General features: G+C 36.0%; 19 protein-coding genes, 1 non-coding gene and 1 pseudogene across 23 annotated transcripts; 10 read left to right on the top strand and 11 right to left on the bottom strand.

Annotated features, from left to right (window-relative positions):
- Positions 1-4546: 4546 nt before the first annotated feature.
- Positions 4547-7234, bottom strand: LOC107174334 (uncharacterized). The gene is made up of 3 exons (XM_015525130.1): positions 7126-7234; positions 5647-6231; positions 4547-5271 (listed from the first exon to the last, which is right to left on the bottom strand). The coding sequence occupies exons 1-3, from the start codon at positions 7232-7234 to the stop codon at positions 4547-4549; spliced, it is 1419 nt and encodes a 472-aa protein (XP_015380616.1).
- Positions 7235-17797: 10563 nt separating this feature from the next.
- LOC127900478 (small nucleolar RNA R71) lies at positions 17798-17901 on the top strand. Its single transcript, XR_008052661.1, has one exon. It is a non-coding gene; the product is annotated as a small nucleolar RNA R71 (small nucleolar RNA).
- A 3147-nt stretch (positions 17902-21048) lies between these two features.
- On the top strand, positions 21049-21942 carry LOC107174345 (putative CCR4-associated factor 1 homolog 8). The gene has a single exon (XM_015525155.3). It carries the CDS (start codon positions 21049-21051, stop codon positions 21940-21942), a length of 894 nt encoding a protein of 297 aa, XP_015380641.1.
- Positions 21943-22202: 260 nt separating this feature from the next.
- Positions 22203-26576, bottom strand: LOC102629069 (citrate synthase, glyoxysomal). The gene is made up of 13 exons (XM_006492186.4): positions 26180-26576; positions 25883-26063; positions 25671-25756; positions 25374-25478; positions 24902-24964; positions 24650-24759; positions 24319-24438; positions 24163-24238; positions 23923-23996; positions 23689-23809; positions 23242-23339; positions 23035-23158; positions 22203-22613 (listed from the first exon to the last, which is right to left on the bottom strand). Exons 1-13 carry the CDS (start codon positions 26429-26431, stop codon positions 22482-22484), a joined length of 1542 nt encoding a protein of 513 aa, XP_006492249.1. The 5' UTR covers positions 26432-26576; the 3' UTR covers positions 22203-22481.
- A 2416-nt stretch (positions 26577-28992) lies between these two features.
- Positions 28993-30755, top strand: LOC127900334 (uncharacterized). The gene is made up of 7 exons (XM_052434974.1): positions 28993-29268; positions 29354-29506; positions 29595-29699; positions 29783-29980; positions 30069-30239; positions 30325-30656; positions 30731-30755. Exons 1-7 carry the CDS (start codon positions 28993-28995, stop codon positions 30753-30755), a joined length of 1260 nt encoding a protein of 419 aa, XP_052290934.1.
- A 1117-nt stretch (positions 30756-31872) lies between these two features.
- On the bottom strand, positions 31873-34251 carry LOC107175842 (uncharacterized). Its single transcript, XM_015527622.2, has one exon. The coding sequence runs from the start codon at positions 34249-34251 to the stop codon at positions 31873-31875; it is 2379 nt and encodes a 792-aa protein (XP_015383108.2).
- A 1186-nt stretch (positions 34252-35437) lies between these two features.
- Positions 35438-39270, bottom strand: LOC102628803 (ubiquinone biosynthesis O-methyltransferase, mitochondrial). The gene is made up of 9 exons (XM_006492185.4): positions 38902-39270; positions 38700-38789; positions 38196-38274; positions 37652-37729; positions 37344-37392; positions 36581-36630; positions 36272-36421; positions 35765-35845; positions 35438-35645 (listed from the first exon to the last, which is right to left on the bottom strand). The coding sequence occupies exons 1-9, from the start codon at positions 39168-39170 to the stop codon at positions 35541-35543; spliced, it is 951 nt and encodes a 316-aa protein (XP_006492248.1). The 5' UTR covers positions 39171-39270; the 3' UTR covers positions 35438-35540.
- A 2765-nt stretch (positions 39271-42035) lies between these two features.
- LOC102628305 (receptor like protein 29) lies at positions 42036-43916 on the bottom strand. Its single transcript, XM_052433751.1, has 2 exons — positions 43091-43916; positions 42036-43018 (listed from the first exon to the last, which is right to left on the bottom strand). Exons 1-2 carry the CDS (start codon positions 43728-43730, stop codon positions 42252-42254), a joined length of 1407 nt encoding a protein of 468 aa, XP_052289711.1. The 5' UTR covers positions 43731-43916; the 3' UTR covers positions 42036-42251.
- Positions 43917-54213: 10297 nt separating this feature from the next.
- On the bottom strand, positions 54214-55091 carry LOC102619956 (protein MAIN-LIKE 2-like; annotated as a pseudogene).
- Positions 55092-57120: 2029 nt separating this feature from the next.
- Positions 57121-64051, bottom strand: LOC102627622 (serine/threonine-protein phosphatase 5). Of its 3 annotated transcripts, none has more exons than XM_006492180.4 (14): positions 63878-64051; positions 63065-63232; positions 62617-62786; positions 62465-62536; positions 62153-62303; positions 60791-61003; positions 60239-60347; positions 60030-60147; positions 59315-59462; positions 58600-58848; positions 58262-58387; positions 58053-58153; positions 57743-57817; positions 57121-57600 (listed from the first exon to the last, which is right to left on the bottom strand). In XM_006492180.4, exons 2-14 carry the CDS (start codon positions 63141-63143, stop codon positions 57541-57543), a joined length of 1671 nt encoding a protein of 556 aa, XP_006492243.1. In that variant the 5' UTR covers positions 63144-63232; positions 63878-64051; the 3' UTR covers positions 57121-57540. The 3 variants fall into 3 exon arrangements, with proteins under 3 accessions (XP_006492243.1, XP_006492244.1, XP_006492245.1); XM_006492181.4 differs by having other exon boundaries at positions 63733-63882; XM_006492182.4 differs by lacking the exon at positions 60791-61003 and having other exon boundaries at positions 63878-64050.
- A 653-nt stretch (positions 64052-64704) lies between these two features.
- Positions 64705-67424, bottom strand: LOC102627126 (B-box zinc finger protein 22-like). Of its 2 annotated transcripts, none has more exons than XM_006492178.4 (3): positions 67033-67424; positions 65444-65893; positions 64705-65337 (listed from the first exon to the last, which is right to left on the bottom strand). In XM_006492178.4, the coding sequence occupies exons 1-3, from the start codon at positions 67213-67215 to the stop codon at positions 65311-65313; spliced, it is 660 nt and encodes a 219-aa protein (XP_006492241.1). In that variant the 5' UTR covers positions 67216-67424; the 3' UTR covers positions 64705-65310. The 2 variants fall into 2 exon arrangements, with proteins under 2 accessions (XP_006492241.1, XP_006492242.1); XM_006492179.4 differs by having other exon boundaries at positions 64705-65348; positions 67033-67418.
- Positions 67425-75018: 7594 nt separating this feature from the next.
- LOC102626854 (uncharacterized) lies at positions 75019-77156 on the top strand. The gene is made up of 5 exons (XM_006492177.4): positions 75019-75389; positions 75504-75664; positions 75766-75802; positions 75934-76036; positions 76770-77156. Exons 1-5 carry the CDS (start codon positions 75084-75086, stop codon positions 76874-76876), a joined length of 714 nt encoding a protein of 237 aa, XP_006492240.1. The 5' UTR covers positions 75019-75083; the 3' UTR covers positions 76877-77156.
- Positions 77157-89823: 12667 nt separating this feature from the next.
- Positions 89824-94497, top strand: LOC102619668 (AUGMIN subunit 3; the record flags this gene model as incomplete). The annotated part of the gene is made up of 13 exons (XM_052434973.1): positions 89824-89907; positions 90071-90177; positions 90290-90485; positions 90585-90641; positions 91162-91246; positions 91395-91449; positions 92498-92555; positions 92653-92757; positions 93083-93235; positions 93383-93495; positions 93598-93739; positions 93832-94101; positions 94199-94497. Coding segments are annotated over 9 exons (897 nt in total), but the record flags the coding sequence as incomplete, so codon positions are not given.
- A 41-nt stretch (positions 94498-94538) lies between these two features.
- On the bottom strand, positions 94539-95840 carry LOC102626566 (uncharacterized). The gene is made up of 2 exons (XM_006492176.4): positions 95634-95840; positions 94539-94950 (listed from the first exon to the last, which is right to left on the bottom strand). Exons 1-2 carry the CDS (start codon positions 95687-95689, stop codon positions 94599-94601), a joined length of 408 nt encoding a protein of 135 aa, XP_006492239.1. The 5' UTR covers positions 95690-95840; the 3' UTR covers positions 94539-94598.
- Positions 95841-97231: 1391 nt separating this feature from the next.
- Positions 97232-98742, bottom strand: LOC102626270 (uncharacterized). The gene is made up of 4 exons (XM_006492175.4): positions 98516-98742; positions 98212-98433; positions 97622-97792; positions 97232-97531 (listed from the first exon to the last, which is right to left on the bottom strand). The coding sequence occupies exons 1-4, from the start codon at positions 98519-98521 to the stop codon at positions 97478-97480; spliced, it is 453 nt and encodes a 150-aa protein (XP_006492238.1). The 5' UTR covers positions 98522-98742; the 3' UTR covers positions 97232-97477.
- Positions 98743-103806: 5064 nt separating this feature from the next.
- LOC102625697 (putative lipid-transfer protein DIR1) lies at positions 103807-104478 on the top strand. The gene is made up of 2 exons (XM_006492173.4): positions 103807-104206; positions 104298-104478. Exons 1-2 carry the CDS (start codon positions 103903-103905, stop codon positions 104303-104305), a joined length of 312 nt encoding a protein of 103 aa, XP_006492236.1. The 5' UTR covers positions 103807-103902; the 3' UTR covers positions 104306-104478.
- Positions 104479-105745: 1267 nt separating this feature from the next.
- LOC107174343 (uncharacterized) lies at positions 105746-106400 on the top strand. Its single transcript, XM_015525144.3, has 2 exons — positions 105746-106152; positions 106234-106400. The coding sequence occupies exons 1-2, from the start codon at positions 105815-105817 to the stop codon at positions 106244-106246; spliced, it is 351 nt and encodes a 116-aa protein (XP_015380630.1). The 5' UTR covers positions 105746-105814; the 3' UTR covers positions 106247-106400.
- A 7444-nt stretch (positions 106401-113844) lies between these two features.
- LOC102625420 (uncharacterized protein At5g48480) lies at positions 113845-115059 on the bottom strand. Its single transcript, XM_006492172.4, has 2 exons — positions 114660-115059; positions 113845-114259 (listed from the first exon to the last, which is right to left on the bottom strand). Exons 1-2 carry the CDS (start codon positions 114935-114937, stop codon positions 114040-114042), a joined length of 498 nt encoding a protein of 165 aa, XP_006492235.1. The 5' UTR covers positions 114938-115059; the 3' UTR covers positions 113845-114039.
- A 4307-nt stretch (positions 115060-119366) lies between these two features.
- LOC102624744 (protein PEP-RELATED DEVELOPMENT ARRESTED 1, chloroplastic) lies at positions 119367-124200 on the top strand. Its single transcript, XM_015525157.3, has 11 exons — positions 119367-119533; positions 119874-120243; positions 120345-120500; positions 121118-121186; positions 121288-121458; positions 122203-122346; positions 122537-122689; positions 122831-122896; positions 123114-123173; positions 123570-123617; positions 123814-124200. Exons 2-10 carry the CDS (start codon positions 119902-119904, stop codon positions 123612-123614), a joined length of 1206 nt encoding a protein of 401 aa, XP_015380643.1. The 5' UTR covers positions 119367-119533; positions 119874-119901; the 3' UTR covers positions 123615-123617; positions 123814-124200.
- A 2961-nt stretch (positions 124201-127161) lies between these two features.
- On the top strand, positions 127162-132143 carry LOC102624470 (fimbrin-2). The gene is made up of 14 exons (XM_006492168.4): positions 127162-127444; positions 127527-127697; positions 128198-128439; positions 128521-128692; positions 128835-128873; positions 129038-129106; positions 129219-129335; positions 129938-130149; positions 130323-130478; positions 130639-130838; positions 130975-131132; positions 131272-131368; positions 131593-131684; positions 131789-132143. Exons 1-14 carry the CDS (start codon positions 127358-127360, stop codon positions 131972-131974), a joined length of 1998 nt encoding a protein of 665 aa, XP_006492231.1. The 5' UTR covers positions 127162-127357; the 3' UTR covers positions 131975-132143.
- A 4573-nt stretch (positions 132144-136716) lies between these two features.
- On the top strand, positions 136717-137845 carry LOC102624191 (transcription factor IBH1-like). Its single transcript, XM_006492167.4, has one exon. The coding sequence runs from the start codon at positions 137059-137061 to the stop codon at positions 137557-137559; it is 501 nt and encodes a 166-aa protein (XP_006492230.1). The 5' UTR covers positions 136717-137058; the 3' UTR covers positions 137560-137845.
- Positions 137846-139711: the final 1866 nt, after the last annotated feature.

Here is a 139711-nt window from a genome sequence, read left to right as displayed (position 1 = left end):
GACTCCAAAAAGGGTCGCTAGGAACCAGCTGAGAAATTAGAAGAGGTTTTGGTGAACAAGGATGACCCGAACAGAGTAGTAAGGATTGGGTCAGGATTGGGCGATGCAATAAAATGCGAGCTGGTAAAGTGCCTACAGGCCCATGCAAATATATTTGCTTGGTCGCATAAGAATATGCTAGGAGTAAATCCCGGGGTAACTTGTTGTAAGTTGGCAATAAAAAAAGGTGCAAGGTCGGTGAGGCAGAAAAAAAGATGCTTTAACCAAGAGAGGTACGAGGCCATAAATGTTGAAGTAGAGAAGCTGTTGTGAGCAGGATTCATAAGGGAGGCTAAATACCTAGAGTGGATTTCTAATGTGGTGTTGGTAAAGAAGGCCAATGGGAAATGGAGAATGTGTGTGAATTTTACGGATCTTAACAAGGCATGCCCGAAGGATGGCTTCCCCTTACCTAAGATAGATCAATTGGTTGATTCAACGGCGGGTCACAGTCTGCTCAGCTTTATGGATGCTTTTTCGGGATACAATCAGATACACATGGACAAGCAGGATGAGGAGAGTACTACGTTTATAACTAACATGAATTTGTTTTGCTACAGGTGATGCCCTTTGGCCTGAAAAATGCAGGGGCTACATATCAAAGGTTGGTGAATAAAATTTTCAAGCCATTGATTGGTCACACTATGAAAATATACGTGGATGATATGATCACGAAGTCTAGAGAGCCAATAGACCATGTAAAGCACTTGGAAGAGACCTTTGAACTGCTGAATAAATACCAAATGAAGTTGAATCCGGAGAAGTGTGCATTTGGAGTTAGCTCGGGTAAATTCTTGGGGTTCCTGGTGAGCCACCGAGGGATAGAGGCCAACCCAGAAAAAATACGGGCAGTAATAGAAATGAAGTTCCCTCGAACAGTTAAGGAGGTGCAGAGCCTTACAAGGAAGTTGGCGGCATTGAACCGGTTCATCTTACGGGCCACGGATAAATGTCACCCTTTCTTCCAAACCATAAAGAAATAGAGGAAAATGGAGTGGACAGCAGAATGTGAGGAGGCATTTGGGCAGCTGAAGGAATATCTTGCCAGTGCCCCATTACTATCAACTCCGAGAGAGGGTGACGAGTTGTATTTGTACTTAACTGTCTCCAAATGGGCTACCAGCTCGGTATTAGCCATAAAAGATGAGGGAAAGCAACACCCCGTGTACTACACCAGCAAGGCCCTGGTGGACACAAAAACTAGATATCCTCTGATGGAGAAATGGGCACTGGCTTTAGTGACGGCAGGACGCAAGCTGTGACCATATTTTTAGGCCCACCTGATAGCAGTGATGGCTGACCAACCTCTTCGGCAAACGCTCCTAAAACCATATGCATCTGGTCGGTTAGTGAAATGGTCTGTAGAGCTGAGTGAATTCGACCTAACCTACAGACCTTGAAAAGCAATCAAAGCCTAAGCCTTGACCGATTTTATGGTTGACCATACGGAATCAGGGGAAGGGGCTTAGGAGGAACAACCGGTTGAGCCGGAGAAACCAGAGGGGGTGTGGCTGGTAATGGTTGATGGGTCACGTAGTGAACAAAGGTCCGGAGCAGGAGTAGTAATACGAAGCCCAGAAGGGGCCGAGGTGTCCTATGCAGTGAAGTTCGAATTCCAGCTCACGAATAATCAAGCAGAATACGAAGCCTTCATAACCGGGCTTGGGTTGGCACACGGATTACGAGCAGAAAGGGTAAAAATCTGAGCAGACCCCCAATTAGTCTATAATTAGCTTAATGAACAATTCCAAGTAAGGGAATGGAAGATGGAATTTTATTTGAAGAAGGCAAAACAGATGGTTGGGCTCTTCCAAGAAGTAGAAATAAAGCAGATATCCCGAATAGAAAATTACCGAGCAGATATGTTGGCCAGAATGGCCGCAATTGCGGATCCAAAGTTACCTAAGTCGGTTCCATTGGAAGTAAGGACATCGTCAAGTATAGGGGAAGAGGTAGAAGTAATGCAGGTGAACACTGAAAGATCCTGAATGGATCCAATTCTCTCATACATCCGCGATGGCATTTTACCAGAGGATAGAAAGCAAGCAAGAAAGTTGAAATATCGGGTAGTAAGGTATACACTACTCGATGGAGTACTTTACCATCGAGGATTCACTTTACCCCTCTTGAGATGTTTGGATGATGAGGAAGCAAATTATGTGCTGAGGGAGATTTATGAAGGAATATGCAGCAACCACTCGGGGGCAAGGACTTTGGCCTTCAAGGCACTTCGACAAGAGTATTTTTGGCCAACTTTGCACCAGGATACCAAGGGGATGGCAAAAAATTGTAGAGTCAGCCAAAGCTTCTCGGATGTTCCTGCTTAGCCCCCAGAAAGGCTAACCACTATGTCATCCCCATGACATTTTTTCCAGTTGGGGATTGACCTGATTGGCCCATTACCCAAAGGTCGAGGAGCCGCAACACATGCAATTATGGTTATAGATTACTTCACTAAATGGGTAGAAGTGGAAGCCCTTAGTCAAATCACGGAGAGAAAGACAACTGATTTTATCTGGAAGAATATCATCTGCAGATACGAGATTCCCTATGCCATCATAATGGACAATGGGAGGTAATTTGACAACCACAATTTCAGAGAATTTTGCCAAAACTTGGGTGTAGATTTGAAGTTTTGTACCTCAACACACCCCTAGGCAAACGGGCAGGTAGACGCAGCCAACAAAGTTATAAAGAAGCTCCTGAAAATCAGGCTGGGAGAGAAGAAGAGAGCTTGGGTCGACGAGCTACCAGGAGTGTTATGGGCCTACCGAACAACTCACAAAACTGCCACGGGAGAAATTCCGTTTGCCTTAGCTTTCGGTCATGAGACAGTAATCCCAGCAGAAATTGGGGTGGGAACGCATCGAACAGAGTATTTCGACGAAGAACAGAATGACGAGCAGATCTGTATGAGCCTAAACCTGTTGGAGGAAAAAAGAGAAGGGGCCTCGCAAAAAGTGGTCCAATGCCAACAAAGAATCATGCGCTACTACAACAAGAATGTACGCATGAGGCGATTTCAAGCAGGAGATTGGGTACTTAGAAAAGTGAACCAGAACACAAGAGATCCTAACCATAGCGTTCTTGGCCAGAAATGGGAGGGCCCGTACATGGTAGTACGAACAAATGGCTTAAGAGCTTACAAGCTGGCCTACCCAGATGGACGAGATGTAAAGAGGTCGTGGAACGCCGAGCACTTGAAGAAATATTTCCAGTAAGTGAAGCGTTTTACCAAGTTTTATTCCGCCAAGCTATTTATGTTAAATGCATGATGAATTGTAAAGATGAATTCGGCATAAAACTCTCTTGTTAGACTAAATTTGTTAAGGCAAGTAAATGCATATTCCTGCTCGATCGTCTAAAAGACCAGTAGGCAAAGTCTACTAAATTTGTTAAGACAAACGAGTGTCAATTCCTGCTCAGTCGTCTATAGGACCAGCGGGCAAAGTCCATTAAATTTGTTAAGGCAAGCAAGTGTCAATTCCTACTCGGTCGTCTAAAGGACCAGCAAGTAAAGTCTACTAAATTTGTTAATGCAAGCAAGTGCCAATTCCTACTCGGTCGCCTAAAGGACCAGCAAGCAAATTCTACAAAATTTTACTAAGGCAAACATGTGTCTATTCCTGCTCGGTCGCCTAAAGGACCAGCAGGCAAATTCTATAAAATTTTACTAAGGCAAACGTGTGTTTATTCCTGCTCGGTCGCCTAAAGGACCAGCAGGAAAATTCTACAAAATTTTACTAAGGCAAACATGTGCCTATTTCTGCTCGGTCGCCTAAAGAACCAGCATGCAAATTCTATAAAATTTTACTAAGGCAAACATGTGCCAACTCCTGCTTAGTCGTTTGAAGGACTAACAAGCAAAATTCTATGAAATCGTTAAGACAAGGAATTGCCTATTTCTCCTCGGTCACTCAAAGACAAACTGACATATTTTTCAAGGTAATTTCCAGAAACAACCCATAAGCATAACTATAGCAAGAAAGAAACTGAAAAACATCAAAGGTTTATAAACACTCAAACATTTGCAAATAAACAAAAATTCAGAATTTACATAGAAAACAAGGTTATGGATTGTGAGGCTCAGCAACCTCAGTAGAAAGAGGATCAGCAATCTCGAAAGAAGAAGGACTAGCAACTTCTGGAGGAGCAGGTGTTGACCCCTGACCTGCCCCCAAAGCATGATCCCTGCTACCTTCTCATGCTCTCCACCTGAAGAAGTCTTGACCTAGTCCTGGTCCCCCTGGTCCTTATCCCCCTGATCTGACTCGGCCATATACTTCTGCACTCCCGCCTCCAGCTTGCTCATGTTAAGTTATGGATATTCTTCCTTGAGCACAAACATGATGCACTTGTAGTAAAAGGCAAGCCCATAGTTATACTCTGCATTCAGCCGGTCGTCCACCTCAGCAGATTTGCCCTTCAGCTCGGCTATCTGCTCGTTCAAGGACTTGATTTGCTCCTCGTAGGCCGTCTTCAAAGTATCTCGCTCACTTTGTGCAGCCTAAAGATCAGACTTCAAGTCACCAAACTCGCTCTCGAGCTTGGAAGAGTTGGACGCAGCAATGACCACTTTCTCCTCCAGGTCTATGATCTGCTTGTGCAGATCGAGCAGCTTCTCCCTCGAGCGATCAGCGGACTCAACCTTTTTCTTCAGATCCTGATTCTCCGCTTGAAGCTTCCTCTCATGGCGCGTAGACATGTTCTTGTAGCAAGAAACCAAAGTGGCCAACTTAAAAGAGATCATCTGAACAGAACCAACCAATTCGTTAAGACTCATGCTCTCAATGTCCTTAACCATTTTAGGTCCCACTGATTTGCCATAGTCCCTCTGGTACAGGGTCAAGTAGTCACCTTGATCCCGAAGAGGAAGAGGAGAAGATCGATCTCCAGATTGAATGCTGATCTCAGGACTCTTGTCGCAAACCTTCTCCCCGCCATTCTTCCGACGTGGAGAAGGGGGTAGAGCAGGAGCAGGAGCTTTAGAAGAACCAACATTGGTTTTCTTCAGGGGAGGGGGGGGATTGTTGGAGTCACCTGACCCCCGAGTACCTTTCTTTAACATAGCGCTAAGGATCTTGTTATCCATTCCGGCAGCTACGTCCACTAGGCACGACCCAACAAGATTTGTTGACGACATGAGATCATGACAAGTAGATGTGTTCACCAGAGCAATTTCCACCTTCAGCAGCAGTTCGTCGTCAAGTCTCTTGATTAGGCCCCACAAGTCTGAAAGAATAAACAAGGTTAAATAACCAAATAAGTGACGACCAGAGACGTAAAATGTACAGAAAAATAAACGACATGGGGTGACAAAACGCGTTGGAACGTGAATATCACCACCAAGCGAATGGATCGCTAGATACCAATTTCTCCCAGCAAAGAAAAATTTGTTCTTCTAGTTTTTACATATGGAGGGAAAGCCTGTGATAGGTTTTCTCTTCGCAGAACTTGACACGAAGTATTACCAGCCTGCTTCCTTTGGGCTGCTCCTTAGCTAGTACAAATGTTTTACTTCCACGAGGGAAGGCTCCCCGAGCCCAAACCTTTCCCATAGCACAAACAAGACCGAAAGAACCCTCCACCCGTTCGGGTGAAGCTGACCTAGAGCTAGATGCATGCCACATAATATCCTGGCAAAATAAGGTTGAAGGAGCAACCGAGCCCCTAACTTAAAGCTCTCTAGATGCAGCGTCACATATCCCTTAGGAAGCCGACTGGGAACATCACATTTCCCAGGGATAGCAAGGAGGATGTCCTCATGGATATTATAAAGGTTTCTTAGCTTGAGCAGGCCAGTGTGGGTAGTGGCACAAGCAATATAGTCAATGGGGTAAGCATCTGCCTTCATCCTATGACCGATGCTTCTCTTCTTAGATGGTCTTCTCGGCTCGGAACTGCTCTCCTCACCATCACCCTCTTCCTCAGGGACCTTAGCCCCCTCAGAACTGTGGTTTTCACCAGAACCCGATACTTGCCCCCCACGGTTTCCCATAGGCTCAAAATCAAGGGAATGCAAAATGGTCTTAGGATGATGGTACTCAGAGGTATCCCTATTATAGGAGGGGCCTACACTGCTAGAAGTGTAAGGAGGATCAGTGGGTCTTAACAGATTGGGGTACGAATCATCTACCTCTTCGACACTCTCATCTACAATTAATTTTCCTCTTCGGTTTGAAATGGTGAAATCTTAAAAGGAAAAGCACAATAAATCCAAGTATATTGGTACAAAAGGGACAATACAGAACCCAAGCAACAACAACCAGAGAAGAAGTTAAAGGCGATACCTGGAATAGATCGACACTGGTGGCGTTACCGTGACAGAGAAAGAGCCCAGCAAAAGGAAGTCTCCAGTGCGAAAAGTACGACTAAGGACCAAAGAAGGAGTTGGCTTACGGCAGAACGATAGATAACGAAACGCAATGGCAATTCCAATTTAGGGATTTAAGACGAAAGGGGGAACAGAGGCGTTTAAGTTACGCAGATGTCAGCTCAATCACCGCGTATCGAGGACAGATAAGCCGCCGTTTCAAGTTTCAAATTTCAAATACAAAGGGGCAAAAAGTCATACGTCACTGGCCATTAAAAAGGCATGATGAGATGTCAGCCCAGCTGCGCATTGGATATGCTCACGAAAGCTCATACTCAGGCCAGAAACCCTCTAAACAGAAGAAATTATCTCGGGTCCGTCACGGTAATCAAGACGGCATGATGAGATGTCAGCCCAGCTGCGTATTGGACACGCTCACGAAGGCCCATACTTGGGCCGAAAACTCTTTAAACAAGAGACATCACCTCAGGTCCATCACAATAAAACAAGGACTAGAGGAATGTTGCCCGAGGTTTGCCAGATCCAATTCTTAGTTTCTAATCTCAATTCGCTTCACTCGCAAGACCAGAAACTGGGGGACTGGTGTTGAGTAATGAAAAGTACTAGCTTAGTTATGTCCTCATCTCTCACCCTGAGGCGAATCTCCCCAGCTGAATGGCACGAGCAGAGTCTTAGTAAAACATCGTGTACGGGCATGTGTCAACTAGAAACGAGCACCGACCAGATGCTCATCACCCAAAGAAAGTGCACACAATCTGACGAAATCACGACAGTTTCGCCATGTCCTGAACCGCTGGGGAGAACATGACATCCCACGTTTACCCATGATTCGGTGGTTGGAGACCCATGAGGGTCTGCCATCACCCGAAAATGGGGGGCATGAAAAATACTCAGAAAACGTGGGATGATGGCTATAAGAAGCCAAGAGACCGATGAAGAAGGGGATGAAAAAATTTAGAGAGAAGTGAAAACTCTGCAAGATTGAAATCATAACTCATTTTACAGAGATCTTCGATACAGATTGTGCCGAGAATACTGTATTTAGTTTACTCGCTTAAATTATACAGTTTACCCGTAAACACCTTGTTCTAACTTAAGCATCAGAAGGTTTACGCCGGCAAAACCATTGGTATCTTTGACTTGTTTCTGTGAGCGCAGACTTGGAAATGAGAGAAAAGGTGATTTGGGTCCCAGGAACACGGGCAATTGCTAGAGCAGGGAGAGTGCAACATTCCCTTCGTAGATGTTGTGCAAATTTTAATGTACTCGCAAGCGCACGAATCTATTGTAGTGTAGATCAATGGTGACGGGTGTCGATCCCACGAGGAGGTGGATTTTAATTATATATAGAATTAATTTTGTAAATGGGTGGTTGGAATTATGGTGGAAATGATTTGAAATATGCTACAACTTAAATTAAAATGGCGAGAATAAATTCTAAAATTGGTATTGAAATGGCGAGAAGAAATTGAAGAGAATTCTATTGAAATGACGCACTTGGGTATCCGGATCCGTATCAACATGCATCATGGGCTAAATAATCCGTATTAATGCCAATTAAATCATGAGGGGGGAATCCACACCTCATGAACCACGCTCTAATCAATATGGTGCTAAGGGCTTATCGTGCCAAATAATAATAACCTTATACTAGAGAGCCGGTGTAACCAAGGCAGTACTAGACAAGATTAGTATTATTTGTCGACGAGAAGTCAAAACATCCACAAAAACTAGAGGGGAAGAGAAAGTAAATTTACCAAATTAAGCCCATGACACATGTTGAGACTTCACCTTCAACCCAAGCTTGAAAGAAAATTAGCCACTCATAATTGAACTAGGGGCAAAATGGGAATTTATTAAAATACATAGAAAATACAAGATGGAGAGAGAATTACAGAAAATGGATCCCAAAAATGGATTCAGAGATATCAAATTAGGGGGGGGAGGCCCCCTTTTTATAGATACATGGAGTAAATCATGGCCATCGGATTAAAAACAGTTTGGACGCTCAGGATTGCGCCACGTCATCAGTCAACAGTCCACGGTTTGACCACGCGGATGAACAGTAACACGGTTTGACCCGACTTTGAACAGTAACGCGGTTTGACCCGGATGAACAGTAACGCGGTTTGGTTGAAAATAATCCTGTGTGATGCATGCACCGTACACGAGATTTTTCGTCCACTGATATGCTGCCACGTCACCATCAACAGTACATAAGAATTTTAGCCCAACAGGATCGTGACACCTCATCAGTCAATGCCACATCATCGGTCAATGCCACGTCATCGATCCGTCTATGTGAACAGTGTCGTGAACAGTAACGTAGACAGTACCGTATACGTGAATAGTACCGTACATGTGAATAGTGCCATTTTTCCTTTTATGCTCCTCCTAAGGTTTTCGACCGTCCTGAGTTCAAAAGTGATGTCCGTTTTGCCGTCTGATCTCTCCTTTATTGTGAAATGACTATAATGCCCCTAAAATACATAAAATACTTAATTAAAATAAAACACATGCAATTAAATCACAAGAAGGTTAAATATATAAAAGTAAGGGTTGTTAGTAAGATTTAAAATGTAAAATGACGGTTTTCTCCTTTATAAATATGTATTTTCTAACACTCAACACACCCCCCAACCAGCTTATTGCTAGTCCCTAGCAAATAAAGCGAAAACAAAATTCAAATTCAAAATAATTTTTTTTTTTGTTTTAATAGAAACACTCGTATTTATTCCATCAGATTAATGATAGCAATCAAATAAAAGTATAAGCATTATCTCCAGTCTAAAGCAACATCACACCCACATCAACCATCCACATGAATTAGCCCAGTAGACTTTGTTATAGCTACTCTCAAGAATGACATGTCAAACCCCAAAATCTCACTGGAAGTAGTGACACTCTCACAAATAAATTAATCCCAATAAAAATAGTCACTCCAATGAATGGTAATTGAGAGAGAAAATAATAAAGAAGTGATATCACATGCTCTCACCAAGATGAAATAAATATGCCCTCAGCTTAGAAATAATACGATCTCAAGTCAAATAAAATGTTAGTCAACCCACTTTATTTATCTTTTTTTTTTTTTAATTATGCATCACTACATCTTTTTAGCCCATATAACTAGCTTCTACTTCAAACTATAGTTCCCTAAAATCAAGAAGGACTTTTATTAGGACGAAACGTAGGCTAGGGACATGGCTAACAAAGAAGGAAAATAAGGAAAACAAAGTGTATGTTTGAGAAAAATGCAGAGAATTTTTTTTTTTTTTTTTTTGGAAGTTGCAAGGTGGATTTCACCTATTTTTATTCTTTTGAAACAACAACTTTTGTTTTTGTTTTGTTTTTTTTTATTTGGCATAACTTCACTGAACAAAATAATTATTTACATTTTCTCAAACATAAATAGGTGATGGAACTTATAAGATATCGGGTAATACTCCAAATCGGAGTGGGTCAAGATGATAAGTTGACAAAGAAAAGGTTTTTTTATTTTTTTTTATTTTTTATAGGCTCAAAAGGGTTAACTATGGATATTAAATAAAAGGGATGGCTTGAAAGGCTCAAACGGATCAAAGATGGCCTCTCCATCGTCTTTTAGGGCTCTAAATAATCTTCCATATCTACTAGTTAGATGGGCCTCCAAATGTAGCAACACACTCTTTTTTCTTTTTCTTTTTTCTCTCTTTTTTTTATTTTACAATTTTTTTTTTAAGGGTTAACTCAAAAGTAATTTAGAGATCGTGTATAAAATAATAAACTGCTAAGCTGTATAAAGAGTGGGCAAAAGGGTTATTCTCCAAGAAAAATAATAGGCTAAAAAACTCACTTGGTACTTATTATGACATGTTCATTCCTTCAAGCAACTCACATTTGTCTCCGACATCAACATGTAAAGTAGCAAACATAGCGTAACATCACTTAAGACCAAAGATAATACAAATACTAAAATTTGAAATTAATCATGTCATCCAATGTTAAAACAAATCACACATTTTTTTTTTTAAACATCATTCTACCCCCCAACCTATTCTAAACATGAAAGGAAAATATGCATGCAGAAATGTGAAAATGATGTATAAAAACTAATTAGAAAAGTTACACGTAAAATGATAGAAAACGAAAATGATTTTTTTTTTTTTAAAAGAAGATGCGTTTCTAGAGGAACTACACTCCATATTCAGCCATCTTCGACTCAAAAGTTGGAAAATGTATATTTATAGAGGAGAAATTAAAGAAGAAAAATAAACATAAACACATAATAAAGAAAAAGAAAATGTCTGAATTGTTTTTTTTTTTTTTTAAATTTTTTTTTCAAACAATGAAGATGCGTTTCTAGAGTAACTACACTCCATATTCAGCCATCTTCAACACAAAAAGTTAGCAACAGTTAGCTTCTACAACAAAAAATTAGTAAAAACTTAACCAAAATTCCACAATTGTCGACTATTCCCTCCCCCCAACCAGAACGAAACATTGTCCTCAATGTTTGAAATGAAAGAAGTAGAGTTTAGAAGACATCACCTGGGTGGTGCAACACAGAAGAAAATATTTACAGGCGGAGAGTTAAATCTAATTTGTACTTCTTACTGCGGCTACTGTTACCATCATTATTTGGTCGCTCCAACACAAAGGTCCAGGGGTCTGGCTCCGGTTTATAAGCTTGTAACATATCAAGTAGCTCATTAGCAGTGTGAGCACAAATAAAGAGTTTTTTCGCATTAGAGGGAATGAAATAGTTTTTTATTGCATGGTTAAGAAATGCGATAAAGCCATCATAAAAGTTATTGACATTTAACAAACCGATGGGTTTCTGGTGAATGTGTAGATGGGCCCAAGATGCTAGTGTCATAAGTGCCTCTAGTGTTGCAAGATCTCCTGGAAGGAAAATAAAAGCATCAGCATAATTAAGCATTTCAGTTATTCTTTCTTGCATACCTGAGACGACTAACTCTTCTCCAGTTGATGAGTCAGACGAACTGCCCAATGGTTTTAGGACTCTTGGGATGATGCCTAACACTTGACTTCCTCTGATAAAAGCTGCTTCTGAGACCATTTTTGATAACCCTCGGTTACCTCCTCCATACACCAAGTGTAATTTTCTCGCTGCTATGCTTCGACCAAGATCTATGGCTGCCTCAACGAACTCTTTATGTTTGCCATATGTAAATCCAGAAAGCACACAAATGTTCTTGAATTGTCTATTGGGAGTAGCTGACATTGTGATACTTCTCAAAAACAATTTGTGAGTGCTTGACAAAAAAGAAATCACATTTAAGAGTCTTGGTGATAGTGGGTCATGGTTGTGTATGAGGTAATATGTCAGTGTCAAATAACGCGTAAAGCACGTGGCTCGCAAGTCAAAAAGAAAACAGTAAAAAGGAAAAAGCAAACAGTAATAAAATTATTAAAGACAATAATGCAAACAATAAGACAATAGTGAAATAAAATAACAATAAAGTAAAAGGATATTTACAGGTAGTTGCGACTGTGGCTCACATCTTCCTCTGGTTTTACGTCCAGAAACGGCTTGAACGCCCTCTATGGGTCGAGGATAGGCTTCCTATCCAGTTTTCTTATAAACTGGCAAACAGGGTCGTTTATAGTCAGATTCCCGAGACTATATCGTGCATGCTCTTTCTGGAATAATGGCCATAACTGGAGAATCGCTCCTTGCACATATCCACTGGGATGCGTTTCAAGAGACAAAAGGATATCATCCAATGACTCCTTATTCAAGCCATCCCTAATGAATTGAATCTTATCTTCCCTATTATCAGACACCATTCCTAAAGAACATGGGTTTTTATTGCAACTCATTCTGGCACACTTATGACAAGCAACAGAAATTCTTCGAGCTCGTCGTTTTCTTGCATAATTTCCTTTAACACAACCAGGCATGTATGCAATAAATTTTAGAGGTAACTCACCTGCCGATCGTACTTTAGCCTCGATTAACCAACGGATGTCAGCAGGTATGTTATTCCTCATGAGTAATCGCATGCGTTCGGACCGAGCTTTATAGATCGTAAGGAGGGCATTCTGAGGAAGTGAAGGGAATCGCTTGTGAAGCTTCGCTAGAATCTCGTTTCTGTCCATACCTTCGCCTCAGAATATCAGTTATTATGGGAAACTGAAGTAACCGACTTGATTGTCACGGAGTACCGTTATCCGCCACTTCACCGGGGTAACAAACTAAAGCACACAAATAGAAAAACAAATTAAAACACACAAAGAAAATTAAAATCGTCCTCTTATTGAATTTACCTCAAGCTCCAACTGGATGTCGTAAACACTTCTCTCAATGTCTCTGAGTTGGTGTTCTAAACCCTCAACATAGGCTACTAACTCTGGTGGTTGTAGAGCCCAAATGCGATGTGTTTTACAAAATTGAATCTGTCTTTTGAGATGAGTTTTGACACGTTGAAGTGGTTTAAGAATGTTCAGGAGGAACGGTCTAAGTATGAGACTCATGATTAAAAATGATAAGAGAAAACTTAATGGTAAAATAAACACACTTATGCAAAAACAATTTCAATTAGCAAAAGAATAATAATAAAAAGAAAGAAAGAAAAATCAAATCAACGAGAAGAAAAAAAAAATCAATTCAAATTTGGTGGGTCACTCAAATTTATTTCGGTGTCTTCTTCATGTGGTTGGTACTCTAGATATGGCTTTAATCTTTGACCATTAACTTTAAACGTGACACCATTCTTTGGGTCTTTAATTTCAATTGCCCCATGTGGAAAAACAGTATGAACAATAAATGGGCCAGACCAACGAGAGCGTAACTTACCTGGGAATAGGTGCAAGCGAGAATTGAATAAAAGCACTTTCTGACCTGGAGTGAACGATTTTCTCATAACGTGCTTGTCATGGAAGACTTTCATTCGTTGCTTGTAAATCTTGGCATTTTCGTATGCATCATTGCGAATTTCTTCAAGTTCTGCCAGTTGTAATCTTCTTTCTGAGTTGGCTTGCTGCATGTCAAAATTGAATTTCTTGATGGCCCAATACGCACGATGCTCGAGTTCCACAGGTAGGTGGCAAGCTTTTCCATACACTAGCCTGTAGGGTGACATCCTAATCGGGGTCTTGAAAGCCGTTCTATATGCCCATAAGGCATCATCAAGTCTTAATGACCAATCTTTTCTGTCCGGCCTCACCGTCTTTTCTAATATGTGCTTTATTTCTCGATTGGAGATCTCAACTTGGCCACTGGTTTGCGGATGATACGGGGTCGCCACTTTGTGTGTGATTGAATACTTTGTCAAAAGTGCTTTGAATGCTTTGTTACAAAAGTGGGCACCACCATCACTGATTATTGCTCGAGGGAATCCAAAGCGTGAAACAATGTTGCTCTTCAAAAATGCTATCACCACCTTGTGATCATTGGTCCTACATGGAATTGCTTCTACCCATTTTGATACGTAGTCAACAGCAACCAATATGTATTGATGGCCAAAAGACGGGGGAAAGGGTCCCATGAAGTCGATACCCCATACATCAAAAATCTCAACCACTAAAATTGGATTTAGTGGCATCATGTTCCTTCGTGTAATGCTTCCCATTCGTTGACACCTATCACATGAAGAACAGAAAGTGTAAGCGTCTCGAAATATAGATGGCCAATAGAAACCACATTGTAAAACTTTAGTCGCTGTTTTCTTAGCACTGAAATGGCCTCCACAAGCTTGTTCATGGCAGAATGAAAGGATATTCTGAATTTCACTTTCTGGGACACATCGTCTAACAATTTGGTCTGCACAATACTTGAACAAATACGGGTCATCCCAAAAGAAATTTTTTATCTCTGCAAAGAATTTAGCCTTGTCTTGCTTGGTCCAATGCTCTGGAAGTTTACCTGTAACAAGATAATTAACTATATCAGCATACCAAGGTAATACTTCCACATTCATTAATTGTTCATCTGGAAATGACTCATTCAATGGTAATGATTCTGTAATTGTGTCAAAATGGAGACGAGAGAGGTGGTCCGCCACAACATTTTCTGTCCCTTTCTTATCTTTGAATTCCAAGTCAAATTCCTGCAAAAGTAACACCCAACGAATTAGTCTAGCTTTTGCATCTTTCTTTGTGAGAAGATATTTAAGAGCAGCATGATCTGTGAACACAATTATTTTACAACCAATGAGATAAGATCGAAATTTTTCTAATGCAAACACTACTGCTAGCATTTCTTTTTCAGTAGTTGAATAGTTCAACTGTGCATCATTTAATGTCATACTAGCATAGTAAATAACATGGGGAATTCGATCAACTCTTTGTCCTAATACTGCTCCTACTGCATAATCAGATGCATCACACATAAGCTCAAATGGTAAGTTCCAGTTTGGGGCCTGAATGATGGGTGATGATGTCAACAATTGCTTTAATTTTTCAAAAGCCATAAGACATGAATCATTAAAGATAAAAGGTACATCCTTAGCAAGTAAATTGCATAAGGGTCTAGAAACTTTGCTAAAATCTTTAATGAAACGTCTATAGAAACCAGCATGCCCAAGGAAAGATCTTACTTCTCTGACTGTTTTAGGTGGAGGAAGATTAGAAATGAGATCCACCTTGGCTTTGTCAACCTCAATACCTTTGCTCGAAATGATGTGACCGAGAACAATACCTTGTTTTACCATAAAATGACATTTCTCCCAATTTAAGACCAAGTTCTTCTCGATACATCTCTGCAGAACTAGTGTTAGATGATGTAAACATTGATCAAACGAGTCACCAAAGACAGAAAAATCATCCATAAAGACTTCAAGGAATCGTTCCACCATATCAGAAAAAATGCTCAACATGCATCGTTGAAATGTAGCAGGTGCATTACATAATCCAAATGGCATTCTCCTATATGCAAATGTGCCAAAAGGGCAAGTGAAAGTAGTTTTCTCTTGATCTTTTGGTGCTATGGGAATCTGATTATATCCTGAGTAACCATCTAGAAAGCAATAAAATTCATGGCCTGCTAATCTATCAAGCATTTGATCAATAAATGGTAAAGGAAAATGGTCTTTACGTGTGACAGAATTCAATTTTCTATAATCAATGCATACACGCCATCCTGTAGTTACTCTAGTGGGTATCAATTCATTATCTGCATTCGTAACTACTGTGACTCCTGACTTTTTGGGGACAACTTGTACAGGACTGACCCATGAACTATCAGAAATTGGGTAAATGATACCTGCGTCTAATAGCTTAAGGACTTCTGTTCTAACAACTTCTTTCATATTAGGATTTAACCGACGTTGCATTTCCCTAGTAGATTTAGCATTTTCATCAAGGTGAATGTAATGCATGCAGTCTACTGGGTTTATACCTTTGATGTCTGCTATGGTCCATCCTAATGCCCCTTTATGCTCTTTTAAAACATCCAACAACTTACCTTTTTGTTCGTCATTGAGGGATGATGAGATGATTACCGGCAGAGTGCTTTCTTCTCCCAAAAACGCATATTCCAAAGTGTTGGGCAATGGTTTGAGCTCGAGTTTCGGTGGTGATTCTGATGATGGAATGAGTTGCTTCTCTGATGGTGCTAGTTGTTCAACTCTTGACTTCCATTTATTAGTGTCCATAGATGGTGCTGAGTCAAGCAGGGCGTTGACCTCATCAACCGATCTGTCAATATCAAAATCCAAACCAAAGTGAGTTAAGCATGTCTGTAAAGGATCATCACTAAGGTTTGAAAGAAAAGTATTATCAACTATTGTTTCTATTAAATCCACATCAACAATTCCATCATCTGCACTGTGAGGTTGTTTGGCAATGTTGAAGATGTTCAGTTCCATAGTCATGTTGCCGAAGGACAACTGCATATTTCCAGTCCTGCATTGAATGTGAGCATCCGCAGTTGCCAAGAAAGGTCGGCCTAGAATAATGGGGATGTGCTTCCTTGAATCCTGTATTGGTTGAGTGTCAATTACAATGAAATCAACAGGAAAATAAAACTTGTCTACCTGGATAAGCACGTCCTCCACAATACCACGAGGTATTTTCGTGGACCGATCTGCAAGCTGTAACACCACTGGAGTTGGGTGTAATTCTCCCAGTCCAAGTTTCACGAATACAGAGTAAGGCAAAAGATTTACACTAGCTCCTAAATCCAACAAAGCATTCTCAATTGTGTGGTTCCCTATACTACATGAGATAGTGGGGGAGCCAGGGTCTTTGCATTTTAAAGGAATTTTATGTTGGAGTATAGAACTAACATTTTCTGTTAAAAATGCCTTCTTTTGAACATGCATATTTCTCTTTTTAGTACAAAGGTCTTTAAGAAACTTGGCATAAGATGGAACTTGTTTAATAGCATCAAGCAAAGGGATATTAACACTTACCTGTTTGAAGATTTCGAGAATCTCACCTGTGGATTTTCCCTTTTTTCCTTTCGCTAACCTTTGAGGAAATGGAGCTTTCGGAACGTATTCTCGTGGGTTGGTTTCTTCTTTCTCCTCCGGTGATGAGTCTTCAACATTCACAGGTACAATTTGATTTTCTTTTGTCACCGGCATCTCCACTTTGTTGTCGACTTCCTTTCCTTTTCGCAAGGTCATTACTGCTTTGACCTCTCCATGCTGCTGTGGTGAACTGGTACTTGCTTCATGTACTCCTTTAGGATTAGGCACTGGTTGACTTGGAAACTTGCCTTTCTCAACAGTCATTGCCAAGGTCTGAACTGAAGAAGCAAGTTGTCCCACCATCTTCTCGAGGCTTGAAACTGATTGGGCTTGTGAATTGAAGCCTGCTCTCAACTCATTTCGTAGTCCATCAATGGTGCGGTTCTGTTGCTCAATCGTGGAGTGAGTAACATTCCTGAAATTCTGGAATGCATCCTCCCATGGTCTAGGTTGAGAGTGGTTCTGGTTCTGATTGTATGGTCTAAATGGTGGTTGAGAGGCTTGAGAAATTTGAGGAATTGGTTGCATTGGTGGAGCTGGAGCTGGAGCTGCTGGTCCATTCTGTTGGAGTCCTTGAGACCATGAAAAATTGGGGTGGTCTCTCCATCCAGGGTTATATGTGTTGGAGTATGGGTTGTAATTTGATGGCTTTCTCATTACACCTATGGCATTGGCTTGATCTGAGTATGAGTCATGGTCATGTGGTTCTGTTGATTTAGCAGTCGATAACGATGCTATTTGTCGAGCAAGACCTTCAACCATCTCCTTGACTTCTTTGATTCCCGAAGTTGACTCGCCAATTTGAACCTCATTTACTCCTTTAATTCTTCTAGTATTCCTGAGTGATCGACTCCGTTGTTGGGAATTATCCGCTTGTCGCTGGAAGAATTCCCAAATTTCTGATGCACTTTTTGACATTAGCTCTCCTCCACTTGTTGCCATTAGCCATTCTTGCACATTTGGTAGTAATCCCTCCAAAAAGTATTGACATTGGTGCCATTTTTCGTACCCATGATGTGGACACTTCAAGAGTAGCCCATTAAATCGCTCCCATGTTTCAAAAAATTGCTCGTCCTCTCTCTGGGTAAACTCCGAGATTTCCCTGCGAATAGCATTGGTTTTATGCACTGGAAAATATTTATTTAAAAATTTTGTAACCATTTGTTCCCATGATGTAATGCTATTAGCAGGCAACGTATTTAACCATGAACGAGCTCTATCCTTTAAAGAAAATGGGAATAGTCTAAGTTTAACATCATCATCTGAAAAATTCTCATATTTGAATGTTTGACAAATGGCATGAAAATCATTCAAATGATTATATGGATCCTCATTTTCTAGGCCATAAAATGTAGGGAGACAATTTAACACACTAGGTTTTAATTCAAAACTCCTAGCAGCTACATTTGGGTATCTTATGCATGACGTGCTCAAATTAGCTAAGGGACTAAAATAGTCCTTAAATGGCCTCTCCTGTGGTGCTTGTAAATCCATTTTATTTTTAACGTGTTTGTGTGTGCGAAGTGTTTTTTCTAGTTCAAGGTCTATAGGTTCAAGATTAGGTAATAATGACCTACGACCATGCATGCAAAATAAATAAAATAAAAATAAAGATGCAAACAAAACAAAAAATAAAGATGGGAACAAAACAAATAAAAATAAAGAAGAGGGAGAAATTACGATACTAACCTTATTGCGCTATTACAACCTTTCTATAAAAATACACAAAAATAAATACGTGAAAGAAATTAACTAAAAATTAAATTAATAAGATAAACAAAAAAAATTACAAAGAAAAATAAATGGAAAATTAAATTACAAAATTTTAAAGAAGAGAAAAAGAAAAGAAATACTAACCTTTAAATGTAGATTCACTTTTTTTTTCTTTTTTTTTTAATAATAAAAAAAATACAAGAAAACAAATAAAAGAAATTATTCACAAAAATTAATTCTATGAATTAAAATTACTTACCTCCCCGGCAACGGCGCCAAAAACTTGTTGTGCAAATTTTAATGTACTCGCAAGCGCACGAATCTATTGTAGTGTAGATCAATGGTGACGAGTGTCGATCCCACGAGGAGGTGGATTTTAATTATATATAGAATTAATTTTGTAAATGGGTGGTTGGAATTATGGTGGAAATGATTTGAAATATGCTACAACTTAAATTAAAATGGCGAGAATAAATTCTAAAATTGGTATTGAAATGGCGAGAAGAAATTGAAGAGAATTCTATTGAAATGACGCACTTGGGTATCCGGATCCGTATCAACATGCATCATGGGCTAAATAATCCGTATTAATGCCAATTAAATCATGAGGGGGGAATCCACACCTCATGAACCACGCTCTAATCAATATGGTGCTAAGGGCTTATCGTGCCAAATAATAATAACCTTATACTAGAGAGCCGGTGTAACCAAGGCGGTACTAGACAATATTAGTATTATTTGTCGACGAGAAGTCAAAACATCCACAAAAACTAGAGGGGAAGAGAAAGTAAATTTACCAAATTAAGCCCATGACACATGTTGAGACTTCACCTTCAACCCAAGCTTGAAAGAAAATTAGCCACTCATAATTGAACTAGGGGCAAAATGGGAATTTATTAAAATACATAGAAAATACAAGATGGAGAGAGAATTACAGAAAATGGATCCCAAAAATGGATTCAGAGATATCAAATTAGGGGGGGGAGGCCCCCTTTTTATAGATACATGGAGTAAATCATGGCCATCGGATTAAAAACAGTTTGGACGCTCAGGATTGCGCCACGTCATCAGTCAACAGTCCACGGTTTGACCACGCGGATGAACAGTAACACGGTTTGACCCGACTTTGAACAGTAACGCGGTTTGACCCGGATGAACAGTAACGCGGTTTGGTTGAAAATAATCCTGTGTGATGCATGCACCGTACACGAGATTTTTCGTCCACTGATATGCTGCCACGTCACCATCAACAGTACATAAGAATTTTAGCCCAACAGGATCGTGACACCTCATCAGTCAATGCCACATCATCGGTCAATGCCACGTCATCGATCCGTCTATGTGAACAGTGTCGTGAACAGTAACGTAGACAGTACCGTATACGTGAATAGTACCGTACATGTGAATAGTGCCATTTTTCCTTTTATGCTCCTCCTAAGGTTTTCGACCGTCCTGAGTTCAAAAGTGATGTCCGTTTTGCCGTCTGATCTCTCCTTTATTGTGAAATGACTATAATGCCCCTAAAATACATAAAATACTTAATTAAAATAAAACACATGCAATTAAATCACAAGAAGGTTAAATATATAAAAGTAAGGGTTGTTAGTAAGACTTAAAATGTAAAATGACGGTTTTCTCCTTTATAAATATGCATTTTCTAACACTCAACAGTAGACAACACAAACGTTGGTGGAACGATCAGGTCGGGCAAAGGACGACTAGATTTCAGCATCAACATAACGGAAGAAGTTTTCATGACTTCCCTCCCCTCATTAACTCCTTTCTAGTAACAACCAGTTTAGATAACTATGGAAATTTGCAATTTCAGTTGGGTTCAGTCTTTGATCAGTCTATCCATAATTTATTTATTCCTTCTCAATCTACTTGATCAGCAAACAAAAATTATAACATGATAATGAACAGGGAAGGGCAAAAAAAACAAAAAACAAACGCGAAAGAAGCCGTACCTCTGGACTGAGTGACAACACATTTAACAGTTAAGATCCAATTGATTTTTCCATTTACATAATTCTTTTTTTTTTTAATGAATATAATGTTTTCAATTTAAAGCTAACCTACATGACAATTGACAAGAAGTGAAAATTAGATGACTCTTTTTCCCCTTATTTTTAAAATTAAGTAACATAATAATCAATGGTGAGTTTAATGTGGCGAGTATTTTTTTTTCATTATTATTAAATAGCATTACTATTTCTTTAGTGTGTATATATATTATTATATGGGATAAGGTTATAGACTAATCGGAAGGCACAGATTGAGGGGAATCTATTTCCAAAATAATAAAGATTATAAAATAAATCCAAAATGGAAACAGAGAGACAACACCTTGTTGAAATCGGAATTGTCCGTATGTCACGCGGTAAATAAATGAACTTACTCACACACACGCATACACTAATTTGAAACGGAAACAAACACTATATATTAGAGTGAAGTTGGGACTCTGTTTCCTCACAAAATCAACAAACCAAAAACAAAGCAGTGCCTCCACCAAAGAGACAAAGAGACTCCACTTCTTTAGCCATGGCCGTAGTGAGCAAGATTCTTAATGTTTGGTGTGAAAATTTCGAAATCGTGATGCGCTTTCTTGACAAGCTTTTAAATTGTTTCAACGTGCTATCCATCGACACCGAGTTCCCGGGCTTCCTCCGCAACACCCCCAGAAACGCACCGGCCGTTGAGTCTTACAATGATCTCAAGTTCAACGTTGACTGCACCCACCTCATTCAACTTGGCATTACTCTCTCCGACAACGAGGGCAAGATCAGCTATACTTTTGAATTCAATTTCTCTGACTTTGATCTCAAGAAAGACCTTCACGCTGGTGATTCTATTCAGCTTTTGAAGGATAGCGGCTTGGATTTTGACAAGATTCGGAAGGATGGGATTCCCAGGTGTGTTTTTGCTCCAAGATTCTTGGAGGTTCTGTCCAAACACAGAGAGAATCTCAAGTGGGTCACTTTCCATGGTTTGTATGATGTAGCTTACTTGGTTAAAATCTTTACCAACGACGCATTGCCGCCGACAGCCGAAGCCTTTTCTGGGGTTGCTGCTCTGTTTTTCCAGAGTGTTTTTGATATTAAAGTTGTCGCGGGATATTGTCAAGGATTACAGGGCCTGAAGCTGGGGTTATCAAAGCTTGCTAGGATTTTGAATGTTAAGAGACACGGAGGCGCGCACCATGCCGGGTCCGACAGCTTGCTCACGGCTGCTGTGTTTGCAGAGATGAAGAACCGCTATGAGCTTGAGGAAAGTGCGTTTGATGGGTTCTTGTATGGATTGGATTCGAGAATTGAGAGTAAGCCTGCAGAGATTATGATGTTTCAGTATATGCAGCCCTTGGTGATTCCTCAGCCCCTGCTTGTGCCTACACAATTTCATCATCCTCTTGCTTTAAGTTACTATGTTCCTGCTTGATTTTGATGTAAATATGTGTGATAAAGTTCTACACAGACTTTAAATTTTTTTTCCCTTCTGTTTTTCTTATGGTTATCTTCTATTTACATAGCTTTTTTCAAACTCCCAAAAGCTCTTGGCAAAAGTAAGATATACTAAAAGCTTCATGTTATATTTTGTTGTGTATTAAAAGTTGTACAATTTGATGGCTAAGAAGTAAAAACAAGAAAGTAAATGAATGAAAAGAAAACTAAAAATCTAAAAGTTAAAGAGAGAGAGAGTGGAACAATACCACGCAGGGAAAGAAATATCTACTGCATGATCGAGTAAGAGCAGCTCTGGAAATTCCAAATATAGAATCACACGACAGTTTCCCCTAATACACAGTGTGCGTGTGTGTTTATGTTACCAGTACAAGGAACCAAAAAACATATGAACCTGCTACTTCTGTAGAAGATATTCAAACAGAAAACCAGAGGCCTGTAATTATTATTTTTCTTTATAATATTCATGTCATTTATTTTTCTTCTCTGAATATTTATTCATGAAGCCAAAAACATTTAATTCCCTGATCCAGCGAGTCTTCGTCTTGTGGCATTTGAAACAGACACCTGTCCAAGCCTGTCTGCATTCTTCTCTATCATCCGCTCTTTGAGTGGCATATAATGTCGCATCCATACACCAGTATAAACCTGGAAAACAGCAATATGAGAAATAAACAAACAGCTAAAGTCACCCGAGTCAAAAAGGTTAATCAGCACACTCCGTTAGAAAAACAAAATGAGGATATCCAGTATCTCTACAATAAATTGAAATTAGAAACGGTTTTGAGTTTTAGAAAGGTAGCGATCCGATTCACCATATTATTTAGCGATAGCTCCCAGAAAAACAAACTGAGAACTCTTTCGTTGTCCTACATTTTATTTTTGATTTCTTTCCAATTGCAGAGCAGAATTTCACAACCAAAGTAACCTCTCACCTCTCAGCACTAGTAAAGTCTTATCCTAACCTCATTCTATTGAGACTTGTAGACAGAGATGCATCCTAACTGTACGCCACTGAAAATTGTATGTATTTGATCACATGTGGAATTTCATTAACTAAAGAACTAACCTGTTGGGGTCTCATTATCTTTGTGTCAGGATCATCCAAGGACTCTCGCCAGTGTGCTAAGTACCCAGCCATGCGTGGGATGGCAAATAGAACAGGGAAAAACTCCGTTGGAAATCCCATTGCCCTAATTACAGAGTAATAGTTTTTAATCCATTTTACACACAGAAGTAATAACAATGAGTAATTTTAATAAAATATCATTCGTACCTATATATCAACCCAGAGTAGAAGTCAACATTTGGATATAGCTTCCTCTTAACAAAATACTCATCAGATAGTGCAGCCTTCTCCAAAGCAACAGCAACCTGCAAATAGAATAAGCTCTCAGTAACTGCACAAATATCATCCATATGTAAACACATTCAAGAAAATCCAAAGTGAATACCATGTCTGAGTAATTGCATACTAACACAAATCTCTCATAATCAAAATTAGTTCAAAAGAGCATACAGCTCTATTAACTTGAACTGTGGCGAAGATCACTTTTGAGACAAGTTGAAATGAGCAAATAAGAAAAGACAGGTTTTTTTCCCTCACCGATAAATATGATTTAGTACGCATTTTTTATTTTTTTTTCTTTCAGGGATAAGCATAATTTGGTATTTGTCCATGTGGAGGAACAAGTCTAAGCAAAATTTGAAAGCAGAAAAGTACCTCAATAAGAGGATCCCGGCCAACAATGGAAAATACTTCCTCTGCTAGTTTCCTAATGACCTTTGCTCTGGGATCATAGTTTTTGTATACGCGGTGCCCAAAACCTGACATCTTCCTCTTTCTGAAAAAATAAAGTAGCAATGACAATCAGAAAAGCTAGAGGAAATATATATATATATATTACCTGACCTGTCAGAAACAGATTAACAGATTTTAGTAGTAAATAACAATTACCTATTCTTCACACCTTCAATGAACTCGGGTATATTCTCAACTGTACCTATCTCATTCAGCATCTTAAGCACAGCCTAAAAATCAAAAAGGTCAAAAAATATTAAAGAAGAGAGAATTAATTCCCCTGAAATAACATACTTTCTTGTTGTTCATTGAGCAGTTCAATTAACCATAACAACACTGCTTTCAACTTTTGAGCATGGAATATATTATGAAGATAAAACAAGTTATCATGCTTACCTCATTGGCTCCACCATGAAGAGGACCATAGAGTGCTCCAACAGCGCCAGCAAGTGCGGTATATACATCAACACCACTAAAAATAAAGGCATAAGCATATAACAAAACAATGTGGATGTCGCTTTATTCATTTAACAGAAGAGCTTAGATGCCTACCTTGATGCAAGATGACGGGCAGCAGATGTGGAGCAATTCATTTCGTGTTCAGCATGTAGTATGAAGAGAACATCCAGCACACGAGCTAGTCGGGGATTGGGTTTATATGCCCTATTACCTCTGCAGGTTTTATAGAGGAAACTTATTCAGTTTCAAGGAGGCCCCTATCCAATACTTGAACATTATTGAAAAAATTGGGTCAAAAGAAAAATCCATCACGATGTCAAAGCATTAAAATTGAATTCTTCAGTCTTTCATAAAGAATCTAATAGAAATGAAGGCATGAGTATAGCCCTTTGGAAAGAGTAGGAAAAGAAAGCAGAGAATATACAGTGAATCAAGCATGTATAGGAAGTTTTCTGAATAAGAAAGGTTGTTTGAAGGTAGAACTGGAGGTCTCCCTGCCATCCTCAGATAAGCTGCCGCTGCAATGGTTGGTGCCTGCAAAAGAAAAAATTAATTTAAATTTACTCACAGATTGAATTAAGTGGACAAGTTACAGAAAACAAAGATTGACGATAGTGATATTATATTAGTTCGGTGAAGGATAAAGATAATGTAGAAATATATTCAACTGAATAACCTTGCCAAGAATACGTGCTATTTGTTTGTCCCTCACTTGTTTCGACTTGTAAATATCTTGGCCCTGACAATAAAATAATCCAATATTAAATCTCATAGCACCATAAAATTTTCTCAAAAATTTAAAGCACACATAAATCTCTAGCAAAAACATTAGAGCATTAAAGGGTCAAAGCACTAATAAGGTCACTTAGTAGAAATTATAATATCAAAATTTATCTAAAAACTAAGGCTTTCCATAGATTAAATTTTCTGATAATGCATGGGATTGTAACACATCCATAACATCTACAAATGAAAAAACTACATGATGAGAATGTTTTGGCAACTTCCAGCAACCAGAAATGCACGGAGAAGGTAGAACTTAAAAAAGCCTAAAAAAAGTGATGCACGTGGTATAGATGGACTACGCATCGCATCTCATATAAAGAGCATCCAATGCCTAAAACTCTAAATTTAAACCATTAACTTACTTTGAGAGCAGGGTTGGCATCAGGATGAAAGATAGAAAGAGCACTCATAGCACTGACAAGCACTCCCATAGGGTGTGCATCATGAGGCATTGCCTGGATAATATCCTACAAAACAGATACGAGTACATACTAACTTGTAAAAAAAAAGTACATCCATATCCATGTGAGTATTTCATATCCATTTTGTGTCGTAGCGCTCATGTTCATGTGTCGTAGAAACCATGAAATATATAACTAACCATACAAGAGTCCAAGCAAAACAAAATGATAAATAAATAGACAATGATAAAATCTAACCAAAATTCCCTGTGGCACGGCAGAATGCTGAGACACAGCAAATTCCCAGTCTGTCAGCTGACTTTCGGAAGGCAAATTCCCATACACTGAGAATAAAAAAAGTACAAGACAAGATTTAATCCAACATAATTAACACCAACTGATCCAAACTAGTAAGCAAAACAAAGTTCATATTGATGATATAAGATTAGCAAAAACATGAACAAACTTACTCAAAAGATAAGCGACTTCCAAGAAAGAACTGGACTCTGCCAATTCCTCAATAGGGTAGCCTCTGTATCTAAGGATACCCTCATCTCCATCAATATAACAAATTGATGATCTCACAGGCGCCGTGTTCAAGTACCCCGGATCATACAGTTTCAAACCCTTGTCGTTCTTTCCTGTTGTTATCTGTAAATGTAAATCCACCAAATTCACAAACAAAGCGATAATTATAAATATACTAATTGAAAATCGAAAATTCTTATAGAAAGAAAAAAAAAGAATTTTATTAGTAATACTACAACCTTCTTGAAGTCGGTGGCTTTAACGGTGCCTTCCTGAGAGACAGGTATCTGGTATCTTTTGCCGGTTCGTTCGTCGACGACGGTCAAGCTGCCCTTGAGATTTCCCGGAGGTGGTACCATGGACTGAGCAGAGGTGCACCATGGCTCGATGAGCCTGCCTTGATTTGACTCGGTTGATGCCAAATGAGCTGTCAGTACGGCCAACCGCCCACGAGCTGTAACGGCCGACGATGATTCTACGCTTGGCGCCATTGTTTTTGAAGCAAAACTAGATAAAACGAGCTCTAGTCCAATTGATTCGGTTGATGAATGAGTCAATACAAATTGAATAAATGAATTTGCCTTCAAGTTTGATTGAGAGAGCTTTAAGCTAATCTGGTCAAATTACCTCTCTTTAAAAATAGGGAAATTTACACTAATAACCAAAAAAACTTTGCTTTTTTTCATTTTAACCCCTCAAAAATATTTCTATCAACATTAGTCATTAAACAACATTTGAGTCCAAAATACCCCTCCCTCATCTCTTCCCCAACACTCCCTTTCTCTCATCTCTCCCAAACCGATCCAACTCCCATCATCGGCGGCGACATCAACCCTCGTCGGCGGCGGCTCCATCTCTCACCGGCATCCGATCTACGATCCACAACCTTCAACAAAACCTAGGTTAGTCATTTTTCTTATTTTCATTAATTTAAAATGAGATTTTAGAATAATAATAGTTATAGCTTGAGATTGATAATGGTGGTGATGATGTTTGTGGTGGTTGGTGGTGGTTGGTGGTGTTTGGGAGTACTGTTTTTGATTTTGGAGTGATTGCGCTTAATTTTGGGGGTGGGAAGGGAGGGGGGCAGGGCGCGCGCCGGCGCCCATCGCTGGGCAGGCGCCTGTCGCACCAGCGCGCCTGTCGCACCAGCGCGCCTGTCGCACCAATTTTTTGGTGCGAGAGGGCCTGTCGCACCAGTTTTTTGGAGCGACAGGCTTGCCTGTCGCACCAGAAAATTAGAGTTTTTTTTTTAACGAGTTAATTTTTTATTTCTGTAAATATAATGTAATAATTTTATAAATATTACAGATACATGGCGAAATCAGAATCACCGGATATTGAAGTAGGCAAGATGTATTTTCGTTATGCTGATCACTTTCCTGGTCGAATTTCGAGCATGTGTATGTTATCTTCGGTCGTAAAAGCTATCGAGGAAAAATTAACAAAGCGGCAGTTGAGTATGTTCAAAAAGGATATATTTGGGCATTTCTTGGAGTATCGAAGTTTTCCATTTAGTGGGGTAATTTTGTATAATCTTTTACTGCGTCAAGTGGCCCATGAAGAAGATAGCCGTGAGGATCAGTTATGGTTTCAAATTGGTAAGCATTTGATTCGCTTGTCAATTGTCGAATGGTGCTTGGTTACTGGACTTTCATTTGGTGTTGATACCAATGAAAAAAATGATGAAATGGAGCAGAGGCTACGGAATACGTATTTTGGTGGTGTGCATCGTAAGATTAATGTGAAGCAATTTGATGCCGTATTTGTTAACATAAATATGTTAATAATATTGATTTTGATGATAACAAATTTTAAATGTATTTTGACAAAAATATTGGAGCTATTTCTGAATAAACGAAAACCCTTCTAATCATTGCCTTATTTCTTCATAAAAGATGGATTTTCAAATTAGAAAGAAATTCTCTGCAAAAACTTGTTTAAAATTGCAATTCTGGTCATAAACGGTGAACCGTTTATTTTAAACGGTTAACCGATTAAAGGCAGAGAGTAACACATTTCCTAAACCTCTAACCGTTTATGAAAAACAGAAAACACCCAAGATGGGAAGGCTACTGGAACCTAACGGTGAACCGTTTATTTTAAACGGTTAACCGATAACGTCCAGAATTGAAGGCTGTCCTCATCTGGCATTGATTAACGAAAACTGATAAGGCTGAATTGTTGTGCAGGTTACTGGAGCCAAACGGCAAACCGTTTATTTTAAACGGTCAACCGATAATATCCAGAAACGTTACTTCATGCAAGTCCTTAACCGTTTAGTGTAAATGGATAACAAATGCTCTTCTTGCAGGTCTCTGGAAGTTAACGGCGAAAGGGCAATCCTAAACGGCAAACCGTTTATTTGAAATTTGGCCCAACGGTAACTTTGACCAACCGAAACGGTTAACCGTTAATGGTTAACGGCGAACCGTTTTCTGTCCGACAGTTTGTAACGGCTAGATTTTCAAATCCAAGTATAAATAAGCTCATTCAAATTCAAAGAAGATTGATCACAACACGACCATTTTGAGCTAATATTTGAGAATACAATCTTCATAGAGCTTAGAACACATTCTTGCTTCATCTACTCACATATTAAGCATCATTGTGTAATCTTATATATTGTGAGAGGCAAAACAGTTTGTAATCTTTTACTTTGAGTGATTGTAAGTGTTGGGATACATTTGGGTTAAGAGATTGGGGATAATCTCTTGTTGTAAATGTCCATTGACACCTTGGAAGTCAAGTGTAAGCATTTGAAGCCTTGGAGGCTTGCTTAGTGGAATCCTCAAGCCCGGAAAGCTTGGAGGCGTGGACGTAGGCGAGGTTGGCCGAACCACGTAAAAATCTCGGTGTTTGAATCCCTCTTCCCTTATCTTTTTATATTGTGATCATCTTAATTGTTATTGCTTTGAATCTGATTTATAATTGTATTAAGTTTTTATTTAATAAATTGAATAATTTTTTAGAATCCCAATTCACCCCCCCTCTTGGGTTGCATACTTGTATTTCAGTATTTAAGGAGTTGAATTTCGAGGAAATAGACGATATGGACGCATTAAAGATTGCGCTGTTTTATTTTGCGGACAGAGTACTAAATGCAAGAAAAAATCACTGTCAAATTAATTTCGATTGGCTTGACCAAGTTGATGATATTCAGTACTTCCGAAAGCGTCCATGGGGTCTATTGTCGTGGGAAATGATTTACGAGAGTCTTGACAATGCACTATTCGAAAAAGACGAGAAATTTAAGAAGATTCGGTTGAAAAATCCAGATCATAATATTGAAAAATACAATCTTTACGGATTTACGTCTGGGGTGCAGGTGCTTTTTTTTGTTTATTAATAAGTTTTATAGTATTAAATATTTGATAGTTGTTTTATTTGATTTTTCACTTTGGTTGTTGTAGGCTTGGATTTATGAAGCAATCGGAGGGTTACCATCAACATGGGTCGTCAAAACGAAGAGTAAGATTCCCCGCATTCTGCAATGGAAGCCTATGGCGTCTTCGAGAATCAACTTTGCGGAGGTTTATTCGTTCTTCAACGACGAATCTCGTCTTGTAAGTAATATGTATTACTTATTTTTTTAACTTTACTAAATTTAAGTTGGGTATACTTACTTAAATTTTTCAATTAAATTTATGGCAGACGGACGTTTTACAAACTCTTGAGCCAAATTCAAAAGAGAGTAGCAGAAAATATTGGCTCTCTGTGAAGAATTACTTGCTAAGCATTCCAGACTGGGTTCATAAGGTCGGTATACTGTAAGTACAAAATTTTTTTTTATCGAAATTTTTGACTTTTCATTTAGTAATTTTAAATGATACTTTATATAGCACCAACCCTTAATCAACACGATGCCGTCGGTTACAAGACAATCGGACGAGCATGACGATCATGACAACATACCAAACCCAATACCAGAGCAGCGTCATGACACTTTTGAGCAGCGTCATGACACTTTTGAAGATGAGGTGACTGTTGATGACCACCCGCAGCAAACAGACAACTCTGATGACGCACGGGATTCTGAGGTTATAAATAATATACGATATTTTTCACTTTGGTTGTTATTATTTTTTTATTGTTATTCTAAAGTTTTATTTTTTTCTTTTGTATTAGTCGAGGACAAAGCAGTTTAATGATTACGTACGACGACGGCTGGATAAGATTGATCGTAACGTGTATGAAATAAAGTCAGAATTAAAAGATTTTAAAGAAACCGTTGTTGGCTTCATCGACACATTTTCTAAACGTCCAAATAAGGATTCTCCCACTGCACGCTCGTATGCGGTAAGCTAATTTAAATTAAATAATTATGTTCGTTTAACTTTTAATTTGATAATTATTTAATATGTTCTTTTTGGCGATTGTACAGGCCCCGGATGACTATGGAGTGTATACTGACGTGGGCAATGAAAATTTGTCTACGCCCACGTCATTGGTTAGTTTCTACGGGGATGTTAGTGGGGAGAGCGTGCAGGTGTTCACAGAGGTGCCTCCGGGCGTTAGTAAGTTCGGCCGCGTGTACATACCGTCGTATGTTTATAACAGTCCTTACATGATTCCTCCGGTCAGGCGAGGACAGAACGTCCGGAGGTTACCTCGACCCCAAATCATGGAGCATGCGATTGACATGAATACGAGTGTGGATGTAAATCCACTGAGAGGATTTGAGGACTCTAGTTTGTTTGCTGAGTTTGATCGATGGTTCACTGGTGATATCAGAGTCCGCCGGAACATCCAGCACCCGCGGTCATTCTTTCAAATAATTTTGGGGACAGCTTCGATGGCATGGCTAGGCGATGAGGTATTTATATTTTCCTCGTGGTGTATACTGTTGTGGATTTGTGTATAATTTTTTTTTTAAAATCGTAATATTTCTGTTTCTCTACAGCATATTCACGAGTATCTCCGCTTGATTAGCGAGAAACAACGGCAGTATCCAAATGCCTTACTCCAACGTGTCACACATACGGACACATTTTTTTGGGTAACGTGCCGACAAAACTTATAAATACTATTTAATTTCTTTAATTATTGCCTTTAAGTTTTATTAATTTATGCATTTCTTGGTTATCTATGTACTAGGTGTTCTTGAATCAGTTATGGAATAACGGGAATTGTGCAGTCGATTCAATGGTATTCGACGACCGCTTGAATAGTTATCTTTGTGGGCGACAGCATACAATGTCAAAATCAATGACGGATGTCGATATGGTATGTATTTTATTACATTTCACATGTTCTATACTGAAAATATTCGAGGAGTTGTTTTTTCTTTGTTGTATTTCAATTTCATATATAACGAACATGTTTTTTAATTTTTATATGCAGTTACTCATCCCTGTTAACTTGGACGGCGCGCATTGGGTACTAACACGAGTTGACTTTCGGAAAAATAAAGTCTGGATTTATGACTCATTACTCACATTTCGCGACGACAAAAGGTACAAGTTGAAATTCAAGCCACTTGAAGTTATATTCCCTCGATGGTTGGAATATGTTGGCTTCTACAATATACGACCTGAGTTGCGGAGTGAAGACCCGTGGAAAGTTATCGCAGTTAAGAGCGCGCCGCAACAAGAAAGAGGCACTGGCGATTGCGGTGTTTTTGTATTGATGGTTACGATGTATTTAATGTTCGGGCTTAGGTTGGAGTTTAACGCTAGTCATGTCGAGTACTTTAGAAAGAAGATTGCGGTTGATATATTTAATGACGATATTATATTGTAGACCTATGTAGTAATTTCAATGTTGAAATTTATATAATTTTAATGCCTCACATTTTGAACTTTAAAATAAAATAAAGTTTTATGAATAATAACAATTTTAACCAACGAAATACAAAAAACAATAACAGTTTTAACCAACGTAACACAAAAACAATAATAGTTTTAACCAACGAATAACACACAAAATACAACTAACTTCGAGTCGACACAATAGGATTCTTACATCGCTTACGATTATGGCCAAGTTCATGACACCGGCCGCATCTTACAGTTCGCCGGTCAACGTCCTCGCCAGCCGAGGGTATTCTGCGCTCTTTACGACGTCCAGGTGGCGGTGCCTCAACTGGTGGGTATACCTGCAGCTCCTGAATTTCATCTGGAACTTCCCAATCAGCCACATCACCAACTGGCTCCACTGGTTGTGCATAAGCCATCGCCAACGATTCTGTAGTGTAAAAGTCCGAGCAAAGGTTAATAAAATCCACCCGGTGTGTTAGACACGCCGCAATTGCATGAGCACACACAAGCTGATCAAGCTGAAACACTCTGCAGGAGCAAGTTCTCTTTTGCAAGTCAACCAACCCTTCCTTAAGCCCACCGCCTATAACTTGAAAGCGATGCGGAGACACCGGCCGAACTATCATTCTTTCAGCTATAGTTCTCCTCTCAGTGACTATTTCATCCGCCCATGTTGTTAGCCGAGTAGTCATTGATTCAGCCACAATTTTTCTATCATAAAACCATTGCTGCAATGTTTTCCTGAAGTGATCAACAAGATGAGTAACAGGAAATTTTCGAGGTTCCCTCATGAAAGCATTAACACTCTCCGCGATGTTGGTGGTAAGAATGCTGTACCTCCTACCTTGAAACTGAGACCTTGCCCAATTACACGTACCGACATTATTTTCTAGGTAATCAGCCGCACCCGAGTGGATCATCCACAACCCTTCAAGTTGTCTCTTAAATTCCTCGTGGCCATATGCTTTTGCTGCATTAATAAAGGCAGGTTCAAATTCATCCCAAAGAGCTTTGGACATTCTAAATTGTGACTTAATGTTACCTTTGACGTGGTAAAAACAAACGCCATGAGTTGCATTGTGAAATACTTTAAGAACGACTCTCCTTATGGCAGTGCATCGATCAGAGATAATTACCAACTCAGGTCTATCACCAATCACTCCATGTAACTTCATCATAAACCATTCCCAAGCATTATTATTTTCTGAATCCATGATCCCAATGGCTAACGGATACAATTGATTGTTACCATCAAGACATGTTGCCACGAACATGCTTCCACGATATAATCCCTTCAGATGAGTACCATCTACAGCAATGACAGGCCGAATGTACTGCATAAACCCCTTGATGGAAGATCCGAGTGCTACAAAATAGTACAAGAAATTACCATCTCCATCCTGCTCGAGGTGAGTGACTGTACCCTCATTCGCTGTAGTTAGTACGTGAGAGTATTTAGGGAGCAAGTTGTATGACTCTGCAGGGTTGCCGCGTACTATTTCAAGACCAACTTCTCTCGCCCTATATGCCTGCTGGTATGTTAACTGAACACCGTATTCCTGTTGCATACCTGCTCTTATGTCATTGGGAGTATAAATCCTCTTATCTTGAATATACTTTTCTGCAATAATATGACCGACAACCCGGCTCCTTACTTGATGACGTCCATCAACCAATACCTCATTATGACAAGTGTGTACATTATCAATTCTCTTCACCACCCAAGGAACATGTTGCTCGTTCGAACTTCTAGTTGCTCGAATACGCCATTTACATGATTCTGAACAACAGTGAGCCTCGAAACGTGTCGTAGTAGACCGTGCAATCTTGAAATCAAACTTATCTCTAAAGGCCACCTTGCGTAGTTGTAATATAAGCTCATTCTTCTCAGCAAATAGCTTACCCACGCTGATATCATCTGAGTCACAACTACTAACAAAGCTTGGAGCAACCATGTTCGAAGGTAAAGTTGGAGCAAGACTTGTAAGGGGGTCAATTCTCCTTCTCGATCGAACCATAGAAGGAATAGGTCTATTGCCTCTGTTATTCACAGGAGTATTGTCTTCACACTCATCCTCATCTTGAAACGACGGAACATTCGAAGGACCGGCTCCTCCATCATCACCATCATTATTGAAACGAGTGCCCCGCCTTGTATTATTATAAGGTTCTGCACAAATATTATCCCCCTCTGTCTCATTATGAAAATCATCATTGTCCCGAAAATCATTGTTGTGATACGGAGAATATTGTTGCTCCAACGACGTTGTTATTGGAAATACCGTTGCTCCAACATCCTGTAACGTAACGCCATTATCATCAATGTTGTCATAATTGTCGTGGATTGGAGAGTAATATTGCTGCAGCGATATTGTCCTTGGCAACACCTCTTCATCATTATCGGGGCCAGACATATTTGCTCTAAACGAAGTTTCTGTATCGACATGTGGCTCAATACCTTCGCTCGGAACTCGAGGTGATGTGGTCACGAATATAGGAATGCATCCAAAATTAGCTACGTCAGATGCCATATGCAACACAACCCTCACCATTTCATCATCACATATATCCATGGGCATTGCACATATACGATATAATGTGTTACTAGACCTCAAAGTTGTCTTCATTGTGATACTATAGTCATTAGGATTTATTTTTAACACCTCGTATACTCTTGCCAATAACTGATCAAACAGGTAATTTTTTCCAACCAAAAAAGCTTGATTTTTACCATTCACGTACTCCATACAGCCATTCTCTAATGTCTCCCACCAACCATCGTAACACAATTCAAGTACAACTGAATCCATTAAGCCTTAAATTAAAAAAAAATTTATTTCAGTCCTAATTAAAATAATACAATTTTAATAAATCTCCAAGTTTTGCTGCGACAGGCAGCCTGTCGCCAAATTCAGATTCACCCGACTGAGTTCAGTAAGTTCAAAAAATAATTCATACCAGTAAGTGATGTCGATTTGTGTTGAATCTGGATAGATTATGATCGGATATCACTTTCACAGTTGTCTTTTGCGGTTGCCGTTGGCTGATGATTCAAGAATGAAAAACTGCTTTTGGTTTGGCGAGATGGGAGAAACAATGTTGGTTTTGTTCTGTAAAGAAGGGTAATTTGGGAAGAAAGGCTTGTGTTTGGCTAATGTTGATAGAAAAAAATTGAGAGGATTAATTACGAAAATAATAAAATATTAATGATTATTTTTGTAAATTTCCCTTAAAAATACTGCCCCGTAGGCAATGTGTTTCGTATTATCGATATGGAAATTATTTTAATGTCATAAAAGTTTTTACTCGAAACCTTATCTATTTATTAATTAATTAAAACCTGTCAATTTTCTTGCCCGAGCAGCAGCATTGCGTCGTGATGCTCTCCGAATCAACGGCTGAAGTTGTCGTGATCCACAGAGTGAAGTGAAGGTAGTTTCATTGGTCACACCATACCATAGTGTTTCTTCTGGAAACGTGAATTTACAACTCACAAGGTTCTGCAATGCTGCTTTCGTAATTATTTGCGGGGCCCAATGTGACGCGGCTGATAAGATAATACTTGATCGTTGCCAAGTCGACAAATCCTAGGGATGCTAAACATTGACATTGTTTTTTCTTTTTCTTTTTTTTAATCATTACCAAGAAAATCACTTAGACGATTTAACACGATACAACACAAAAAGCGTGGTGGGTGGTTTATGATGGTTGCAACTTGAGCCGGCGGCTCAACTAATATAATTTAACCAAAAAAACTTATGTTAAATGATTGGGAGCAAAATTTATTACACAGCATTAGCTGCATTAGAGAGAGTGTTACTACAGAAGAGTTTATCTGTTACTAGCTATTTTTGGTACCAAAAGCGATGAAGTTCACACTAATGTCATCGGATAGAGACCATCTTCCTGTTAAAGGATTGTACACAAATCCAGCCATCTCTTTAACCTGGATGAATAAACCCAATCATCAAAGTCAAAAAAATGTTAGCGACATGAATGCAAGGAGTGTGAGTTGATAAAGCGAGCAACCCAAGCGAAAAAAAAAAATGTGTATATTTGGCTTACATCTATGGAAGCACGTTGTAGAATTAGCACGAGCTCTTCGGGAGTAAGGAAACTTGACCACTGATGTGTACCTTTTGGAAGCTGAACAAATCAAGCATACAGTAACATCAGATTAACATGATGACCACACTTAGAAAGATTTGAGAGGAAAAGCTGGGCCTAATGACAAGACCAGCAATAGAAACAATGGTTAAATGTTATTAAATAAATCATCAAACATTTCATTTTAGCTATAATCCATTTTATCAATTATGAGATGAAAATTTAAATACAACCAATAGTAAGCTTGAATAACTTCTATGCTGAAAAATCATATCACTACTAAAGGCTGCATGTTGATGAGAGTGAATTTGACAGGAACTCATAAATGAACAAATCAAAATGTTTAGAGATGAATCATCTCAGGTGATGGAGAAATCTAAAGGCAAAGAATATTCTATGATGTGAGATATGCCCCTAAATGCAAATCAACAGATACCACTGCCTGAATGAGCAACAGAATAATACCCAATGGAGGATGTGTTCTGCTGCAATGATGGCAGTTGCATATGCTCTCACAGAACGATTTATTGTTGAAATCACTGTAGCTCCCTCAGATACGGTTAATGCAGACAAAGACTTGCAGAATTCAGCAGGATCTGCTACATGCTCAATTACCTGAAGTGAAAATGATCAAATTGGCCATAAAGTTGTAAGCAATTTTCATAAACTTGAGCAAACAATATGTTCATTCTTCACAAGAAAAACTGTACACATGCATGGATACATATACACTATACAATTATATGGATGGATGAGGAGTAAGGGAGTGAGCACCTCTGAACCAATCACAGCATCGAACTTCCTCTGTTCCTCTACGAGCTTCTCTGTCCATTCAATTATATTTATGCAATAAACAAGTAATCATAAAAGGTATTGGAATAAAGAATGACCCAAACTTATTAATCATTCTAGAGCGAAAAATCAGAACCAATAAATAGCTAACTAAAGATATCTGGGGAAATAAAGATACCATTTGACTTTTTGATGTAGAAATTATCACCATATCATAGTCAATCAGCACACCAAAATCATGTATGACATTCCTCTCCAATATATTGACATCACTACAAGTTCTATGATTTTATCCACTGCTAAGTAATCGCTTACAATGCCCTCAAGTTTTTCTCATGGATGCTTGAAGGAAAAAGACATGAGAGTAGCAAACGTATTTTAATAAACTTTGGCACCTCAATCATACATGCATTAACAAACTAAAGCACCAGCAAAGCAATCTATAACAAGCTATAACATGGCAATACCAAAACAAACTCCAAAAAGGTACTGCACTCAAGCAGAAACGTAGAATGGTATCAATTCTCATCAGAACTTTTACCAAACTGTGATCTCATAATGCATAAATGCACAAAATCAAGCATCAATCCTCACAAATATGTTCACCACACAAAGGGATGTAACCACCCATTAAGAAAGATAGATTTGCAAACACAGCAATAAGAATTTAAATGCATGTAGAATTGAGATTACTAGAAAGCTTGACCTACAGGCTACAGAGGAGATGAACTAGATTGGCATATACCAGCTGTTGTGCAGCAGTACTCAATAGTTGAAGTCTCTGGATCCAAATCCTGTCCAAAAGATGGTATGTTAAAATCGAAAACTCTATCAGTGAAAGCAAAATGAATATAACCCATATATAAAGATTAAAATTTGTAATTTAGAGTGATAGTGCTTAGAGAAATTTAATATTCAAGAATACTGCCTCCAGGGGCAATTTGAGTTTCATACATTCATCAGCAAAGAATAAATGTTAAATCCAGAATTAGCTAGAAAATATAAATGTATTCATATCAATTTGACATGATCTAAATAAGAAAATGACAATACAGCATGCAGGCGTGCGATCTTGATATTTTTCTCCACAGCATCAATGCCAGTTACAGTAGCTCCCATTCGAGCCAAAGGCTGAAGCAGCAACGGAAAGAATAAATATTAGCCGAAGACAACATCTTATTGGAAACCATTTTATGATAACAGTGAAAAATTAATAATAATAAATGAATCAGTATGAAAATGGCTAAAATTTACATGTGTATACCTACGTTCCCTGACAACATTATTACCACTCAACTTTCCTCGCATCAACTTCTAGCCAATTTTGCGAGTTAGATAACCAGTAATAAGATATATCTACCCAGTCAGCGATTTTGTACTCTATAATTGAAGCTAAAAATACAGGATTGAAGCTAAAAAGTAGACTTCAGTTTTGTGATTGCTGAAACCCATCATGCTAAAAAAATTAAAAACAAAGGAATGCATGAATGTTATATATCATCACGAAAGAACTCGAAATCCCCCATAAACAATGTATTCTTTTTTTCTGGATGCAGTTGAAGTGAGGGAAAGACAAACTAAATAAATAAATAAATACCTCTGAAAGGATTCCACCTCCACACCCAACATCAACAATGTTTAGTCCTTCAAATGGCCTAGCAGAGTAAGGATCTTTCCTGAAACAAGGAAAACCAATCAGAATCAAAAGAATAAGGACGAGAGAGAAATTTCACTTCTTATAATAAAAGATAACTCAAGAAAAATATAATAAATGCAAAGAAAGAAGGCATATCCAAATCAACAGAGGCCCTTCAGAAAGAAACAAGTAACCGTGCACCAAACTTGCCTCTGCCAAAACGTAATTTTGCCATAGAAAGCTACTTCTGAACAATCTAAGGAATTTTTCTAATAGCAAGGCAATTAAGTGATTAACTCCATTAAAAGAAGCTAAAATATGGACACTCTGGGCGGTGATCCATATTTATTTTGAATACTAAAAGTATCAACAGTTAAAGCTAACAGTAGCCAGAACAATATGGGGGAAAAAATCGTAGATTTTGATTTTAACAAGTAAATAAATAAGAGGCAAATGAAAATGAACCTGAAATGTCGACAAAGAGTGGAGCGGATGAAAGCCAATCTGGTAGGATTCAAGGCATGCAATGGTTTATACGGCCCTTCAGCGTCCCACCTAACGTTGATAACAATAACAGAAAATATTTTTATAATTAATTATCCATATAATACACGTATCAAATAGAAAAGCGGCAAATATTAACCAGAAAATGAGAGAAAAATTGAACCAGGTATCAGCAATGGCGGAGAATTTGGCGAGTTCGGCATGTTTCAAAGAGGAGGGAGCTGAATGTTTCTTGTTGTTGTTGAGTTGGCTGTGATTTTCAGCTGTGTTAATAGAAGGCGAAACTGAAGCTGAATCGATGGCCGTTGAAGCAATCGGTTCTTGAGCAAGAGTGGAATCTGAGAAGAATCTGACACTGAGAAGAGCTCCGTTACATCCGCTAAGAATACGGAGATGCCTCGCCGCCATTTTTGAGATTGAATTTGAACCCATTCTTTCTTTCTTTTCTTTCGTTCTTTCCTTCTCTCTCTCGATGTATTTTTTCGACTCGGCGCGTCGATGCCTCTGATCGAGAAACAGCACCGTTTTTTCAGATCGGCGGGTGTACTTAGAGATTTAAATACTAAGTGTCCATTTCACACTCTTTGGGCGCGGGCTCACAACAAAGTGGGCCTTACTTGTTTGAGCTTGGGTCCATTCTGAATGGGCGTACAAACAATGGGGAAAACCCACTTTGTTTTAAACCCCAAACAAAAAAAAAAATTCAGTTTCACTTCACAAATTAGGCAAAAAGACAATATATTTATGCAATTCAAAATATACGTATGCATAGTGTTGTTCTTTTCAAGCATCTATGACATAAGCAAGATTTTGAAGCTTGCTTACTTTTGGGGGCATCAAAATTGGCAAAGAACTTAAAATTATTACAAAAAGCAAAGCAAAAGCCAAAAGGTGAAGGAAGAAAAAATATGTAAATGTGAAAATGTAATTTCCAAATGTAAACGTAATGTATATTTTTGAAGTAGTACAGCTTTCCCACGTGAGTCCCCTGAAAATTTACGCAAGTTTGGCAGTCTTCCCACGTGAGAAAGTGACAGATATTTTTAGCTGTCTCAATCCCCCCCCCAATTTCTTTTGCTGTCAAATTTCTAAACATTACATTTATGCATTTCAGAATTCAGAGTATCATTGTCTCCCCCCTCACCCCACTCATTCTCAATCCTGTGCTGCACTCTCTGTGTAATGTGATGTGAAAGCCTTTGCCCATCGCACGTTTTTGAGTCATTAACCTAATTTGTATGAAGAGGCCCTTTTTTGATGTAAATGGCTTCACTTTCACGGACGCGGCAGTTGTTACCAAAACGAACTTACATGACAAACTGGGAAGACACATTTTTAATGACACTTTGCAGAGGTTCATTCAACATGAGAAATGGGTGGTTGGGTGTGACCACTGAGTAGTCACTGACCCAGAAAGACACATTAATTTCTACTATTTTCCTCTTTATTGCTAGTGAGGGTAAAAAATAGTGCGCTTCTGGGCATTTTTTCAAAGTTACTTGCTTGTTCTCTTCCTCTAAAAAGGAAATCCTGTTTGATTGTTCTCAGAAATGGTAGCCCACCATATTGTGGGAATTGATCATCATTCATTGATAATATAGTCTTAAATTGATTTCAATTATTACAACAACAACAAAATATCAAGAAACACTGTTTAGATAGTTCTGTTATGGCACAACCTAAATATCTTGGGCTCAAAACAAATTATCAGATAAATAATAATTATAATGTGCTCACACTGTAAGTATGTTAAGGGATCTAAACCACTTACCCATATTATTATGGGAAATTATCTACCATCCACCCGTTTTTTCACCGTTTTTCAAAAATACACAATTTTTTTTTTGTTGGAATCCACCTGAAATTACATTTCTTTTCATTTTTCCACTTTCATTTGGAGATCGTTATAACTTTGCTAACATCATAAGAGTAAAATCGTCATTTTACAATGATACAGTGGTGGATATGTGTAAAATAATACAACTTCGAGTGGAGGTTAGAAAAAAAATTAAGAATTGTGTATTTTTGAAAAAATACGAAAAAAAAATAGGTGATCGATGGATAAATTATCTTTTATATTTGAGGGTAAAAAAGTCATTTAACCAATATTTTGTTAATTTTCTTAACGGATTCTAAACAGAAGTAGAAAAATGAAAAAAAATGTAATTTCAGGTGGGTTTTAGAAAAAAAAAATTATATATTTTAAAAAAAATTAGAAAAAAATGGATGGATAGTGGATAATTATTATATGTGAAAAAAATGTGGTTTATGGCTAAAGCAACGGTGATATTTGCCTTAAGAGGAGTGAGACTGAAAATGTTGATAGTAAAAGACTATGAAAGGAACAAACAGCTGGTTGTAGTACAGTTGAGACTGTTCCACATTGTGAGGTAATATCAAAAGTAAGAAAAGGAGAGCTGAAGAGGTGTGGGATCCAGCTCTTTCTCCAATATCTGTCAAAATTTCTTTCAGGTGTTCATGTGAGTCAGTCTCCTGTGCCTCCGGTGGTCTTGTTTCATCAACCGCTGTAGTGGCCGTTGTTCAAAAAACCAACCCCACTTCTATTTATTTCTTTTTCATCTCTCTATTTGTTTACTATCAAAATTTTGTAGATTCTCCTTTCAAAAAAAAAATTTTGTAGATTCTATTTCAAAGATCTGTCCTCAAACTTAATCAAAGTTGAAATAGGTTGGTACTTGGTAGTAGATTGCCTAACTTTCAAGTTCATCTATTACTGTGACTCTCTCTGCAGGTCCACTAACAGTACACCATGTCCCTCAAAAAAAAAATATGTCAGCAGATGCTTCCCCTCAGCATGCCGCTCACTAAAATCCCTCAAAAGTGCCAATAGTAAAGCCTCGAGGCCAAAGGCATGAATTTTTTTCTGGTATATATGTTAGGAAAAATGTGTTTACATTCTTTGCCTTTCAAAATTTGTAAAGAATTTCAGTTCTACATGTTATTGCTTGAACTTCACATCAACTCAATGCTTCACAGGGAGTAATCATAATCAAACGTTCATGAGTCCAAGCAAAAGTTTGACATAAGAAGTAGAATGACTGAGGCAGAAAATTTTGGGAGAAAAGAGAAGAGGGGAAAAAAAAAATTAGCTTCAATCATTATTTTTTGTAAATTAATTATATTTCCTTTTTTATATTCATTTTTATTTTATCTGTTTAATCAGCTGGATGATTAATTAGACTAGACACAATACAGAAAAGGGCCCCACAACAGGCTCATGTAGTCATGTCAAATCCTGAATTATGTTCACATCAGACCAAAATCTAAAAATTCGGCATAACTTTGAATGAGTGAAACTTGATCATGAACAAAAATAGAGTTAAACTAAAATACTTGGTACAGTAGATCGTCTGAAGTCTGAACTTAGCAGATATTATAAAATTCATCTAGTTCTTGAAAAGCTTTAGGAAATCCCATAAATACTATTAAACATGAAGAATGCTACAGACATATAACAAGAAGTATATAGAAAAAGTGTACTCAAATTCTTAATCATACTAGAAACAACATATAATGCAAAGCAAAAGCACCCAAAGCAGGGAAGAGAGAGAATGATTTTTGGAGTCCACGTGGAGCTTGAGATTTCTTCACTGGTTTGATTAAAGAACCATTTTTGTTGCTTCCACATATGCTTACTCCGATTCCAATCTTGACACTATATGCCTCGGCTGGATTCAAGCAAAGACCTGGATTTCCACTAAGGTCCAAGTTCCTGCCCAATCTCTTCAAGAAACTTGAGTTGAAAGGAACCACACCATCCAAGAAATTCCTGCTAAGATTCAAGTGATAAATGTGAGAGAGACTGCCAAAGACTACAGGGATTTCACCGGTTAATCTGTTGTTTTGAAGGGACAGGGTGCTTAAATTGTTAAGCTGTGAAAAGCTCGGCGGTATAGAACCTGAGTATCCTGAATTGGCAAGCCTGAGTTCTTGTAACTTCACAAGGATGCCAAACTCTACAGGCAAAGGTATAAACATAGGATTATCATCCATAAGGAAGTATTGCAAGCTTTGTAATTTTGCCAATCCTTTTGGAAAATTTCCTGTCAATTTGTTGTTACTCAAAGCCATGAAAGCCAATAAACTGAGCTTATCAATGCTGTCAGGAATGCTACCAGTGAGTGAATTTGAGCTCAAGTCCAGCTTTTGAAGCATACCCAGCTGGCCAATGGTGCTGGGAATGGACCCAGTAAGTGAGTTATAGCTCAAATCAAGGCCTACAAGATTTCTAAGGTTGCCCACTTGGACTGGTATGGTACCTGCAAGCAAATTATAACTCAAGTCAAGGTGTACCAAAGAATTCAAACTGAAAATTTTAACTGGGATTTGACCATTTAGGCGGTTTTGTGACAGTGTGAGGATCTGTAGGAACTTCAAAGAAGAAATTTGTGGTGGGATTGGACCAACAAGAGCTGGGTTTGATCTGAGGCTGAGCTGCTGAAGCGAAGAGTTGTAGAGTCTGTCAGCTGAAACAGAGAGGGTTGTCTTAGTGTGAGTGAAACAACTAAAAAAGAACACAGATTGTAGATAAGAAAGAGAGAATATTTGATATGGAAATGTGGCTGTTTTCTTGCAAGTTGGGTTTGGTCTGGTGCCAAAGTCAAGTCTAGTGACATGGAGGTAACCGTCATTGCCCTGTTTGCACTCAATCCCAGGCCAAGAAGAGCCAGGCTTACAAGGGTTAGAATATGAGACTCTCCAGGATTGATCACTGGACATAGAGTCCATGATCTTGAAAAGAGTCTCAGCTTCGGATGGAAGCATGCCGTTTGGGGGTTGTTTCTTTGCATGGGGGGATATGGTAGAGACGGAAGGAATAGAAGAAAGGAAGAAGAAGAGAAGCAGCAGAAGAAGAGGAAAAGAGAATGCCAAGGGACTGTTCATTTTGGGGAAGTATTGTATTATGAAGGTCTGAGTATGCCGATCGGCTGTAGCAGCTAAATGAATTGTGGTTTTAGAAGTGAGTTTCATTTGATGTTTGTGCTGTAGAGGCCGGAGGGGAACATGGAACTCAAGTTAAAAGGAAAACATGTTAATAAGATAAAAGAGAGAGAGAGAGAGAGAGAGAGAGATGGGAGTTGGTAAAAGAAGGAAGTGACTGAAGTGATATGTGGCGTAGTGATTAATAGTGGGTCAAGACATTTGAGTGAGAATTTGACGCCAAGGTAGGGTCTAAAAAGATTGGAAACATATTTGATTCTCTGATTCTAGAGAGACAGCGAAAGGAAAAGAAGGCTGGGTTGGGCCATCGGGGGCATGCTTCATTTTAACAGACATTGTAAAAAGTGTTATTAAATCACATATTTCATACGCACAAATGGGTTCGGTTCATGGAATTGAATAGAAAAGCTCCACTTTGTAATTACAATTGATTTAACATTCAAGTATTTTCAAAAATTATGGTGGGGCGGGCGTGTGACAAGTAACTATGGCCAATGGGCCGTGCCAGCACGTGTCGGCCCACCAATTTGGTGGGTCGTGCCGTGCCTACATTTTTTTCAGTTGAGCCCGTCACGGCCCACGGCACGAGCCCTCTCGTGCCGTGCCGTAGGCCGTGCCTAAAAAAAGCCCACCAATTTTTTTTTTTTTAGCGTGCCTAGCGTGTTTTATTCAAGCCCACGTGCCTGACGTGCTTTTTTAAGCCCACCAACATAATAATAATAATAATAATAATAATAATATTCACAATTATAATTATATTAATTTTTATTAAGAGAGCAATTAACATTTTATTATTAGTTTATCACAATTTCACAACTATATATTTTATTTCACAATAATCAATCATAATTCATAACACAACAATACATAAATTTAATTAAATTTAATTCCATAGATCATAATAATAATTAATTAAAATTAAAAATACAATCCTCGAATAATCATTATAATAATTAATTTCTAGATGAACATCGGTCAAGATTGTCATCAGAGACATTAGACTCTTTGTTGTGTTTGAAAGATTGGGAAGATGCTGAACACCGAGTGCAACAAGATTGGCAAAATGCTTTAATTAAACAAATTGAGAGTTTGAATGTTGATCAAGATGAAGTGGATTCAGATTATGCAGAGTACTGAACATTGAAGCCACTTCCAAAGACTAGAGATTCTTTTTTCTTGTAACTTTTTGAAACAATTTTTATTAGTGAGAAGGTTGTAAATTTGCAAATGATAGATGATTCAGTAGGTGCCAACCTAGTTGAGATGTACTGTTAACTGTAGTGATGCAAATTACACCTAATTTTATTTAAATTACTAATATTATAATTGTACTTTAATTTCATTTAATGAAAATGTAATTTTTAATTTATCATAATTTTTCTTGTGTATAAAATGGAAAATATTTCATTCACAAATGAAACGTATCTCTATTAAATATTAACTAAGTTATGATTTAATATTAATATGAAAAATATTTCATATGAAAAATATTTTATTATTAATTTTGTAAAAAAATTTATTTTTTATTTATAATTTATAAATTTATGATATTTATAACCTTATTTATTAAAATCATGATATTTAATTATTTACTTATTCATTTAATAAATTATAAACATAAATAAATATCATAAATAAAATTAAATATCATAAATAACATTATTCATTTAATAAATATCATAAATAAAATTATGATATTTATAATTTTATTTATTAAAATCATGATATTTACTTATTCATTTAATAAACTATAAACATAAAAGATTAGAATATTTATTTAAACTAAGATTTAATGATTTAAATTAATTTTTAAAAGTCTATACTAAAAAATATATTAAAACATTTAATTTCAAGATATTGTACTTTAATTTCATAACATTTTATATTTACTTTTTGTTAAAAAAATTTACTTAGATATATTTTGGCCCACGTGCTATTAATGGCTCACGGGCCACGTGCTAGCCCACTAATGAACCGTGCTTATTACGTGCTTTTTCGCGTGCCGTGCTTTGGCCCATCTCTAATCGTGCCGTGCTTTAAGGCCCGCGTGCCTAAAATTCTAGGTCAGGCACGGCCCACGTGCGTGCCGTGCCATGCCTCGTGCCTCACCGAAACGTACTCGTGCCGTGCTGTGCCGTACGGACACGTGTCGTGCCACGTGCCGCCCGGCCCATTGGCCATCTTTAGTGACAAGTGGAGAGACTTAAAAGGGTTAGTTTCAGAGGCATGGGTAAGTGTTAAAAATATTCCTACAATTTGGGCATTCATGTCCATCAGCGAACATCGGAACCATACTCTTTAACAAAAGTAATTGTGAACTTTGTCCTCACTCAGCCTCAAATTCTAGTAAAATTAAATTATTAGTAAACAAGAAAAGCTTTAAACTTTGCTGCAACTCATCACAGAAACCAATAAACACAAGTAGGGAAAGTGTCCAGTCTTGGAAGGCAAACACTCTAACAAAAGGTTGACATCCAATTAATGCTAGTGTTGAAAACTTGAGATGAATGGCCCAAACGAGATTGCTCGATGCTTCGAGTAAATCACACTATAAGATTAGAGATGTGATTGTATTTCCTCCATTCTTTACGTGTTTACATTTCACCAGGCAGGTGAAAAATATAGAGTTGTCTTTGTTTGGGTTTCAACATGTGATGCCCTGGCATAGACAAATGTAGCAGTTGGTTCTTACAAAGGGTCCGGCCCTGCAGACTGATGGGTCCTTTTCGAATTCCATCTATAATTTTACCTCATATCTCATCCGTGAAGGTAATTCTTCTGTGTTGTGTGGCTATAGAAAACAAGACATGAGGAATGAAAAATAAGCGTCATAACTTAGGCTAAAATGTCTCTTTTTAGGGACCTATTCAGTCGTTATAGGTTGATCAATTATTGCAACCAGCGATGAAATTGACCTGACTTGTCAACCCTCTAATAGTTTTTTGCTTGTACATTCTCTATGACCAAACATAAGTGAAGAATCTGAATTCTACCAACGCCAAAGTTTTGATGAACACGCATCAGCAAATTGACGGCATCACACAAAATCTTACCTTTTACCAAGGACCTTGAACCTTGCCAGAAACTATTGTTTGAACTTCAAGATGCGTAAGTTGAACACGTAAAGGACTAAAACTTGAATGGAGGCAATTTAGTGAATATATAAGTCCATTCTCATAGAATTTGTGTAATTCAGACTTCCAGTTGTCTACACTGGATTGTAAGTTTAACTCTTCCTAATAGAAGCTGATCTTTTAAACCAGATGAGATGCTATTGAGATGACTTGAAAGTCACAGATGATACAAAGTAAAAGAATATGCGAAATACAATTTAGTACCCAGTGCCAAATGGCTCATATGATATGCAGATCAGGATTCTTTTGTGGAGATGAGAGCTTGAGCAGATTAATTGCACCAGAAATTCTCAGCTGTACTTAGGAGAACCTGCAATCTTCATTTTAAGCTCCCTCTTATACAAAATGAAAGGAATGGAATCAACTGCAGTAGGAGTCAATCAAGGCTAACGAGCAATCTTTATCTCTTGTAGGAAGGCTCTTACAGAAATTGGGAGACAAAAAAATAAGTCACATAATTTCAAAGTGTTTCAGTCACTCGTCAATGTGCTGTATGATATCTTCTTCCAACAAGTGACTATGGAATGGCCTCCTCTGCAGCTTTGGCTGTTTGAGGAACACTCTCACTAGCGACATGACAAAGTTGCAAATCTGAAAATTTTAAATGTTGCTCACAGTGCATCAACTTCATTTGCTGCTGGACAAACTTGCATACTATCACCATCCCCTCCTGCTTTACATGGTCATAACTGATCAACCTTGCTATCAGCATGATAAAGCCGCATTTTCATATCTTCGTCAGCCATTCTTCCTCTTGGAAAAGCTTTTACATCATCACCTTCACCAACTGCTTGACATTGTTCAGATACATCAGTCTTCAGATCAGCACGGCATTGTTGCGCACTTAAAACGTCATTAACCATCTTTGCTGCAAGCTGTACATCGTTGCCTTCACAAGATACTTGACACAGTAGTGATGGTTCAACCTTACTATCACCAGGGGATTGCTGTACATCGACATCCTCAACATCTTCAAGATATAACTCTGAAGCATTGATTGAGCTTTCTAAATGTTGTGGCCGTGATTGTTTAACATCATCATGATATAGCTGTTTTGATAATTCTTGTTAGGATTACTGCATAACTGAGATTGGTCTTCCTTGATGGTTGCATAGCATTGCATGGAATCATCCTTCTTGCATTTCCCTGTAGGTTTTCTACTAATCCTATCCTTCTTCGTAACCCTTTTCCCAGATTCAGTCTGACAATCATAATCACGATGATTTCAACCGATCACCCTCAGAAGTTGCATCAGAAAACTGAGACATATCATCCTTCTGCTAGCGCTTTCCGCTATCCTTTCGCATTATGCTCCCCCTTCCCTCTAACCTCTTCTCATATTCAATCTGATAAGTCCTTGACAGATTTCCTACAACTCCATCTTAGTCCCCTAAACAATAATGGGCAATATCCCTGATCCTTGAAATTGACTCAATTTGTTGGGGATTCAACCTTTTACCGAGAATGAATCTGCTATACATGCAATATCCCTCAAGCCAGTACTTTGTTGAACAAACAAAGAAATACTCATATATTTAATTCACTTGAATAACACAAATGCATCAGCTAGCCGTTCAGAGCCTTACCGTTCTCTTTTTCTTGGTTCTAAACCTTACAGTACCCGGGTATGGTGTCGGCCTTCCAACAAGTTTACGAGTAATTCTCAAATACCATTGCATATATTCACTTTCATCCACACCATCATCACCTTCCACAAGATTGAGCCATCGGTTGGACCAATTCATTGATCTCTGCTTCCATTTTCCCAGACAAGTCTACCCCACTATCAACTCCACGAATCTTTCTCTCCCATGGCTGCACATCTTGTGGGATTACTTGAAGTATGCCATGTTGCCTCTGTTGAAGATAGCAGCCATGACCATGACAAGTCATCAGCTGAGCTTAGTGACACATTGGCATGCCACATAAGCTACACCTATTTATTTCCAACTAATGCAAATTCTATGAGGTGGCAAAACTGCTACACAGAGAAATACCAGCACATGGAATGAATGAATGGACGAAGATTCTGGAAGCACCATATCATTGGCTAATGATTGCTGGATTATTTTGTTTTATCTGAATTTGTTATTTTTAGCTAGTTGTCACTTTTGTTTCTTTATGTATAAATAGACGATGGTCCGTAAACATTTCTAATTCAAGTATTATTTTCAATACAAGTTCTGGTCTTTGTGCTCTGCTTGCTAAAGAAAGCAATTCCTGAGGAATTTAAGTTGGTATCAGAGCCATCTTCAAAGCTATGGCAAGCAGCAGCAGCACACAAGCAAATGTGAACCAAAACGATCAGATGGAAAACTTGAATCAAAATGAAAACCAAAACACCCCTTAAAACATTGAACAAAACTCGAGTCACGTCTCACCCTCACCCACTCAGCACATTACCAGCAGCACATATGTGTTCACAACTCCCATTAAACTAAATCAAAATAATTTTATGCTCTGGAGATCACAAGTGATTTCCAGCATTAGAGCAAATGAACTTGAGGGATTCATAGATGGCAGCCATGTCTGCCCTCCTAGAGTTTTCATAAACCTTGGACAAGATCAAACAATAATTACCACACCTAACCCAGATTACCAAGTCTGGAAAAAGCAGGACCACATCCTCCTAAGTTGGTTGTTATCTTCACTTAGTGAGGATGTGCTAGGCACTATGGTGGATTGTTCCACCTCCTTTGAGGTGTGGACAACTCTTTCCAATCAATTTGGTACAAGAACTAGAGCTAGAATCCTACATCTCAGAACACAAATCCAGACCATCAAAAAGGGCTCATTAACCATTTATGAGTATTACTCTAGAATGAAGTCCATATTAAATGCTCTTAGGGCTGCAGGGAGTAATATGAGTGATGATGACTTTATCATGTGTGTATTTGCTGGTTTGGGATCAGAATATGATTCAGTCATTGCTAGCATAAATTCAATGCAGGAAAGTCCCTCACATTCTGAAGTCTATGGCATGCTTCTCAGCCAAGAAAACAGAACTGAACACAACCGAAGCTCAGGAACTATAGAAGCAAACTACACACAAATGAGAAATGGGAGAAGGAATTGGAACAACCAGAATAGGGCTGGAAATCAATATCAACCTGGTATAGTTTTCAGAACCCCTGGCAATGGATTTGGTAATGGTCAAGGAAATCAGAACTCTCATGACAAAGGGAAGGGAAAAGCTGTAAGTGATGATGGTGCAAATCCAAAGAGGCCTTGTCAAATTTGCTGGAAAATGGGACACACGGCTGCTGATTGCTGGCACAGATTCAAAAAGAATTATGTACCACAACCAAGCCAAAGGAGAGAACCAAGAGGTGACAGTGGTGCCACAAACCATGTGACAAATGCCCTTAACAACATAAACATCAACTCTGAGTATCAAGGTAATGAAAAGTTAACTGTTGGAAATGGTGAAAAACTCCTGATTTCTCACATTGGTAACTCTATGCTTTCCACTTCAAATCCACACATACACATTACCTTGAATGACATATTATTTGTGCCAAGCATCACTAAAAATCTCATTAGCATTTCCAGATTATTGCATGATAATGACATTAATATCGAATTTCAAAAATCTGTGTGTTTTATCAAGGACAAAAGACAGGGGAAAATTCTGGTGAAAGGAGTGGCTAGAGAGGGGCTTTATGAGCTATTGTGCTTACCTACTCACCTGAGTGTGAACAAAACTCCTTATGCTGCTGTCTTATCTTCTTCTTTCATGCTTGAGTCAATAAATTGCATTAGCAATCCAGTGTCTATGTTGTCATTTAATTTGAGTAGTGTCAAGTTAGCAAATGTTTGTGTTGAGTCCTCTGAAACTGATAGACCAAGCAATGATGCTTTGCTTTGAAAGATATTGATCTCTGGCATCTTAGACTAGGGCACTCAAATGAGTCTGCTCTAAAAAGCACCTTGTTGTCTTGTAATCAGTTCAAATTAAATAAGAATTTTGTTCCCTCATTCTGTTGTGCATGTCAGTATGGAAAACAATCTAAACAAAACTTCAAAAGCACAGAAACTAAAACCAGCAAGGCTTTAGAATTGATTCATGCTGACTTATAGGGACCAGCACCAATTCCCTCAAGTCATGGACATAAATATTACATATCGTTTGTGGATGACATGACAAGATACACCTGGCTGTTTCCCTTGACAACAAAATCTCAAGCCCTCAATACATTCATTACCTTTAAAAGCTAAATTGAAAACCAATTGAATCTGAGAATTAAAGCATTACAGACAGACATGGGAGGAGAGTTTAAACTATTCAAAACATTTATTGACAAAGAGGGCATAGCATTGAGACAATCATGTCCATATCTACATGAACAAAATGGCAAAGTTGAGAGAAAACACAGACATGTGGTAGAAACTGGACTCACATTGCTAGCACAAGCTAAAATGCCATTAAAATTCTGGCAAGAAGCTTTCACTTATGCCACTTACATTATCAACAGATTAGCCTCACCTGTTATTGAAAATAAAACTCCTTTTGAATTGCTTTACCATTGCAAACCAAATTACTCACAAATCAGAGTATTTGGATGTGAATGTTATCCATTCTTGAGACCATATAACAAACACAAGCTTGATTTCCACACTGTCAAATGCACATTACTAGGAATAAGCACAACTCACAAGGGATATGTTTGCATGCATCACTCATGTAGAATATATATCTCTGCAAGTGTTAGATTCAATGAAAGCTCATTTCCTTTCTCTAATGATACCAAGTTCAGTAGACAAGAGTCCACAAGTCAAAGTGATTTTGTTACTCTCATAGAAAAATTTCAGATCGTGTCATTCTCCCTTGATACTCCTCAAAACACTCAGACAGCAGTCGATCAAGGCCCCTCTTTTGAAACTCCTGAAGCTTCAGAACAACTTCAGAACCTTGACCAAGGTAAAACACAACAGAACTTAAGCACTGATATGATGTTAAATAACCAATTGTCTTCTCCTCATGCAACTCACCAGCTTCAAGAAAATGACCAACCTTCATCCCCTATCACAGCTCCAAACACAAAAGAAGCTATACCTTCACACCCTATGGTAACAAGATCTAAGGCATGGATTTTTAAACCAAAGCTATACCAAGTTTCTACTCAACCACAAACTGCATTACCTTTAAACACCTCAAAAGCTTTAAAAGAACCAAACTGGAAGAAGGCAATGGAAGATGAATACAATGCCTTGCTGAAAAATGAAACATGGACCTTGGTACCAAGTGACTCAAGTTGCAAGTTGATTGGAAATAAATAGGAGTACAGAGTCAAAGAGAATCCAGATGGAACCATAAACAAATATAAGGCTAGATTAGTGGTGAAGGGATTTTTGCAGATTCCAGGTATTGATTTCACAGAAACTTTTAGCCCAGTTGTCAAGGCTGCAACAATCAGAATCATCCTCACCTTGGCAGTAAACAATGACTGGAGTTTGAGGCAGGTAGACATAAATAATGCCTTCTTGAATGCTGAGCTGATAGAGATAGTTTACATGCCGCAGCCTGAAGGCTTTGTGGACAAAAGTAAGCCTAATCACATATGCAGATTAAAGAAAGCATTGTATGGTCTGAGACAAGCTCCCAGGGCATGGTTTGACAAACTAAAGGGTGCTTTGAACTCTTGGGGATTTGAAAATTCCAAGTGTGATACCTCATTATTCTACAGAAGAACAAAATCTGAGATGGTTATACTGCTGATTTATGTTGACGACATCATCATTACAGGTGACAACAGTGGAAGTATTAAAAAGCTAATCAGTAATTTAAATAGAGCATTTGCTTTAAAAGACTTGGGGGAGCTGAACTTCTTTCTGGGGATTCAGGTGAACAGAAACCAAAATGCCATTCTGTTATCTCAGACCAAGTACATACAGGATCTACTTGCCAGAACATAAATAAGTGAATGTAAAGGAATTGAATCACCTTTCAGCACTACAGAAAAACTGAAGAAAAATGAAGGAGAAAAGTTTTATGATCCCACATTGTATCGAAGTGTTATAGGTAGCCTGCAGTATACAATACTCACAAGACCTGAACTTGCTTATTCAGTGAACAAACTCAGCCAATACATGTATGATCCTAGGCAACCTCACTGGATAGCATGCAAGAGAGTATTGAGGTATCTCAAAAGCACCATGAATATGTGTCTGAAGTTCAAAAGATCAGATTACTTTGATCTAATAGCTTACACAGATGCAGATTGAGCAAATGATTTGGATGACAGGAGATCTATTAGTGGTTATTGTGTATTCTTGGGTGGAAATCTCATTGCTTGGAGTTCAAGAAAGCAAGGCTTAGTTGCTAGATCTACGGCTGAATCAGAATATAGAGCAATGGTTCTTTGCACTACAGAACTTACATGGATTAGTTCTTTACTAAGTGAGCTGAAAATAGAAATACAAAGAACACAAACAATCCTAAATGATAGCACAAGTGCAGCTGCAATAGCTACCAATCCTGTATTTCACTCAAAAACTAAACACTTTGAGATAGATCTACACTTTATCAGGGATATGGTAGCTAAAGGTGAGTTGGAAATCAGTTTTGTTGCAGGCAGAGACCAAATAGCTGATGTTCTAACCAAGCCACTACCTTACTATAAATTCAGCTGCTTCAAAAGCAAACTCAAGGTGTTTGACAAAATCTTGTGTTTGAGAGAGGGTGTTGAAGATAGCAGCCATGACCACGACAAGTCATCAGCTGAGCTTAGTGACACATTGGCATGCCACACAAGCTACACCTATTTATTTCCAGCTAATGCAAATTCTATGAGATGGCAAAACTGCTACACAGAGAAATACCAGCACATGGAATGAATGAATGGATGAAGATTCTAGAAGCACCATATCATTGGCTAATGATTGCTGGATTATTTTGTTTTATCTAAATTTGTTATTTTTAGCTAGCTGTCACTTTTGTTTCTTTATGTATAAATAGACGATGGTCTGTAAACATTTCTAATTCAAGTATTATTTTCAATACAAGTTCTAGTCTTTTTGCTCTGCTTGCTAAAGAAAGCAATTCATGAGGAATTTAAGTGCCTCAAGCAACGATCTGGAAGGTGTCTTTTTGCCTTGTCAAAGCAAATCAACATTGTATCCGATCTCCCAAGGATCAACATACTTCGAATACTTTCTGGGATTACCATGCTATCAACATACTCATAAGGAAGTCAATCCACCTACACCACATGCAATAACATACAATGATGTAAGTTGAACTACAAGACAACATATTAGAGTATAAGAAAAAGTGTTACTCTCCAGACAATATACTAAATTTAAATTCCACATACACCACCAACTTACATCACACGTCTTCAGGGAGTTCAATGCATTACGATAAAAAAACTGTCACTTTACACTGTCAAAGCGTTTTGTTTTCCCTTCCACCTAAGTACAAGCAGAAAGAGGTCACGAGCTGAGTCATCTTTGAGCTTGGGTCAACCAACATTCAAGTGATAGTAACTCCAACATTACAACATTAGAAACCAACCAAAATCAGGTCTCTCATTAAAATAAAACAATGCAAGATAGCAGTAGGTGTATGAATTGACCCATTCATCACCCCTATCCCCTTTTCTTCAAATAAAGAAGCCAAGCACAAACCTCTAGGAGGAAGAAAAAGAAAACAAAGCCAAAATTGATAAAAACTTATGGTATTTTGAGATTTAAGAAAGGCCCTCCCAAGTGCTCTGTACAAATACAGGCGTGCCCCAAGAGTACTTCCCAACCTTTTAAAAATCTTCCAACATTGTTTCCAGTAGTGGAGAAAATAGTGCTGCCCATCAAGTATAGAAGGTGAGCACGTGTATGGCACTCTTCATCTCCCGTTGAAGCATCTTCAGGACACACACAAAAGAACTCTTTCAACCAGCTGAGTTTCACCATTCCACCACTCATGTACCCAGATTCTGATACTTTACTCAGAAACCTTTCACAGACCTTGCTGCATGAGGTATATGTTACACCTAGAACTGGTTCACCCTCAACCAGCAGTCCAAGCAGTAATGCAACATCTTTAAGAGTTATTGTCATCTCTCCAACCATCAAGTGAAAGGTATTGGTTTCTGTTCTTCACCTTTCAGCTAGTGCAGAGATAAGCGGATTGTCAAGACTGATTGAAGGTATCTGTCTCGAGTACCTGAACCCGGTATTGTCCGCCGACTCGATTTTGCATCTTTGTGAGTCGCCATTCACCCAACGTTGAAGTGTGTTCATGACATCCAATTGCAAAAGTGTCAGATCAACACCTGCCCCTCCTTAACATGCTTCCCTTGGTCATAAAGCACAGATTTATGAATTGGCCCCGGACTATCTACACAAGGGTCAATCACTACTAGAGAACCACCAATTGGTCCAAAATTGTTCGCACAAGCATCCATCATATACTACTTCTAGCACAAAAGTAAACATTATCTCCATTAACTCAAAACAAAATCGCTAATAATTACATAACTTCTAATCCAAGCTTCAAAATTCACTTCTGCATTAATATAAAGAACAACCTGAACTAACCAAAAACTTCAAAAAATGGAGGTGGCAAAGATTGTACTCTCCTGCTATTGCTAGCGGGAAGATCACCTATTCCTTAACATTAAGAAGAATTTGTGCTATCTTAACATTAACAACGGAATCAGCTAAACAATGATCCAGGTTTTAATTTTTTATACCAAATATTTATTTATTTATTCTACATATTTCAACGCATGAATGAAGCAATTTAGAACTTTACTTAACAGAACCAAAGTCACATCATTTCCTTTCAAATGGCAGAGGAGTGTAAACGATTTCAGAAGATTAAAGCCAAATTAAAATCTTTTTTCCCCCACAGGAACCAAAAACATCTCTGGCACGAGAATACAAAGAGACGCTCCCAAACAGAAGTGTGTTGGCGGGAATATGTATACGTATTAATTGCATGAGTACTCTCTCATACCACATTACTAACCTTGAATTAAACAAAATTCGATATATCAAAACGACGAACGACAACGTCGTATGAGGATTAGAAACGGTTAACTTATTGAGTACTTTATACGAGTTACGTGGGGACAGGTGTGGCGGCCACCCACAGGAAAAAGTTATTTCCAGCAATGACCTCCATCCCCCCGAACTATCATGGAGTGCAAAACAATCTCACGTTTGACACGTAAGGTTAGATTGGATTAATTATTAGAATTCAATTGAACTAAACATAATCATATATTTGGTACAGAACCAATTATACTATGTTAAATTATATTAAATAATATTTAAGTTGATATTTAAATATACAATCAATTAATAAGAAAATTAAATATATTGTAAATAAGTTATTGGATAGTTATAATATAATAAACAAATAAAAATAAATAAAAAAATTAAATATTTAATTAATTTTTACCAAATATTTAAAAATATTATAGAAAATCAATTAATTAATGGTATTACTAATTTTCATGATTATTTTAAATATTATATTAGTGATTATCAAATTTAATATAATCAAATAATGCAATAAACTATTAAATGATTAATTTTATTGACAAATTATTAAATATACAGGTAATGAAACTTTAATCTCAAGAGTTGGTAAAAGTAAAATTACCAATTTAATTAGATCATAGATAATAAAGCAAAATAAATTTTAAGTAAATCATAATAAAAAAAATTAAGTAATTAATTAACATTGGGTGTAAATTAAAAATAATATAAAAAATCTCATATATGAACAATTTTTTTCTTTGATCTTATCTCAACTAAACTCATGTATAAACTAAGATTATTAATCCCATGATTTTAAGATTAAATTCAAATTTAAACTCCCTTAACCACATCCAACTGAGCTTGCCAAACATAAAATAAATATTTAGTTTCAAAATTAATCAAATCCCATAATATGGCCTAGAGGAGCTAGAATTAGATATTTTATATGATTAATTTTGACTCTCTCATTTCCTAGATGTTGTAAAAAAGGAAAAAAAAAACAACTATGCTAATCTTACTAAATAAAACCGGATTCGGCTAATTCACCATTTATCTAAGAATATCTATCAATGATTCGCTTACAATCTTGTGAAAATATCTAAAAATCCGGCCGGCTACTCAGCTACATTTCTTTATTCTTTTGCATTTCTGGGGACGGCAATTAAGCTCTCATCAATCTTCAATATTTGAATATAACGATTTATGTACAAATTCATCAGCGAATCATTCAAACTATCAACCACAACGAGCAGAGAACCCTCCACATGAACCAACAAAGAATAACAAAATTAAAGAAATTTAAAAAGGAAAAAAATAAGTTGATGATGTTATTAGCTCTAGAGAGAGAGAGAGAGATTGAAGCATTTTCCTAATATTCATACAATTTTGACAATTCTAATCTGACCTCCCACTGCTTCCCATTCTGGATCTAGCGAGGAAAACTGGCATTTAATTTACACGAGTTGCAGGGGCAAAATTCAAAATAAAATATGAGGCCAGTGCCTGAAATTTCTCACGAATTGAATGTTAGTGAGAAGTACCAAAAAAAAAAGTCTCTTTTGACATGGAAATCCAAAGGAGGAAAAATCTAAACAAAGCTGCATTTGTCAATATTTTATATGCTTTTCTCCAGCTGCTATAAACAAATTTCACTTCCAAGGGTAGGGTCCATCCTCCGTTTTGAAATGGGAATTACCGTTCCATTGAGGTTAGATATACTATTGGAACATTCGTAGGAAATTGTTTGCATATGCCATTGGCTTGACATCAGGGTGAGGCTGCAATTTCATCAAAGATGAGAAAATCCTCAGATTCAAAAACAATCGTCTATGCTGGTTCCAAAAATGGTAAAAAAATGAAAGTGCACAAAAGACAAGAGAATAAGGATTGAATGCAAAAAACAAGACAGAAGCTACTGACCACAGCTGCAAACGTAACAACATTTGGCTTCAAGGTAGGAGCTTCAAAACGAATAAAAGCACCCTTATTACCCATCTGCAATGTTCAAAAGCTGATGTTAGAAGAATAATGCCAGTACCCTCAACCGAAACAAGCTACACTTTATAACAAAATTTAGATATTGAAAAAGAACATATCATACATAACCAAATTGGATCCTGATTCCTGAATAAATATATAACTTCCTAAATCGCATCAAAATGACTATAATATTGTTCATTCAAAACCCTACGTATAGAAAGAAATGTCCTGACGTTCATAATTTAGTTACCTGATCACAGTAATTTGGTGCAGAAAATACCGTAATGAGTTTGCCATCATGCTCAATCTCATAGCCTTCATCCTTAACTTCGTGTGATCGCACAACTAAATCTGTCAATTGAGATATGTATGTTAAGCCATGGACATGGAAACAAACAGAAGCATTGACAACACTAGAAACTTCCTAGATTACTATTATCTATATGGTTAGGAAACTACCTAGACTGTTATCCTGCAGGAATCTTTTTGTCACGTCAGCACCAAATGAAAGACCCACTCCTCTCTTGCTAGGCCCTCTTCCTGGCAGAGGTTGTGGATCACTCCACAGCAATTCACACATCAATCCTAGAGAAGATCAGACACAAAAAAAATAACATGAGGTCTGATCGGACAATACTAACCACATGCATGTATGATACAGATTTCACATAACAAGGATCGCCAAATTTAGGCTGTACTGAGTTGGGCATAAGTTTAATACAAGCACAAGGAAGCAATACTACAGATAATCATTATCATAATAATGATAATAATAATAAAATAAATAAACAGCACACCTTCCTCCGGAGGCTCGCAAAATCGATCAATAGTCTTAATGTCGGAGAGTTTCACCCCATCAACGCTAAAAAGACCTCCATGAACTACGAAAACCTTCTGATTTAGTACATGTGCCAAAGGTAAACAACAGAACACTTCTGCAAAGAGTTCCACAAATGTTTCACTCAACTTGGAGCGAACCTCCCCCTCAAAACCATAAATTTTGTTCATGCTCTTGCTCTCGTGATTTCCTCTGGAAAGATATATAGCTGAAATTTTTCCAAAAAAGGGTAAAAATCCATTATGAAATGAAATTAGCGGATGAAGACAAATTAAAAAAACAGCAACAAAATCAATTGAGAGAAAATATCATACACCAAAATCAAATTGAACAGGACAAGAGTAGAGAATAAAAAGCAACGTGAAACTGAAAATATAAAAAGAAAACACTATATAGCTTCTTTTTACACATTTACAGTGAGACCTACATATCCAGAAGCAAATGGCAAAGATTAGAACAGACAGCTATAACTTCACGAAAACAACTTAAGGAAGTTAAATATGGGTAGCCAATAGCTTTAAACTATTACAAAAATATGAAGAGGTTGTAATTTTTAGGTGAGGAAATCATGAATTAAAATCTAATATACACAGAATTGCCACGTGTAAGAGCAAAAGTCTTACAGAGAAAGCAACTACAGAAAATTGTGAGTAAAAGAAGCAGAGAGGCTTCACCTGATGGACACATGCACTTAAAAGCAAATAATGTGAGAATGACCTCCACTGAAAATGAACCCCTATCCACAAAGTCACCATTGAAAAGGTATGGATTCTCTTCTGATGGAAGCCCATTAAGCTCAAAAATATTCAACAAATCATAAAACTGCAAGCATCACAAACATATACATTGAAAAGAGTCAATTTTTTAAAGCAGGGACAAGATACTAACAACAAATGCACTACTTCTACCCAGTTTTAAGATATTATTGACAACACGACTATAAAGGTAATCCTCGGAATGACGAAACAAGATTCCCAAAATACTTTCTAGTAAGGTTCAATGGAGGCAATCCACTAAACATTAAGAGGAACAGAGATAGATAATAACAATGTCTCAGACCTGATACAAACGCGAGCAGATGTAAACAGGCAGAGAAGACTGTATTACTTAGACATGTATAACAAATTATCCCTTTATGTTCAATTTTACATAATAACTAATTTTGGGCAGAATTCCTTCTGACAATTAGACCAATCACGTATATCAATGAGTTCACTATATGTTCTGTGACCAATATAAGCAACAGTTAGATGCAGAATGCTATTCTTCACAAATGATCTTATTGGCCCTTGAAAAGGTTTCATATCTATTCAGCATTTTCAAAGTCAATATAAAAGCGAGCAATCATTATAGTATTCAATAATGACTAAAAAAAGGCGGGCAAATTACCTGACCATGTACATCACCACAGACTGTAAAATGCTTGCCATCAGGGATGTCTATATCAACAAGAGAAGGCAGAGCTCGTAACATTTCCCTTGTTTGCAAGACAATCTGGAAAGCATATCTACAGCAATGAAAGCACCATTCAAAGTGAGGACTAGGTCAAAATCATGTCATGAAATAATTTCATAACAAACTGTGTTTGCTAAACATACCTTTTGTGTAAGCACTTCTGATTCTTGAAATCATCCATCATTTTCTTCACAAAATCCAAAGTAATAACATCTCCCTCTATCCTTGCCCCAGAATATTGTGGCTCCACCTCTAGAATGAAACAAAACACAAATTCATCAATAAATATAGGATCAAAACATCTAATGTAAGTCATCCCAGTTTCATGAATGAAATACAATTAGGATTAAAAGAAAGGAGGAGACAAGGAAGATAAAATAATCCCTGCATGAATGGGTCTCAAGCATGAAAGCATGACAACAAGGTCATTCTTTATGTAAAAAAATTATCAGCTGAAAGAAAAGAATCTCCAGACATCAATTCATTTAATTCAGTGGAAGAATGATCAATCGAAGGCATGTCAGTGATCCATCTAACAAAAGAAAAATTTGCAGATTGAAAACTCTGCAGTTTAAAGTGTCAATTTTTTTTTCTTAATAAATTTACTACTTTTTAGAAGTAAGAATTTCCAACTTCTGAAATTATAAAAATGGGCAGAGACCACATTTCAGTAATTTATTTACTCTGGCTCAAACCTAGTTCAAGTTTTCGACTCTTTGTAAAGACATCACTACCACTGCAGCTACCCCACCAATAAGCCCCTAGAATCATCAGCACCGCCACCACCATTCCAGCCACTGTTGTGGCTACTGCTGGCCACACCATCACCACCACTGCTACCACAACTGTTGCTGTCGCTGCCAATATGGCCGCTTGGGTGGACACAAATGATGAACTGGGGCTCATCCCTATTATGTACAATATTTTAAAAATAATGTAATTAATACTAATTAATCTTCAAGAAGACACTGGAAATGAAAATGAAGATGTTTAAATATTTCCTTATGATTGACCTTTTTCCAGCTTACACGTAAAACACCCACGAGATGCTTACACTTGTTATGGGTATTCCGTTCAAACAATTAATTCTCTATGTTCAGTCTTAATTCTTTGCCCATATGAGGCTTATTTTCCATTCGTTACATGGACTATGACCCGAATTGTTCTAGTCTTTCGTGAACCTCTACATTTATGGATATTTCTTCTACATTTAAGGATATTTCTCATTTTTTTACCATATTCTCTGATCTTCCAGCAGACCTACGGGATAACTTTTCGGCCATGACAATAAAAGAGAACGATGACTTCAAGTTTTACCAAATTGGAAACTAAGTGAATTTATTATTTTCCTCCCTGTGATGATATGTATGGCATGTCAAAATGATCCTAAGTGCTTGATAGAAAGGTTGACTGCATTGAAAACATACTTTAGTCCAGATATACTACACTTGGGATGCATCAGCATTTATTGACATCAATGAGAAGCTACGTAAATGTCAGAAAAAATTCACAATCATAACATATTTTTATGAATCCATTACAAAAGAAAAGATAACTCAGTTAAGAAATTAAAACTTGAAGGTAGAAAGGTCAGTAATTGAGTTCACAACAACAGAAAGGTTGAACATTTTAGAAGTGATGGGAAAAAAGATCATGAAAGAAGATTTACGATAATTCAACATTGTGCCAATAATAACACCAATAAGGAAAGAGTATATCACAGGAAGCACACCTTCCTAACAAAAACATAAGGTGTCCAAAAAGTCCAATTATCATATTTGCTTTGCTTAAACCTCTTATCAGAAGCAATGCATGTTACTGCCTTAAGAAGAGATTCAATTTTACATTCTCTTTTCTTTTCTTATTAAAACAACCATAACAAATAATTATCAAGAATATATATAACAACCAATCTAATGAACTATACAGCAACAGTGAGATGCCAGTTCTTGGAAAATAGACATATTGACATTTCAGGATTCAGAAATAGAGAAAAGGGATCAGAAAATCGAATGAAGGTTACAGAATAAAAGGAAACTGGAAAAAGAAAAGATTACCTATGGACTGATAGTCAATGGAATCTGCTACTGAATGCCTTTCTGACTCAGGGACAGCAATTGCTTCTTCGAATTTTAGTTTCTTTACTGCTTTTTCACATTCCTTAACTTTCTGGGCAGCATCGGGATCATTTGGGGAAAGTTTCTTGACCTAATTTTAGATATAATTTGGGGGGGGGGGGGGGAGGAGAGGCGGAGTCTATCAGCACCTCACAAACAGTATTCATTCCCAAAACAACCCAAAAATAAATAATGGGTAGAAAGAATGGTCGATAATTCACAAACCAGTGAAAGACCCTTGATGAAAATTACCTGTTGGAAGTCCTTTAGTGCTTCTTTAAATTTCCCCATGGCAAGATAAGCTGCACCTCGCCTATAGTAACCCTGTGTTCAAAGAACTATCAGAAACAGTGTACATAAATTACATGCACAGGAGTTACAAAGATTTAATATGTGCAGCATGCCTTTGGATATCTTGGATCAATTTCAATAGCTTTTGAAGCATCCTGTATGGCGCTACCATACTCCTCCAGCTTCGTGTGGGCAAATGCACGGTTGGCATAATACACAGCATTCTGACTGTTTAATTCAATTGCTTGGGAATATAAATCAATAGCTTGGGAATATTTCTTGGCTGAAAAGTAGACAAACAAGATTAGCACAACTGAACATGCACACGGCAGGAACAAAAAGGCAGCAAAAGATTTAATCAAAAGACAGTACTCATATTATATCAAACAGTCAGATTTATTATAGAGAAAAAGGAAAGATAAGAGAAATACACTACTAAAAAATGCAGCTAAATAATGTTGATAAAAAATGAGTTAACATGATAAGCCATTGAATTTCACAAACTCCTAAACTAAAATGGCAATGGGTTGCTTAATTAAACAACAAAGGATAAGCTCGTACCTCTGAATGCTTCATTAGCAAGGGCTTTGAGTTCTTCAGCTCTTGAAACACTAGAATTTTCAGTTTCCATATTGGGCATAACTTTTATCGTCTTTGAGAAGTCAGGTTCAATGTTAGCAACCAATAGATATCCTAATTAAGATCTCATCCCCTTATCCAGTTCTCCCTCTGTTCCAAAAGAAAAATAAATTAGCTGATAGCCTTGCCTTTTTTCATAGAATATGAAGCACGCCAATGCCAATTTACAATGCCCGAAAATGAGCGTAAAAACAACAGCGACGATTCCTGCGTGGGAAACCTACTTGAAACCCGCTACTCACAGTCAGCTGAACATCATTTGGTAGTACCAACCCAGACTATTATTCCTTATTCGGACTAATTAATAGCTACCAAGGTTATATTAGAGACAAAACAAAACAATCAACAGTAGTTGCAACACTTTACATTCGGCAGTAGAAACCAAAAATTAATAATTCAATGTTAAATAAAGTAAAAGTCTTTTCCGTTTCCCCCCCCCCCCCAAAAAAAAAGGAATCGGATTCATAACAGACCACCCACAACGCAACTCCCTCCCCCCAAAAAATTAATAACAATAATTATAAATGAACTATAAAAAATAAAATGCAGAAACGGTAAGATTAACAAGAAAGAAAAAATTAAAACGTTACATGCAAAGTCAGATGTTGAAGCACCATCAAGTTTTCTTTTTTAATAGCCAATACAAAAGAAATTTGCATAAACTTGGCTACAAAGACTTCGAAATGTTCGCTTAGTTTATGCTTATTAGTTGAGTGGGAGAACAGAAGAAAGTACCGGAGAGTGTTCGATCTTTTGACTCTGAGAGCGAGACAGGAGAAACCCTAAAGTTACAGGCTCTTGTTGCTTTTATATTTTTATTTTTATTTTTATTTTTTTGCTATATTATTATTATTATCAATTTGGTTTTATTTTTATGTCAAGTAGTTTTGGGGTACTTTGGACTTTGGCCTGGAGTCGTTAAATGAAAATTGGAAGTCTGCGTAGGAAAAATCTAGAGACGGGGACGAGAGCCGCTCATCTGTCACCAACTTTTTCTTCCTAGTACAATATTTTAACCATATTTCGTGTCTTGATAATATTTTTTATTACCATCAAATTTACAACAACCAATAACATGGGATTTAATAATCTACAACGGAAATATGAGAAATTCGGTAACTTTTAAAATAATATTAGTGCTATCTTTAATAGAACATAAAACTATAAACATATTTAAGTGCATAATATGTGCTAATTAATTCAGAAAATCTCTGAAGTAATTACAAACTATTTAATTTTAGTATCACTTGCATGAAATTTGGTTGATGATTAAACATTTTTAGCGTCTGATATGTAATTAAAAGAACGTTTTCAAGCTCATATATACAATCCTCAAATTAAAATAAAAACAAAATTGCGATATATTGATTCATATTCAATAATCAATCAGAAAAACTTATCACCCTATCCATAACTTTTGACCAACGGACAAAAAGCACTTTGATCAAGCATATTCATAGATTATGCATGAGTTTTGCAATATCTGTGATCTATATACGTCTTAAAACTTGATGAATGAATTGAGCGCGATAAAATGGTACACAATTTCATATGCTACGCAATCATTAAATATATTTTTTTTTTATTGCATAAGATTATTGCTAAAACTACAACTCATATTACATGAGACTATAACTGATATTTACAAATCAGACTATTACTGGGACCGACTTACATCAATGCTAATGGAGATCTGTCCAGATTTTAATCATCATTAATATTCGAGGGATGTCTATTCCTTACTCTTGGGTAAGGGAGAAGATTACATTTACTCAATTATAATTGAAGAAGGAAATACCCTCACATTGCACTTGTGGGGGTTCGAACTGCTGCCCTCCTAGAGCCCTGACCACTCCGCCAAAGGCCGAGTGGCTCTACACAATCATTAATTAAACAAGACAACGTCAGCTTCATTTAGCTTGTTTGTTCTCCCTCGTGCGACAGCTTTGGACTCCTATTGATTGTTACTTCCAATACCAAGATAATTGCTTCGAAAAACAAGATTCAAGTTGTCTCTTACATATAAGCGCAGCCCATGCCCCAAAGAGCATAGCACCAAAGGCATATTATACCGTAACTGTTGGCTCTTGCAATCGAAACAGATCTAGTATTAGTAGTAGCTCAGGCTGCAGCCTGCTGTCTTTATTGAGAAGCCGTTTCCTTTTGGCTTATGGAATTGCAAATCTTGTTACCTCCTGGAAAACCACTACAAGCCCAAATTCACAATCATTAGTAAGGAGAATTTTTATTCAAGCAAGCATGAGTGATCTCATCATCATCTCAGAAAAACAAGATATGTACCTTAGAGAAGGACACATTATCCATAAGCACGTAGTTTGGACTAAAATCTGTAGGAGTTAGATAGTCGTCCAAGTGCCAATCTGGGATATTATTCACGGTAGTTGTGTCTCCAGTCACAGATGGCATCTTACTTGTTGCTGGTGCTGAGACAGTCTCTACTCTGCCAATTTGTCCATGCAACATTCCGTTGGCTTCACAAGCAGTAGGAATGCTAGCATTCCTCTTGGAAATTGGCTGGGATGATTCTGTTTCAGAAGCATTTTCAATTGAATCTGACTTGTTCGTGGTTGTGGATACACAAGGTTCTGTCGCTCCAAGTACTACTTTGACACCAGTCAGCAGAAACCGCTGATGACCGGAGACATAGGTGTTTGCGGTGTGGATGGCAACATCACATTTTCGACAAAATAAAGCTCGATCCTCTAGACAGAAGAAATAACCAGTAGTTTCCTACAGTATATAAAATAAGAAAGCATTACAACCTCAGCTTTAATACACATGTAAGAATACAATCACTAGGATATGTAAATACTAAGAGAAAGAGAGAAGGGAAAAAAAAATCCATATTTTTATAGCAGAACAAAATGCTTTCCCAGGAACAACACACAACGTATATTAACCAGTGACGATGCAATTGCATAGGCATAGGATCCAGTGGATCGAATTACTGGACAACTCAACATATTACATAAATGTGCAAGGAAGCATTTGCTGCACGCTTAGTTTCAATAATCCAGTCTTTAACGTGGAAAGCCAAAGGGATAATGAGGATCCATTTGTTGGAAGGTGGCTTAGTAGCAAGCAAAAGATAAGCAAAAGAGCACAAAGCATGCCCTTATCCTAAGTTAAATAAGCTAATATAAATGCGTACTACTCTTTCAAATAAGATGCATATAATCCCAAGAATAGGAAATCTATAAAAACCAATTATGATGATACAGAAGCAATGGAAGAATCAAGTCAAAGGCTCAAAGCACAAGCCTTTATTAGAAAATCAAGGACAAATCTAAAAAGAGTGAAAACAAGAAGACATTCAATGTCACAGTGATAGAAAGTTCAAGGTTCTAAACTTGTGGCATCATCTCGAGTTTTGTTCTGCATCTTTCTGGGTTAACAAGTGCAAAATCCACCAACAACTTGGTGAAGGAACATGAATTGAAACGTGCATGTCTCTCCATGACTGTCCTTTGATACATAGCTTCAAGAGCTGAGTCCAGAGTGGAGCATCAAGAACTTTATAAACTATTAAGACCGTAACAAAGACCACCAACTAGCATACTATTAATCAGAAATTGGAATTAAAGTAACATACAGTAAATGACTCCAACGAACAAGAAAATTCCGAGTTCCAACCACCACCGGTCATCTTAACTGATCACTTAAGGCAAATTCTTTAATATCTTTTAACTCAACGAAAGTTCAACCACAATTAATCTAACCAAGTATTGATTATTAGCTATAATTCACCAGCCACTTAGTACATCGAATCTAAAATATAATTCAAAAAATTCATAATAATTAAAATTAACAACAACATCCTATAGCCAACTTTCAAGCAGAAGTAGCAATAAAACCGCGAGGACAGACACCTGGCAAATATCACACTTGGGCATCTGAGAAGATGAATGAGAAAGGGGAAGTCGCTGGTGCTTCTTAGCCAGCATGTTAGCTGAATGCACTTTCCGGTCACAGTCCCAGCAAAGCGCCGCCTCGTCGGCACAGCACAGCACCTTGGCCTCGGCTGCCTCGCACCCATTACACTGAATCCTCATCTTCTTCTTCAACGACAAAGTAGTTTGACTTCACGGAGGGAAGGGTTTAAGGAGTTATCACAAATGGAAAGATAACGCAGTTACGTGTCATGTCATGTTGAAGGGTTTAAGAGATTCCTTCATAGAGTGCAGGGTCAAAGTCTTGGAAACGTATTAACCGACAACTCGGCAGATATTATAAGGACACGTGGTGCTTGTGTAAATCGCCGCTGCCACGCATGCTTGTGGAGGAAGCGGGCGAATTTGTGATGATGAAAATTATTGGTGAGTAATCTTATAGTCGATAAGACGATTGACACTAATAACTTGTGATGATGAAATTGATGATCACTTTATTTCTAGAAGCATAATAGTCCATTAATCTTTTCACATTTTTATGATAAACAAAATTTCTCTAATATTCAAAAAAATAATTTCATGTATTTGTCTCCCTTTCCTAACATTCTTATTCTTCGCAGCGAAGTTATGAGTGGACTAACCCAAGTCTCGGTACGTCTAGCCACGACCTATCTATTATTATTATTAGTTTTTTCATGTATCTCATATTAATAATTTCGTTTATGTAAAACAAGTCATTTTGAAAAATAAAACTCATTATATCTCATACTAAGTGCATTTTTAATTTTTTTATTAATAATTCTCTCGTACAATAAAAGAACACGTAACTAAAAAAAAAATCCAGTCCATCTCAAAAAATATTGCCTGCTTCGCTAATGCTTATTCTCCCTCCCATTTTCTATTTTAACTCTCATTCTTTAATCTGCTTATAATTTTCCAGTAAAATTAATGGGTGCAAAATTGCAAATGGAGAACCGTACAAGGAAACAATTCGTCGTCTCCTATTTATTTATTTTCTCTTATTATAGTGTTGAGTAAAAGATGAATAATAACACTTGATCAATCACCAAGATTGGTCAAAACAAACGCAAGAACAGAAAAGAACCAAGAACTGAAAGACCAAAACAATGAAGAAGATTTTAACGTGGTTCAGTACCAAGGTACTTACATCCACGGCTGAAGAACCCAAACGGGTGTGAAACTTTATTGCTTAAGACTGATTACAATGTGACCACAAATGTCAGAGAACAAATCTCACTAAACCAAGAATCCTCACTCTCAGTATTAGTCACTCAACTTAGTCGGAAAAAGATCACCAATGATCAGCCCTGGCTCTGCTATTTATACAGCTCTTGGTCATAACTAATTAACCACCTGCTGGCCCACATAAGCTGACTCACTGCCACCTCACCAGTAACAGAATGTAACTAACTCTTGGCTTCACAAATCTCCACCTTAGTTCATTCTGAAACAGCTCCACCTTCCTCTTCAGCAACCACTAGCATGGTCTTACAAGCTACCAACACCAATCAAGTTCAGAGAGTTTCTAAACTTGATTGCAGGTACTGCTTTGGTTAGAATATCTGCAGGATTAGTTTGAGTAGGAACTTTAACAACATTTACAACATCATTTGCAATTTCATCCCTTACAAAATGTAACCTAACATCAATGTGTTTAGTTCTTTCATGATACTTAGGATTTTTACTGAGTTGAATTGCACTAGAGCTGTCACAGCCAATGCAAACTGAATCCTGCTTTAATCCAAACTCATAAACTAAACCTCTTAGCCACTTTGCTTCTTTGACTGCTTCTGTCAATGCAATGTACTCAGCCTCAGTTGTGGATAAAGCAACCACTGACTGAAAAGATGCTTTCCAGCTCACTGCTCCTCCATTTAGAATGAAAACATATCTTGTAATGGACCTTCTTTTGTCCAGATCAGCAGCAAAGTCTGAGTCTACAAAACCTGATACTTGACATGAGTTTTTATCAGAACCTCCATACAAAATTCCATGCTTTGCAGTACCACTCATATACCTCAACAACCATTTGACAGCACTCCAATGTTCCCTCCCTGGGTTCCCCATAAACCTGCTGACAACTCCTACACTATGAGCTACATCAGGTCTAGTACAAACCATAGAGTACCTTATGCTGCCAACTGCACTTGAGTAAGGCACTGACTTCATATGCTCAAGATCATGATCCTCTTCTGGTTTCTGAAGTTTTGACAATTTGAAGTGTGCTGACAAAGGTACTGACACAGGTTTTGCACCACTCATACCAAATCTACTAAGGACCCTTTTAGCATACCCAGCTTGAGTAAGAAACAAGGTTCCTTCAACTCTATTCCTCACTATTTGCATTCCCAGAATTCTTGTAGCAGTCCCCAGGTCTTTCATTTCAAAAACAGTGTTCAACTCCATTTTAAGCCTTTCAATTTCCTCTCTTCTTTTGCATGCGATAAGCATGTCATCAATATAAAGAAGAAGGTAAATTCTATCTTCAGAAGACAAAGTTTTAAAATACACACAGCTATCATATTGACTTCTACAATATCCATGGCTGATCATGAATTCATCAAACCTCAGATACCACTGTCTTAGAGACTGTTTCAGCCCATATAACTCCTCTTCAGCAAACATACCATATCTTCAGACCCTTCTTCAATGAACCCCTCAGGCTGATCCATAAGGATTTCTTCTTCAAGATTCCCATGTAAGAAAGCTGTCTTCACATCAATTTGATCCAATTCCAGGTCATTGAATGCTGCTATAGCCAGTAGAATCCTTATGGAACTATATTTGACAACAGGAGAGAATACCTCATTGAAATCCACTCCATGCTTTTGTGTGAATCCCTTTGCTACAAGCCTTGCCTTGTACCTAGGAGGTTCACCATCTACTGTCCCTTCTTTAATTTTATAGATCCATTTGCAACCTACCAGCCTTATGTCTTGAGGTTTCTTGACCAAAATCCATGTTCTATTTTTCTTTAGAGAGATGATTTCTTCATCCATGGCTGCCAACCATTTCTCTCTATTTTTACTGCCCATAGCTTGTTTGTAGCTAACAGGCTCTTCTCCAATGACTTCTTCAGCTACTGCCAGGGCATAAGAGATCATATCTACTATGCCATATCTTTTGGGTGGTTTAATGACTCTTTTTTCCCTGTCTCTTGTTAGCTGATAGTCTTGAATCTGAGAGGTGATGTGTGCTTTCTGACAAGGCTTGGGATCCCTTTCTGAAGTTTGCTTTTCTTCACTTGACTCCACCTTAAACTTGTGTTCTTTAACCCCATTTGTATCAGGTGTAGTAAGCTCTGTTTCTACCTTCTGATGCAGCATAGGCTCTTCATCAAACACAACATCTCGGCTGATCAAAGTTCTTGAAGGTTTTCCATCTATGCACCAGATCTTATAACCTTTAACACCCTCTGGATAGCCTATGAAATAACCCTTGACAGCTTTGGGCTCTAATTTTCCTTGGTTTAGGTGAGCATAAGCCAGACAGCCAAACACTCTGAGGTTGCTAAGATCTGGAGGCTTTCCTGACCAAACTTCTTGTGGTGTCTTGAAATGCAAAGCTGTTGAAGGGCTCCTGTTTACTAGGTAGGCTGCAGTGGTAACAGCTTCTGCCCAGAAGTGCTTAGAAAGATTTGCATTAAACAACATACACCTTACCTTTTCAACTAAGGTCCTATTCATCCTCTCGGCTAGACCATTCTGTTGAGGTGTGTGCCTTACAGTTTTATGCCTTGCTATTCCCTTTTTGATGCATAGTTGATCAAAATCACTGCAGCAATACTCAAGCCCATTATCAGTTCTTAGCCTCTTGACCCTCCTCTCTGTTTGGTTCTCTATTAAAGTCAGCCAAACTTTAAATTTTTCAAAGGCTTCACTCTTGTGCTTCAGTACATATACCCAGACTTTTCTTGAAAAGTCATCAATGAAAGTGATGAAGTATCTAGCTCCTCCATGAGAAGGAACTTGAGAGGGCCCCCATAGGTCTGAATGAATATAGTCTAGTGTATTTTTTGTTTCTTGCTTTCCTGGAATAAACTTCTGCCTGGTTGCTTTACCAAATACACACTTTTCACAGAATTCAAGTGCTGAAATTTGGTTAGTTCCTAGTAGTCCTTGTTTACTTAACTCCTTTAATCCTTTCTCACTCATATGTGCCAATCTCATGTGCCAAAGCCTGGTTTTATCACTAGTTACATTTGTAATAATACCAGGTAACACAACTGATCCTCTAAGCACATACAATCCATTTCTTCTACGATCTTTCATTATGGTTGTACCATTTTTAAGGATTTGAAGTTCACCATTTTCTGCTTTTATACAGCAGCCCAATTTGTCTACCATCCCCAAGGATATGAGATTTCTTTTAAGCTCTGGAACATATCTTACTTGTTCCAAACTCCTTACTGATCCATCATACATTTTAATCCTAACAGACCCTATTCCAGCAACCTTACAGGCTAAATTATTTCCAAGTAAGACTTTACCTCCATCAATACTTTCAAAAGTCACAAAAAAATCTTTATGTGGACACATATGAAAGGAACAACCTGAGTCAAGTATCCACTCACCAGAAGATTTCTTATCTGCTGCAATAAGGACATCTGCATCTTCTGATTCTCCTTCATCTACAGATACAACATCAGCCTTCCCACTTGATTCTTTCTGTAACTTTTCTAGCTTCTTTTTCTCAAAACAGTCTTTTATATAATGTCCTTCCTTCTGACAGAAGTAACATTTCCTCTTCTTCTTCTTCTTGTCTTGCTTTTCTTTCTGGTTTTTGTTATTCTTATCTTTGTACATCATTTTTTCTATCTTTGCTTTAGCCACTAATCCATCCCCTGCAATCTGTTCCTTTCCATCTGCTCTCTTTTTCAAATCTTTTGATTCAAGAGCATTCTTGACATCTTTCAAGGTAAGGGTCTGTCTCCCATAAAGCAAAGTGTCTACGAAATGTTCATAGGAGTCTGGCAGTGAGCTCAACAGGATGAGAGCCATATCTTCATCCTCGAGTATGATGCTGACATTTTCAAGATCGAGTATAAGTTTGTTGAACTCATCAAGATGATCCTTCATAACTGTTCCCTCCTTCATAGAGAATGTGTAGAGCTTTCTTTTCATGTATAATCTTTTAGTAAGAGATTTCCTTAAGAAGAGTTCTTCCAACTTTGCCCATAAGCCAGAGGCGGTCTTCTCCTTGGCTACTTCTCTCAGCACTTCATCAGATAAATGGAGTATAATCATGCTGTGAGCTTTGTTGTTAATGGTCCTCATGTCTCCACCTGACCCTAACGAACCTTCCCCTTTCTCTTTCTTGGACCTTAATTCTTCCTCATCATCGAGGGCACTATCTAAGCCCTGTTGAATCAAGATGGCTCTCATTTTCAGACTCCATAAGTAGAAATCGTTATCACCATTATATTTTTCAAGATCAAACCTTGTGGCTGCCATTCTTGAAAGAAAGAAATAAGAACAGAGAGCTTAACGGCTCTGATACCAGTTTGTTGAGTAAAAGATGAATAATAACACTTGATCAATCACCAAGATTGGTCAAAACAAACGCAAGAACAGAAAAGAACCAAGAACTGAAAGACCAAAACAATGAAGAAGATTTTAACGTGGTTCAGTACCAAGGTACTTACATCCACGGCTGAAGAACCCAAACGGGTGTGAAACTTTATTGCTTAAGACTGATTACAATGTGACCACAAATGTCAGAGAACAAATCTCACTAAACCAAGAATCCTCACTCTCAGTATTAGTCACTCAACTTAGTCGGAAAAAGATCACCAATGATCAGCCCTGGCTCTGCTATTTATACAGCTCTTGGTCATAACTAATTAACCACCTGCTGGCCCACATAAGCTGACTCACTGCCACCTCACCAGTAACAGAATGTAACTAACTCTTGGCTTCACATATAGGTACTATACTATACATACGTTTAGTAGCTTAAACGTTAAAAGAATTCAATATAATTATCATAATACAATAAAAACTCAATTCAATATATATATAAAAAACTGTAAAGAAGTGAGGAGTACAAAAGACAGAACCAAGCGGTCAGCCCCACCCATTAAAATTAAAAAAAAAATTTCCATATTCCAAAAATTACTACAATGGAACTTTAATTTATCATGTGCACCTTATTTTAAAAAAAAGGTCATGTGCGCATTTTTAAAAAAATTACTGAAACTATTTTTGTAAAAGGCTAAAAGTATTTTTAATGGACTTTCTTTTACTGCCTGATCTATCTTCAAATGTTAATGATTTGACCATTGTTCATCATAAGGAAAATGCTATTTACCCCGAGTTAAGTCTCAGGTCAAACCCTGAAAGTAATAAACAACATCGTTTCATTCTCTTTTTTCTCCTTATCCAAGTCCTAAAACGACGTCGTTTTGACAAAATTATTACAGCTGAAATTGGTTTCTCTTTGCCTTCGTCTCACAACCCCTTTCTCCTTCTGTTTCTCTGTTTCTTACTGACGAAATTTTCGCAGCAACCGTAAATGCCGAAACTCATCCTTCAACGACAATGCCGACACTCATCCTTGTTCAAACTTTTCTTGTTGTCTTTTGGTGGTGCTGATGGCTGGGTATTTGTGATGGAACCATGTGTGATGGTGGCTGCGAGGCTGATGGCTATCGGTGTGGTGGGTGCGTGATGGTGGCTGTGAAATGAAGGGGAAGGGAAACAGAGAAATAGAAGGAGAAAGGGGCTGTGAGGTGAAGGGAAAGAGAAAACAATTTGGGGCTGTTGTGAGACGAAGAGAAAACAAAGAGAAAGAGAGCAATTTGGGACTGTTGTTGATTTTGCCTCAACCAAGCTGTAACGTCTATCTCCACAATGAATGTGAAGCGCCAATCATTCATTGTGATATAAAGCCTCACAACATTCTGATGGATGAATTTTGGACTGCAAAAATCTCAGACTTCGGGCTGGCAAAGTTGTTGATGCCAGACCAAACAAGGACTTTCACATTGATCAGAGGGACAAGAGGTTATATGGCGCCAGAATGGTCTAAGAATACTCCAATATCAATGAAAGCAAATGTTTTCAATTATGGAGTAGTGCTCTTGGAAATTGTTTGCTGCAGAAGAAACATGGAGATTGATCCTTCAAAACCAGAGGAAATTGTTTTTATCAACTTGACTTATAAGTGCTTCATTGATAGAGAGTTCGATAAGCTTGTCCATGGCGAAGAAGTAAATAAGAAGACTCTGGAGAACATGATCAAGGTGAGGCTTTGGTGTGTCCAAGATTGACCTGCTCTTCGTCCTTCTATGAAGAGTGTGGTGATGATGTTAGAAGGGATCACTGACATTTCGATTCCTCCTTGCCCCACTTCTTTGTAGCAAAAAAATCTCGTAGATAATTGTTGCTTCATATATGTTCTATGTATTTCAGTTTCAGCGTCGGATGAAAATCTTTGGCATAAAGGTGTATTAAAAATGTCAAATAAAATTTTTTCATGAATTAAAAAAAAAAAAAACCAAGCTGAAACGAAGGGGAAGGGGCTGTGAGAGTTGAGACGAAGACAGAGAAACCAATTTCGACTGTAACAATTTCTCAAAACGACGTCGTTTAACTTGAATGAGGGAAAAAAAAGAAATTGAAACGGCGTCGTTCCTTTGTTGTTTTCGAGTTTGACCCAGGGCAAATAACATAACTCTTATCATAATATATAAATATATTCAAATATATTATACATTACTCTAATTTGCGTTGGCTTGACTGAATTTTGAGTCTGTCTATAATAAAATTACTTAAATAAAACATGAATTAATAATTTGTGCGAAAACAAATAATTAAATTTAATTGTAATATGTCGTTAATTAGACTTTCGAGCGTGATGTCGACTTATCGTGCGTCTCTCTTGAAATAATAATAATAATAATAAAATAATAAAGGCGTCTTATATTATCGTGGGAGCTGGCTAGCGCCTATGAAATATGAATAAAAACTCGATTAAAAAAAAGTGAAAAATTAAAAGTAAAACCCTCTATGGCATCTTCGCTAACGAAGCGACTCGACACCTTAAACCCATGGCTACGTTTAGCCCAACTCCGGTTCGCAAGAACGGAATCCGGTCCTCCAAGGCGGCGGTCCAAGTCCCCTAGCTTCTCCATGACGAAACCCAACAAGGAGAAATCAGAGTGGTGGATTGTCGACGGAGAAATGCACGAAATCGGAGATCACGTGCCGCCACGCGAGCGGTTTGTCATCCCCAGAGACAACATCCCCAACAAGCGCCGCAAACAGCTACGCGAGCAGTTCATGCGCCGCACTCGCCTCGTCCTCAAGGATTCGGTCAGTCTCTCCCTTACTCTTTTAAAACCCATTGCTTGCTGCTACTGAAATTAAAAAAAAAAACAAAAACATAAATCCGTGGTCAAATTTTTTTTTTTATTTGCGAATGGAAAGGAGCATGAGGTGTTTTGCAAAAGGTACATGGAGTTGTATCAGGAGTTGAGGGAGAATTGGGAGAGGCTTTATTGGGACGAAGGTTACTCGAAGAAACTAGCTAAGGATCATGCTAATTATGACTCTGCAGAAGAGGATGATCAAGATTTTAACCCATACAGGTATCTCAATTTTTTTTTTTTTTGGTGTAATCTGCAAATTAATTTTTGCATGATTTTGGATTGGAGAACCTCAATTAGAATGCCTATTGCTTGCGTTTCAGGAGTGGCAGGAAACCTCATGGTGGTGATCAAACGAGGGTATGAACTTGAATGACTGAAAATAGTTTTAGGCATTGGCATGGCAATCTGAAGTTCAGTTTTAATGGAGCATTTTATTACCTTTGTTTTGAAGTGTACTTTTATCTGACATGAGTGGATTTTGATTGCAGGACCAGGGTTTCCCGAGCTATAATCAAGGTGATTCTTGGGAGAAAGTCCATCAAATTAAGGATAAGTTTGAATATGACAGAGAGAGAAGAATGAAGGACAAAGGTATCTTCAGTCTGGCTGAAAGATTTCTCTACTTTGTGAATTATCATTTTGTTTTTTATTTCATGTTGTCATTTTTAAAAGCATAATACTTTCAATATCCAGTGAAAATTTTAAGCATATTTTAAGTATTGGTTGTTGGACCAGTTAGGAGGTCCAAGCAGACGAGTGAGTTTTATAAGCTGACTTGCTAGACAAGCTGAGCTACAGAGTCTCTTTCCAAGACCCCTAGTCTAGATCAGGGGGTTTGTGAACATATGTTCCTTTTCCACTACTTGAGGTGATTTTAGACGGGTGATTTTAACTATAGACCTCCATTTTGGCCTCAGATGATATATAACCAATGTGCAGAGAGTAGCTTTGTCTGATACATATTCAAATGCTAGATGTGCTCAATTTTGGTTTTGTTTCATGCTTTTTGGTATGAGTTTTAATGCTATATGTCTTCATGGTTCAAAGATAGACTTGTTTTTAGGAGAATTGAAATTCAAAGGAAACTGTTCAAACCATTATTCATTTGAATGCTGTGATTTCCTTCCTCGCGAAGTTGTGTATCAGAGATACGGTCAGCTTATGCGTTTGGACAATGTGATGCCTACTTCATATTGTTTATAGAGCACACTAAACTGTTCTTATTGCTAACTAAGTGTACCTGCACTATTTCAAAGCTTCATTAATCAGATATTGAGGTTCTTCTTGGTGCAATTCTCATTTATTTTGCATGTTCTGATTGCAGCATTTGCACCTATGAATGGAGGAACTTATTCAGGTTCACATGATTCAAACTTCCGAAACCAGCCATTTGACTCTCAGAGACACTTTCCCAACAATGAAAGGAATTGACGAAAGGGCTGCAGAGGATTGATGTTAACAATCTTAGCAATGCTCTTCTTAAGAATGAAGGGCTATTGTCTGTGAGCAAAGCTGGAAAGCGGAGACGAGGATCTTGATAGAATGTCATTAGTTTCAGATAGATATATTGTAAACATTTAGCTGAGATATCAGTTCTGTAGCTAAATGCTTGTAGAATTTTCAGCTTTGATGGCCTCAGATTTGCCGAGGCTTTCACCTGTGAACCGATTTTGAAGGAATGCAGACATGCAGTGATGAGCTCTTTATTTTATTTTATTTTTTTTGGGGGGGGGGGGGGTGTCATGGGACGTGGAGCAAATGATATTGTAAAGGATCCTTTCAGGAAATAATTTACAAATAAATCATTTGTAAAAGGTATTCAATAGAATAAAAACAATAACTGAATGCGGTAGTTATAAGATTTGAGATTATGCCTTATATTTGATAAATATTAGTAATTTGTAAGACAAGTATGTTTAATAATCTAAACACGAATGATCAGCTTCGCTTATTATACTGTTAATTATGTTAAATCGAAGGGCAAATTTATACAATGAGGCCGAGCACACAGCTGAATCACAAAATGACAGAAATTATAGAAGTTTTGATACCTTCGGCAGTAACCAATTACTTCGAAAGTGTAGTAAGGGCTGGATTATGTTACATTATATCTATTGTCACTCAAAATAATTTATAATGTAAGGGCTGGATTATGTTACAACAAATATATTGTCATTCAAAATAATTCAATTGTTTTATATGGTACAATTTTTTTTGTTTTTAGTGACAACTTAAGGTGTTGATGCCGAAAAACGACCTTAACAGTTGAAATTATTTTTTTTAGAAAATAATAGCACGAATTCAAGCTCCAACGTCAATCCGATCACAACATTTTGTACCTGCCAACAACAAAACACAGCTAGGACACTCGGTGGAGGTTCCAACGTATATCCTTCAATGTGTAAGTCAAATGTTTTGTATATACGGAAAGAAAAATGAAAAAGAGAATTCAAAATAAGTTCAAATCTAGGAATTCTCTAATGGAGGTGTTGCAAATCTGGTAGAAAGTAAAAAAGGCTTTAAGATTAATAACACGTAGAATTTTTGGTTAATTTTACCAACCCCTCCAACCAATGCACTCTTCAGTTTAAATAAGCCCCCTAGTTGTGGGTGGTTACCACAATTTCAACCCACTCACTAGTAGTTACTGGTGGTTATCCATCAACTGTAAGCAGTTGAGAAAGCAGTAGCACACTACTACCTTAAAAAATAGGCCACATTTTATCAAATAGATTCTCAAGTCAAACTATTTCCAATATACATACGGCCTAAAATCCTCCAACCATTTGTGTCAAGTTGACCAAGACTCAAACCTAATCTCACTAACATCCGAGCAAAATAAGGTTGAATTGCCCCCTGAATCCATGTCTAAACATCTTCATGTTAACCACAATTTCTTAATCACCCAATTTGCTGGCCATGTTATCTTCCCTCAGTAACCTAGGCGTAATATCATTGGGAATCTAATATTCCTTTTTCAATTCTTCAATCTCTTTTTTCTGTTGTGTCAAAGTTCAGTCTGTTCATTCCATATTCTTCATGTTTATCTCCGTCATTTCTAAGTTGTGTATCGGATTCGCCATTAGTCTACCCATGTATTTCACTTCTTGTTCTCTCATAATCATTCTCTATTGCACTATAACTTAACTTTACTTCATTATCTTCTCTATTTTCCCCATTACCACTCATGCTCGATTGGATACTATAAGGAAAATCATTATCGCCCCTAAACTTAATTGTTATCTAATAAACACACTTAAAAACCTAACTTCCCATTCAATGCCAATACACGATGCATCAAGATCTTCTTTGTCAGTATAGAAAAATGATAGCAAACTTTCATTATCGACACCATATTGCTTTAGTCATTAGTGGCAGCATACAACACAATACAAAGCGCAACAATCCCAATGCCAAGCAAAATTTACATTCAAAAGTATAGGAATTCAACAAGCATATGGTGCTTGAGATGAGACAACTCACCAGTATTGTTTGCAAGCTCAAATAAAAATGTTTGGAATGTGAGGAAGTGGCAAAAACTGTCAAAGTCTTGGGTGGTGTCAAACCATGGGGAGAATGTCAAAGTCTTGGGCGGTGCCAAATCATGAAAAATCCACCCAAATTAAAGTCCAAGTAGATGCCGCCCAAGGATAGAAAAAAAAATGAAACTTTGACAAAGAAGAAAGAGGAAGAAAAATAGGTGCCGCCCAAAGAAAACAAGAAAAAAAATATTAAAATAATAGCCAATTTTGGTTATATAAAGGAAGCCCTCTATTTTGGTTTCTGCATTCAATTTGTGAGAGAGAAAAAAACCAAAGAGTTTTGTAGAGCTTAAAAAAAAAAAAAACTCTTGTGTTGAGTGATTTGAGAGTTTGGGTGTATTGAGGTTTTGTGTAGTGAGCTAAAATACTACAGTACTTGTAACTCATTTTCACTAGTATAATATTTTCCTTCTGTCTTCGCCTGTGGACGTAGGCTAAAAGTCGAACCACGTAATTTCTGGTGTTCTCTATTGTGCTTGTTCTTTATTTTTCTTCCAATTTCATTTTAGCTGCGTGTCTGTTTCACCCACTAATTTCCTAACAGTGATATCAGAGCTATTGGTTGTATTTTTTAGAGTCGGGTATTGTTTACGTATACAGTACTATTCACGTATACGGTACTGTTCACGAGAAACGGTAGGAGCGATCTAAGAATTTTGCGGTGCAAAGCAGGGAATAGTGGTGTGAGTAAAGCAACTATGTGGTTTTGTACATGTCTAGGAAAGTTCTGTCACAAAGGCGATAAGAGCTTAAGGAGTTTGGGTTTTAAGTGGGACCATTGTGACCCCTCCAGTCTTTCCTGGGAACTTTCCTGGTGTGTATTCTTACACATACTCATAACTATTCACGGTGGTACACTATCTTGTGTGCGGTATTTATCAACAAAATGGCGGCAAAGTATGAAATTGAGAAATTTAACGGAAATAATTTTTCATTATGGAAAATGAAGATGAAAGCTATATTAAGGAAAAATAATTGCTTGGCAGCAATTGGAGAAAGGCACATGGAGATAACTGATAACTGATGACAGATGAACGCCATTTCTGATCTATATTTGGCACTTGCAGACGGAGTATTATCCAGTGTGGCAGAGAAAAATACAGCGAAGGAAATATGGGATACTCTTACAAAATTGTACGAGGTCAAGTCACTACACAACAAAATCTTCTTGAAAAAGAAACTCTATACTCTTCGAATGGCGGAATCTACAATGGTGACTGACCACATCAACACCTTAAAGACTCTATTTTCACAACTCACAAAGTTGGGTCATACTATAGAGGAGAATGAACGTGCAGAGCTTCTATTTCAAAGTCTACCAGATTCATGTGATCATCTCATCATCAACCTGACGAACAACAATCCAGTGGACATTTTAGTTTTCGACGATATTGCAGCCTCCGTATTAAATGAGGAGAGCAGGCAGAAAAATAAAGAAAACAGACAAGCAAGTTCGCAGCAAGCGAAGGCGCTATCGGTAACGAGAGGGAGATCAACGGAACGTGGCCCCAGTGGGAGTCAAAATCATGGTAGATCAAAATCCAGAAGTAAGAAAAATGTTAAATGTTACAACTGTGGCAAGAAAGAGCACGTCAACAAAGAGTGTTGGAGTAACCAAAAGAGAAAAGAGGGCAAAGAACCTGAGTCATCAAATGCTCAAGGGTGCGTAGCAAGTACCTCGGATGATGGCGAAATTCTCTACAGCAAGGAAATAACTGTTTCAGAAGGCAGAAAACAATTATCTGATATCTGGCTTATAGACTTAGGAGCTAACCGGCACATGACCTCTCGGAGAGAATGGTTCCACACATATGAACATCTCTCAGGAGGATCTGTATATATGGGTAATGATTATACCTTGGAGATCGCTGGTATTGGTACTATCAAAATAAAAATGTTTGATGGTACAATTCGCACAATTAGGAAGGTACGACATGTCAATGACCTGAAGAAAAATCTATTGTCTTTGAGACAAATAGACAATCATGGGTGCAAAACTCATGTGGAGAATGAAATTATAAAGATTGTTAAAGGAGTGCTTGTATGGATGAAGGCAGAAGAGATCGGTGCTAATCTATTCATGCTTAAAGGAGAAACACTACAGGAGGCTGATGCGTGTGTTGTATCAAATGGAGAAGAGTCAACGATGATGTGGCATCTCAAACTTGGCCACATATCGGAACAAGGTTTGAAGATTCTCTCTGAGCGAAAATTGCTTCTAGGGCTCAAATCGGTAAGTTTACCATTTTGCGAGCATTGTGTTACAAGTAAGCAGTATAGATTAAAATTCAGTAGATCTATTGCTAGAAGTAAATGCATTCTAGACTTGATTCATTCTGATATTTGGGAATCACCGGATATATCCATGAGAGGTGCAAAGTACATAGTGACTTTCATTGATGATTATTCTAGAAGATGTTGGGTGTATCCAATTAAGAAAAAATTATATGTATTTCTAGTGTTTAAAGAATACAAAGCGCGGATGGAACTTGAATCTGGTATAAAGATCAAGTGCTTGAGGATAGATAATGGTGGAGAGTATACAGACAATGAGTTTCTTGCTTTCTGTAAGCAAGAAGGTATTCAGAAGCAGCTCACGGTGGCATACACTCCTCAACAAAATGGACTAGCAGAGCGGATGAATAGAACTCTTACAGAATGGATAAGAGCTATGTTGAGGACTGCTAGTCTACTCAATTCATTATGGGTCATTCTGGGCAGAAGCAGCCAAAACTGCTTATTATATAGTAAATTGATCGTCATCTACTGCTATTGGGCTAAAGATAGCGATGGAAATGTGAACTGAAAAGCCAGCTGATTATTCCTACCTACATGCATTTGGATGTCATGTGTACATGATATACAATGCCTAAGAAAGAACAAAGCTGGATGCAAAATCTAGAAGATGTATCTTTTGGGATATGCTGATGGAGTAAAGGGGTATCGTTTGTGGGACCCCACTGCCCACAAGATCGTCATCAGCAAAGATGTTATTTTTGTAGAAGATCAACTACAAAGGAAAGATTAAGATAATAACACTGCAAAAGAAAAGTCAAAGATTGTGCCGGTATATATGGAAAATAATCCAGAAGATTCAAATTCTTTTGAAGCAGCACCAGAACACGAAGAACAAGAACTAGTCGAGTCCAAAGCTCCAGAAGTTCGTCAGTCAACTCGTGAGAGACGACCGCCAACGTGGCACTTGGAGTATGTCACAGAGATCAACGTTGCATACTGTCTTCTAACAGAGGATGAAGAGCCTTCAATTTTCCATGAAGCTTTAAACAGCTCAGATGTTGCTTTGTGGATGACAGTAATGCAGGAAGAAATTGAAGCTCTACACAAGAACAAGATATGGGAACTTGTACCACTACCACACGGAAGAAAAGCCATTGGTAACAAATGGGTTTATAAGATCAAACGTGATGGCAATGACCAAGTTGAGCGGTATCATGCAAGACTAGTGGTGAAAGGATATGCTCAGAAAGAAGGTATTGACTTTAACGAGATATTTTCTCCGGTTGTTCGAATCACAACAGTCAGAGTAGTCTTGGCAATGTGTGCTATCTTTGACTTATATCTTGAGCAGTTAGATGTGAAAACTGCATTTCTTCATGGAGAACTTGAAGAAGAAATATATATGCTCCAACCAGAAGGTTTTGCAGAAACATGAAAGGAAAACTTGGTTTGTAGGTTGAACAAATCTTTATACGGTCTCAAACAGGCGTCGAGGTGTTGGTATAAGAGATTTGATTCCTTCATCATGAGCCTTGGATACAACAGACTTAGTTCAAACCATTGTGCATATTACAAAAGGTTTGAAGATAATGATTTCATTATTTTGCTGTTGTATGTGGATGACATATTAGTAGCAGTCCCCAACAAAGATCGAATCCAAGAATTGAAGGCACGGTTGGCTAGGGAGTTTGAAATGAAAGACTTGGGGCCAGCAAACAAGATTCTAGGAATGCAAATTCACCGAGACAGAAATAATATGAAGATTTGGCTTTTACAAAAGAATTACTTGAAGAAAATCTTACGGCGCTTCAACATGCAAGATTGTAAGTCAATCTCTATCCCACTTCCTGTTAATTTCAAATTATTCTCAAGTATGTGTCCTAGCAATGAAACAGAAAGGAAGAAGATGTCTTGAGTACTGTATGCATCAACAGTGGAAAGTTTGATGTTTGCTATGATATGTACTAGACCAGACATTGCACAAGTAGTGGGAGCAGTTAGTCGATACATGACGAATCCTAGTAGAGAGAATTGGATAGCTGTGAAGAGAATTCTGAGATACATCAGAGGAACCTCAGATGTTGCATTATGTTATAAATGATTAGAGTTTACTGTCAGGGGTTATGTGGATTCAGATTTTGCAGGAGATCTTGATAAAATGAAATCCACTACTGGCTATGTGTTTACACTTGTGGGAGCAGCTGTAAGCTGGGTTTCGAAACTGCAGGCCGTTGTGGCCTTATCTACAATAGAAGCAGAGTACATGGCAACTACACAAGCTTGCAAGGAAGCTATTTGGATACAAAGGTTATTGGAGGAGCTCGGGCACAAACAACAGAAAATTCATGTGTTTTGTGACAGTCAGAGTGCTTTGCATATTGCAAGAAATCCAGCCTTTCATTCTAGGACAAAGCACATAAGAGTCCAGTATCCCTTCGTTCGAGAAGTAGTGGAAGATGGAAGTGTAGATTTGAAGAAAATCCATACGAAGGAGAACCTAGCAGATGTTTTGACCAAGCCGATAAATACTAACAAGTTTATCTGGAGTAGATCCTCTTGTGGCCTAGAAGAAACATAGACAATATGATTATGGCGAAGCAGAAAATATGGTGTGGAGATTGATTGATTCTCAATTTAATCTCCAAGTGTTAGAATGTCAAAGTCTTGGGCGGTGCCAAACCATGAAAAATCCACCTAAATTAAAGTCTAAGTAGATGCCGCCCAAGCAAAGAAAAAAAAAGGGAAACTTTGACAAAGAAGAAAGAGGAAGAAAAATAGGTGCCGCCCAAAGAAAACAAGAAAAAAAAGTATTAAAATAATAGTCAATTTTGACTATATAAAGGAAGCCCTCCATTGGTTTCTGCATTCAATTTGTGAGAGAGAAAAAAACCAGAGAGTTTTGTAGAGCTTAAAAAAAAAACTCTTGTGTTTAGTGATTTGAGAGTTTGGGTGTATTGAGATTTTGGGTAGTAAGCTAAAATATTACAGTACTTGTAACTCTTTTTCATTAGTATAATATTTTCCTTCTGTTTTCGCCCGTGGACGTAGGCTAAAAGCCAAACCACGTAATTTCTGGTGTTCTCTATTGTGCTTGTTCTTTATTTTTCTTCCAATTTCATTTTAGCTGTGTGTCTGCTTCACCCACTAATTTCCTAACAAAAACAAGCAGCACAGTATTGGCTCTACATCAAAAATAAAAATGACAATGAGCGTGGCATTCACCAAAAAAAAAAAAGTTCGTTTGAAAAAAAAACAAAAAAGAGAAGAAAACGTTCAGTTAAAAAAAACCAGGTTTTGATTTGAGGAAAAAAAAAAGAAGACGAAGAAATGTCAGTTTAAAAAAAAAAAGGAGAGGAGTTCAGTTTCAACCAAAAAAAAGAAAAATATTTCGGTTAGAAAAGAAGAAAAAGAAGAGAGTTATATAAATATATGTATGTATGTATGTACTAGCTTTCAAAAAATAAAAAGAGAAGAAAAAGGAATAAAGAAGAAGATGGCGCACAGGACACTCACTAAAAGGCTCCGTTGTGGCTGAGCCAACAGCTTTTAATGAGCACAGAATATTGCAGGACGGCGGCAACTTAAAATTTCGCTAGGTTTTATTGTGAAAAAGTGAGTGTGAGCATAGAGATGACACACAAGCCAAATGCAAGGGGAAAGTAATAAAAATGTGTGTTTTTACTTTTTTTATGCCTTTAAGTCACGTGCCCTCTGCTTTTCTTTATGGTCTTATTTCTTTATTTATTCTTTGTTTTTATTTTTATTTTTCTTATCTCTATTATTTTTGTCAAATTTTTACTAACTTTTAAGCCTATTCAGCTCGAAATTATCTCCGTTCAACTCCACATTGTCTTTGTTCAACTCGAGGCCATATTGTCTTTTCTTTGTTGTTTCAATTTCGAATACCGTTCATATCTTCTTAGTATTAAAAACTAGAGAACTAGTGTTAGTGTTAGTTTTGTAAAAAATTTCTATTTTTCAACAATTAGTTTTCAACATCAGTAATAACTTCTCGATATTGAAAATCGGAGGACTAGTGTTTAAGTTGGATTTTATTGATGCACGACCCAAAACCTATATGAGTAACTTGTTCAATATGTACGACCTGAAACCTGAAAACTATATTGACTACCTAGTTTATAAGTGCAACTTGAAGCCTATATTGACGACCTGGTTTATAGCTACAACTTGAAGCATATATGGACGACTTAATTTATAGATACAAACTGTAGTAGTTCGACCTGAGAATCTATTTGATAAACATGGCCTATTTTTCAGGGGAGTAGTATGCCACTACCTTCTCAACTGCTCACAATTGATAGATAACCACCAATAACTACTAGTAAGTGTGCTGAAATTGTTGTAACCGTCCACAACCAGAGGGCTTATTTAAACTGAAGAGAGAATTGGTTTGAAGGGTTGGCAAAATTAACCAAAAATTCTACATGTTACTAATCTTAAAGCCTTTCTGATTTCTACAAGATTTGCAATACCTCCATTAGAGAATTCCTGGATTTGAACTTTTTTTGAATTCCTCTTTTTCATTTTTCTTTCCTTATACACAAAACATTTGACTTAAGCATCAGACGATCTACACCAGAACCTCCTAACTGTGTTTTGTGGTTGGTAGGTGTAAAAAGCTACGGTCGGATTGATATTGGAGCTTGAATTCGTGTTGTTATTCCCCAAAAAAAATAACTTCAGCTGTTGAGGTCGTTTTTTGGCATCAACACAAGGAATGTTGTATATTACATATGATATAACATAGCACGACCCATGTAGTAAACTCGAGACCGGTAGCAAAACGCTAAATGTAAGCACAAGTTTGAAATAAAAAATATATGAATCCTAATCAATAGTATTTGCTAAAATTGAAAGAGAGAGGATGTCCGGAGCTCGGCTCTATACATTATTAAGTAAATTAGGTTACCAAGGCATTAACACATTAGACTCCTTCAGGGCCTCTAACCATTTCACAAGAACAATCCTTGTCTCCTGCCCATATGAGCCCACGCCACATATCTCCCAGCCGAAGAGCAACCTGTCAATCCTATTTCAGCAACCTGCTTCCTCACCTATATTGCCTGATGACACGAGCACAGTGCCAACCTTGCCCTACATCTTCTGACCATCCCCCGTCCCCTTCACAACCCCAAGCCTTCATCTTATCCATTAGCCCTTTATAAGTATAAGCCTCTCCCCTCTCGACCCTGATAGCTTTGAGTGGTTGTTTAAGGTTTAATATGGTTGTAACTTGGAGTTTTCTTTACTTTATACAAAAGTATTTAATTCATGAAAAAATATATGTTAATTAAGATCTAAATTCAAGAGAATAAATAAATAAATAAATTTTACATCTTTATATAAATAAAATGTAAAAATTTCTTTTACGCAGAATTCCTTAACTGATGAACATTCGTGAATTCATCATTTGCAGCCTACAACACTTATTTGGTTAAACAAACAAGTAATGGCACATTTGACGTAATATTAGTTTCATTTTTTCTTTTTACTCCGCTGCATCAAATTTTAACTAGCCCTAATTTTTCATGTAACATTGGGTTTCATGTAAAGGCAAGCCCTAATCTTTTTGTTTTGACGCTCTAACTTTTTAAAAAGCGACAAGTATAGAATAAGGAGTTCTAATATTAGATTATAACAATAAAATTTGTTCGTATAAATTGTCTCATTGGATAGGTTGATCACTTGATTAAGAGCATGACTTGATTGTCTGAATTCTTATAGAGAAATAAAATTTTTAAAAAAAAAGAATTTTATTGAAAATATGAAAATCTTTTTGAGAAAATAAACCTATTTGGATCTAGATATAAGCGAATAAGTTAAAATTGCGGTAAAACTAAAATAAATAACTCAAAATAAAGGAAGCTCAAAGACTCTATATATTATTCTTTTTTTTTGTACAATCGTAAACTTATAAACTAAAGTAATTAATTCCTTGTTTGACAAGAATAATCATAATTTAAAGTTGCGAAGGCCAAGCAGTTTTTTCCACATGGAGATTTATATATAATATCCAATTGGAGAAATTTTAATGGTGACACAACAATTGGGACAGTAAATATAGCATTACTCAACAAGGAAACTCGATAACTTATCCTTAGAGTTTTGTTTTGGATGGTTAAATTCTTAAAATGATATTTGTATGAAGACTTGATTACACAGAGATGAATAATCTAGTAACAAAATAAAAAGAGGGTTTTTTTATTGAAAACTAAATATAAAAATATTAACAGGATAATAAATTAACAATTCTATTCCAATCTGGATTCGAGCATCTATATAAGTAAATAAGTTTAAATTGAATAAAATTAAAATAAGGGTCAGTTCGGTAATGCTGTAACTTTTAAAATAATTATTATTAGCTGTATTGTAAAAATAATTAGTTGTTAACAGTTTTAGTTAAACGTTTCATAAAATTTATTTTTAGAAGTGCTGTGAATTTTAAAAGCGGTCATATATATTTAGTAAATATTACAATTAAATTATTGTAAGAATATAAATGACTACATTGAATAAAATTTATTTAAACATTTATAAACATATCCATACATATATATATATATATATGTGTGTGTGTGTGTGTGTGTGTGTGTGTGTGTGTACATATAATATTTTTTATTGTGTATGTATAATAATTGAAAACTAAAATAAATATTTTATATTATTAATTTTATTTTTATTTTGTTATCTCAATATAATAGGTAGTAGTAGTCGTAGTAGTACTAATACTAATAATAATAATAATAATAATAATAATAATCATCATCATCATCATCATCATTTTAAATTTAATAATTTTATTTCCTATTTAATAAGGATAATTTTGGGTTTCGATAATATATATGAGGATATATATGAAGTTGCATTAAATATAAAAGTGAGTCTTGAAATCAAATTTTGAAAAATTAGTGTGTCTATGACTTTCAAAATCTTTAGTAGGATGGAGTAATTTTACCAAAAGCAATTTCTAAAAAAATTTACCAAATACCAAAATTAACTTTTAACTTTTCAAAATCATTATTGAGCCTTCTAAAAGTAATCTAAACATGCACTAACTAATTAATTCAGGTCGATTTTACTTGTTCGACAAGAATGACTAAAAACTCTTTGATTCTACATATTTTGTAGTGGTAAAACTACACGTTGTTTATGCAGTAAATTAACATATGGAGTGACGTGAAAATAGAAAACCAACAGATGAAAAATGGACGACAAGTCCTTTAGAGTATGTGTTGGTGCATATGTATGACATGTCGTTTACTTTAATTAGAATACATTATGTCGTAATTAGTAAACATAATCAAACGACATATCCCTCAAATACCTAACTTCATCAAAATTTCATTAATTAGATATTTTTATCTAAAATAAAAGAAAACTCTAAGCTAAAACCTTTTTGAGACTCTTATTTTTAAGCTACAGTACAAATAAATAAGAGAATTCGGATGGAAAAGTGAAAAATCAATTCATTGTGGATCCACAATTCCTTTAATCGTTTTTTTTTTCATTAAGCATCTTGAATGGAATACAAGAATCTATTAACGAAGGAACAATTCAAACTGGCTATATATTTTCTTTACTTCTGCTGCAAGAAAGCTCTTTCTTAAATGCCTAAATGTTATTTTCATCCTCATATTTCATCATTTTTTTTCATAAGGATGCATTGATTTCATCAATTGCTTGAAATATCTTATTTGTATTCTAAATAAAAGATTGGCAACTTAATAAAATCGGTCAGTAATTTGATTGAAACTAAAAAGAAAAATTAGATTCGGTAGAAGTTGAGAATCTTGAATAAATTTCAATGAATCTTCCTATGAAAAATATTCAAGCGACCTTCAAAGATCAAATGAACATTAATGTGGCTATACACCAAGTAGCTTAAAAATCTCATGAAAGTACATGCTAATAAGATTTAAACTCAAAAGAATAAATAAATAAATAACTGTGACATCTGTATATGAATAAACAATAAAATTTTTATGTACTCATGATTCATCATGTGATGAATGCTCGTGAATTCATCGCCTACCCCACTTATTTGATTGAACAAACAAGTAACAGTAGTTTTGATGTGATATTACTTTTACTTTTTCTTTGTACTCTGCTGTATCAAATTTCAACTAACCTTAATTTTTTCATATAACACTGAGCTTTATGGAACAAGAATAAAGCCTTGGACCCTTTATTTCGATGCACTAACTTTATATCTATATTAAATCGAAGGGCAAAAATTTGTTGACAAATGTACAATAAGACCGAGCACACAACCGAGTCACAAAACGACAAAGAAATTTTAGAAGCTTCGATACCTTCAGCACAGTAAATGGTGACTCTTGACTCTTGAAAGCGTAGTAAAAACTCAAGGCCGGCGCCAAAACGCGAACGTACAACACAAGTTTTAAATGAAGAAGATCTGAATCCTGGTCTGAAATCGAGAGAAAGAGGATGTCCGCAGCTCGGCTCTGTGCGTTGCTGAGTGAGTGAGGTTACGAAGGCGCCGGTGCATTAGACCCCGACAGCTTCGAGTGGCCGTTTCAATACGACGACGCACGACCGATTCTCGACTGAATCTGCTCCTCCCTCCGTCCCTCCAACGCCGTTTCCTTCTCCGAAATTTCTCAGCATGAGCGGTTTCTCGAAGAAGAAAAGCTACTGGAAGTAAGCCTTTCATTTAGTCTAACGTTCTAGGCGCGTGCTTTTGGAGCCAACGTCCTCTGAGCGGGCGATTGGTGTTGTCTCGAGCTTTCATTAGTTTAAATTTCTTAATTTTTGACTCGAACTGACTTGTCGTTTACTGTTATATTGATAAAATTGTTGATAGGGAGAAGACTCGGAGTCTGCTCATGATAGCATATCAGCATTTTCTTCCAGCAGAGGTAATCAAGATGACATTTTTGGAGCCGAAGAAGTAAGACTAAAAGATATCAGGTAATTTAATTTATTTGTGGATTACAAGATATTGTTAATTTATTTCTGAGATGTACATGTACCGCTGATGCACTATGTATGTGATTTTTTTTTTGGTAACGATGATGTTTAGTGGGGCGACTCTGGCGTATAAGGCTGAAGCTGTGGAGTTGCAGAAGCGGCTTAGGCATCTACAGTCTGAGTTTGACGTGCTCACTGCCCATGGTTCAACGTTGGTACAAGGGAGACGTGCGAGAGTCTCTGCTAGTTCCACTCTCAATGGACATCTTACAACCTTGGATGACAGCCTTTCCGCGAGGAATTTGGAGGTACTGTAGTGAGTAGTTAAGCTTTTAAATGTTTATTGAATGTATTTGTTTGTTAAAACGGTTCAAAATTTCTTTTTATCATAATTTAGATGACTGCAGTTCTGGAAAGGACAGCTTCAACAGCATAAGATTTGGCTCTTCATCATTCTGGAGAAGGTATTATATCCTTCTTCATTCTTCTAGATTTTATTTCGTTGGCTATCTGAGAAGTTTTGGAGATGAAGTTTTGTTGAAGTTGAACCTTGTATTTAATTTTCCAGTTTGTTTAAATTCAGAAAAGGGGAACAAATAGAAGATTCTTATTATTTTTCCTATTTTTATATTGTGTGCATCGTTGTGCTGAGTTTTCAATGTTATTCACATCATCACATGTGCATGTGCAGAGGGCGGCACTAGCTAGCTTACTCTGATTTTCATCTGTTCTTGCTCGGAGATCCATCTTGTATAAAGGAGTTAAATCAGTGGTTTGCTAAGCAACTGGACGCTGTATGTTGATACAATATTAATTCTTTTCCACTTGATAGGATATTAGTATCTTTTCATGAAAGAGCAGCATATAATATTCATATGCTTGGCTTTTATTCTGTTTTGTTTCCTAGACTGATGAATGAATGAATATTATAATGTGTTAATCAAGCTTGTAAGGTTTACGGTCGTACCATGCAATTGCAATCAGGGGCCTTGTCAAGTAGTCGCTGAGGAACGAAAATCAGAATGTTCGAGGGCAAGTCTTGATGATGCCTCAAATATATTAGTAAGAGGTATGATTTTCTATTTCCCTTATGGTTTTTACTCATATTATTAATCTTGACTTGTATGTGGATTGTGATTATCCCCTTGCCTGTCTTTGAAGCGTGTACCACATCTAACAGAATATCGATTTGTACTTATTGCTTTGGATTGTTGCAGATGTAGAAAATTCCCGTCATCAGCGTGTAGCTGAATTACGATGGCTTCGTTTGATGTATGTACTTTACCCTAAAAGTGTTCTTATACTGTCATCTCATTAATCATGTGATAGAAAACAGTTCTCGGGGATGTATTTTTTATTGTAGACATCACACATTTTACCATGTGTTCTTGTGCTACACATCTACTTTCAGGTCTCTTTTTAAGAATGTGACAAAAACAATGCTGAGGGCTCTATTTTCTCTCGTGGATTGTATACATTTCTTGACATGTCCTGCTACTTCCTAGCTGTCTTCTTTGTCTTTTCTATTTGTGTGTGAATATACATGTCCTGCTACTTCCCAGCTGTCTTCTTTGTTTTTTTAATTTGTGAGTGATTATCTCCGTCAAATGTACATATCCATATGCTGTATTGGTAATCATTTGACAGAATCAGACGAGTGAAAGACAATGGGTGGAAGCCCAGGTTGAGAATGCTAAGCAGCAAGCTATCCTTATGACACTTAAATCTCAAGTAGCATCAGATGAAGCTCACATTCATCTTGATCGTCATTTACTTAAGTAAGAGTTGTTTCCCACTTTTCCCTTTTTTTTAAATCTTGTGTAATCTTCAGGTTACATTTTTTTTCCCCATTTCCTCATAAATCTGAAGGAAAAAACATGTTGAATTAGTAGGGGAACTATCAAATCTTTATCTTACAGAAAAGAAGTTGTTGTCTGAGGTTTGTATGTGTATTCTGTGTCAACTAGATTGTCTGTGTCTACTAATTGTTTAATTTAGCATTTGGAAACAGTACAATTTACAGGACACTGTCAGTTGCAAAATGTGCCAACTCAACATGATTTTTCTTTATCATTTTTAACTGGTCGAAACTTTTTGCAAAGTCGGTTGTACTTGGTCCAAGGTGCAAAGAACTGAATTACAATTTTTTTTTTTAGTTACTTGTCTGAAATGCTCTCTTGTAATTCCCAAAATATGCTGATGCGGCAATATTATTTGTCAAACACAGCCATTTATCTGATATACATGTAAGGCTAATGTTTTTGTTCATCTCAGTTTACTATGCCGCTATTTATTTTGTACTAATGCTTCATTCTTTCAGACTATTCCAGCTCTTTGTTGGGAGCTGGCTCAACTTCAAGATACATACATTTTACAAGGTACTGACTAATGACTTTCCAAAGAGCTGGAATAGTCTGACTTCCAATTCCATGATTGTAAGAAGGAAGTAATTATTCAATTCTTTAACTGTGCTAGAGAGCTATTTTAATGAAGATGATGTGGTTCAACACTGATGAACTTGTAGGTGATTATGATTTGAAGGTCATGCGCAAAGAATTCTATATTAGCAGACAGAAAGTGGTGGGTTTGCTACTTCTAATTTTTATCCTTAGGCATATTTAGAAGAACTTGTTGAGAAATATCTATGGAAGTCTGAACATACAATGAGATTTAAGGATTTCAAATTTGGGCTTTCTATGGGAGGGTGGCCATGGCTTGTTAGTTTCATGAACATAATACTAAAGATTAGTTGTTATTGATTAATACTTAAGCTTGAAACCAAAACCCTGGCATCTGGAATAATATCCCTCTGGTTCTTGCTGACTCCTTGGATCTTATCTGACTTTTTTTTGGGCTGTATTAAGTACAATGTGCAAGATATTAACTTTTTGTTTTCTTTTGGCAGCTCATAGCTCATCTGATTAATCACCTTGCAAGGCGTCAGTTCTTGAACATAGCATGTCAGCTGGAAAAAAAGAACCTGCTTGGAGCATATTCGCTGCTTAAAGTTATTGAATCAGAGATTCAGGGTTACCTATCAGCAACCAGAGGCTGAGTGGTATTAGTCTCTCAATCTGGTTGTTGGTTTCTGTGTTGAGCCTCAGTTTACTTTTGGTGCTCTGGGGACAGAAAACGTCTGCCTGTTGTTAGCCTAGTACTTACAATGCTATTCTATCTCCTTTGAAATTAAAATATGTTGTTGCAGGGTTGATGCCTGGCACTGATTGAAGCTGCCGCTGATAAACAAGAGCAGGGAGCCGTAGATGATCAGGACTTTTTTTTAACATTGTGTTAGAGATCTTTTAAGTAGCCATTCAAGTAATGAACCTAGCTTTTTGGTTAGTAACAGATAGTTCTGTGGCAGTATCTTTTGACATTTTTTATTGATATTGAAAATTTTATCTCGCCTCCTTTCAATAGATACTCAGCTGGACTGTCAACATACATATGTATCAGCTCCAAGGATTGTGCCGCAGATATCCAGTCTTCATTCAGACCTGATGACCCTTCAGTCTGATCTCAAGAATTCCCTTGCACAGGACATAAAATGTATCAATGAGCTGTAAGTTATTTATATAACTTGTTGATCACAATCTCGTTTGAACAATATTTTTAATTTCTTAAACACATGTTTTATCTGTCCTTGTGCTTTAGGTGTACTCTTATTCAAAGTCTGCAGCAATTACTATTTCCATCTTCGACAACAGCACAACCTATACTGGCACCTCGCAGATGGCCCTCGTCACACTATTACCATTATGTTGAGACTTGTTTTCACTCATGTTTCTTGCGTATTCTAAACTTTTATGATTTATTCTACTTTTGAGGGCATTAATGAAAGAGCTAGATGAAATAAAAAAGATCAACGCTGAACTCTCAGCTGCAGTGGAAGAAGCAACCCTCGAACACTGTAAAAAGAGTGAGGTATGTATTTATTATTGGATTGGCAATTAATTTTGAGGCTCCTTTATCCTTCTAATATTGCATTCTATAATTTTCATGGCGTGCATTTTCATTGCAGATTATTAAACACCATTCACAAGAAGTAGGTCTTCAACGTCGGTTTTTTGTCGACTTCGTTTGCAATCCCGAACGTTTGAGAAGTCAGGTGTAAGAGGCTTGCAAGCTTCTTAATCCAATTTTCTCAATCCAATTTTGATGCAGCGTTTTGTTAGATTCCGCTGTAATTTGCGTTCTCACGAAGAGAAGAAGGTATAACAAATTCACAATTAAATTTAAAATGAAAAAACTCAAATTTTGATTGAAGATAAATTGATTATTATGGAAGATGTAATATATATTTATAGTATTTATATTTAACTATATTTACTACACTCCACTCAACAGACACGCCAACTACAATAACTACAATTCTTCCAGTATGCTGTTAACTTCAAATTAAAAAAAAAAAAAAAAAGGCGCTAATTGTCCAGCGACAACTTGACATTAACACCTACAACTTCTCCAGCATTTATTACAGGCTTGTCATTTTGGGCGGGCTGTATTTGTACCGAATCACAGGTGTAAAACCGGGAGAGCTGAGGCTGACTTTTCCGACCATTATCGTCTACTAAACACCGAGACGACGACGATGACAACTTCGGTGGTGCATTATTGGTTCGGTGAAGATGGCACCTAAACGAGCCGGCATGGCTAGTTGGTGCACAAATGCACGTCTTTTTGGCTGCTGCATTGCCTTTGCTTTCCGCAGTACACTTGTTTGCTATCTTATCGGGCTTGGCTTTGGATACTTCCTCTCCTTGACTCCTTGGCCTGACTCATCATCATATTTAAAGATGAAAAAGTTGTTTGGTTGCAGAGAAAACAAACGAGAAAACAGAGAGAGAATTTGTATTTATCTTTTGCTCAAACGAGCTGAATTACAAGCATATATACATAATGCTGAATAGAATCTTATATACTCTGCATGTGAGTAATGTGTTTATTTGAGCTAACAACCATAACAGATTTAGCTGACTGGACTGCCACATCAGCACTAATAACAGATTCACTTAACTAACTAAACAGAAAGCTAAATTTAATTAATCAATTCAAATATCTTAACATCATGCAACTGGGTTAAACCAAATAGCAGAATAAGTAGAGTAGCTTCTCTTATTTCCCTTCCCCCTCTCATATTATTGAACATCTCTGAACGTTGTCATAATTTAAGGGAAAAGCAACATGCTGCAATACGATACGACGGGTATTTCACGGAGGAAGCAAAATAATTAAGCAGGCAACTGTAACTAATTCTGTAATTAAGCAGGCAACTGAATTTCACGGGTAACTATCGCACTCAATACTGAATTAAGCAATTCGTTTGTGTAAGGCCATAAAGAAATACAAATAAAATAATATGATTCCAACAACAAATCGATTAAATTATACTCTGCCTAATGATTTAAAAATTCTTCCGGAGGAAGAAAAAAATTGAAATTGCAAAATTCACATACCAGAAGATGATTGCTTTTGGGTCCGAATTCTCCAAGTTTGATAATCCAGCAGGCATTGTAGAATAAAAACGAAAATTTTAAATAAAAAAAAAAAAAAAAAAGATTCTGCCAAGAAATTCGTCAAATAAAAGCACTACGAGAAAGAGCGAATTGTGAACGGGGGAACATTCACGATCCATTATAAAGATAAAAGAAGAGAATTGGGTAAATGACAAACTTGATTTTGGATAATGTAAATACTGTTTGATAAGAACAAGGACTCATCATCACACTCAAGAAGAGAGAGAGAGAGAGAGAGAGAGAGAGAGAGAGAGAGAGAGAGAGAGCCAGTGCTACATCGACGCGTCAATACGCGCATGCATGAAAGGAACACGTGTAACAAAATGATAGGAGATCGTATAATATATCAAAAAATCATATTATCCGATCCTATGTTTATGATTTCATGTAATTCTAAGATTGGTAACATCCTTGGCAGCAGTAAATTCATATTAATCCAACAACGAGAAGAATCGTGTCACGAGTCACGACTTTTATTCTTCAATAGATGTCTCTTGATGTTCTAATTACCACGCATCCTCTTGTGATTGGACCAATTTGAATAAATCCCATGTAGATTGTATTTTTTACGTGAAAAAGGATAAAACGATCATCAAGTTGACGACACCTCAAGCAAGCATTTTAGTTTGTAAATTAAACTTTAGGATTCAGAAAGATAATTCAAATAGAATCCGAGGTTCCTTATATATATAAAAATATAATGTTATCTCCTCTTACACGAAACACAATCATATGCATGCTGTGCTGTTGACTATTTATCTATCTTTAACGACCTTCATTTTGACCCATTTTTCGAAAATTTTTCCTTTTTCATTTTCATTTTTCTAGAGTCACTCACTCATCAGCCCATGTGGGTGTGTGTTCTTGAGAAAAATTGAACCCTTTAGGCTCCTACCATGCATTCAAAGCTTCCATCTTTATCTTACTTTGGGGGTTGATGGAAAAAGAAAATTTATTGGAAAGGAAAAGGAAAAGGCAAACGCAAAATGATCACAATGTTTCGCGCCCGGCACGTGAGAATGGGAAACCAGAAAGAAAAATTGTCCAATTTAATTTTGCAAAATGCATCCTCAAAAACCACTGATCCCTTTTTCTTTTTCACATGGTATATACCCAAATCCAAGCTTCTTTCAAAAGCCTTCAAATTATTTTTTTTTTCTATTTACAGGATCAAAATTGAAGTAGATCACGTGATCCAGCCACAACACAGCCACATCATCTGTCCATTGTGTCTCAATCAATCAATCAAAGTCACTTCACTTATCTGATCTCTCAAAAAATATTAATGGGTAATAAATCTGCTTTTTAAATGCAAAAAAAGAAAGAAAAAGGTACTATGTTGAAAAATATCAATGGACCATTTTTCTTTTTAATTAAGAGGAAAGTGAAATTATATGACCCACATGTGCAATCTTTTCTCTTTTTCTACAGGCGTTTGTAACCCATCCAAACTCCACTCTCAACAGCCCTGACTCCCCCCTCTTGTCAACATCAATTAAAGATTCAAAATAAAATTAGCCCGACACGGCCAGCGAAAGGAAAGTAAAAGCAACCCTTTACTTCTTAATCACATAATTATATAATATTACAATCATAATTATGTTCTTAATCCCTTCTCATTGTAATGGAAATGGAACATAAAATTCCACTACGACGAAATACAAAATATTTAAGCTTTCCATGGGATGCATAATAAGTATAGGTATTAGTTCTACTCATGCATGATTCCCGATCCCATATATGTACTCAAGAGCCCTATGCTGAAAAAGCTTTAGGCAGCTGCTTCACAATAAACAAGTTGGCAGCAAGCAGCTTGAGAAGAAACCAAGAACTCCCTTCTGCACCCCAAAAGAAATCAAAGAAAAAAATATTAATACTTTCATTAATTAATTAAAGATTCACATCAAAATGTGGACGATAATTGATACCTTCTTGGATTTAGTGTAAAGGAGATGTGGCGAAATTTTGTACAAGTCTTCATCAACAGGCTTAGGTGTTGGCCTAGATATGGGGATAGGGCTCGCTGGTTCCATCACCTCATCATTCACCTTCCAACTTTGCTTTTCTTTAGCATTCTGCCGCTGCTCCCGAGCTTTTGTCTAGAAATTTTACAAACCATTCAACATCATCAGCACCGTATTATACATTTTTACAGCTAGTTAGTAGCCACCAGGCTTAATCCATGCTTAAAAAGAAATCACTGTTCATATTGCTACATCTTTAATCCTTTTACTTAAATTTTGGTGGAGAGAAAGAAACCAAGCAATTTTAAACAAAAGTTAAGGTGCATTAGCTGTAGCATGCATGGTTTATCCAATACTCATCAAAGCGTTGCTTCTCTCAAAAAGGGGAAGCGGGAGAAAAAAAAAGAAAATAAAATAAAAGAAAAGCTGTTGCTTAATTAAATGGAAAGGGACCTTCTTTTCGTAAATCTTTATTTGCTCCTCTCTTCCTAAGAGTGTCTTAAAGCTAAAAACAAAAATGAGTACAGAACAGTCTATGGTTAATTATGGCTTACCCTTCTGCGAGGAACAACAATCATGGCAGGAGTGACCACGTCGTTCTCATACAAGTCACCAGCAACGTACAGATCACGATCCTCAGAGTAGCTATAACGAAGCAACCCAGCTTGCCTTGCTGATTCAAAGCACTGAGTGAATGGCAGGTCACTGTTCCAATCCCAGCTCCCAAATGCTGGCACTTGAGTACCACCACCACTCCTCTTGTAATAATAATAATCCTGCATGCCCAACAGATCATTAACAACTCAACTCAAACAAGCCATATCAAAATTAGAAGAAGAAGATACAAAAGAGACTTACTTCCATTGTTGTGCTGTGTTGTGTTGTGTTGATTGATCAAACTCTGTTTCTAGTTTCTCCTAGACTTTATGCTCTCAGCTGCCTACCAAGCGTGGGAGATAGGTCGTGCAATTTAAAGAGAAGTGGAGTTACAGTAAGCGCATGTGTGGGGATCCAAGGCAAATTAAATTTGTCCCCAGAGGTAAAAACAAAGCTACCCCAACTAATAGACAAGATAGACAAAGAGGCAAGGTGTGGTAAGAAAGAAAGGGATGGGTGAGGTTGCTTTTGTTTTGAGTTGTTTTAATATTCTCTCTCTCTCTCTCTCTCTCTCTCTCTTTTTTTTTTTCTTTCACTCTCTTTGTATCTCTGATCAAATATGTATATTCCAATGCAAATGAATAAAAAAAGTGCAAGGGGGGTCCGGAGTTAACCAGATCTCCAAGCAAACGCAGAGTAATCAAACCTTTATTAACCCCACACGCGTACCAGAGTTATAACTTTGTGCTTCGTGCAATTTTAACTTAACCACCACCACCACTCCCGATGCTTTATTCAAAAAGTAAGAAAAGTATTTTATTTTAATCGGCTTACTTAATTGTAGGCACCAGTTTCAAGCTCCTAGGTCAAACACTTAACATGCAGCAGTGATGCTACAGGCCTACTACAGCTAACAGCTTATCCTGTTTTTTGGCAGAGTCTTAAAGAAGTTCAAACTTTGCATTGCTTTGTTCAAGCACAAGGCGCTCTCAGTCTCTGTGAGAAACAAATTGAATTCCTTTAGTTTATTATAAGGAAACAACATTTGTGGATTAAATCAAAAGAAAATTATAAGGTTGTGACGTGAGTGGTCTTTTTTTTTTTTTCTTTTTAAAGATTTTTGAGAGGTGTGAAGCAGGGTCCAAGCCACAAGGCAATGGGTTTCTATCACTCGTCAATTGTCACAGTGATTCCAGGTATCTGTAACTGTTCCCTTACCTTAACCTCAAAACTTATGACAAAAGAAAAATGAAAGGAGAAAGAAAAGAAGCAAAAAAAAAAGGCTAAATGGGGCCCCTTTGGTGCCTATTTATACCTGAATTTCTTCTTTATTCTTCACATTTTGTCTATATGCATTACATGAATTTCTTCTTTATTCTTCATATTTTGTCTATATATATGTATATGTATGATACGACTTTTTCTTTTACAGGCGAGGTTATAAGACTTCTGTTTTGTAATATAGTGGGTGTGAACATTGGCTAGATACATAACGATAATACATCAAGCTTCAACATTGGTATTTTTTTTTTGTGTATTAAATCATCTGATATCTGAAGACTATATTGGACCCCGACTAACTTAAATTCGAGCTGGTTAGGACCACTAGGATGACAAAACTCTTCTAACTAGTATTTAACGCAGTTATATTCCTAAGACTCAAACTGAGGACCTTGGTTAAGATAGAACATCCACATACCAGCTGATAATTTAAGATGCAGCATTGAGAATTTTTCAAATTTAAGCTAGAAGTGAATATTTGTTTTAGTAGCCTTATGATGCTAATTGGTATAATTTCTTTTAGATGGGCCTTGAATGGGGTTGTTATTGAGGCCCTTCATGGGCCTAACTGTCTCAACAAAGCAAAGAGAAATAACTTCTTTCTTTCGAGTGGTGCTATTGGCACCCATCCGTTTTCCGTATCAAACCCCTTTCTATTTATATTTCTTTTTAATTTCTAAAATAACCTCCTCCGCTAGCTCCTCAATTAGTAGCACTATTTTTCCAATTTCACATCCAAACCCTTCGAATGTATATTTGGGGTTCTTACAACATAAGTATGCTTGTCTTGTTCAAAATAAATAAAAAAAAGGAGAACTCAATTATATGTATTTTAATTTATTTGGGTATTCCATTTCAAAAATTAAAAAAAAAACACAATATTTGATTCTTTCCTAACATGCTCATTAAGCTAATAATCTATGAAAACTTCACAAAATTTTCTTTCTTGCAAACATAAATTGGAATAAAGTTTTCTTTAGTCTTTGTATCAAATTCCTACTTTTTTACTATTATGACTTCTTTTTTATGTTTGTAAGTTTAAAGAGTTTGTAATAGAGAAAATGACCAAGTAAGAAACTGTAGGTGGATTTAATTAGATAAATTTTGGCTTTCGATATAAAGGATAAAATTGTAAAAACAAAATAAGAAGGCTGTTTTAAGAGAAATAGAAGGGGGCCACTAGCGTCACTCTTTTCGTGATTGGACTGAGCCCAAGATATAGTAAAATTGTTCATTTTTAGCCCACATAAATAAAAAGCAAACCAATCAGTCCACAACTGAAATTCTGAATTACACAATTCAAGCAGAGTCATGTTCAAGGAATGACAAAAACAAGCATATAGTACAAATATAGATAAATATTCCTTTTAAAGCTGCTTAATTAATTTATTCTTTCTAATCTTCAAGTTGGTTAAATTATTCAATTTCAACTTCCTCATCAAGGGTAGGAGCATGATCAGGTTCAGCCTCTTCATCATCAATAGTAATAGCCGATTCACCCTTTTCCTCTTTTATTTCACTCTCCACTTCATCTTCACAAAGTTTCTCTTCCTCGTGCACCATCACTTCTGCTTCCTCTTCATCGTCTGTTGGTGTTGCTACTTTTTCTCCAGTGACAGGGAGCTCCTTAGTTGTATCTTCTGCTTGCTTATTCACTTCAGCTTCAACCTGAAACAGCAGAGTTTACCTTGTCATTCTAACATCTTCTAGCATATTCAAAATGCTAACGGACTTAAATTTCCAGCAACTAAAAATCATCAGTTGTCGACATCCACTCATTATAAAATCCGGATTGATCGATGTTCATAACCATTGTTTAGCACCTATACCAGTATTTTTGTACGCATGTGAACAACTTGAAAAATTATATATAAAGTGCTGGCGAAACGTCTGCACTGGAGAATGACTACATGTATTTTAATGACTTAAAATATTATAATATGTTAATGGATAAAGAAACTATCATTTGGTACAACATATATATGTGTATGTATGTTGGAGCTAATTATTTAGAATGACCGAAAATATAAAATTTCTTTGTATAAATTCTTTTTATGAAAGAAAACTAAAATATAACAAAGAGAGAGAGAGAGAGAGAGAGAGAGAGAACCTGAGTGTAACTGGAGGCCATTGAAAGAAATATACAGATGATGCTGAGTAATAAGAGAAAGTTATGAAGAAGAACAAGCAGTTGTGAGATGGGAAATGGATTTACAATGAGAGGGGTGTCAGGGTCTATATATAAATTATTTATCACAATGTCACATGCTTTAATTATGTAATTATTGCATGGTTTAACTTTAATCTTTACACCTTCTAAATTCCCATCCAAAAAAAAAAAATGTTCTAAATTCTAATCAACTTGGAGTTTATCTTCCAAAACTAGCTGATTCGTCAATCTCCTTCGTATTATGTGCAAGTTGGAAGGTATATATAAAAGCAAGATAGCTATGATAATGTGGTGTCTTTAATTTACTTTACATTCAGGGTGTATTTGACGCATTATATTATATTATATTGTATTATTAGTTATATTGCATTATAATGTGATTCATTGCATTGAGTTGTAATACAACACTATGTTTAGTGGAGTACAAACTGTATTATATTATATAAAATAATATACTATTTTTTATATTATAGTCAAAATTAAATTAATATTATTTAAATTTATTAATATTTGAGGGTTTTGTTATAATTTTTAATTAAGTATTATATAATTTTTTTAAACATTAATTTTTCTAATATAAAATTGTTTTAATAATTTACTATTATAAAATAATAAAATATTGCAATATTATGTTATATTATTGGTAATATTATATTGTAAAAATATAACATAATTTAAATGATAAATTTATTTTTATTTATTAATATTGAAAATGATTATTTAATTTAAATTTATTTTTAAATTTAGTATTTTAGTAAATTTTAAATTATTAAATAAGATGTATATTTTTATTTTTATTTATTAAAATAAAAATAAAATAAATTTTACCTACATAAAATAAAATAGTTAAAATAATTTTCTGTGAAGAAAGTAAGATAATATATTATCATTTATTTATTAAATATTTAGGTTTATTACTATCTTATATTATTATTTAAATTAATTTTTAGTTAAATATAAATAGAAATTAATATTTAATAAATGTAAATTTATTAAATAATAAAAATTAAATAATTATATTTAAAATATAAATAATATTTTAATATAATACAGTCTGAACCTAAAATATTATATTAGCCACTTTTTTAATATAGTTTAATGCAACCACAAATTGCGCCAAATATGGATTACTATAAGAACAGTATTTTAAAGCAGTACAATATAGTATAATGCAAACTGACAAAAGCAATCTAATTAATATTTTTTTCTGCTGTTTTTTGATACACTTTGATGATGTAAATATCCACATCTTTTGAAATGAATTTAAACATAGGAATTGAGTGAAGTTAAGGCATATCGACGTGAATAAAGAGGAAGAGAGGTTAAAAGTGAGGGGGCAATATATGCTAATTCCTTGATGATTGCTTTTAATCACTTCAAGAACCTATTCTAGTAAACGTGTCAACAATCTACGGAGGTGGGATGTGATAAACTTGCAAAATATTTAGGAATTTAGTGGGTCCATGTCAGCTGATAATATGCCAAGGGGAGGCAGGCAATGGTACTTCAGTGGAAATACTTTTCGGGTTCTTTTAGTTTGAAGCTCTCTCAAGATGCCAATTGATTTTGATGGATTAAGTTGAAATTCTTATTTTTAATTTAAATGTAGAAGGCACTTAATCTTAGGTTAATTTCCAGTTGAATCATGCACTCATAAAATCTAAAAAGGAAAAGTAAAATCAGAAAATATTTTTAAAAAAAAATGATTGGTTGTTAAAAAAAATTAAAAAAAAATACAAACGAAAATCCCCTAAATAGAATGTTGCAGGCAGTACTTATCACAAAATTTGCTCTCAAGTACAGATAAAGTCAAAAGAAATAACGATAACTAACACCCATGAAAAATCATCTCGAAAATCATTCATTCTTATTCCCATTATTCAGTTTCAGTGCTCGAGGGGGTTAAATATTCCCTTCAATTATGTGGCGTCATTTGAGACCACAAAATCAAAACAACCAATGATAAATTAATAACAAAACCAAGGGCCAGCCAATGCAATGAGATAAAAGTGTAACAAAATTTATGCACCCGTGACTCTGGCATGCTGCCAAATTTAGTTCACGGGCGCATAAACTCTTCTATATAAACAACACAGCCCAATCAATGCCACCATGTGCACAACCCTGAGTGGTCTTGAGAGCTGAGTTATTAAATCAACTGCAGCAGCTAATTAAACGAGTAAGAGGAGAATTGTCAATGGAGACGGGAAAGAAGTTGGTGGTTTTGTTGGCGGTGGTGATGATGATGGGCATTGAAAGCTCAAGGGCACTAAGTTTGTGCAAAATGTCTGACGCTGGGCTAGAAGCTTGTAAGCCATACGTGACACAGGATGCACCAAACACGGCAGCCCCATCGGCTCAGTGCTGCAAGGCTCTTGCCGGGGCTGACTTGCAATGCTTGTGTGGTTACAAAGGGTCCCCAATGTTGAAAGCTTTTGGGATTGATCCTGATCTTGCCTTGGCTCTTCCTGCCAAGTGCAACCCTCCTATTGCTGTTCCATGTAATTAGTCAATTAACTTCACTGATTAATTGAACTAATACCAGCTACAAACTTAATTTGTTGCTAATCTTGCTGGGGTTTTTCTTTACAGGTTCCTAAATGAGAAATAGCATGTGGAATAATCGTTGAAGGATGTTTGTGGTCGTGTCCGTGCTGCATGTTAGTTCATGTTGTCAACATCTTTCTTTCTATCTATTGTTGTTTGTAATTTACCATTGCTGTGCTTTATGCAATTTATATAAATACGAGTGACATAATTAAGTTTGATTAAATGATACTGTGTTTTTATTATCATATCCTTCCTTGCTGATTCAGAACTGGTAGCCTGCAGTCAGCCATAATAGCTTAATCTGATAAAAATGATCGATTCACATTATTTTGGGTTTCTTTTTGTAATTGAAATATTTGAGAAAGCATTTTAGATCAAGAGCAACTAGCAAAGCACACAATTAGTACTCAAAATCTTTCCTTTTTTTTTTTTCTCAAGAAAAATACTAAATATATATATATATATATATATATATATATATAGTCCTTAATTTGCAATCTTTTTCTTTTTAATTTTTTAGTGGCACGTAGAAACAGATTATAACTTGATTAATTTGAGTCATCCGAGACACGTATAGTAAACGGGAGAAGGAAGCTATCTAACCAAAACCACCAGTTCTTGTTGGATAAGAAAATGGTAGCAGGTAAACCTGCCCTAGACCATGAGCGATGAAGTTACCCAACTTAGAAGAAATCTTAATGATCACATTGGAAAATAGATTAAACTGTATAACATATATAATTATATTAAAGTCTGTACTATAACGGTTGTGAAGACAAGATTTATTATTCTCACAAATCAACGCTAATCGGGGCAACCATTTTTAGTGTCGTCACGAAAAAAATTTAGAGGGTACCGTCACATACTCACAAGCAACAATTATAAGATAATCTAACACTAATTAAGACCCTTTTTTTTTTTTTTTATTTGACAAGGGACCTTAAAGTCAATTTAGCAAATCTAATCTCTTGATTGAATGGGATGGTGATATTTATAACAAAATCTTTAGCGCGGACACTTGTCCTTGAAAACGACGCAGTTTTGTCTGCAAAAAAAAGACCTGTGAGAAAGAAGAGGAAATTTTTCCTCATCAACACTAAATGGAAGGCAAACCTAACTACACCTAAGACATCAAAGTGTTTTAACTTAAAATACTAACCTAAAAGCTAAGTTATCACTTAAATTGAAAGCTTAAACTTGCTTTAACGGTATACATACATATATTTTTATTTTCTAATCAATGTGGAATAACTCAACTCAATTTCTTAACTAACAAGAGGGACGAGATATTGAAATGACAAAATTAAAACCTGTTAGGGACCTAAATGGTGAAATAACATTAAAAAAAAAGTGGCCAAATCGGCATTCTCCCTTAATAGCAATACAAACCCGCCATGTGATAAGTTTAAACAACATGTCATGGATATAAACGGTGGCAATTAATTAAAATCTAGTTCACGTATGGAACGTTCTTCTATATAATTTCAGATCAGCTAGGGAAGGGAGTGCAATGCAAGTAAACTGCAGGTAAGGTAACTGAGAGAAATATAATATTAGAAATGGGAATGGGAAACAAGTTAGCGGTTGTATTGATGATGGCGGCGGCGGCGGTGACGGTGGCGGCGGCGGTGATGGTTGAAAGCACGTGGGACCAAGCAGCAGGTTATTACTGTACGAGAAGGATCGAGCCTATTCGATGGAGATGTCTGCAGGAAGATCTGACCAAACCGAACCCGGAGTGCTGCATGTCTCTTCTTGGTGTTTGCAACACCGACTGCTGGTGCTCCTCGCAATTCTCGGACGTCGTGCGTTCCCTTCAGATTGATTATGATCTTGCCATGGCTCTTCCTTCCAGGTGCAATCTCAGATACGTCAGGCCCCGCTGCGCAGATTACACGTACGTTTAATTTTAACTATATATACTTTCTGTGTTATTAATTGATTAGTCGCCTGATCTTTTATATACGTATGCATGCAGCTTACTGAATTAGCGAGCAGGACGAAGAGGCCTACAGGTTTAAGGAACGTTACTGCCTGCTGGTTCACGTCCAATTAATACGGCTGTATTTATTATTTCCTATTAATAAGTGTGATCTGGTTAAAAATAATGTTATGACCTAATAATATAGTACAAATTTCCTCTTTGATTACTCTGTTGATAATTGCTTTCAAATTGACGGCGAGTGATGTGATGAATGTGATATTGAAGAAATGGCTAATTTATTCTTAATTTCAAATCCAATTATATGGATGATAAATTAATTAAAGAGAAATCATGGGCTGGCAGGCAGGAACTAGACGTATATGTAGACTGTAGAGGCCCAGCTCTGCTCTCTGCTCTCATGTCGTATAAAAATTGAAATTATGCCAATTTGTGTACATGTTTCTTGTTTGACCCTCATTGATAGGTTTTATGTTATAATTTACTCAAGTTTATGCTTAATTTGATCATCACGATCCTCATTGTTAGCTCTCTTTTTTTTCTGACTTTATAATCTAACCTACTCAAGTTTATGGTAATTTCTACAACATCGCCTCGTTGAACTAAAATTTTGATTATGCCACAAGAATAATGAATTTCATGATAAGAAAGGTTCAACAAATAAAATTATATCACATTTTGTGGATTCTTACAAGTTATAGTATGATCGCACCTTTGAAGATGTAAATTTGAGATTAAATAGTAACGTTTATATAATTGTACATCGTCAAATTGTTGCTAGACAATATTGTCTAGCCATTTTACAGTGTTGACTTACAAATAGATTGTTATCCCTAGCTCAAATTTAAATATTAGAACATCTATTTATTTTCCACATATCAATTTTCAAATTGTTAAGATAAGTGGACGTTAAAATAAATCAAAATTCACACACATTCACAATTGAAAAGGCGATAAACCAATTGGCACCAATAGATCTTGTATAAGTAGCAGGCATATTATTTGTTCAGTTAGGTTGATTTCTAATTAAATCATGTATTCATACAAGCTCAAAAAGGACTATAAAAAAAAAAAGAAAAAGAAATAACAACTCATAAGATTTACAAGTCACTTATAAGAAAATTAAAATTGCTCAATAGATAAAGCCAAAAAAAATAGTAACAATAACAACATATATAAAAAATCATTCTGCCTCGGCTCTTCCTTCCCAAGTGCAACACACTTCTTCCATGAATGAAAGCATCTTGATATCACGCATTTTAATTTTTTTCTCTCATTATTATTATTATTATTACCAATATCATGAATATATTAGATTATTTTTTTTTATAAAATTTCTCCCGTACCACCGTGGTTTGCTTATATAATAGAAATATGTGCGTGTTAAAATTTTATGTGTATCCCTACAAATAACATGTTTCACCCGTTAGAACTAAGAATTTCGTCACACATAGGGACTAATTAGATCTAGGGATGGGAAAAGAAACTGACCTGATCCTATATTAGTAGTTTTTTTTTATTTAATTAATCTCAGAGTAGTAATTTTCATTTTGTGTTGAAATTTGGTAAATTTTCATTTTTTGTTGAAAATTGGTATTAAAAAAAAGGACTAAAATGAGATAATTACATTAAACCTATCTTCTAATAATTAAGATAATTTGAAGACAAAAAACACTCAAAGTAAACAAAAAAAAAAAAACTCAAGATTACCCCTAATCCGAATAATATCTAAATCCATCGTAATGGACTTGGATTTAATTTTGGACCGAACTTGACTGGACCAGCGTATAATTAACACAAATTTTTTATCCGACAAGTTCGGATTGAATTTAGATTACTGTTTTCTCGATCCGATCAGGTTGATCCAAACCCAAATCTACCCACCCCCAATCTGATTACATCCTACACATTACATCTATCAATTGGTATTTAATGTTAATAATTTAGAATAAATATAAATAAAAAGTTGAAAGATAATAATATTTATTTACTAAATGATAAAATCAATTTTAATTTGTGTGATAAATGATCAATTTTTATGATTTTGATACAATCAAATTACCTAAACAAAAGATATTTTAATCATAAAACTCAAATCCAAACCCAAACCCAAATCATTATTAATATGGGTTGAATTGAGTTGGGTTAAACAAGTTTGGGTTGGTTTGGATTACAACCCAAACTTTTTCTGGTTTGGTTTGGGTTGACCTAAAACCCAACCCAAAGCATCAAGCGACTCTGTTCATGCCTTTTTACGGGTTTTAGTGACAGCGACAAGCTGAGGAGAATTAAGAAATGCTCACTTTTACTGTTAAGTTGGAGGTGTAGTCTTGGAGATTTGCAAACTCCATCGGATTTTTGCACGCTTCAAGAATTGTAGATTAAAATATGGGTTTTGGAGCGAAAAAAAATTAATTAATTTGAATGTACGTGGGCCAAGCGGCCGAAAGCCCAAACCCTTTAATTATTTGAAGTATGTAAGAAGTACTTTTTAACTTTTATAATATTTGAAAGATATTTAATTAGAGGAGGGTTAAATGATATCATATTAATTGCTGATAATAAATAAGTAAAATTTGGGAGGGAAATTTTGTTCACTGGAGACTTCAGCCCCTTGCGGTCACTACTAGTACTAAAATTCTGTCACTGATCTATATCATTATCATGTCTCGGCTGATTCATCTTTATTAGTATTATTGAGTCCTTATTTATCACTATCACTATTCACTTAAAATTTTTAAATCAAATGATTTTATTCAATATGATATTTAGAGCCTAGATCTTCGGTCTGATTCCTCAATTTCATCATCTCTCATCTCTAGCAAAAATTAACGGGCTCTTGTTAGAGATGGCAATGGTACCCTCAAACCCGCCCACTGCGGGTAATTTTGTGGGTTGCGGGTGGGTTTGATATTAGAAATTAAAACCCGCACTAAATATCCGATAGATACCTGCATGAATATTCGCCAAACCCACTTTTTTTTGTCCAAAAATTTTTAATGTAATTTTAATTGAAAAATAATTAAATCTAAAAATATATAAATAAAATAAATGTAAAGTGTAAACATGTCATGTGTGGTGTGTGCAAGTTGTAACTCATAACCTAACCTAAAGGAAACCCAAACTATTTCCTTTTTATTTGTGAGTAACAGCCGCAAAACCTAACCTTTCAAATTGTTTCCCTTTCACCCGTGAACAATAGCTGCACACCCATGAATTTTTCATGGCATTTGTGGTTTTTTTTTATGAATTTATATATTTTATATTTAAATTTAAGAATTTGTGTTGGATTGATGTTGAAATTTTAATTTTCTATTTACATTGATTAAAATTAGAATTCAGTATGTTATGTGAAAATTTAGGTTATTAATATAAATTTACATATTAAACATTTGTGATTTTAAATGTAAGAACCTGTAAAAAATCCGTCGAGTACCATTGCGGGTTTGGTAATTGTCAAAACCCGCAGCAGGTGATTTTTCTTAAAAAATTAAAACCCACAATGGGTGCGGGTGTGGATTTAATAATAACAAACTCGTTGCGGACGATGTCCATTATCAAATGATTTTATTCAATATGATATTTAGAGCCTAGATCTCCAGTCTGATTCCTCACTTCGTCATCTCTCATCTCTCGCAGCGCAGAAATTAACGGACTCGGATGACAATGGTACTCGTGAACCCGCTCACGCAGTGAGTGCAAGTGTGGGTTTAATAATAGTATACTCACTGCAGGCGGTGCGGATTACCATCCCTAAATTCCCTTGTCCAAGATAGCCTCGAGTTCAATAGCAAATCCTTCGCCAGCTCAAAAATGATCATGAAAAGGATTTCCATTCTTTGCTTCCTTTTCTGAGATAGCTAGATAACAATAATCATGAAAACTTTAAGCAAAAGGTAATAAAAGATAAAAAAGGAAAAGTAACATCAACATTATTGCTAGAAAAATTGGACAGCGACTGAATAGTTAAAGTACAAGCATACATGTGAAATTTGATGACTGCCTATCACTAGGTTCGCTCGATCATTGTGATTTATGAATTCGAAGATTCACTCGCCAAGGCGCTCCATGTTCCATTCGATTGGCTATGATTTGCACATGAGAGGAATTAAAAAGCACGCTTGGCTCTAAAACTACGATTAAGAATTCACTTGACTCGAAATATTAAGCTCTTAGGTAATTAATATTAATATTAAAAACAAGTGTTAACAAAGACTATATGTTATCTGACATTTGATAAATTTGTTAATGTAGATTAATGTTGACAGGAAGCCTTTTATACATGTCGTATTGTTTCCTAACTTTGTCATATACCTTTGCTGTAATTTTATGTGATTTACAAAAAGAATGAGTTGCGCAAGTGATTCCTTGACTTGGATCTTATAATATCTTCTTTGAATTCTCTATTTAAATTGAAAACCGTTTAATTAAGTTGCGTAGATCAACAGTGAAATGTGCATAAAAAATATTATTAAGTTGCGTAGATCAACAGTGAAATATGCATAAAAAATATCACACCATCACCATCACTAGAAATTAAGGGAATTAATTAAAAAATATCACTATAACATTTTTTTTTAAATATTGATATATTACAATTAGAACTCTACTAATATTTACAGCCAAATAACAATTGAGACTCTCATTCATAATTATAATGTGACACAGTTCATTAATGACTCTCACTTAATATTAGAGAGAAATCGATTCTACCCCCAAAGTGGGGAGCTAAATAAACTCCTATAAGAAGGGAGTCGAGTCTCCGTATGATTGGAACTCGAACTCATGTGCCTAAGGTTATTGGGCATATGAGTTGCCAATGGGCTCATAGCCCATTGGCTATAAGACTTTTTTTTTTAAAAAAAAATTATGCAAAATTTTATGTTAATTCCAGTACCTATAACATTATTCTGCGTGGATATATCATTATATTGCAAATGGATTCCTTAGTGATTGAAATATTTGAGAGAGCCTGCAAGTTGAGTGGCAATAAAGAAATCTAACACAAGTTCAAAGATTTTTTTTTAAAGAGTATTGCTCATGATATTTACAATCATACAATTATTAAGATTAGTTTATATCAACTCTAGTATAACACCGTTCAAATTTTAATTTTCTCAAATACTTGAGACGTCAACTTCACTATTGAGAGAAAGATTGCCTTCCCTCACATATTTCTTTTAAAAGGCCTCCGAGAACCCCCCAACCCCTCCCCGCTCCCCCCCGGCCCGGCGTTCATAATTCCTTTTCCGACAACCTCAAATCAAATCACAAAGGGATCCTGTTAAATTTTGCACGTGCCCTCCTTGTTCACCTCATAATCAATAGAAGACCAATCTTAGTAATAATAAACCAATCATGTAACGTACCTAGTTAATAACATTTATGCTGCCAAGTTTTAGTTCTAGTTGTAGTTTACGGTCTCGTAACTTCAGCCAATTTGTCCCGTCACTTGAGTGCTGCCGTTGTCTTTTTCAATTGTTTACTAACTCATCCTGTTGGAGAAGGACTAGCACCTTTGGACGCGCATCGGATTGATCATGATCTTTCCACGTGCCTTGCTCAGTTCCAACCGGATCACTTGATTTAGCAATCTCTTTTAATCTTGCTTACCCTTCTCTTCTAGTAAATCAACTGGAGCTTGTAGTAAAGCCGCCTAATTGTTGAAGGATGTTCCAAGTAAGCTGTGCTTGGTATAATTTTTGAAATAAAATTTATTCAAGTATAATTTTTATTAGTAAAACTTTTATTTAAAAAAATTAGTTGTTTGGTTTTAATGAGATCTTTTTATTACACATTGCAAAATTACTTTAATAGGTAATTTTTTTGATTATGTTATAGAAGAAGTAAAATAAGATTGTTAAATAAAAAAAGGAAAATATCTATCGTCTACCTGTTTTTTACATATTTTTTAAGAATACACAATTCTTTCATTTTTTAGCTGGAATCCACCTAAAGTTACATTTTGTTTCACTTTTCCACTTCCGTTTGGAATCCGTTAAGAAAACTAACGGAAACTTAAGAAAATGACCATTTTACCCCCAAAACGAAAATTACAATTTCACCCTAAAAAATGCAAAAAATAATTAGATTTAATGATGAATATCATTATTAGTACGTTAATGAAGTACAAAAAAATCTTAACTACTACAGATTATAATTCAATGAATAATAAAACTCTACTTATCTTAAATTCAATTGATGGTTTGCGAGATTGAGCTATTTTTAATACTACTGTTATAATTTAGCATTCTAATTACAAACATATTTAAAAAAAAACCTGCATTTAATGGTTGTGGAATTAATTTCTTTATTGACCGATGGGGAAAATAATTAGATTTAATCTGATTATTTTTTGTAATTTTTAAGGTGAAATTGTAATTTTCGTTTTGAGGGGTAAAATGGATATTTTTTTAAAGTTTCCGTTAGTTTTCTTAACGGATTCCAAACGGAAGTGGAAAAGTGAAACAAAATGTAACTTTAGGTGAATTCCAAACAAAAAATAAAGGAATTGTGTATTTTTTAAAAAGGTGTAAAAAATAGGTGGACGATGGATATTTTTCCAATAAAAAATATAACTAAACAATTAATAAATTTTTTTAAAGAGTTTATAAAATTAAATAAATATTTAGAATTTATAAAATTAAATAAATATTTATACTCGTTAAATAAGCTATACGAAATAAACACTTAACACAATATAAGCATTTCACTTGATGTTGTTTGTGAATCACATATTCCTTATTTCCTATATTTCTATCCTTTGTGCTATCTTGTAATATGAACAGGTGATCTAGTTAAAATGTTACGTTAAAATATCCTCTTTGAATTCCTCCCTACAAAATTATTGACACCGAATTGACCGCCCTTATCACCGTTGAATATGGGCACTCAATCAAAGGTCTCCCTTAAGTTAATTTTTTTTTTTATGGATGACCTCACTTAAGTTAAATTTAATGTAACTTGTAGCCCACAGAACTAAACTCATTGAACTTGTGACTAATTCAATTTAAATTTAATATAACTTAAAACCCATAAAACTAAACTAATTCAAGTCCACACACTATTCATTTCGTATAAATTATTTCTCAACGTTTAAATTTCAATTCATCGCGTAAAAACAACCGGCCGTATCTCAAACACAACTTAGGAATTGCCTTGAATTAAAGGGGAACAAATCTTTATCATCCAACAAATAATTTGGAAACGCTCACGAGTGCCCCACCCCTAACTGTTAAAATCTCGGGCCCGCAGAAAGACAACTCGCTGTCTATTCAATTGACACATGCCCATGCTGCGCTACAGTGATAGCAGCATCGGGGACACGTGTTGCATACCGACTCGTCCCAAATCTGACAGTTACACTGCCCAATGTTTTCTTCCCTAATTCCTCGACTATTGAAGAAATTTTAACATTACTTGAAACAATAAAATAAAATAAACAAAGACTAAACAAATCGCAGACGCAAAAGATGTATGTTATTGTTGTACCACGGGGCACAACAATAAACCACCACCCTATCCACAACCACGACGTTTAAAAGTCTATCTTACCCTCCACACAGAAGGGATAGTTATCACTAGAATTAATGATGATATTACTAGCAAAATAGAAGATGATAAATTGATAATAAGAGTAGCAAGAAGTCTATAACTGCCAGCTGTCAGTTCCTTCAAAATTAATCAAAAACATCCATCATCACGATCAACGTTCAGCAATATCATCAAGATATCCGAAATACTAAAAGAGCCTAGAGCTATAAACCCACAGCAGTAAAGACGAACGACAAAAGAGAGTTATGTGATAGTAGATCAATATCTAAAGATCAGATCCGGCGGCTCTTAAGCTTCCACGCCAGCGCACTTCTTGACCGGGGAGCAAATGAGCCAAGTGAAGCCATAAGGATCTTTGACCTTTCCCACGCGCTCTCCACAACACGCGCCGTTGCCTTCAGCGAGCTCACCCTCAGCAACAGCTCCAGCACTCACAGCCTTGGCGACGGCAGCCTCCACGTCCTCGGTCTCCAAGCAAAGCACGCATCCGGTCCCCACGGTCTGTGCACTGGTCAAAACCGTAAATAAATAAAAATAATGAGCCAAACATCCAAGACAAAAATCCAGAAAATAGACAAAGTCAACTAAAGGTCAAAAATCTGATTACAAGGGAGATTCAAGAACAAAAATCACAGGGAAAGAATAGCGAAAATATATAAATAAATGTTAAATGTATTTTATACAAAATATTGCCAAGCCAACAAGTAAAATAGTACAAAACAAGCACTTAAACAGATCTTAAAATTAAAAACAAAAGACAAAAGAACAGTCGAGCAACAACGTACAGATTCAAGTACGTGAATGTTCAAAGAACATCAAGATGCAACAACGGAAAGCAATTAAACTCTAAGCATAAAGCTAGATCTGATAAAAAAAACATAAACAAACTCAGTGTTCAAGAAACGTACGCAGCAGAGTCACCGGAAACGTCAGAGACAAGGAAAGTGGAGCCGGCAATCTCGAGTTGAGCGCAGGAGATGAGTGGGAGCTCCTGTTCAGCCTTGCGTTTGGTTTCCACGCTACGGCCGATCTCCACGGCACCAAACGCGGTCTTGTAGAACTGAACAGCGTCAGTAGCCTTCGGTGCTTCCACAAGCAACTGCGGCTTCATCCCCGTGAAGCTGGCCACGGTAGCAGGAGCCTTCTCCGGCGCAGCTCCATTCTGAACCTCCTGGACATCAGCCATTGAGCGAGAGAGTTTTGGAGTCTAGAGACAAAGGAAAGAAACCTGACCCTAGGAGAGAGAAAGAGAGAGAAAGAGAGAGAAAACGAAAGAGAGAGAAGAAAAGATAAAACGAAATGAGGATTCCGTGGGGTGTGTTAAGGGGGATTTTATAGAAGCGGGGAAGCGGAACCGATTGGGACGAGCAAGGGTAAAACGGAAATTGTGGCAAATTTTTTTCGGTTTCAGAATACCCCTTTTTCTCGAATGATTTACTGATGATGCCACTGCACTGTCACTCGTATCCCTCGGCTTTTTGCCCCTCTACCAAAAATGCCCTTGGCGTGTCGCACACTCCAACCATCGCATCAGTGCAACACTGTTTAACACATATTGTACGTTCTCTCGCATGTATGAAGCGTGACAGTACACCCGCCCATCTTCTATCATATGTTAAATTTGGTATTAATAGCCCTGACTAAATAAATAACTCGAAATTAACACCGGCCATTTACCCAGAAACTTATTACATTAAAAAAAGCAACAAAAATAAAATAGATGCAAAGGCGCAGCAGTTCACTCACTGCAACTGCTGTATTGAAGTTAATTGACTGACAGAATGCCAGTTTCGCTAGGAAAATAAAATAATAAAACTTTATTTGGGTTTTTTGAATTTTTAATTGGTGGGAATGTTCCTTGGTTTGTTTTTCTATTCGGGGTTTTAATCCATTTGATCATGGATGGCATTACTATAAGAGAGAGGGTGATTTTGGGAAAAAAGAAAAGGTTTTTTGAATATAATAAAAATATTGAAGATTAATGACTGATTGGCTGGTCTGACACGGGAATCAAAAAAATTGGCTAGGATTTTCGAGGGGTGTTTCAAAACTTTTTGGCAGCATATATGGTTAGGCCTCTGGTCATACACTGTCATATTCTATTTTCTCTTTCACTGCCCCAGCTAATTATCATTTCAATTTTCTTGGAGTTTGTTTGTTCAACTAATTTCTTTACTCGGCCGCTTTGCCGCGCTTGACAGTTTGAGGGACGAAACTATTTGTATTCTCATCTGAGAATGAGCCACGTAGCAAACGGACCAGTTACTACTTGTTTGCCTTTGTAAGTTAAAAAGCCCAAGCTGGCTCGGTCCAGGGCATAGGCTGTAGGCCCAGCTCGTACCACATAAGGGAATGGATACGGGCCGAAAATTATAAAACCTACTGTTAATGAGCTTGGTTAACAGCTTATAGAAAAAGTCTGGGCTGTATGATTTATAAATTAAAAAATCAAATCAAATTAAAAAAAAAAAAAACAACCAAATTTCACAAATCATGAAATCACAAGCCCCAACAATCCGTAAATTAAACAGCACAAGCAAAAGCAAAAAAGAAACAACCAACACCCACCCAACATTTGCAGCCATCAATGATCGATCCATCCATCATCGATTGAACCTAGCAGCTAGCTAGCACCACCAACCAGCGAACCCAGCACGTAAATGTAGCAGCCACACGACGTAGCAACAAACCAAGCACTGGCAGCTTGCACCCATACGACGCGGTAGCAGCAAACCTAACACCACCCACTCGACCTTAAGTAAGCTTTGATTTTTTTTTTTCTTCAACTTGTGGAAATTCTGCAATTTTGGTCGTTTTGTATGGTTAATTCTGAATATATGTCAAAGTATTATCAAAACATGTAACATTTTCAAGCACGATGGATTTCTTACCCTCTTAGCATTTCGGTTAATTATTTTTTTTTTATGATATTGGAATTTACAGCAAGCTGATGGTAGTCTATAGGTTTGGTGGTGTAATTATATTAGCTTAATATTTTACATGCTTTAATTTTACGTAGGATTATAATGGAAAATGCTTCTGATTTATCTCTGATTGCTAAGATAGAAAATGTTCAAGAATGAATACGTAGTTGAAAAAAAAAAACAGAGGGCTGTCTTAAATTTTGGGGATTATTTCGCAAAGATAAACGTCAGTGGGGTAGAGAAGAAAAAATACAATTATTGTGGACCAGTCCTTAGTTGTGGATTAGGAACCAGTAACTTGAATAACCTTGCTAGACAAATTCTTCACTGTTTTAATTAGCCAACATTGAAAGAGGTTTTTCTGAATAAGCAACACTTGGCGAGGACTGAAAATGGCGTGCTTGAAATTTATTTGATCCATTGGCTGCCAGTGGTTGTAAAAAATGAGCTTCCTTTTAGGTTTGTCAAGTATGAGCAATTGAGAGATATTGTTGATTATTATAACCCATTGGTGAAACCTATCTTTAGAAACGCCTTAAAGAATGAGATATTTAGTTTATATAATGCAGAAAAGGCGAAAGCAATGAATTTATTAGAGATTAATAATAGTAGGGTGGCTTATTACAGACATGCAAACTAGTATACGTGAGTTGGATTCAAAACATCCTGAGATAGTTACTTTACTAAATATTAAAATTTTTATTTAATAATTCTTTTATAACTTTGCATAATTTTTATTATTTTTTAATGAATATGTTTATTTATGTGCAAGCCCCACAGATAACTGACTGTCTTTCCCCAAATTTTAGTAAAATATTTGTTGGATTGGAATTTGGATTGAAGGATATCCAAGGTTAATTTGGATAATTGTTCCATTAATGAAGCAATGGTTGATAGATTGAAGGGATTGTTGTCAATTAAGACAATGATATTGTGTGGTAAATTTTTTGATGTATGGTGTGTGGCTCATATTTGACTCTAATTGTGAAGGATAGATTGTCAATGATTGAGAGTGATATTGCACATGTTAGAGACAATGTATCTTCTTGGCATTCGTCGCCAAAACAACTAGAAAAGTTTGAGTTGGTTGCACGTTAAGTACAGATAACAAATGTGAAAAAGTTGGGTTTGATCGTCCAACTAAATGGAGTTCTACTTTCATTATGGTTGAACTTGGAGTGAAGTACAAATATATTTTTTCTCAACTGCAAGCACTTGAGCCACAATATGAGTGTTTGTTTAGTAGTGAGAAATAGGAGTTCTCTAAGCAAATGTTGGATTATTTGAGATGATTTTCTAGCTAGATTGAAATCTTTTTGGGTATAACATACCCCCACAGCTAATCTATTTTTTTTTTCAGTGGTTTGTAAAATGAGGATTTTATTGAAGGGGCGGCAAACATCATAAGTTCTTGCAATATAACATGATTGAAAAATTTTTGAAGTATTGGGAAGATTTTTTTAAGTATTAGTGGGGTATTGGTCATAGTTGTTATTCTTGATTTGAGATACAAGATGGTGTTGGTTAATTACTATTATCCAAAGATTTATATAGTTGGTCTTTAAAATTAACTTAAGAGAGTGCATGAGCTTTGTGATGAAATGGTTAATAATTATGAGGCCAAATCCTCAATTGCGAGAAACAGTGTTCTCGATGAGTCTTCTACCTTAAATATTGTTTCTTCGAACGAATCTCATATTGATTTTGTTGATGTAGATGATATGGGTGATTTTGATGTATATGCAGCCTAAAATTGTCAACCTATTAGTTCGAAGTCCGATTTTGATAAGTATTTGGAGGATGAACAAAAGTTAAAATTGTCAATCTATTACTTCGAACTTTGGTGTTCTACAATGTAGAAGATGAAAAAAAGTAAATTTTGGTTGAGATGGCCAGGGATTTTTTAGCCATGCCTATGACAACTCTTGCATTGGAGTCTACTTTTAGTACAGGGGTTAGAATCTTTAGTCCACATTGTAAAGATTGCACCTAAACATGTTGGAAGCAATCATGTGCTCTCAGCATTGGATATGAGCTAGTCAAGGTATAAATATATTCTTTACAAAATCAATTACTAATTGTTTTTTGCTTTACTATTTATTTTAACACTCATTGGAGTTCTTGAGAAAAACTTACTAGTGAGGAATTGAAAGATGAAGAAGAAGATGGTTCGCAAATATTAAAATAGTTTATTTTCGATATTAGTATTTGTGGTTTATTATGTTGGTTGGTAAGATCTTATGTATTTAACTATTGCACTACTATTAGCTTGTTTGAGAATGTGGTCAGGTAGTTAGGCGGTCAAAGCCTATCTACTAAGGTGTTTGGTAACACTTATAGTTAGGTTTTGACAGCTTAACAAATTTTTTTTTCTCAATTTCTACTCCCATACGTATTTTTTACTTCATAACTGCTGTAGTTTAAAAATTACAGTACCTCATTCTTAAACATACCTTATATACTGGATAACTATCTTTAATCTAATGTTTTTTTAACTTCATTAAAAAATTAATTGAAGCCTAAGCTTATCCATACTCGAACTAGGCCCCTTGGCCTTGTTACCAATAACTTGAATTTGGGCATAAACTTAAAAAGGTCTGGCCCACAATTTACCATCACTGCCTATGACTTTTAACCATGTGGTAGTGGATTATACTCCGACAGTCGGCGGCTGCAATTATCGATTTTTGAACTAAATCAACTAATGCGCATAAAAGAAGACATTTTGTACCCAGCGAAGAAGCCCCCACTCACAAGCCCTACGATTCGTCTCCCCCGATTTGGTATCAACATTATTCCTCAACTCTTTCAAAGCCGCTCGTCTCTGGCATTGTTAACCCTGGATTAAAGTGGAGGAGGTGACCGTTTCTTTCTACTTCCTAATTCCTACCGCTAAGCATATGGAAACGGAATATTCACCCAAAAACGTGAAATCGTTTTCCCAACTAAGCCTTGGAGAATCAAAGGGGCAGTTTTCTGTTTTCCTAACGGCCTTCAAACCTTATTAGTTTTTACTCCGTGTTTGGTTGGTTAGGGACTTTGTTGTAAATTCCTTAATCGACTTACGGGTTGATCACGAGCTCGTTGTTTGGTCTTCAGCGACGTCGTTTATTTATTTATTTTTTCAAAAGAAAATTAAACGATAATTTCACTGTCTTAACTAATTAATGTTATATTGTTGTCTACCCAAAAACCCAGAACCCCGGGAGCAGTAGCAAGTTACGAAATGTTGCAGGCGTCCGTCCGGTTGATTCCATTATCTTTAGCTTCTACAGCTCCAAATGATTTCGCTTCTTCTTGGATTTCATTCACATCTCAACACAATCAGCAGCTGTGTCAACGGCAACTCAAACAACCGACGGAGAAGAATCAGTTAGTGACCTTTTGCAGCAGCTATGTAGTGGGTGGAGGTTTCCCAGATGAAGAGCTGGACTTGCAAGACAGAACTGACAGGACCCGACGGAAGCAACACATAAATGGAGACCAAGAAATGAATAATGCCCAGTACGAAGCTATACTCAAAGGAGGTGAGCAAGTCACCTCTGTGCTTCAAGAGATGATTACGCTGGTGAGTTTTCATTTATTACTCTCAGCTCATCAATCAATTCTCTTTTTTCCAAAAATGAACAATTAAACGAATTATTCTGTCTTTATAATATGTGGCTACAGCTGGAAAATATGAACATGGATGAAGCGTCTGCGGAGGTGGCTGTGGAATTGACGGCGCAAGGAGTTATAGGTAAAAGAGTTGATGAGATGGAGCCTGGCTTTATGATGGCTCTGGATTACATGATCCAGCAAGCTGAAAATGACCAAGATGATAAGGTATAATTTTTGCTCATGTATAGTGCTTGAAACTGCGATTTTCAACATTCTTAATGTAATTTTAATGGAAGGCTAACGACCCAAATCATATGGTTTGAGTACTTTTTTCGTATTCAGGGTAAACTGGAATGCAAATTATACGTCTTCTTCTAACAATATTTGCTATTCCTACTTTATGGCTGATTGGTATTTTATTATGTGTCCTTATTTGCCTTCTGTAGCTGCTTAAAAATGATTGGAAGATGTTTCCAATTTGGTACTTTTTTGAAAGTTTTTGAGAACGAAAGTTTCATACCATGGAAGTTGTATGAGTATGAGTTGTTATTAACTTTACGGGTGGACTTCCTTATTGATGGACATATACAATTAGGGCTATGTTTTCAAGGAACTGGTCCATAGCCATTTTACTGATATTAGAATATGGTTGACAAACAACATCCTGTTCTATGCATGATTTAAGTCGTATTTTCCATGTCACCTTTCCTGCTTGCATGGTTTTTAGTCATTGCAATGATTCTCTGTGTTTTGTTGCTGACACATATCATATACTTTGTTTAGTTTTATGATTACTTGGAACTTAGAAATGGTTTTTGACTGTTTATTTGTTGCCTCTGAAGCGCAAGGCTCTGTTGGAGGTGGTCAAGGAGACTGTATTATCACATCTTACCAAAAAGTGTCCACCACATGTTAGGAAGTTTCTGTATACCGGTTACATATTCTAATTATCGATTTGAAAGCTAATTCAAATTATAACCCATGCATTCAATAATTTGATTTCTCTGTATAGGTTCAAGTGATTGGCCTTCTCTGCAGAACTCCCCAAAAAGATAGCAGACATGAATTGATGCGCCGAGTGGCTGCTGGTGGGGGCATCTTTAAAGGTGAGAATGGGCTCAAAGTTCATCTTCCCTGTGCAAATCTCAATGATATAGCTAACCAGGCTGATGACTTGCTAGAGGTAATTAATTCAGAAACTACTCTGTTCTTTTCTCATAAGTTATACCATTGTTGCATATTTCAAATTGTGCATTGTGTGTTTTAAAACTTCTTCTTTTTGCTGTTACAACTCTCTTTCATGATCGTTAGCAATCTCTACCCCTTGCATCTCAGGAATATAAATTGAAATCCCTTTTTCCTGATAGGCAGTTGAGTTCATCACATTAATTACAGTTGTTTGCTGATATTTACTGGCATTCCTGAATCTTCCTTTGTAGGACTACCGCTCTGACTTAGATGTCTGGGTTCTTGAAGCAGTAGAATTTAGGCAGAGAGTTCAAAAGAATTAGACAAGAGTAACAATTTAAATACCTCCTTGTTTGTTGCATGCTCAAATAACAAAATAAATGAGAAAGTGGTTAGCCTATTCATCGGGCATTTAAATGTGAAGATTTGTACAATGATAAATATGAAAAATGCATCACATTTAACACCAAATGTAAGTTAGCTTGCTAAAAATGAGTTTTAATCATTATTGTTGCAATAAAGATTCATCATGGAAGAGCTAGTGATGTAGCTCAAAATTTACAGTTTGAGAGTCTTTAGTTGGAAGTCATGTAAAGTTTGTTCTGTATCAAGCATTCTACCATTGACTCTAAGTTCAGCGAACACATTTTTTTCAATTGGCTGTTCGAATTATGGGTTCAGTAAATGTCTTCATTATGTTTTTCCCCAATTTTTCTCTTGTGATTTGAAACTTATGCAGACAATGGAAACTCGACCAGTTGTTCCGGATAGAAAGCTACTTGCACGGCTTGTTTTGATCAGAGAGGAAGCTCGAAACATGATGGGAGGTGGAATACTGGATGAACGGAATGATCGTGGTTTTAATACACTTCCCGAATCTGAGGTCTTTATCCCTGCCTTTATAGGACTTATATCAATTATATGTGGCTGTTTCTCATTTTCCTTAATTCACTCTTCTTACTTTTTAAGTATACTATTGATAACTATTGTTCATCTTGATTAAATCTATGCGTGAGTGTTGTTATATTCTTCTTATTATTGATCATTGGCTTCACTTCAATTCAATAATTCAGGTGAACTTCTTAACCAAACTGGTGGCTCTGAAGCCTGGGAAAACTGTTGGGGAAATGATAAAAAATGTAATGCTAGGGAAAGGTGAAGGTGCAGATAATGATGTCGGTGATCAGACCTCTGCTGATAGGAATTCCAGTGGAATTGCAGGAAGGGTGGGATTCATCCCTGATATGACTTATGTGTACTTTTTCGCCATTAGTTGAAATGTGTTATCTTTATATTAGGTCAATATGTTTTCCCAATTCTTGGTGTTATGATGGTCTGTTTTATGATCATGTTGTTATGATCCCCAGGGAAGTGTTACTGGAAAGAAACCTCTTCCTGTGCGCCCTGGAATGTTTCTTGAGACTGTAACGAAGGTAATCACTTTATTACTGCCGTTGGCTATATTGCATCTCTTGTTTTTTTTTTCTTTTTTGATGGTGATCTTGGCAACTAGCAGATAAAGTGTCACTGTCTCTTGCTTTAATTTGTTTGGGCCTCTGATCATCTCAGTAATTTTTTTTTACGATGGTCTTCACAACTAGTAGATAAGGATAGATTAAAACTGACCAACTTTTATTATTGGACTTGCAGGTCTTAGGTGGTATATACTCCGGAAATGTCCCTGGCATTACAGCACAACATCTTGAATGGGTAACTACTGTTTCCCCTGACACTGTTCTATAACCTTGTCTCTCCTTTTGATTAAGTAGTCTTCCCCGATTGCTTAATTACTTTTTGTTATATATATATTTTTAAAAGTTTTGTTGTACATAGAGACTTATTTCGGGACCTGCTGTTTTTCTGTGAAAATATTTTTGCAATATAATTGGCGGGTTTAAGAGAATGTTTTTTATTAATTGATGAACTCACAAACTTGGACACCTGTGTTTTAATATTGCCTCTTCATCAACTCCCTTAACCAAAACGTAGTGTCATTTTGTCTGCACAAGTTCTAAGGTTGAATAGCTTCTCAGTAAAATCTGTTCACTTACTAGTCGTATTCGTCATTCCTTGTGTGACCCATTCTTCTCTGTATCTTGCATCCAGGTCCATCAGAAGACACTTCAAGTTCTTCAAGAAATAGCATTCTAACAGGTGGTAAATTTTTCACTACATTATTAACCCCATTTTAATCGTCTTATGCTATTGGAAAGACGTGAAGTATTTGGCTAACATCAACGAGGCCAAGTAACTGTTAAACATATGTAGATATGTTAATTTAATGTTTGTTCACCGACATCTTGGTTTATAATGAAATGTGCATTGTAATATCTTTTAAATCCCTAATCAGGTCCTCAATGATGGCAAAGAGTGAAGCCCATATGAACTCTCAAAATGATGCTGCAGTTACATCCTAAATCAGCTAACAATGATGAAGATTTCAGTGTCCGGTTAACAATAGTGGAATGGCATGTGGGTTAGGGACCTACTCGATAACAATGGTGATATATTTCGGGATCGGTGTAGACCTTTGTAATGATTTGAATGTAGTGAGGTGTAGAAGCAAACACAGCAAGGATGCTGCATATTCCCCCAATAATTTAGAAGAGCTTTTCCCCACAAGCCCTCTTGTGTTGCTTGCCTTAAGGAGTGTTGCCTTTCTGGTAAAGCAAAATGTGTATATAGATACATGCATACATATATATATATATCTCCCACCGACCTGGATTTGTCACCACACCTCCTTGTTATTACGTATCATCACTGACTGGGCCTCACTATTCGCCTTTGCCTAAGCTGCTCCCCTCATGCTCTCTATTTAGGTAGCGTTTACTTTTTGGATTGGATTGGGAATCCTGAGGAGTGGGAATCCTAGGATTGGGAGTGTGGAGTGGGAGTGGGAGTAGGTTGTTTACTTACACTGGAATGGAAGTATGGATTAGAGATCAGAATCCAATTTATGTGTTTACTTTATCTTGGATTGGGAGTAAATAGTTTCAAATTACAATTTTATCCTTATTTAAAGAATTATAGTTTTTAATTACAAAACTAATAAAAAATATATTTAATGAATAATATTTATTTTATTATATTTGTAAATTTATTATAATTATTAATATTCTTAATTATGAACAATAAATTATTAATTTTAATACAAAATGAAACCTTATTTTATTTTATTTAATATAATTATATTAAATTTATTATTATATAAAATAATAATATAATATTATTTAGTACAAAATTAATATTTTCTTAGAATAAACTATTTATTATTATTAATATTAAATAAATATAATACTATTATTTTAAAAATAAATATAATAATATTACATTTATTAATTCTCTATTAATATAATAATATTATTTTAAAATAATTTTAACTTAGAATCAATGCAAATTATTATTTAGTTAAATATAATATTATTATTCAAATAAATATAATAATATTTATTTTATTTTATTAATTATAAAATATTAAATTAAATTAAATAAAAAAAATAAAAGGGTAAAAAAGGAAGAGGTGGGAGTGGGACCTCTCCCAATGGGAGTCCCACTCCCACTCCCCACTCCAAAAATAGGTGGGGTTCACGGAGTGGGATTCCCACTCACTTCCTATTTAGAGGAAGTAAACGCTGGAGTGGGAGGAATCTACACTCCTCACTCCCACTCCAGCAAGTAAACACAACATTATTTTCTATTGGTTTTCTCCATGAGCTTCTTTGATCAAGTAATAAACAAGTCGATGTTGTCCACGTGACGTGAGCCGACTTTAGAACCTTCGTCTCTCAAGTCGCAATTATAAAAAAATATGATGATTACTTGTATGAAAAAATTAATGAGCGTAATGAAAAATTCGGTGCATAAAGGAGCCGAAGCACCGTAGTATTACTCATCATTCACTCGTATAGATATATGGGCTGTAATCTGCTGCTGAAATGTTGAGAAACTTCTCATTCTAATTATAAAGTCAAATCTCTTCAATTAAGAAAAAAGTTTGGGTCTACTGTAACTTTGAAAGCGAAAAAAGTTGGTCAAAACTCGATTAATCTGTGTTATGGTAGCAGCTTTTATCTCAATAATATAATGAGTAAAACTGAATCACATCCTATCTATTAAAACCATAAACACCTCCATTTCTGATACGATATCTCTATCTCCTTTGCCTCTGGTCCCCCCACTCACATGCCTCTTTTTAGTTGATAACAAGGGAATTGAAGTTAAATTTAGGTCATAACATCCATGTGAATTATGCCTGCTGATGCTACTTTTGCCTCTTTTTTCTTGGCCGTAAATCTTGCTTTCTCCATGCGTTAAGCTAAAAAGCATTTGCTGTCTCTGTGCTTTTCCATTGAAATGGGTAATTCTTTCTTTAATTATTATGTTAGTGTGTTTGTAGTAACTTGAAGAAAAGATTTATCAAACAGAGCTTACCAAACCTTGTTTTTTTACTATTGAATTGGATTTTCAAGTGAAAGGAAATAAATCACAAAAAAGGACCGTTACTGTAATCTGTCCCTGCAATCAACTCAAACTTTTTGGAAAGCAAGCAAGCTTTTCTTTCACGTGGGGCTCAGAATTCCTAAAATGGCCAAATCATCATCTTGTATTGAATGACTGCCTTGTCCTTTGCCTAATTTTTTTACCAAAAATATTTAATGCATGATGACCAACCTCCATTAATGCTATTCATGAATCTACCCTGTAAGCGATTCAATGCAGTAACTTACTTACTCTGTAATTTTTAGTTAAGGAAATTCAAAATAATACTAGTCTTTAGGCTTTAAATAGTTCTCTTCTTCTCCTTATTATTTTTTTTTTATGACATGAGATTATTACTCAAATTACAACTCATATTATATGAGAGTATAATTGATATGTACAATCATACAAATATATGTACTGAGACCTGTTGACATCAAAGTTGATATGGCACCGCTCAGATTTTTTAACCCTCTCAAATATTCAAAAGACGTCAACTCCCCTCCTGGGAGAAAGACTGCCTTCACTCAAGTTCTGGGGTTCCAAGGAAAAACATTTAAATTAAACACCTGTAATGCGTCTGCAGAGGCTCGAACCCATTTCCTCACATTTGTGAACTTACTCGTTAGCCCAAGTGGTTCTCTTCTTCTCCTTATTAAATGCCTTTTTTTCCCCCTTTTAAAAGTTGGTCACAATCTACTACTATATTATCCAAAAAAATAATAATTTATTGTATTTTAATCTAAAATTTATTGTATTTTAATCTAGATACATACACTTATAATACAGTTATTAAAATCAACTTGAGAATGTATTTTCACTAATATTTAAGAAGATACTTATCCTATAAAAACTCAAATTTATACATTCAACTTCTATTTTCCCTCGCATTATGAAAATTCTAACTCAAGCAATCCAAAATAATGTTATATTCCTTATAGTTGTATTGTCTTTCGCACTTGAAAATTTTATTAATTTACGTATAGTCTACATACAATTTTTTTTTTTAACGTATGTTTGCCAAAACATGAAAATTTAGAACAAAAAACTATATACTCTTCAAATTTTAAAAAAAGAAAGCGGGTTCGAGGACAAATTAGTCATAATTTGAATTATGAAATGTGGCCCAGCCCAAGTGTGGAGTGGGGCCCAGGTTCCTACTCAGACAGAGAGATAAATCACTTTGAGGTTGAGGGGACATAAGGGTCATAATTTGAATTCTAATTCAAAAAACTCGCAAGCCTTTGCTCCACCTGCAGTACTCTGGAGCTATTAGAATTGAAAGATAGAAAGAAAGAGAGATCGCATTTTCACATTAAATCAAATCCGCTGCAGAACTTGAATCCTTTTTTTTTTTTTTTTAAGTTACAATAACAAAAAAAAAAAAAAACTGTAAAAAAGAAATTAGCAAAATGTCAGGTTACGTAGGGATTGTTGTATCAGATCCATCGCTTCAAAACCAGTTCACGCAGGTTGAGCTTCGGAGCTTAAAGACTCACGTAAGTTCATCCATTTTATTTTTCCATTGTTTTTATCTTTTTTTTGAGATGTTTAAGAATAAGAAAATATGAAATTTTGCAGTTCATGAGCATGAGGAGAGACAGTGGAAAGCTAACGGTAGGCGATTTAGCATCGAAGATGTCGAGATTGAAAGTTGTCGGAGAAAATCTCAGCGAAGAAGAGAGAGCTTCGTTGATTCAAGATTATCATTGTGACCTACAAGATGAGGTTGATTTCGAGCTCTTCTTGAAGGTATGATTGATATTCATATGCCATCCTCTGATTTTTCTGTCTACTCGATCATTCGTTCACCGACCTTCTATTTGGACGATGTGTCGTTTCACCATACTTTTGGAGGTTGATTTATGTTCTTTCCGCTTATCTGCTATTCCTATAATCAAAATTTTGGATTTCGTTTCCTGCTTTTGTGAATGAAAGTATCATCTTGTCGGTTGCTCTTCAGAGTCGATGAAGGCAAGTCATCTTTTTGCACTTCATCTAATCCTCTGCAATTGACGCAGACAACAAATCAGATAGTGTATATAAAAAATTTTCGCGAGTTCTAGAGTTATTATTATTATTTTTTAAAAAACGCTGTCATTGGATTTTGGAAACATTATTTATAAAATTATTTCTTTGTGTTTAAGGTGAAATTAAAAAAAAAATTATCTGTTTGATTGTTTATTAAGTAGAAATTCTTTTACTATCTGCAACGTTAAAGATGGAAACCTGTGTTGGAAATCATGGTACAGGTTTATTTGAAGCTACAAGCGCATGCAAATGCAAGAACAGGAAGCAATGCCAAGAACTCGTCTGCATTCCTCAAGGCTGCAACCACCACATTGCTTCACACCATTAGCGAATCCGAAAAAGCATCTTATGTTGCACATATCAATAATTACCTTGCAGGGGATGAATTTCTAAATAAATACCTCCCAATTGATCCTTCATCTAATGATCTTTTCGAGATTGTAAAGGATGGAGTTCTTCTCTGGTAACTAGAAGTTTTTTGTTGATTGGACATGTTAAGGTTTTGATGATTTTATTAATTGTTCTTTTGATTCTTGTCCTGCAGCAAGCTTATCAATGTGGCAGTTCCTGGTACAATTGATGAAAGAGCTATTAATACAAAGAGGTTGCTTAACCCGTGGGAAAGAAATGAAAACCATACCCTCTGTCTGAACTCTGCTAAGGCTATTGGATGTACTGTAGTTAACATAGGGACCCAAGATTTTATCGAGGGAAGGGTACGTGTATATGCCTTTTAATTAATTTTCCCTTTTGCCATGATTTCATTGACTTGAATTGTGTGTTGTCACTATGCTTAATAATTCAATGTTGCAATTCTATTGATCATTAAAGCTGATATCCTTTATTGTTTTGTTTCAGCGTCATCTTGTTCTTGGAGTGATTTCCCAAATCATTAAGGTAACATTTTTATGTTTATCATCTTAATTTGACATTTAGCTGACAATGAGTTAATGAATGCTTCATTGGACTTAGGAACCATGAAGCTGAAGAAATGCAAACTGCAGAACCATTTTCTGTTAGTTTAGATATTGTTTGACCTTCTTGTTGTCATGCTATTCTAGATACAATTGCTGGCTGACCTCAACCTGAAGAAAACACCTCAGTTGCTGCAGCTGGTTGATGATAGCAAGGTAATATTCTCTTCTTTCAACAGCAGTATTGTTTTGTTTAACAATCGGCATGCTCAGAATTTTATTAATAGTTCTGCTCTAACAAGTTTCCTTTTTATATTGCAAACAACAGGATGTGGAAGAGTTGATGAGTCTACCTCCAGAGAAGATTTTACTGAGGTGGATGAATTTTCATCTGAAGAAAGCTGGATACAAGAAAATAGTGACCAACTTCTCTTCAGATATAAAGGTAGATAAGTGAAAACGTCCATCATATATATAATTTTTAATCTTTCTTCTGGCTACAGTAGTTTCATTTGAGTATGCTTTTGCTTTGTAGCATCTTTAAAGCAAAAGAATTTGATGTTTTGAGTTTGTCTTTGTGAAGAGAAGTGTCGGCTTTTGTTTGAGATATGAATAGTATTCATAAATGTTGGTTGTTTGTATAGCTCAAAGTCACAGACAAACTTACTCGTTGACAGTTGAAAGAGAACCTTGAAAAAAAAAATTCTTTTCTTATCATCTTTTATTGCAGTAGTGCTTTTGAATCATGATTTGCATCATGATCGCCTCAAAATTAGGGTGAGTTATGTGATCCATGAAACGTAGCACTTGGGTGCACCTCTTGATTGAGAATGATTGTGCAATATGTCTATTAATCCAATTAGCACACAATTCATCTGTTATCATGGTTTAGCTTGTAGACCAGAGTTGTCCATGCTGATGAATGAATTGAGCACTTCCTGAATGTATAAGCCAAAAGCAAATAAAATTGATGATTTCTGTGTGAGGCATGCTACATCAGTTTTCAAAGATGTGTTTGATATTGATCATTCTCTGTGCCATCTGCAGGATGGAGAAGCTTACGCTAACCTTTTAAATGTTCTTGCACCTGAGCACAGCAATCCATCTACATTGGCCGTCAAAAATCCACTGCAAAGAGCAAAATTGATTCTTGAACATGCAGATAGGATGGGTTGTCGCAGATACTTGACTGCAAAGGATATTGTCGAGGGTTCCCCAAATCTTAACCTTGCTTTTGTTGCACATATTTTCCAGCATAGGTGAGAATGTTTTCTATCTTCCATATTCATGGTATACCATTTGTACTTTAAGATGCATTTTAGTGCTAAATATGCCTAAACAAATTGATGGCTTGTCTTCTTCCTCTAGATATCATGATCACATTAATAGAGTTCAAATGCACATAAGCTAATTGTCACACGTTTACATTCAGGAATGGGCTATCTACCCAAACAAAAGAGATATCCTTCCTTGAAGTTTCACCTGATGACACCCAGATTTCTAGAGAAGAAAGAGCATTCCGTTTTTGGATAAACAGCCTTGGAAATTCAACATACATAGATAATGTCTTTGAAGATCTCAGAAATGGGTTAGTATCTATGTTTTGCTCTCATAATTATAAGAATTTAGTATCACGGTACTTATTCCAAATTGAATAGAGGTTGTATTATAATAGATTTCTATCTGATAATTTCACAAAATTCATTCTTCACCTAAAATCTAGTGCATTGGCTAAACATATTTTGCAGATGGGTACTTCTAGAAACTCTTGACAAGCTGTCACCGGGGATTGTCAATTGGAAGATTGCAAATAAGCCTCCGATTAAATTACCATTCAGGAAAGTAGAAAACTGTAACCAAGTGGTAAAAATAGGGAAGCAACTGAAGTTTTCCCTGGTCAATATCGCTGGAAATGATATTGTACAAGGAAATAAAAAATTGATTTTGGGTAATACTCTGTTCCGCCATTATACTTTTAATGCTATTCAGAAAGCTTTTTTCAGACTATTTTGCCGAATTCTTCTGTTGGGTTCTTATATATCTCCTTTTTATGAATAACGAATGTTGGCCTCTTTTCTTTTCAGCATTATTATGGCAAATGATGAGATACAATGTCCTGCAACTTCTGAAGAACTTGAGATTCCACTCCCATGGGAAGGAAATAACTGATGCTGATATTCTGCAATGGGCCAATGCCAAAGTGAGAATCTCAGGAAGCCAGAGTCGCATGAATAGTTTTAAGGTATAGTTTTAAATTAGCTTCATCTCGTGTAATACAACATTCACTTCTTCAATGAACCATTCAATTAGATTTCTGATTCTCTGCTTCTATTCTGAGTAAACAAATCTGAACCATTTTCATCACTATTTCAATTTAACAGGATAAGAGTTTGGCAGATGGCATCTTTTTTCTTGAGCTACTCAGTGCTGTTCAGCCTAGAGCTGTAAACTGGAGTCTGGTCACAAAAGGAGTAACGGGTATGTTTTCTTCTAATCATACGCGATGTGCAGTTACTTTGATCGGCAATAGCAGCATGCTTTGGCAAGAATTTAGTTTTTGACAGTACAATTTGTTTTATTGTGTGTGATTTATAAATCTAGCTTTTTTCTTACAATCTTTTCGATTTTCATAAAATTATGTTGGAAAAATACTCATTCGTTTTGACATTGTTCTTTCTCTTTTCAAACTTGGGGAAATTTAGATGAGGAGAAAAAGATGAATGCCACCTACATTATCAGTATTGCAAGGAAACTTGGATGCTCAATATTTTTGCTTCCTGAAGACATGACTGAGGTATATGTTCTTCGATCAGGAGCTTTGTTGGGTCATCAACTGCAGTTAATAAGGTCTCTCAATTTGGAAGCCGAGTTTTTATATTTTTCTTTCAATTATTTCAGGTGAATCAAAAGATGATTCTTACATTGACTGCAAGTATTATGCATTGGTTCATGAAACAACCAGTTGAAGAGAAAGCATCTGGAATTTCAGATAGTGAAAATGGAAGCCAGTCGGAAACCATTTCAAATTCAACATTGGATGACTCAGCTTCTGATTCATCAATCGAAGAAAATGGTAATATATAAATAGGTACCAAGAGAAAGCTCAAGTTTCTGATTGAGTTTCCTTTCTCTTTTTCCCATTAAAATTTGATTGCCAAGTGTTGTATGATACACACACAATAGGAATTGGATTGTTCCCAAAGCAAATTTTGCTAATGCAATTGCATATGTGAATAGTTTTTTCCTTTGCTTCTCTTTGAATGCTTATGTGTTAAAAATTTTCAAATCCGCGCACCTTTAAAGTACGATTGAAAGATAAATACTATCACTTATTTAAATCAAGTGTTGGCTAAGTTACAGAATATTGCAATTTGACAAAATCTTTAAATTAAATATGGTACTGTATTTAGTTATGCAGCAGTGTCTAATTCTTATGTCCACATTGAATTATGACTCCTATAAGTCGACAATCAAACGTGGTTGAAGTTAACCAAAGAGCAGTGTCTAATTCGTGCGAATAATGACTCTCTGTTGTATCAATTGACGAAGCAATCAACATTAATTGGGAATCTTTTCGGTTAATTAAGGAAAATTTAAGTAAAAATAAAAGCCAAAAATGTGAGACTCAGAGGCAAAACAACAACAAAAAGGCAGATGCATAGGGAAATTAAGTAAAGAGTGACACCTGGTGCTGAGTCAGAGAGCAATTAAGTGGGCATAATAAAAAGAAATTAAAATGTAGAAGCTGCTAAACATAATTATGAGTTAGTTAAGGAGTCGAATTCAATAGCTCGTTGTATGTCTAACCATAGGCAATATCAGGCCCACCATGTGTCCGTCCGTGGCTGCCCCATTAAAAGAAATTAAACGCCTCCTGAGCGTGCGTTTTGATCTTGCATGTCTGTCCCTTTACCTTTCTTCTTTTTCAGTTATTTTGTCCACCCTCACGCAGTTCTCGAACGTGGATCTTTACACAGTCGATAGATTCTATCCGACATAAAATTGGAAGATAGACCAAATTATTTAACTAAATTTTAATTTCGTATTGCAGTTAGATACCAAATTCTTCAAATTTGTATTTCAAAATTTTTGAACATCTGCACTGGAGAAATCAATTTTTAATTATAATTGATATAAGAGTTGGATTGTTGGCACCGCTCAAAAATTCTTTTGAAACTCCTTTTTGAATTATATCAAATTTAGCATAAAAAATATCCTTATTTTTAAATAAACACATTTAATTTGTGAATTTTTTAAAATTTTTATTATTTCCCCCCTCCTCACAAACAATTTCTATGGATGATAAACTTCTTGATAAAAATCAATGAATTAAATAGAATATTCTTAAGAGTATGATGTAAAAGGTTCTAGTATGAACATAAAAGTAAAAAGCCATATAATTTCTTCAGTTTTGTTCATAATCAATAGATTGTCCTAATTGTTGAAGGAAAATATATAGAGAATTCGAGGAAAAATGACTGTGTGTGAGTTTGATAAAAGAGAATACAAGAGTTTTTTCTTTCTTTCTTTTTTTTAAGAGAGAGATAATACAAAAGTTTAAAGTGAGATATATTAGAGTATTTGTCTTTAAATGTAATTGTGATAGAAGAGGGTTTTAAAAGGAGTTTGGAGGGGTGCCAATAGTCTAACTCTTGATATAATACCCACCTACCAATTATTAGATAAATTTCAGTTTATCCCCTTAGTAAGATAATATTCTTTAAAATATTTTAACTATTATAAGTTATTATAAATTTCAACTTATCCCTTTTTTTTTTTAAATATAAGAAAAAAATGTGGAATAAATTTAGATTTATAATAGTTTACAAAGTATTTTAAAAATGATCATTTTATGAGAAGGTAATCCAAAATTAACCCTTAATCATTTAATAAAATTAATGAGATTTTCCATCAAGTTATATACTAGCTACTTTCTTTTGAAATCAATCATAATACTTAGAACATAAATTTCAAGAATTTGAGCTACAAAGTCAGAGATAGCTTTGCCAGCTTTGGCCCTCATCCTGCATTGGTAGCTTTGGCTAGCTATCCCCATAGGCCAGAACCCAAATTCTTCCATTAACTAACTGAGACTTGAGATCGAATTGAAGTTCAATGGTATGTTACTATCAATTCAAGCTGTCAATACCTAAAATCTGGTTCTAAAAATGTTGTCGTTTTCCTCACACATGGATGCCATTTGATGATAAACGTGGTCCAATAATGGAAACTGAGTATGAAATCAAAGATCAGATTCAACTTCCTGGACTGTTGCTGAATCGTCTGAGGCATAAAATTTTCAATGAGTGAAAGCGAGTTTTAATTATCATTCAGTGAAAATTTTTGTTTCAAAAGTTTTAGTCATAAAAGCTATGTGTGAATGTGATGACTGTACAAAACATTTTTCCCGAGAGAAAGCGGGCTCGGTTCCTCTTTTTCGCTTTGCTTTGGGATGCTCCATTTTTGGAATAAAACTGTTCTTCTTATTCCATGAGAGCTAAACAAGAAGAAATATAATTGAGAAACAATATTTTGAGAAGTTTCTCGAACGTGATATCGGAGCCAAAAGTCTCACGTTCAAACTCCACGTGCTCGCCAATCAAACTCTTACGCGTGTATTCATTCTTTTATCTACTAGTGTATGTTTCTAAGTCCCGTGCGTTTGTGGTCATGCGGTGTTTTCATTTAACCAATTTAATTGTGTTTCAACCATTTCGTAGTTCTAGCATTAATCAAATCAATTATATTGTAAAAGTCTCGTGCCATAGAATTTATGGTAACATACAATTGTCACATATTATTACCATTGCTCAAGAAATGCGTATGTAATATTATTAACAGTAATATATATGGTTAATGAAGGGCTTGTTATTGTTTTTGAGAGACTCAAAAGTGGTATTAAAAAATAAAAATTAATTTTGGTATTTGGTAAAATTTTTTTTAAAAAATCACTTTCGACAAAATCACCATATCCTACAGCAAACTTTGAAAATTAGGAAAGGATTAGTTTTTTAAAATTTAATTTTTAGAAATAATTTTATACTTCATGTAATTCGATATATTTCCCCACATATATTATAGGAATTCAAAATTATCCTTATTTAAGTAGGAAATAAAATTATTCATTTTAAAGAGATTATTATCATTATTACACTGAGATGACCAAACTAAAAAATAAAATAAAAAATCTTATTTTATTTATAAATCATTGTATATACACAATAAAAAAAACATTATGTATTCGTGTTCATAAATGTATATTCAATATTATGTTTATTTTAATAATTTATATTCTTAAATTAGTTTAATGGTAAGATTTATCAAATAAATGCGTGTGCTTTTAAAACCCACAATATTTTTAAAAATAAAATTTACCAATTGATCAACTATTATTTTTGTAAATTGATTATTTCTATTGCACATCTAACAATAATTATTTAAAAAATAATAGAATCACCAAATTAGTCCAAATCAAACATGGGATTTGTCAATGAAAGAGTCAACATATTTTGGCAATATGGAACTTTTAGACTTGGATGAGGATTTATTTAATTTAAAGTCTTAGGTTTAGGATATAATTCTATATGAAGTAAAATAAATTAAAACTACATTATCACTTCGAAGATAACATGACATGTGTACCTAATTACTGTTTGCTTTTTTGAAAACATGCAAAGCAAGTATACTTAAAAGTAATGAGATTATTTAGAGGCCACGGTTACACCATCATTATCACAAAAGTGAAATGTTACCTAATAATGAGGTTCCTTACTTGTTATTAAAGCTAATTAACTAAAATTAAAATTTTAATATTAGTCGCAGAGCAAAGCCTTTTCTAGTGTAGTCCATAATCCATTTTGAGTGCCGACATTCCCACCCCATCAAATCATACCACGTGTGCTTGCCGTCAAAATATTTCACCTCGCCCATGTATCACCATCACAATTACTCACAATTGACATTCTCTTACAAGACAAAGTTATAACTAAAACAAAGAAAAAATATGTGAAAGCAAGAGAAGAAAAATGAAAAGAAAGAAAGTGATGAGAATTCTAAGAATGATTCACATGTGATGATGTTCATACATTTCAAAATATAAAATTCCATACTACTGTGCTGTGTACTTAAATTATAATTTAATTTGTATTGTAGTTAAACAGTGTTGTTTAGCTTCAAAAAATTATTTCATATCCAACAAAAGTCCTTAATATTAAAGAATGACTCAATAGGTTGACATTGTAAAAATGAGAAAAAATGATTATCTACTGATATAGTTTACTATTAGATAATATTGTTTCTTAAGTCACTATAAAACAATATAACGTGTAAAGTTACTCACCATATAAGAAAATAATATATATCTACTCAACTATTCACCAAATATGAGGTGAAATTACTAATTAATCTATACGAATATTATCTCTTAAACACCTTAAGAATGTCAAAGGTACAAATAACCTCCACAAATTATGATAATATTTCAATACCATCTTTAGTTTTAGTTCTATTTTCAAAAATTTGCGGTAACTACTCGTACTTTAAATATTTTTAAGGTAGCCTGAAGATGATTTGCGTAATTATTTTCATTTATTTATGTGTCAAATTAGTAAATAGAATGAGGAGAGGGGAATATCTGTGTAGTTTTATAGAAGTAAAAGAAAGGACCCCACATTAGTCCAAGTGGGAAAATGGCACCATGTGCGATCATATGGTGGTTGGCAATTTAGAGGCCCCACAAGAAACTTCCATCTCCAAAGCTTCAACATGAAAACGATACCGATAAAAGAAAACGTATAATTCAATTAAAAAAGAAGAAGATAATATTAATACTATCAACAATTATCTCATAGCTTTATTATAGATTGATTCTCCAAGTCTTCTTCTCCTTCACACCTCCCATTTTTAATCCCCCCACTCTGTCTCTCCCCACCTTCAAATTTCCCTCACCACATTTCTTTCTTTCTTTCTTTCTTTCTTTGTGTGTGTGTGTGTGTGTGTGTGTACTGTATTAGATTTTGTGTGTCAGAGGGCTGAGGCCCCCCTTTTGTGTCAGAAGAAAATCTCATTTTTGATTCATCCCATAAAAAGAAACAAGCCCGCAATTCAGTTACAGTCAATATTGCTGTGTACCCTACTAGTGTCAGAAACCCTAATTTCACAAACGTATCATGAATTCGATTAACAGGTCATCTTCAAACCCTAATTCTTTAAAATCTCGGTTCAGCAGAAGATTTCTTAGAGCTTTGATGAAAATAAAAAGTGAGGAAAGATCATCGTTATCATCACCCACTAGGGTTAAGATTGCTGCTGATAAATCAATGGCTTTGGCGGTTGGTTCTAGGAGAGCTTGGAGTAGGGCTATGCTTTGGAAGATTCATAATCAACACAAAGCAGCAGCAAGACGACGCCGTCGTGTTGTTTCAGTGAGAAGATTAATCAACAACAATATTCATCATCATAAGAGAAGTTTAAGGAAGAGAGGTGATCATCATGAGGAGGTTGGTGGTGGCGGAGGGTTTTGTCATGCGAACGAGCTTCGGAAGCTTGTGCCGGGGGGTGAAACAATGGATTTGTGCAGCTTGTTGGATGAAACCGCGCATTACTTGAAGTGCCTTGTTACTCAAGTACAGGTGATGACAAGTATTGATCAATTCTACTCTGCTCTCTGATCAGCTCTACATAATAATTAATTATCAACAAATTAATAATTATACAGACAAATTAATATATAGATATTGTATAAATAAATCCAAGAACATATATTTGAGGATCGGGTAGAATATAGAAAGGTGGGTTTCAAATATTTGCATTGACATTTAATTAAGTAAAACTTTTATATATGCGAGTGGGTTTATATATAGCCTGTTTGTAGATATATAGCTTGTTAGTCTGTAAAAGTTTACCTATATTATTATAAGCTTGTTATGGAATAATATTGGTGTATTGTAGCGCTTATATATTCTTTCATTTTTCACTGATTAATTATTTTCTTTCTGTTGTTGCTTTCTGTTGATTTTTCGCGTGTCTCAAGTAAATTCCACCCAGTTTTGCAGCTCAAGTGCTTATCAAGAGCTATTTAATAAGGTGAGATATATGTATTATTAAGATCCGTATAAGTGCATTCTATAAAATCAACTTCGTTATTTCAATTACAAACAATACTATATAGTTAATTATATATAAAACCCAAAATTTAACTTCGGTTCTTCCTTCAATAAATTAAAGAAAAAAAAAACATGGGTCCAAGTCAATTGATAATTAAGCTTCCTTTTCCCAATTAAAAGCCACGACCCTTGTTTTTAATTATGAGAAAAATGTATGTTCTCTACCTAGTTTTTTTATCTTTTAGGGTTGTCATGCATTTTGCAACTAAAGTGCTGATTGAAATGATTCCTTTATGGACACTTGCTTCTCACCATCAACTAATATATGGTTTCCTCTAATTACTAGATTTAGTTAATTTCTAGTATTAATTATTATAAAAATCACAGAAAAAAATCAAATATACTATATATCGTACTTGTTGGATTTAAATTATTAAATCTTTGGTTGGTACTCAATCAATAGATATTGATATAACTAAATTCTAGTTAGCTAGCTACTTAACTTTTTAATTAGCACTACCATTTCAAACTAACAACTGTATTCCTAAAGAAAATGACAAAGTCGTAAAAGACAGAAAAGGGTGGCCCTAAACTTCTAATCACGATGTTAATTGATTAATGAGCAGACCTAAAAGGTTAATTTCAAAAGTATAAAACCCAGAAAGTTGAAAATTTGGATTTTCTTTTCTTTATTGCTTTTTTTTTTTTATAATGGTGTCTAATTTTTAATTTTCTTTTTCGATTTTGTAATGCTTTGATCTACATATATAATCTCCCCTATAAAAGAATTTTGGAAACTGGATCATCTATTGATGATGACATATCAACACTCACGAGCTTGCATCAGCTGATCAATTACATGTTATAAGCAATAGGAAAAACCATCCAGCTATATATAGCTCTAATCTGTAGTTAATATTTTCAATCAATCCTTGCGCATTGGCAATTTTCTTCTGGGTATTGATCTTGTTCCATTGCTTCTTTTATTAACATGGTCAACTTTTTCAATATATACACAAACAATTATATGTGTTGACGTAGAAACTTTTGATATTCAGTAATAAGTATTACCCCTTGTGACCTTTCTAGCTATATATATTGTTTAGAACCAAACCTAGATCTAGAGAATAAAAGAATTTAATCCATGGGGAATGGTTAGAGCTGCTTTACTTCTTTAATTTTCATGGTGATGATCTTGTAAAATATTGAGGCTTCATCATCGGTTTTAAGAAATAAAATATTACTGGGTTTGTGCATGAGGGTTGTCGATCATCACAGGTTCAAATGGTTATGCCTTTGGAGGGATTTCATGTTGTTGATTGTTTTTAACAGAAAGTATAACATAAATCAACCAAACGAAATGTGTGGCTCAGGGGGATTTGTTTGCAACTCATCAATTCACGTGCATTAGCTAACGGATCCATCACCACCATCAGAAAAAAATGAATGTTTGGATTATGTTAAGTGTTACCATGCATAATCTAAAGATTTATAATTATATTGATTTAAGCCATGTTAGACAGGTATAGATTAAAAATAAGGGTATTAAAGTGTTTAATATGTATTAATTATTGTAACTTGAAAGTTAAATTCATTTTATCTGTGTGAAAAATCTATAATATTTTTATTATAATTACAAAACTATATTCGTGTAAGTCTCGGCTATACTAGAATTGAAGGGACCAACTAATTAATTGAGCAGGAAATTAGGAAGAAA

Source organism: Citrus sinensis, chromosome 2 (genome assembly GCF_022201045.2).
Source record: "Citrus sinensis cultivar Valencia sweet orange chromosome 2, DVS_A1.0, whole genome shotgun sequence".
Classification (NCBI taxonomy): Eukaryota; Viridiplantae; Streptophyta; class Magnoliopsida; order Sapindales; family Rutaceae; genus Citrus; species Citrus sinensis.
This window is presented reverse-complemented; position numbering and strand designations above follow the sequence as displayed.

What these genes read in the sequence shown, in the direction of transcription:
- LOC107174334 (XM_015525130.1), bottom strand. Translation starts at nt 7,234, where the DNA reads ATGGCAGACCCTCATGGGTCTCCAACCACCGAATCATGGGTAAACGTG. An exon ending in TGTCGTGATTTCGTCAGATT is followed by an intron (nt 6,232 to 7,125) that starts GTGTGCACTTTC and finishes TTTCCTTTTAAG; the next exon opens with ATTTCACCATTTCAAACCGA. An exon ending in TGGCATGCATCTAGCTCTAG is followed by an intron (nt 5,272 to 5,646) that starts GTCAGCTTCACC and finishes TTATTCTTTCAG; the next exon opens with ACTTGTGGGGCCTAATCAAG.
- LOC107174345 (XM_015525155.3), top strand. Translation starts at nt 21,049, where the DNA reads ATGGCCGTAGTGAGCAAGATTCTTAATGTTTGGTGTGAAAATTTCGAA.
- LOC102629069 (XM_006492186.4), bottom strand. Translation starts at nt 26,431, where the DNA reads ATGGCGCCAAGCGTAGAATCATCGTCGGCCGTTACAGCTCGTGGGCGG. An exon ending in CCGTGCCACAGGGAATTTTG is followed by an intron (nt 25,479 to 25,670) that starts GTTAGATTTTAT and finishes TCTGTTTTGTAG; the next exon opens with GATATTATCCAGGCAATGCC. An exon ending in GCCGGGATCCTCTTATTGAG is followed by an intron (nt 23,340 to 23,688) that starts GTACTTTTCTGC and finishes TTCTATTTGCAG; the next exon opens with GTTGCTGTTGCTTTGGAGAA.
- LOC127900334 (XM_052434974.1), top strand. Translation starts at nt 28,993, where the DNA reads ATGGACGCATTAAAGATTGCGCTGTTTTATTTTGCGGACAGAGTACTA. An exon ending in TCAACGACGAATCTCGTCTT is followed by an intron (nt 29,507 to 29,594) that starts GTAAGTAATATG and finishes AATTTATGGCAG; the next exon opens with ACGGACGTTTTACAAACTCT. An exon ending in TTCCAGACTGGGTTCATAAG is followed by an intron (nt 29,700 to 29,782) that starts GTCGGTATACTG and finishes TACTTTATATAG; the next exon opens with CACCAACCCTTAATCAACAC.
- LOC107175842 (XM_015527622.2), bottom strand. Translation starts at nt 34,251, where the DNA reads ATGGTGAGGGTTGTGTTGCATATGGCATCTGACGTAGCTAATTTTGGA.
- LOC102628803 (XM_006492185.4), bottom strand. Translation starts at nt 39,170, where the DNA reads ATGGGTTCAAATTCAATCTCAAAAATGGCGGCGAGGCATCTCCGTATT. An exon ending in TCCGCCATTGCTGATACCTG is followed by an intron (nt 38,790 to 38,901) that starts GTTCAATTTTTC and finishes TATCAACGTTAG; the next exon opens with GTGGGACGCTGAAGGGCCGT. An exon ending in GAGGTGGAATCCTTTCAGAG is followed by an intron (nt 37,730 to 38,195) that starts GTATTTATTTAT and finishes TTGCTGCTTCAG; the next exon opens with CCTTTGGCTCGAATGGGAGC.
- LOC102628305 (XM_052433751.1), bottom strand. Translation starts at nt 43,730, where the DNA reads ATGAAACTCACTTCTAAAACCACAATTCATTTAGCTGCTACAGCCGAT. An exon ending in GTCACAAAACCGCCTAAATG is followed by an intron (nt 43,019 to 43,090) that starts GTCAAATCCCAG and finishes ATTTGCTTGCAG; the next exon opens with GTACCATACCAGTCCAAGTG.
- LOC102627622 (XM_006492180.4), bottom strand. Translation starts at nt 63,143, where the DNA reads ATGCCCAATATGGAAACTGAAAATTCTAGTGTTTCAAGAGCTGAAGAA. An exon ending in CAGAAGTGCTTACACAAAAG is followed by an intron (nt 60,148 to 60,238) that starts GTATGTTTAGCA and finishes TCATTGCTGTAG; the next exon opens with ATATGCTTTCCAGATTGTCT. An exon ending in TAAGTGCATGTGTCCATCAG is followed by an intron (nt 58,849 to 59,314) that starts GTGAAGCCTCTC and finishes GAAAAATTTCAG; the next exon opens with CTATATATCTTTCCAGAGGA.
- LOC102627126 (XM_006492178.4), bottom strand. Translation starts at nt 67,215, where the DNA reads ATGAGGATTCAGTGTAATGGGTGCGAGGCAGCCGAGGCCAAGGTGCTG. An exon ending in CCAAGTGTGATATTTGCCAG is followed by an intron (nt 65,894 to 67,032) that starts GTGTCTGTCCTC and finishes TATATACTGTAG; the next exon opens with GAAACTACTGGTTATTTCTT. An exon ending in ATAATGTGTCCTTCTCTAAG is followed by an intron (nt 65,338 to 65,443) that starts GTACATATCTTG and finishes GTGGTTTTCCAG; the next exon opens with GAGGTAACAAGATTTGCAAT.
- LOC102626854 (XM_006492177.4), top strand. Translation starts at nt 75,084, where the DNA reads ATGGCATCTTCGCTAACGAAGCGACTCGACACCTTAAACCCATGGCTA. An exon ending in ATGGTGGTGATCAAACGAGG is followed by an intron (nt 75,803 to 75,933) that starts GTATGAACTTGA and finishes TTTTGATTGCAG; the next exon opens with GACCAGGGTTTCCCGAGCTA. An exon ending in GAGAAGAATGAAGGACAAAG is followed by an intron (nt 76,037 to 76,769) that starts GTATCTTCAGTC and finishes TTCTGATTGCAG; the next exon opens with CATTTGCACCTATGAATGGA.
- LOC102626566 (XM_006492176.4), bottom strand. Translation starts at nt 95,689, where the DNA reads ATGCCTGCTGGATTATCAAACTTGGAGAATTCGGACCCAAAAGCAATC. An exon ending in CCAAAAGCAATCATCTTCTG is followed by an intron (nt 94,951 to 95,633) that starts GTATGTGAATTT and finishes ATGATGAGTCAG; the next exon opens with GCCAAGGAGTCAAGGAGAGG.
- LOC102626270 (XM_006492175.4), bottom strand. An exon ending in TTGTTGTTCCTCGCAGAAGG is followed by an intron (nt 97,793 to 98,211) that starts GTAAGCCATAAT and finishes TAAAATTTCTAG; the next exon opens with ACAAAAGCTCGGGAGCAGCG. An exon ending in TTTACACTAAATCCAAGAAG is followed by an intron (nt 97,532 to 97,621) that starts GTATCAATTATC and finishes TTTGGGGTGCAG; the next exon opens with AAGGGAGTTCTTGGTTTCTT.
- LOC102625697 (XM_006492173.4), top strand. Translation starts at nt 103,903, where the DNA reads ATGGAGACGGGAAAGAAGTTGGTGGTTTTGTTGGCGGTGGTGATGATG.
- LOC107174343 (XM_015525144.3), top strand. Translation starts at nt 105,815, where the DNA reads ATGGGAATGGGAAACAAGTTAGCGGTTGTATTGATGATGGCGGCGGCG.
- LOC102625420 (XM_006492172.4), bottom strand. Translation starts at nt 114,937, where the DNA reads ATGGCTGATGTCCAGGAGGTTCAGAATGGAGCTGCGCCGGAGAAGGCT. An exon ending in GTTTCCGGTGACTCTGCTGC is followed by an intron (nt 114,260 to 114,659) that starts GTACGTTTCTTG and finishes GGTTTTGACCAG; the next exon opens with TGCACAGACCGTGGGGACCG.
- LOC102624744 (XM_015525157.3), top strand. Translation starts at nt 119,902, where the DNA reads ATGTTGCAGGCGTCCGTCCGGTTGATTCCATTATCTTTAGCTTCTACA. An exon ending in CCAAAAAGTGTCCACCACAT is followed by an intron (nt 121,187 to 121,287) that starts GTTAGGAAGTTT and finishes TTCTCTGTATAG; the next exon opens with GTTCAAGTGATTGGCCTTCT. An exon ending in ATACACTTCCCGAATCTGAG is followed by an intron (nt 122,347 to 122,536) that starts GTCTTTATCCCT and finishes TCAATAATTCAG; the next exon opens with GTGAACTTCTTAACCAAACT.
- LOC102624470 (XM_006492168.4), top strand. Translation starts at nt 127,358, where the DNA reads ATGTCAGGTTACGTAGGGATTGTTGTATCAGATCCATCGCTTCAAAAC. An exon ending in ACTTCTCTTCAGATATAAAG is followed by an intron (nt 129,336 to 129,937) that starts GTAGATAAGTGA and finishes TGCCATCTGCAG; the next exon opens with GATGGAGAAGCTTACGCTAA. An exon ending in TTTGAAGATCTCAGAAATGG is followed by an intron (nt 130,479 to 130,638) that starts GTTAGTATCTAT and finishes CATATTTTGCAG; the next exon opens with ATGGGTACTTCTAGAAACTC.
- LOC102624191 (XM_006492167.4), top strand. Translation starts at nt 137,059, where the DNA reads ATGAATTCGATTAACAGGTCATCTTCAAACCCTAATTCTTTAAAATCT.